Source organism: Lagenorhynchus albirostris, chromosome 5, assembly GCF_949774975.1.
Source record: "Lagenorhynchus albirostris chromosome 5, mLagAlb1.1, whole genome shotgun sequence".
NCBI classification, from domain to species: domain Eukaryota; kingdom Metazoa; phylum Chordata; class Mammalia; order Artiodactyla; family Delphinidae; genus Lagenorhynchus; species Lagenorhynchus albirostris.
Genome location: NC_083099.1, coordinates 116,351,218 through 116,484,037, shown reverse-complemented (window position 1 = coordinate 116,484,037; position 132,820 = coordinate 116,351,218). Strand labels below are relative to the sequence as shown.

Below are 132,820 nucleotides of genomic sequence, written 5' to 3'. Positions count from 1 at the left end.
GCTCTGTTAGAAAATGTGTCCCTTTATAATAGAAGCAGAAAGCTCTTTCTTCCTTGGGATGACATTTAGGTGTTTGCAAACAGTGTTAACAGCTGTCCCCTACAGAAAATTGTTAAGGACAACAGGTTTCAGTAGAATTTTACAGAGTGAACTAAACTGCAAGGGCTTTAAAATTAGAAACTAATGAAATGCTTCCCTTAGTATTACAAAATAATAACAGTATAGGGAATCTAAATTTTACTTTTCAAATTAATCATAAAGCTATGTAATAAATGGGAAAACTTCGTAGTATAGGATTAGCAAAGAACTAAATGAAATACATGACATAAATGGGGATATGAAAATTAAGAAGAATAGCATTTTGACTTTTAATAAATATTGATGGGACATGAACCTTGTATAAATAAGTATTGGTGTATGCAACAAATCACTTTCCATGAGATGTGTCTAATGGTCTAATGAAATAGTTTGTTTCAGTTCAGTAAGAAGGTGAAATAACAGAAGAGGGAGTAATTTTAAGAATTCTGTATAATGAGGATAAGGCCATGTGATAATTTTACAAGGATGGGTATTGTGTTTGTATCATGTTTCAGGACCAAGGAACATTCTGTCTGCTTCTTGAAATTAATGTTAGAGGTAAATGGAAAGAATTGAGTATATAGGAAAAGAAAAGGCCAGCATCCTTGAGAAAGGCGTTCAAAAGATGTTACTTACCGGGAGTTTTAGCCTGCCCACAGAATGGATCAAACTGAGGTACCAAAAATGTCTATATGAGGATTAGACCAAACGATACCTCATGGAATTAAAGTCCTGGGGAATATTTAGAACATTTATTTGGCTTTCTTCCTCCCTTCAGAGGGTATTTGTCTGGCCCCATGCAAAGAGGAAGTTGTAGATTTCACTTTAAAATAAATGTGTCTGCGAAGCATTGAGGTCGAAGTTCAGGACTTAGAAATTTTGTTTCATGTCTTCCAGAACTTTTCACAAATTCACATACCATTTTGGGGACATCTTTTACTCAGCAGCCTCAGCCTGAGGGGCCCTTTCTCCATCTGCACTTTTAAACTATTCACTCTGTGGATTCTTTGTGGAAAAGGCAAGGTGTTATAGAGATAGTTCCTGCTTTTTTCAGCTATAAGGAAAGAAGGAACTTGAACCTGAACCAGAGGGGGAAGCCAGGAAGAAGAAAAGGCCTGGAAATAGCTCAGGCTCCAAACTCAACATATGTCTACCTTCCTCTGGTTGGAATTAATCCCCTCAGGAAAGGGCGGTTCTAGCAACTGGAAACAGATTTTCATGAATACTCAGCTCTTTAAAGAGACCCAGCTCCTTGATTGGTGGGGAAAGAGGAATCCCTAAGGTAATGGAATAGATGAAGTTAGAAAGCCCTATAGGTGTGTTGGAGCTGGAGTGCTGGAGCCCCTACCCAAAGGGATTGAGGGAAACATCTCTGGCAGCCCCACAAAATTACATTTTAATCTCAAGCTTCCGCAAAAGGAGATACAAGATAAGACTATGCTAATGAAAAGGAGGGCATGAGTTTTGGGGTGTTTGTTTGTGTTTAAGAAAGAAATTACGGTTTTTATTGCTTCAGTGCTTAGTTAAGGAAAACTCAGTGAAGTATTCAGATTTGTCTAAGGAACAGAAAATATTAAATAAAATGACCCTGGCATAAACAAACCTTATCACAAAATTAGCATTCTGATTCACTGAATTCTCATGCTAGCTGAATTGTGAAATAAATATTTCCTTTTGCAGCAAAAAAAAACAAAAATCATAGACAGGTAAGGAGTGGAACGTATTTTATGTCACAATATTCAATTTTTTAGGCCGCTGGAAAGATTCCTTAGTAGGGTTCTTACCTTTCCAGGGATTCTGCTCTACTTTACACGTTCTGCAGGCACTGTACCTCACCCTTTCTTGTTGAGGAGAGCCTCATAGATGAGGGTCAGAATCCCTGAGACTGATTAAAAGTAAAGCTGAAAGAAAGAGCTGGCTGTTTCCTATTGTTACCTGGGCATATGGTTGTCACCGTGGCAGAAAGCGGACAATTCTTTTCTTCAAGGTGATTGCAGGTTATATCTTCATGGGAGGTGAGGGATGGAATAGACGTTATTTTCTTTGTGCTTGTTAACCTTGGTATTAAAATTGAATTCACAACTCTTCGGTTCTTGGCATACTATCATCATTTTGTTAAGGACCATTTTTATTTTATTTTGTTTTATTTATATTTCCCCAACTTCCTATCCATTTTCCCCACCATAAGTCAACTGATCTGGAGTAACACATAAGTATCTTTTCAATTCAACTTCTACACATTTATTGAGACACTTCTCTATATTTAAAAACTCTATGGTGCTGTTTCACCTGTTTCAAATATATATACAAATGGTATTTTCCTACAAAGTTATTGCAATACACCTCCCTCCCTCCCCGCATATTTTTTCACTTAACGTTATTTGTAGAGCATCTACCCACGTGAGGCTACTCACACATTGTTCCTGACTGCTGCGTGATGTTTTGTTCTATGCAAATACTGCAATTTCCAGGAACTCAGAATGTGATTGAGCACACAGGCTCCAAGGTAAGACTGCAGATGCAAGTCTGGCACCACCATTTACCAGCAAATCATTAACACCTCAGGGCTCACTTTCCCATTTATAAAATGGAATAGTACTGCCTTCCTCATAGGCTTGTTGTAAGCACTGTGTGATTTATTCATGTAATAAGTAAAGCATTTAAAACAGCAAGGGCACATGGTAAATATTGCATAAATTATTATGATGATTATTACTTAGCTAGTCACTTAGTGAACAATATGTAGGCTAACTCCAACTGTTTTCCCTCATGGTTAGTGCTGTAAGGACTCTCTTCAGGACTGATATTACATTTTTCTTAGATCAAGGGTTCTCAATTTTTGGACTCAGGACTTCTTCACATTCTTGAAAATTATTGACTACCCAAGTAACTTTTGTGTGTGTGGAGCAGCTCTACTGATATCTATGTTAGAAATTAAAATTTTAAGTGTAAAAATATTTATTATTTAAAGATAACAATAATAAACCCATTACATGTTTTCATAAATGCTAAAAATTAAAAACAAAGATTACAGGGTTCTCAGGATATATTCCAAATCCACCACATCACAGAGGAGGTGACCAAGTCAGGAGAAAGTTTGATGACTTTCCCAACATTACAGTCATAAGGAAAACTGAGGAAAAACATCCGATTTCCTTGAATCCAGGATTCTTTTTGTTTCTTTTTTCCACTTTACCCATCTGATACCCTTTCATTTTGCCCCAAGTAGCTACTGATTTGCAAACATAAGAGAGAAGATGCAAAGTCTGCTCATTTTTACACTAACAAAGAGTAGCACAGTTTATTTGTGATTATTTTTGTTACGATCCTAAAGTTGTATCCACATGACTTGGCAAAAAAAGGAATTTCCAAATATTTTCCAAAAAATTTCTTCGGATCTCCACTGCATTTTGCTGAATGCTGTTCTTTACTTAACTAATATATTTCACAAGCATTAATTTAGTACCTCTGTGTGCTAGGCATTCTGGAAGGTGCTAGAAATGTAATGAATCATTCCTGTCCTCGTCAAATTATGCACTAGTGGGAGAGACCAAGAAGAAACACGTACACCAAAAATAAATAAATAAATAACTACAAAATGTACAGTGCAATGAAGAAAATGAACAGGATGCAATATCAGAGAATAATGAACCAAGACAGGCACCTCCTTTCAGACTAGTTTGGTGAAGGCTCACAGGTTATGACATGATAAATACACTGTAGGGAGCCATAAAAGTAGCTGGAGGCCAACTATTTCAGGAAAAGGAATACTATGGACGGAAGCCTGAATACTTCTTTGTTTTCATACATTTTAAGATGTAAATTACTTGAAAAATATAATCTTCCCATGACTAGGTGTTGCTATACCTGCAGCAGGACTGTATTCTTTATTTTTCCACCTTCCTTCCCCATCATCATTTGAAGCATTATTTGATTTGTAAGGAGGTAAATATGGGATAAAGTCCACATTTACTGTATTTAAATGAACATTTATTGAGCCTTCTCCCACATAGCTGTATGGGATTCTTTCCGGACATTCTGTACATAACGCATTTCAAATAGATTTGAATATTTTTGCTCAAACTCGTGTAGGATGCTAGAACCGAACCCGGGAGGACTTTAAAAACTGAATAATAGCTAATATGTATAGTGCATTTATTACATATCAAGTATATACTAAGATATTTACATTCAATATCTAATGAAGTCTACAAAACCAAACCCATGCATTTTTTTTTTTTTTTTTTTTGCGGTACGCGGGCCTCTCACTGCTGTGGCCTCTCCCGTTGCGGAGCACAGGCTCCGGACGCGCAGGCTCCGGACGCGCAGGCTCAGCGGCCATGGCTCACGGTCCCAGCCGCTCCGCGGCGTGTGGGATCTTCCCGGACCAGGGCATGAACCCGTGTCCCCTGCATCGGCAGGCGGACTCTCAACCACTGCGCCACCAGGGAAGCCCAAACCCATGCATTTTTGAGAAAACAAATAACTTGTAAAGCGTCCTATGGCCGATAAGCCAGGAGTTGACCAGAAGCAGTTTTACCATCAAGGTAGTCAGAAGGAAGGGAAACAGTGCATTCAAAACTCAAGGGCTGTGGTGGTTTATACGTACATTCATATTAACACAGCTAGGGAGGATGGTGTCAAAAGGGGTGGGGCTGTTACCATAGAGGAGGGTTCGAGGAGAAATACATTTTCTCACTGTGTAAACCCTGTCTTTCAAAGGCAGGGCGATGCCTGTGAATTAGGAATACTTTTCTGAATTTTCCATAGTTTAGGTGAATAGTCATTGAGTCATTCATCAGTTATTCATTGATTATCTATTATGGGATAGGTACTGTGCTAGGTGCTGGGTAAAAAAAAGGGTGGGGAAGTAAAATCCTGTCTCATAACACTTACAGTCTAGTGTGTCTGGGGGAAGACAATAAATAGATAAATGAGGAAATGTTTTGATGTCAGATGGGAATAAATGCTACTGGGAAGAAGAATGAGGGGAAGAGGAAAAGGAATGTGGATGATGTTGTTGCATACAATGTTGTTGTATGGTGATCAGCAAAAGACTCCTGAAAAAGGGTCTTTCAGCAAACACCTGAGTAGAAAGAGGAACAAGGAATGTGGTATTTGGTAATATTCAAGGAAACCTTGACATGAAAACTTGCAAAACAGATGTCGACAGTTTGGAGAAAAGCTGGGACAACTGTGGGGCACTTTTCAGAATATCCACCTCACTATGGTTCTTGATGGCACAGTGGACGATATAGTGCGGACACAGAGGACCAAACAACCCTGATCCAAAGAAAGATTTATTAAAGTTGGATCTGAGTGTGAAGATGTTTTAGAAATATATCAGTTGACTTGGTTTGCTTCTATTTATCTTTTTTATGTAGGCACAATAGTGATACAATAAAACCACTGTCGAAAGTCTAAAGAAGCTCTCTAAAGAAGTATAAAATAACACATCTAATAGATAAGAGAACATTGTTTCATAGTTTCATTGGTAGTTTTATTGTTTGTTGGTTTTGTTTGTTTAAAAAGTATCATTTCAAAATAAGGTTAATATCGTTTAAGTACCTAGAAGTAGAAACAATAGAAACGCAGATGTAGAGAACGGAGTTGTGGACATGGGCGGTTGGGGGATGGTGAATAGGGAGATTAGGTTTGACATAAATACACTACCATGTGTAAAATAGATAGCTAGTGGGAACCTGCTGTATAGCACAGGGAGCTCAGCTCGGTGCTCTGTGATGACCTAGATGGGTGAGATGGGGGCCGTGGGAGGGAGGTCCAAGAGGGAGGGGATATATGTATACATATAGCCGATTCACTTCATTGTACAGCAGAAACTAACACAACATTGTAAAACAATTATACTCCAATAAAAAAAAAATCGTGTGTATTTAAAAGCTTGAAAAAGAAGTCACAACAGGTTGTGTACAATTTCTGCCTCTTTCCCTATCCCCTCCTGGGCCAACATTCTCCTACTTAGAATCACTACCAATCTTTATCTGTTAAAGAAAAGGTGGTGGTTATGACACAAGAATGTAATCATTATCTTCCCATTAACATTAACAAGATGAATTTATGGGACAAGGGTGAGCTATAGAAGAAAGTTTTATTAATTAGGCTGTAAAAATGGCATATTAATGAACAGAGAGAAATCAGAAAAGCTTTAGATTCTTCAGACTATGGAAGTGATTATCCTTAATCATGGTAAATTCCTACTAAAACATAGACACGGTTTCTCCCCCCCTCCAGTGATTAGTTGGGAATTAATTTAAGGATTAATGAGAAAATTTTATTTTTATTCAAATTTGTAAAAAATGGAGGAGAAAGTGAAAATATATTATTTAATATGTTAAATTTATTCCTTTTTAATGAGCTGAAATAATCTAATTAAATCTCACATTAATTTGAATTTAAATGTCAATATACTTATGTATATTTGGAAATAATAATTATATTATGAATATATTAAGCAAATTACCTAAATGTATTATCTCCCAATTTTATGAATTGAACATAAAAAATATTTTTTAAAAAAGCGAAGAAAAAAATCACCAAAACTCCATATCCCCATGATGGTCACCCTATGTGTGATTTTCTGTGTAAGCACCATTATTGTAGTTAAGTGCATTTTACCAGGATTACACTTATGTTCTTCCTTTTGCTACAATGATTTCCTTTTGCTACATTATCTACATAATTATCACTTTAAAAAAATCAACCTACTATTCTATTGTGCTAATGCAGCAAATTTAATTAATGAAGTAATGTCGATTCTTCAAATTTTAGATTATTATCAAATTTTTACTGTCACAGGGGACCTAGTCATAAACCTCTTTGTGCAGAAAGTGGTTTTATCCACTTCTTTTTATTACTTCCTTGAAACAAATTACCAAGAATCATTAGTTCAGGAGGTTTAAAATTTTTATTGGCTCTTGGTAACTTTTGGCAACATTATGTAAAAGTATACTACTAACATTGTTTCCAAGTCATATTTATTTCTAAATTGATTTATTTATTTCATCAATTCTGCAACTCTCCTCTAGTTCTATGGATAATAATGATTGTAATGGTGTAAACACCACTAACAATGATAAATTTATCTAGTTCAAAACATGCCAGGCACTATTCTAAGCACTTAATATAGAATTGTAATGGAAAATTATAGATTTTGTATTTAAATATACTTACTCTTTCACTAATTAGCACAGTGACCTTGGGTAAGTTACTTAACCTCTTTGAGATAAGCTTTCCCAGTCATACTATGCAAATAGTATTAAAAATCTTGCAGGATTTTTGAGAGGATTGGTTTTCTTAAGACTTGAATTTTTTTTTTAACCCTTTAATCTGACTGGAATTTATTTCTGAACATGTTAAAATTTGTGTAACTTTTTTTTCTAAATTGTTAATTTTTCATAACATTGCTTATTAAATATTATCCCTTTGCCAATACTTAGTGATGTGTACTTCCTTATATTTAAATTGTCATATACAATTGTATGTTTATGAACTTTCTATTCTTTTTCACTGATATATTTTCATGCCAACACAATAATACTTTAGTGATTATTGCATCCAAATATGTTTCATTCTTTAGCAGGCTATACTTTGCTTGCTAAACTCACGTTTTTTATTGTTCCATTTTTTCAAAGCACTATTTCATGGTTTTGAAAATTTATTTTTACCAGAAAATTTTAGAATTATTTTCTTGAGTTTCAAAATAAGTGTATGGGGTGGGTTTTGTTAAATGCATTCATTAACTTCAGGAGTACCGATATCTTTTCAATATAATCAAATTGTTAAGGCTTTGTGGATAGTTGCTCAATGTAAACAGGTGCAGCAGTCTCTGTAAATGAGACCGTTGGGGAGAGAGGGGCCCTCCAGTGCTCCTATTAAAATCAGTCGGCTTTAATAAATGTTTTCACTAGAACAAAACCCATGTGTGATTGTATCTACAGAATTAACTGAAATATATTAAATCGGGTACCTTTTTTGAAATATACAGGATATGCATTCTAAACTATTCCAGTTAAGTATAAAATTTGCAATCATATTTTAATTATCAAGAGTATAAATATTGGTATATTGAACCAGAATGTGGCATTCATAAAAAAGCATGAGGAAATTAATTCTGACTAATGAATTAAATCCTGATTTAACTGAAATCCGTTTCAATTTAATTACATATGCCCTCAGTGTCATGCTATTTAAATGGAAGATAATAACATGGCATTTTATAAAGTTGATTTGCATGAAATATTTAAATAAGAAAAAGGACAAACGTATCTTAAATGAATGGCCCAAGTTATACAGTACAATTTTTAGACAGCTGTTCACAAAATTTAAATTTGTTAAATAATAGTAATGATAATTAATATTATTAGCATTCATTTAGTGCTTCCTACATGGCAGGCATGTTCTAAGTGCTTTCTTTGTATTCATGTTATCTCAGAGTAAACTTATGAGGAAGAAATTATATGATCCTCATTTTATAATTGAGGAAACTGAGGCACAGAAAAATCTAAGAATCTTGCTCCAAATTATACAGAGTGAGTGTTTGAACCTGGGTTGTTCTCCAGAGACTGTGCTTTCAACCATTTTGCCCAGAACAGTTAAATCCTTTATATAGTCTATCTTTCTTCAACTTTGCTTAGCAATTGCTTTTGATTATCTATAGATTTGTAAATTTTAGCTGAAATCCTTTACAATATTTTGACTATTTATTTCAGCTGATGAGGAATTCCTAGAAAAGATCAAACAAGGCTTAATAAGTGTTCTTGTTCAGGATTAAAGGCTAATCAGAGAAGAAAACAGTGAGCATATAGAATGGATTAAAAATAGAGCACAGCTTTCAAATATGACTTTTCAATTAAAAGTATGACATATGACTATAAAGTACTGCCCTTTTGCCCACAGAACACTTTCTGATTTAATTTCAAGACTATTTTATGATTCTATAAAAATTGTATCAGTAGAGGTCTATAAAAGATGTAAGGTATTGGTTTGACCTTTATTCTTTCTACACCAAAAGTAAAATAAGCAATTACATTCAGCTCCTATATAGAAGCGGGGGCTGTCCAGCTCTAGCATTAACAATTGCAAATTCAGCCTTTACCTTTCTCTGGCCAAGGATGGCTGGTCGGGAGCAAATCATCAGCCAATAGGAGCCCCCCAAGTCAACTATATATGTTGCTTGGGCACCATCTTCTGGACACTTTAAATAGCAACCAATTTGGGAACACTAAGATACCAGAGCAACGTTTGAATTCCAAATATACTTCCCTTTATGCCCCTGTGTAGTAGCAATCCATTTCCACTAGCTCTTCAGAATTAATTGCCCGGGCAGGACATTCACCTCCTTCTTTGCCTACTGATTCGCTGGGATGAGGCGCTTCAAGTGGCCAGGTTGTAGGCTAAACTTCCTAGTTTAATGGAACCATATTACTGGGTCTCCTGGTGGAAGAATTCCTCCCTTGGGAACCAAGACCACTAAACTAGCAGAACCACAAATCCTGAGGTCCCTAAGGGCTCTGACACAGCTACTTAACTCTGCCATTGTAGTGTGAAAGCAACCATAGACAATGGTGTGGCTGTATTATTACAATAAAAGTTTATTTAACAAATAAGCAGCAAGCTGAATGTGGCCTGTGGTTCATAGTTTACCAACCCCTGAGATATATATGATACATCTCATATATATATATATCTCCCCGATTTTTTGGCAGATAGATACAGATACATTTAGAGATAGAGATAAACATGATAGATATAGAAATCAATTTCTAGTAATAAGGAGCGTCTACTTGGCTGCTGAGACTGTTTTATCTGCCACCATGAACCAATAACCCTTAAAAGCCCTGTGCTAATCTTTTTCTTAATAACTGTAGTATGTGTACACGTCTGTGTGTGTATATGCATGTTAATCTAAAATCTTCTGTGATAACTAAACTTATCCTGCTACTTAAGATTGTAAGATTGATTCAAATCCCAAATCCACATCTTATGAAATATTCAAGGGGCTCCCTAAGACTTCTGGGAATACCCAGCATAGTCTTAGTCAGTGTCATCTTTACTTTCAAACTCCTACTTTAACTAAATTAGAACAAATAATTTATTGCCACTTCTCCACGACGTGTTAACTCAAACAGTGAACTCAGAGTTTTCCTTATTTTCTACACACACACACACACACACACACACACACACACACACACACACACACACACACTTTACTGAAGGCCTTATCTGGCATATCTGACTTTACTGATGTTCTGGACAGATGACCTAGGTTGACCTAGACTGCAAAGTAAGAATTTCAAATTGAACATTAAACATTATCTCATGGTGCTTTCCACCAACAAAGGGTCCAGTCTCACGGCATTTTAATCAGCTCTCTCCCACACCACCCTATTCTGACACATTTTATTTTGTATTTTATATTTTATTTTACATTAACACTGTTCTGACACATTTTATTTTCCCAACTTCCTACTAACTATTGCCCTCTAGTGGCTTCTCAAGGTGTTTTCCTAAACACAGACTTCTCACACGTAAAAAGAACTCAGGTGTCAGCTGTTCAGATCAACTCATCTTTAAACATTTCACTTGCAATAGACCAAACCAGTATTCAGCATAGTCTTTATATAACTTTACTTTGTAACTCATTTAAGTTATTGAGTAATAATTAGGAAGATATTATTTCTCCACATAATTTGCCAAAATATGGCATCTCTGATAATAAATGATCTGTCAACGAACAATATCAAAAAAAGATATCTTCCAATAGGGTAATTCACTCAGCCACATTTCATAGTAGTTAATCTTATTTTGTGTAACACAAGAAATAATGAAAATTAGAAGGCTTAAAGGAACCATGTTGACGTGTTTGTTGTTTTTGTTTTGTTTAATGGTACTGGCAACTGGATTTACTACCCATCTATAAAATTCTGTGGGCCAGAATACTATGTTTTAGTCTCAATGATCAGATCTCAGCCAAATACCTTTATAGACACTTGTGTGATTAAAAATATCTTTTGAAAGAAAGCTGTTCATTGTCACATTGTTCATTGTCCTTTGATAAAACTCAGGTGGGCTCCCTGCCTGAGAGGGAATGTAGAGAGGACTCCTTATTTCTTGGAGCAGAGCTGTAACCTTGGCTTTTCTCCTGCTGGTCTTCAAAACAATCAAATATGTCAAGTATCTGCAGTTAAGACACGTTATAGGCGCTTGTGAACAAGAGATCAGTATTCAGGAGTAAGCTCAGAGATGGAATATGAACTCAGGTATGATTCACAGAGGTCATGATGAGATATTTTTGACAAAGAGCACAGTGAGAGAAGAGCAAAGGGTCAAGGAGATTTACTGATCAGTCCTAAGATATACTGATTGCCCTTGACTATGCACCTTTTACTAGAAGCTCAATGTCTAAAATTTCTTGAGTTAAGACTCTCAGAGTGAAGTTTGATTTTGCTTAATAATTAGTTGACTACTTATCACGCTTTACTGGATTTGGTAATTCAGACCAAAAAAAAAAAAATCCTCCACACAGGATTAGTGGGATTAATAGCCAAACTCTGTCTTTAATGATACTAACAGAACCCCAGCGAAGTGCCAATGGTTGGAACTCAAGACGAGGAGTCCTATTCTCTGGAAGTAGTTTTCAGTTTGCCCTTATCGTTCTTGGGACTGGAATGATTTTCTCAGCCTTCCTTTGACATCTGCTGGGTAGGATCAGTGATTCTGTATAATGATTCTATATTCATGAGTGCCATCTATCTTTTCAGAAAGTTCTATGATTATAATAGTACAACTCTTAGACACGTAAGGTGTAATCTTTCTCTTTTCTATTTCTCATTGCAAAAATGAATTTTGTAAGTGATTTTAGGTATTGCTATCTCCATGGTAGCAAAGGGGGTGATGAATCAAAACATTCATGTTTTCTTTGCATAGAGAAAACTGGAGAATAAAGTAAGGTGTCCCTACATCATCACTGCACTCTGGGATATCCAGATAGTTACCTTAGATTATGTTAAAAAGAATTTTAATTTACTATTTGTGCTGTGTCACATTGTAACAATCTGACTATGCTGGTTAGATAATAGGTAAACAATTTAAGGGAATGAGATACATTTCTCTTTTCCTGATTATGTTTTCTAGGGTGAAAAATATTAAAATTCATCCTTGCACTTGAATTGGAGAATTGTATAAATTATCTGTCTCAATAGATAAACACAGGCATAGAAATATGGAAAACTGAACACAGTTATAGTATAGCCTTGTACATATTAATATTGAAAGCTATTAAATTGTGCCGCTGTGTTGAATGTTTTTTCATTTTCGTGCAACAGAACTTTGCTTTTGCTTTTAAGAACTGAGAAAACATCAGTCCTTTTCCACACACCCTCTCATGATTACATGTCAAATTCTTAAATTAAATATGGCATGTTAGATTTTTTTTGTGGTCCAGAGGGTAAATAATATGTACTAAACATTTGTAAGATATCTAGGACATTCTTAGTTGCTTTATCCTTAACATGTGGAAAAGATTATTGTTTCCCACTCTGTGTATAAATAAACTAAGAAGAGAAATTGTACAAAGTTTTATTGCTGCATGTTTCTATATTTGATTTGAACTGGACATAGATTTCAGATATTCAGTTTCTTGAAGAAATATTAAGGATCTGTTCTATAGGGAATTTAAGATGACTAGTACATGGTAATTTATGAAAATGTCCTAAGTAACAATATAAGTCAATTTAATTGCATATGTTCCTACAGTAAAATTGTTTTTCATGGCATCCTGACTTAAGTACCTAAGTATTAGTAAACAATGATATCTTCAGATGAATGGTAAGAACAATGAATACACAGTCCATTTGATTCAAAGTTACTATGTATCTCCCTTAGAAGCTATGGTGAAGGAAAAGATGAACTTGCTTTCATGATATGACTGCCATTAAGAGAAGTAATCAAGACTAATGTGATTTTTTTTATAAGATGTTTACTCTTTCCGTTTAAATTAATTGTGCCCCAGCAAGTATTTAAATGCTTTTCTTAGTAAAAGATAAAGTAAATGGCAGAAAATATCAGTAGTTTAAATTTTGAAAACATAATCAATCTTTTATACAGTATTTTTCCCCACCCGGTTGCTTTGGTTTCCTTTTTACATCTCATGAATAAAAAGCATCTAGTTAATGATCTCTTGTCTTTTGAGAAAATGGCTATAATTAATTTGCCTCACTCAACTTCTAACTCAGATAACCGATTCTAGAAACAGAACAAAATAAAAACTCACAACAGCCATGGTAGTAAACCTAACTGAATTTGGGAACATTTTCTACAAACTGCCAGGATGATAGAAATGAGAAACCAATTAGCTCAGTGATGGGAAGCAGTAAGCCATTCTCTCTGCATCTTCTGCCATTTTCTTCCTGTTTCAGAACCTGAAGATCTTTATCAAATAGAAAAATTGACAGCTATTCTTCTGCTTCCTAGATGCTACCTTATGATGTCAAGGTCTACAACCCAACTCAACTTTTTCTACATCTAATTAGAGACCAAAATTTCTGTAATACTAGTCGGATAGAACCAGGGGCCACCCAAAATTGAGACTGATGGTGGCAGCTTACTATCTTCTGCAAGATGTAATGCACACAAATAAGTATTAGAAAGATGGGGTCGGGAAGACCTCCGGTCATGGTACACACTGAGGGTTCTACAGATCCATGTGCATTATTCGTTCAGAACATTAAAAACCCAGGTGGTGAGTATAGAAAGGGCTCATTTCATTCCTGCAGGATCCAAATAGATAAAAGCCTTCTAAGTAATGAAAGAGCATATGAAATCAGCACATGCTCCTGAAACAGTGTTCTGGATAAAGTCCCAATAAAAGAATGGGACTTGCACCCAAGTTGGATCACAATGGACATAAACTCATTCCTCGGTCCTTGTGATGTGGTAATCACTGTGCCTGGCGAGAGTTCTCCTTATTTAGGACTGAGTACATTTTTAAAAAAGGGAAATTAAAATGTATGATAAAGCAACAGAAAAGAAGTCTTTGTGAAATTTCAGAGAAAGAGGAGACTCCAAAAATGATTTACTTTAAGACATATAACGATCAGCATGTTAATTCTCCTCAGGACACAAGGTGTTTCCACATTAATTAAGCATGGCAGAAGACCACAAAGAAAGAGCAGGTTGGCATGAAGGTGAGTTAGACATGATAAAAAGGAGATGGGTGAGAAAAAGAGGGACTTAATATATTCCATAAATGAAAAAAAGCCAAATTGGAAGAAGAGTACAGCATATTCCAGGTAAAGTCAATGATAATAAATTCGCACCTTAAGATATCCTGTGAACGAAAAGGAATTAACACCTTGAACATACCTTCATATTTTAAGAAACAGAATGGTAAATAGAAAAATTCTAGAAGTATCAAGGCAGGATAACTAAGTTGCTTACAAAGAATGAAAGAATATTTTTACCGGTCTCTGAGTTCATCTTTGGAAAGTTTTTTTCCCATATTCATTGGCAATTTACTTTTCTTGTTTTATGAATCACTGGTTAATATTATTTACTATTTTTAAAACTAAAAGATTTTAGTTTCACAACTGATTCATAAATGTTGGTTCTTATTGTAAAACTCAAACACTGTAGAAGTATAAAGGAAAAAATAAAAGTCTCTTGTATCTCTCAACCTTCATCATAACTCCTCTGAGCAAATCTGGCCACTTTCAACTAATGCAATAGGAGGACTGAAAGAGCTCATCCTTCTCAATCTATTAACTCCTAGAAATGTATGTCATTAAATAAAGTCATTAACAATCAGCAGTTTATACAGAGATGTGTAGTACAGCATTATCTATGTTAGTGAAAAACTTTTCAAATTCCTAACAATAAAGTAATGAAGCAATACTATGAAATGTGAGTTTCTCTAGTTTGTATTAGCTCAGGGTTTAAAATGTGATCATATGAGCTCTAGTCTCTATCTTGCTCTTGCCCACACCTGTTAATGGAGAGACAGGAGTTGGTCTGTGAAGAGCAGAATTCTTGAAGTTGAAATATGGAGTGGTTACATTTTTTGGTAATGAGTCAAAATCTAAGATATGACCACAGGAGTGAGTGTATGAGGTAGGGCAAGAGTTGAGATCCTTAGAGGAGAGTTCAGGAAACTAAGGAACCAGGGCTTTGGAAGGATCAGCTAGGTGTACATTGAAATCACTGAGAATTTTGGCAGGAACAGCATTGAAGAGATGGACAGTAAGCCAGGAGTGAAGTTGGACAGGAATAAAGACGCAGATGTAGAGAATGGACTTGAGGACACGGGGAGGGGGAAGGGTAAGCTGGGACGAAGTGAGAGATTAGCACTTACATATATACACTACCAAATGTAAAATAGATAGCTGGTGGGAAGCAGCTGCACTGCACAGGGAGATCAGCTTGGTGCTTTGTGACCACCTAGAGGGGTGGGATAGGGAGGGCGGGAGGGAGGGAGATGCAAGAGGGAGGGGATATGGGGATATATGTTTATATATAGCTGATTCACTCTGTTATAAAGCAGAAACTAACACACCATTGTAAAGCAATTATACTCCAATAAAGATGTTAAAAAAAAAAAAAGAAGTGAGAGCACTGCAAATGATGCAATGAGAAGGCATGGCTGGTGATGTATCGCGATAGAGGGAAGAAGGGAGAGTGATCTTGAAGTGGCAATGCTGAACAAACAGCCAGCCACCCCTCCTCCAGGCTGAGCAGTGTTCGGTGGGTGCCTCCACCAGAGAGGGCTGCAAGGGACCCAGTGTCCTCAGAGGAGAACTTAGTTTCAGTTAGAGCAGGTAGTTAAGGTAACAGGTTAAGGATACAGGGGGTTTTTCTACCGAATGACTATGAGTTCTAAAAGCACAGCAGGAAGGCTCAGGGAGTGAGAAGGAGAGGAACGTGAATAAGAGGAGGGATGTTCAGATGCCTCATGGTCCCTATAGTCTGGGAGAGGAGGGATGACCTGATGTTTTTTGTAGCAACTGAAAGAAATCCAGATGGATACCATAATAAGAATCGTCTTAATGGGCTCAGGGGAAATGGTGATGGAGGATCTGTGAGCACCAGGGTTGGTGGTAGGGAGAGAGAGAGTGATGAGGCTCTCGCCAGAGCATCACAGATATGGAGCCCTCCTTTATTCTCACTGAGGAGGCCAGAGGAGGGGACATCTTGCCAGTATACAGCTGTCCCTTTGGATGGAACCCCCAATAATCCAGTCTACTGAGGGATCTAGAACTCTGATTTAACAATGAAAGAGCTATAGATTCCAGATTCTTATTTATAGAATACCTTATACTCTATACTTTCTTATACCTAGATTCTTATTTAATGGTTCTAGGAAATACTGGGGGGCCTAATACCACTTAGATGTTTAGAGTTAGGAAGCCTGAGAATGACACGGCTGGATCTGCATCACGGTCACTGTGAAGAAACAGGGTGGATTTGGAAAGAAGATGGGAAGAGACTATTTCGTCTCCTTGAATGAAATGTAAAGAAACGAAAGGCATTTAGTGACATAAACAGAGCTTTTGTAATCTACTTGAGCTGAGAAGATTAAACTGGGTTTGAAGCTTTCTAGGTTATGTGGCTTTGTGGTAGCCACAGTTTAGGTGTGACAAAGGAAGTCCGAGAGACAGTTACACAGATGGCCAGCTCAGAGAGGAACCAAAAGCCAAAAATAAGCAGAATATGCAAATTCTTAGAATAGTTTTAATGCAAGTTCTTTCCCAAGACTTTTTAAGACCAGGTTTTAAAATATCTGTTTATGGGGCTTCCCTGGTGGCGCAGTGGTTGAGAGTCCGCCTGCCAATGCAGGGGACACGGGTTCGTGCCCTGGTCCAGGAAGATCCCACATGCCGCGGAGTGGTTGGGCCTGTAAGCCATGGCTGCTGAGCCTGCGTGTCTGGAGCCTGAGCTCTGCAACAGGAGAGGCCAGAACAGTGACAGGCCCGCCTACCGCAAAAAAAAAAAAAAAAAAAAAAAAAAAAAATCTGTTTATGGATACAGCATATGATTAAATTGGATTTTTTATGGTTAAAATGAAATGAGCAGTAAAAATTTTACAGATTACTCTCAGGATTAAAGCTCTGTAATTTTACTCACTCTCTAACCATAAGGAGGGAGAGGTGTCATGCTGATCTAAACTTCCCCGTTAACAAATATGCTGAAAAAAGATTAAAGGCAGGCTGACTTGCAGAAATGCATTTAAATTGTTCAGCGAGCATATGGAAAGTTACTTGCGTTGGTTAATGGAAGATGACACACACACACAAAAAAAATCAGTTCTTTCCTTTCCATCTCACTGATATTTAAAAGCAAATAAAACCAATCTGATTGCATTAAAATTCTGAAAGTTGGGCTTGGCAGAAATACTTTAGAGAGGAATGAGGAAATATCCCTCTACATCTCTGCCTGAATTCCAAAGATGTCTGAAGAAAAAGGAGTGTCAGATGGAGGCCAAAACATAACACTTTTTATTAATAAAGCTTGGTGGGAAGATGCAGTGGAGAATTAGATCCAAATGGTCCCAATAATCGGACTCTAAAATCCAAAAAGTTTACTAATGTAGTAAAGGCTGTGTTGGTAAAATCTCTGGTATGAGGAACAGAGAATTACTACACCTTGAGGCCAAGTGACCACTAAGGAGACCAAGGGAAAGAGCAGTGCTTTTTTTTTCCATTTTAAAATGATACGAGTTTTTTTTTCCATATCCCAGCTGCTGTACATTGAGATGTCTCACACTGAATGTCATTCCAGTTATCTATGGCAGAGTAATAAACTACCCCAAAACTAAGTGGCTAAAAACAAAACATTTTGTTATATTTCATGCTTCTGTGGGTCAGAAATCAAAACAGGGCTCAGCTATAAAATTCTTCTGGCTCCCCAGGGTCATTTGGGGGTATTCAGCTGATGGGCTGATACAGAAGTCCAAAATGGATTCACTCACATGCCTGTCTTAGCACAGATTGATGGAAGACTGGGTTCAACTCTGCTCTTCTATCTCTCCATGCAGTCTCAGGGCCTCTCCACATGGTTCCTCCAGCTGAACTTCTTACATGGAGACTCAAGACTCCAAAGGTGAATATTCGAGATACAGGAAATGGAAATGTTAGTCTGTTAAGAGTTGGACCCAGAATCTAGCGTCTCATCATTTTAACCACATTCTATTTGCAAAGAAGTCAAAGAGTCCACTCAGATTCAATCAGCGTGGTAGCTTGCCTGCCCTTTGACTACACAGAAAATACATTCAACCCTTCCCATGACCCCTCTGAGTTCTCACTGCACTACAGCAACACGCTTAGGCCAGGTGCCAGGTGTGGACGAGCCTCCTTGCTCTTGGGGCTTGATTCCTCTCTATCTGATGAGCTATGAACTAAAGAGACACGTTTTTCTACCACCACACAATGGTGAGATAAAATAAGAGCAGTAGGAAACTCAGTTCAAATAAGGAGGGAATGAGAGGTACAGCGGTTACTGAAATCTAGGGTCAGGGACAGTTTTGCTCCCTGGGAATGATTCACCTCTGCTCTTGGCATTGCCTTTTAGCTCTTGGTTCTGGTTTTTTAGGTCCTTATCTATATGCACTGATCAATTTTTTTTTTAACCAAGTGACCTCCTCAGCCTGCTTTCTGTCCATAGTAGGTTGGGGAGGTCCAAAGACTCCTTTGTATTTTACTTTTAAAATCCATGCCATTAGCATAAACCACTCACAAATTTTTTTTTTTTTTTTTTTTTAACTGAGACAGGCCCTTTTCTACCTCAGGCAGAGAGTTAGGCTGCTGTGGGGCACCATCTATAAGATCCTTTAGAGTCCTAGGAGTCATGCGATTACATTTTTTGAGGTCTCAACAAGGGGATTTAGAGCAGCCACACATTTACAGTCTTTACTGTGAGTTTCTTTCAGTGCATTGGATTTTATATTTGCTGAGGCCATTTCTTTCTTTGAGAATTTTTTTGGGAATAACTAGGGATGAAAAACCATTTTATTTTCAAACCTGACAATCCCTGGATTCTTTGTATTTCCTCTAAATTCTTAAAGTCTAAGTGAAAATGGTACAATTCTTTCCTTAGTTTCTCTTTCTTTTCCCATCCCCCTTTCATTTTGTATTTAATCATAGAAAGAAGTCTGTTGGAATTTTCCACGTTCTGTCTATAAATTTCTCCAGCTAGATCAGCGAGTTCATTAAATATTTATTTTCCACATTATGACTGGGAGCTATGTTACCAAACTTTCCAATAAAAATTTTCTTACTGTTTTTCAAATTTTCACTGTCTTCTGTAGTCTCTTCAACTTTAACGAATCATCTTGGGAAGACCCTTCCAGCTTCGGCCAGCTGCCCTCTTCCTGCCATGCTGTCCCAAAGCCAGGGGCAGTTGTTTTAGGTTTTTGTTATGGCAGCATTTCTATTTCAGGCACCAGATTTTGTAGGATGCAACCAAGGAAGAAGAACTACTATGAGTGATAAGGAATGGGGATTTATTCTAGGGATTAAAACTTGCACTATCATTGAACCTGGTGGAGAAGTCTTGGAAGAGTGTTACCTCTGCATCCAGTAGCCAGCCTGAAGTTGCTATAGATCATTACGGCCAGAAGTAGAGAAAAAAAAAGGGGGGATGTGAAAGTGGGGTGATGAAGGACAAACTGGAACCTATGTTTATTTCTTAGAATTTCCAACCAGGATGATGTGAGTGACTGCAGAAGCAGCTGACGCTTCACACAGAACTAAACACACGCCTGCCCCAGGACTCAGAAAAACTGAACAAGGAGACCCCTGGGATATTGAGGAGCTGTGGGCTTGAACGTGAACCTGCAGAACAGTAACAGTGTGGCAGTGGGCTGCAACAGTGTCTGATGTCCCACACGCAACTTCAAAGCCTAATTGTTGCTGCTTCCATATTTCCTTCCAGATACAGTTTTCCATATGCCTAACCTGACTGGAATTACAGAGACAAGAATTCTGGGAAATGTAGTTCCAGTTCAGCTAAATTGACACAGGACAATTTCACTGAAAATAGGTATAAGTCCTTCAAGGTGAGTTCATTCCCACCAAGTCTCTGATGTACCTCAACTTTGAAAGAGTTCAAGAGTTAATAGGAAGCTCATAAATATCCCAGCACTGACCAAACCCTCAGCAAATTTAGAAAAAAGCCAATTCCTAGCCATGAGGACTATTATTATAGAACTCAATATTTAGCATTGCCAAAGTCTATTGCAAGAGACTTAGCTGTAAATGAGTAGCGATGGGTAGATGGGACGATGGGTAGGGCATCCTGGTTTCAGCTCTGACAGAATGCTAGTGCTATCCATTTAATACCAGATAGTCGATGCTCACTGTATAGATACATAAATTGTAAACCTCAACTCATTCCTGTAGGAGGGTTATTTTGATACAAGCATTTACCACATTTCTGGGTAAAGTCCACAAAGACATACCCCTTTTTTTTTCCAAAGTGGCAATCAAAACATTGCTAATGTCTTAGAAAGTGTGGACATTTGCAAAGTTGAAAGCTTTTCTTTGCAATCTGGAAAACCCTCTTCATTTTCACTTCCTTGCTCTTTATTGCTGTATTAAAGGGGAGCTTTGTCAGGTAATGTGGACTCCACACGTGGGAAGGTATTTTTAGCCTTGTTGCTTCTACCATTTGTTGTAGAATTGCTTAGACCTACAAAGTCTTCCTGCTTTCACATTTGTTTCAGCTAGAGAAAACTTCCTCTGAAGATTTCTCAGTTGAAGCTGCTGTTGATATTTCTGGTGTTCATGTACCTAACAGCCCAGAGAGAACAGATAACTCTGTCAGTCTCTCCTCCACTTCTGAATTCCATAACTTTCATGTACATGTTCATTTAAGACAGAATATTTGCATGTCCACCTGTAATAACTACACCATCCTGTTATAACTCTAGTACTTCCTGCTCTTGAGCCAGAGGTCATGTTATATGAATTCCAGATTAGCCTTTTCCTGGTTTCTGGATGCTAAAAGGCTATACCATTGAAGGTCTCTCTGTGGGGAAAAACTTGTCTTACATAGATATAAATATTCAAGGACTTGGGGATGTTTAGTCCTTTTAAAGTATTATGTGTCAATACCACTGGAACTAGGGTTGGCACATTTTTATAATAGGAAGAGAACTTGAAGAAAAAAAAGTTTCATGTTACAAGAGCTACCAATTGAACAAAGAAGAGAGAAGAAAAAATAAAGCAATATTAGATTGCTCACTTTCCCTTATAATTTATTTCTAATGACACAGTCATATAAACGTTCAAAAATATTGATTTTGTTTTATCCTTTTCACCCTGAATAGAGACTACTTAAAACTGGAATGACTGATAAAATGTAAATTACATTGACACAAGAGGGCAGCCTTCTCATATATATTTTCAAAATAAGTTGCCAGGACTTCAAAAAATTCTGTAGATATTTTAACTCACATTAGAAAAGAAGGAAAAAAGGAATCCTAAGCAAAATTAACCCTTCAAGGTGATTATTTTGCTAGGTTCCTTATTTAATTACTGGTAAATAGTTCTTGAATTTAAACTATCTTACATCAATAAGATTAAATAAGCAGGAAAACAAATTTTAACTGCAATAAAATTGCACTGATTTTAATGTTTTATGGAGATACAAAAGCCTGTGAAGATTATATTCTGAAGCTAGAGTAATTAAAACAATGTAGTATTTTTTTAAAGCCAAATACTTCAATGGAATATAGTAAAAAGCACAGAAACACGAACAAGTAAGAATTTATTATGTAACAGAGGAGCCATTTTTAACTAACTATTTGGAGAATAAATAGGTTAGATCTTTAACTTATACCACACAACAATATTAATTCTAGATAGATTATATTATATATTTGAATGCTAAATATGAAATAACATGCCAGAGGTAAAGCTAGAAAATGTCACATAATTTAATAATGAAAAAGCCTTCCTAAGAATGACACCCAAAGAAGGTACCTACCACAAAGGAAAAGAATGACAGACTTGAGAACAAATTGTAAATTCTTCAGTTCAAAGGTCCCCAAACAAGATTTGACAAACCCGGAAAGTACATTTGTAACAACTATGAATGCAATGGTTAGTATTCCTTTCATAAAGGACTCACTTAAAATAACTAAGAAAATTAAGAAAAATATGAGTCCCCACTAGACAAAATGGACAAAGAACTTCATTTACACAGACCAGGAAGTGATCAATAATTAAAATAAAATATTCTCCCTCTTTTTCCTCATAAATTTCATTTATAATAAAGTAACAACAACAACAAGATAACATACTTGGCTTATTAGAGACTGGCAATTATAAAAGAAATTAAATATCTAGTGAGGGTAAGATTGTTGGAAAATGAGCTACCTTACATTGTCATGGATGAATGTTTGTGTTCCTCTAGAATTCATATGTTGAAACCATATCTCTTAATGTCATGGTGTTAGGAGGTGGAACCTTTGGGAAGTAATTAGGACTAGATGAGGTCATGAGGGTGGAACCCTCCTGAATGGGATTAGTGCCCTTATAAGAGTCATGGGAAAGCTTGCCTCACCTCTCTGCTCTCTGCCATGTGAGGAAACAATGAGAAGGTCACTGCCTACAACCTGGAAGAGAGTTCTCGCTAGAGAACACCCTGGATGTCCATCCTCCAGAACTATGAGAAATAAATTTTATTTATTTATAAGACACCCAGTCTATGGTAATTTGACATAGCAGCTAGAAGTGACTAATATTGCTGATAGAAACATAGATTACCATAATCTTTCTAAAGAGAAAACCAAAATAAGAAGAGTTAAGCCACTTACCCTAAGTAACAGATTGGATTTTGACACAGAGATCACTACCAGCTTGACCTATGATCCTTATTTTACAATAAATGCTTGGATTTAAGGAGTATATTATTTAGAATCTAAATCAAAGACCTAAGCAAAGAGAGGAAATTTATTGTAAAACTACAGATTCTTAGGTAGATTATTTGAACCACGGTCCCAAATGCCTTTATTACTCTCTTTTGTTTCTCTGCATATCTATGTTATTCTCTTCTGTAAAGGACTTTATCTGTTTTCCTTACACACAAGATGAAAACTGCTACAGACATCTCCTGAATTTACATTTTCTGAATACAGCCATTCCTTCTCTTTCCCTTTCGTCTTTACCAGAGGAAGAGACCATGATTGAGCCATCCTGGATTGGGTGCCAATTCTGATCAAGTCGTTTTGGCCAGAAGTTGAAGGCACCAAGAGGCTCTGATTGGCTAGGCTTGGGTTTTGTACATTTAGCTGCTTCAAACATTCATGACTAAGGAACCAGTGTCCTTTGGCTGCTATAGTGTGGATAATGGTGGTAAGGAATTGGTATTTCAATGAGATTATTTAAAGTGAGTCAATTCGCAATAGGTGTGCAGATATAATCAGGTTTCTGAACTTTGAAATGGAGGAACAGACTCTTCATAGACTGCTCTTTGTATTAAATTTAACAATTGCACCTTGTAAGTCCTCTTGTCAGGGAGCTGGCTACTCTCTCCAGACAAAAATCCTGCTTTATATTGTACCTTTCTTTCAAATTTCGGTACAGTCAATATGCCTCAAGTTTAGGTTTCTTTAAGCAAGTGACATAAAAACTAACCAAGCAAAAATTAAAAGTGAAGTATGTCGTTTCATCGTCATTCATCTTTGTAGGTGTTGTCTTGCATTTAAAAATTCTTTTAATTTCTGTTTTTTGTTTGATTTTTTTGATACCGATAACTCTTAAACACAGACACCCATCCACACACACACACACACGCACACACACACACACACATACACAAACACACACACATTCCACTTGCTCTTTTAAAATTTCTCATGTTTTTTCTCAGTGGTGAATGTTATGTGGAGAAAAAAGAATTGCAACTTCAGGAAATATGGGATTAAAATAGGAAAATTAGGGAATCAAAGAATGTAAAAGCAGTTTTGTCATAAAATGATTCTCTTCCAAAGAATATTTGCAGGAAAGCCTCCATTTAATTTACCCAAAGCAACCTTAATAGATTTGAAATTTATACTAAGTTAAGGCAGAGTCTTTACACAGAGCCTCATTTTTAGTCACACTGACCATTAGGTCCAGGTTTGTATCTAGGAGAAGTGACAATGAAATCAATTCTAGAAAGAGGTAATTATGATAGCTGTTAACAAATTTCCATTTAAAAGCACCAATCAGGGCTTCCCTGGTGGCACAGTGGTTGAGAGTCCGCCTGCCGATGCAAGAGATACGGGTTCGTGCCCGGTCCGGGAAGATCCCACATGCCGCGGAGCGCCTGGGCCCGTGAGCCATGGCCGCTGAGCCTGCGCGTCCGGAGCCTGTGCTCCGCAACGGGAGAGGCCACAACAGTGAGAGGCCCGCGTACCAAAAAAAAAAAAAAAGCACCAATCAGTTATTCTGGATCTGCCAGTAAATCTTTAGTACCAATAGTGTGGTAGTATATTTAGAGCCCTGGAACAGGTCCCATGACACTTATATCCTAGTTTTTTCTCTGCTGAAAAAAGATGTGCATTTTTGGGCAATTAAACTTCAGCTTCCTCATTTACAGGTGTTTTTCTCAGGACTAATGTCTGGCACACAGCAGCCTGAATAAGTAATAGTTATTCAGATTATTAGCTTCTTACAGCTTCAGTCCCTTATTCCTTCATTCATTAATCATTCACCCATTCATTTATTCATACTCCCCAAATCAAGTAATGAACATCTGTACTAAACAAAGTTTGACTGATGTTCTATTCTGCTATCCCCTGAAGATTTAGTTCTTTGAAGCAGTTCAGTGAACTCATCTTCAATGTTCTTCAGAAAAGTACATTATGGTAAACTGCACAATTCTTTCATAAGGTTCCCAATTACTTCTGTGGTACAGTGGACCAGAATGATTGTCTTAGTCCTACTTTAATGGGGGAAGAGGAGGGAAGAAACTGCTGCATGGGCAGCTGGATGAACTGTGGGCAGAAGCTGGAGGTGGTACCAATTTGTGATAAAGACAGATCTGAGACTTTCATCAAAGTAATAGCATGTAACTGCCTCTCTCCTATGTTCACATACAACCCACAGGCTGACATTTGGAATTTCTTATCTTCTTGTTTCCTGGGTATGATGTTTATTTTAATCAGATTCTATCTTTGTGCACATATTCTGAGTTAGGGCAAGTTGGGGCAAATGACTGGTCTGATCTGCCATCCAAAATCTGGTTGTATGGCCCTGAGCTTTGCTACTACCTAGGGATAATGTTTTAAGCCCAGGCGATTTTAATTCAATTTTAAAGCAATATGATTATTTAAGAATCTCTGGTTAAAAAAGGATGACAATTTTTCAGACCAAGTGTTGTACAGACATTTGCACAATTAAAAAATGTCTGGCCATGCATACAGAGGCATGTGTTAGTTGAGCCCAAAACACCTTAGCTAATAAACAGAATTTAAGGGTTACTGAATTTTGCCACTTAAGAAAGACTAATTTTTTTTTCAAAATGTAGTATCAGGTTCCTTACATAAATATAAACAGACAAGTGAATTTGCTAATAAAGGGACCAACCACCCACCAGAATGGTATAAGGATTACTTTAAACTAAAAACATCTGAACAAACAGCAGCCTCAGAAAGAAACCTTATCTAAACTTCCCGTTACTGACTTAAGCAGAGCCATAATTCCCTCTCTGAAGGAGTTTCCTGTTTGGGAGAAGACTGATCCATAGCACTGGGATGTGAGAGTTCAACTGCCATAAACTCTGCTTAGGGGGAGCTTCCAGCTCAGAAGGAGGCTGCCCCCAGCACCTGGATGAAAAATTGTGTAAACAAGCCTGATAAAAACTTCTATACTTTCCCACTGAAGCTCTAAAACACCCCTCCCCTTTTGTTAAACTGGTGTATAAACCATGACCTCTGGCAATTTGGGGAGCCCCTCCTTATAGTGTTCCCACATGCATGTGGACTAAACTGTCCTCCTATGTGATGGTTAATTTTATGTGTCAACTTGACTGGGCCACAGGGTGCCCAGATATTTTGTCAAACATTATTCTGGGTATTTCTGGGAGGGTGTTTTTGGATGAGTCTAATATTTAAATTGATTGAGTAAAGCAGATTGCTCTCCCTAATGTAGGTTGTCCTCATCCAATCTGTTACAGTCCTGAGTAGAACAAAAGGTTGACTTCTCCCTGAATAAGCGGGAATTCTTCCTGCCTGGCAGCTTTGAAGCTGGGACATTGGTTTTTCAATGTCCTTCAGACTGGAAGCACACCATTGGCTCTCCTGACTCTCAGGCATTGAGTTGGGCTGGAACTACATCACTGGCTCCGCTGAACCTCCAGCTTGCCTACTGCAGATCTTGTCAGCCTCCATATCATGTGAGACAATCCCTTACAATCAATCAACCAACCAATCCTATTGGTTCTGTTTCTCTAGAAAACTCCAATACATCTTGTTGATCTGTATGTTGTTAATTAATTCACAGGTCCCCACCCACTTGGACATAAGTTGATAGGGGAACTGTTTTCTCCCAACTGTTCTGATAATGAGGATGGGGTATTCCAGGCTCCCCACTCACTCTGGAGCCTAAAGTTGAGGTTTTTTTTTTTTTAATTGGGGTATAGCTGTTTTATAATGTTGTGTTAGTTTCTACTTACAGCGAAATGAATCAGCCATATGTATACATATATCCCCTCTTTTTGTTGGATTTCCTTCTCATTTAGGTCAGCACAGAGCACTATGTAGAGTTCCCTGTGCTGTACAGCAGGTTCTCATTAGTTATCTGTTTTATACATATTAGTGTATATGTGTCAATCCCAATCTCCCCATTTATCCCTCTCTCCCTTTCCCCCCTTGGTGTCCATACATTTGTTCTCTATGTCTGTGTCTCTATTTCTGCCTTGCAAACAGGTTCATCTGTACCAGCTGTACCAGATTCCACATATATGCGTTAATATACGATATTTGTCTTTCTCCTTCTGACTTAACTTCACTCTGTATGACAGTCTCTAGCTCCATTTCTATGTGGACCATTTTTGAAATCTTTATTGAATTTGTTACAATATTGCTTCTGTTTTATGTTTTGGTTTTTTGGCCACGAGGTATGTGGGATCTTAGCTCCCTGACCAGGGATCGAACCCACACCCCCTGCATTGGAAGGCAAAGTCTGAACCACTGGACCGCCAGGGAAGTTCCTGCAGTTGAGATTTTGAAACCTCCAACCAAGCCAGAGAAAGTAAGCTTTCTTACCAGTCAGACTCTTGGGTCTCTGCTAAGTGTCCAATTAAGTGAGGGCAATAAGAACTTTCCCTTGACTTTTAAAAAGGGAAATATCCATAATTTAGATTTACAAGAAAAAAACTTTTTGGGTAGAACTAGTTCTCTGGGTATTGTGATTCTTGGTTTGGATTAGTCTTTCCCAGGGATAATCATTGTGTCCATTTGTCGTTGTCTTTTGTGTTACTGTTTTGTATTGTGCCGTCTAAAAGTGTTTTTCATAAGAATGAGAATCATAGGGTAGAATACAGGCATAGGTTTTATAAATCTGTAGTTTGAGCTGGCCTCATAGGCCAGTGAGTTTGCGATTCTCGCTGGACTGCTGTTCACTTGGACGAACTTTTCTGTGAGTCACCTCTAAAACTGGATGAGGCCCTCCTTCCATCTTGATTTTGCGTTCTGAGAGCTTGGCCTAGCTCCAGAAAGAGCATTCTCTCTAATTTTCTGCCTGCTGGAGGTGCAGATTATAGGGTCTGTGCCTGCATGAGGCTGACTGTCAGGTCAGGGTTCTGAGACACGAGGTACCATTATCAGCTCTCAGGGAATTGTCTAATCTAAAACCTTTCCTATCTCACTGCCTTTGTAGTGTTGAGATTCCTTTCTCAGTATTACCCATCCGGAATCATGGATTAGATGGTTCCTGATTAGAGGTGTCTCCCTTTTGTGCGAGACTGGAGTACCATTCTTACTGCCGGTAGCAACTTGTTCTCCTTCTTTCCAGCTATATTTGGGAGTGACTTTGGATTACGGAGTCTGCATTTTCTGTGCCCTCTTCAGGGACACCTCTTGTGTACACAGTTAAATCATATTCTAAGCCTGGAAGGTTACCTCCAGGTCTTCCCAAAAAGAGACTTATTGTTTTGTGTTACATTTGAACAGGTATACTTATGCAGATCCTAAGTGTTGGTGGCCAGACAATGGGTCCTATGATTTATAAAACTTTCATATTTAAGGGGATTTATAGAGAGCTCTCATCCTAAACAAATACCTTCTTGGTACCTCTGGGAGGATCAAATTGAAAGCAGGTCACAAGAATGTATTACGGCTGGCTTAAAAGATTCCCTTAACAAAAGAAAACAGCAGAAGTCAGACTTAGGACAAAAATTTAAGTTCACCATAAATTCTCCTCTGCCTCCCTCCTATACTCACCTTTAGCCCCAGTTCCCTGTTCCTGACCCCCCAGAAGATCTTTTAGATCTCTGGACCCCTGTCCCAAATCTACGTGCTTCCAAGCCCAGCCCCACTTCTTCAACCAATTCTTTTAATCCCCCAAACTTCTCTGGCTTCCCCAGAAAATCTCTTGACCACCTAACACCTGCTTTAACCTCTCTTTCCTTACAACAATTATAGGAGGCTTTTAAAACTGACCTCAAAACATGAGGCAGTCAAGTCATTCATGTGACTAGTGTCAACCAAGAAGTAGCTCTAGCTGAAGCCCCAGAGATGCACAGCAAGGCTCATTTTACCAATCCCTTTTGATTCCACCTACTTTCGGTGACTCTGTAATCAGGCCTAAAACAATCAGGCCCAACCAGCCTCAAGTCTTCCTATGAAATCCCCATTATGCAGGTTCCCTGTATCCCCACCACAAAGAATTCATGAACCCTGTACAGCAGCTGACCTTCTAAATTACAAAACCCTTTTCACCCCCACTTTCTGGAGATCCTACTGCATCCAGAGAAGAACTAGCAATAGAAAGATGGGTGGCCATCCACAATCCCACTCATAGGGCTACCAAAGAGTGTCCTTCCCACCTCTGATTATATTAGAGTCATATGACAAGCCAGGTGGCCCCCTGGAGAAAATCCTCTTCACTGAGTATATAAAAAGCCAGACCCTCTCCCAGGCCCTCCTCCAAATGATCAAGAAATGGCCCAATTTGAGCCATTTCTTGGCTGATATTTAGGACTTGATAGGAGCCAGAGAAGACTTCCCTTCAAAAGTTAAGTGGGCTAAAGTAGAACTAGGCACTCGGAAGGAAGGAGAGTATTCTAAAGCCTTTGTGGAATGCAGTACACAGATATTCCAAAGACACAACTGCCCTAAATCCAGAGGCCTCAGAAAATAGAAATCTTTGAATTTATGTCTTAATTGAAAATCTCTCTGATACAAAGAAACACGTCTAAAACAATGTAGTTGGATGAGCAGGCAAGTCTCTGTCCTCCCAGAGGAATGGAGACTCTCATGCACTCCTACTGCAGTGTGTGTTTACATGTTATATATATGTTATATATATATATATGTTTTATATATATATATTATAATGTTATCTTGAAATTACCTAACTGTCGAGCTATGCTAGTAGACCACATGCTCCTTGAATGTTGGGACCACACTCTTTCAGTGATGTAACCTCAACACCAAAATCTCTGTTTAGAATGATATTCATTCATTGTTGATTGGTTTGCTTAATGAAAATTCCCAGCAGGAAATGAACAGAACCTGGACAAATTCACAATGAGGAGCTAATAACCACTTAGAAATAAAGTGAAGGAAATTGTCTAGAGTAACTCCCAGGGTTTTGATTGGCATGCAGGAGAGTCTGCAATGTTTCACTTGTGATTGACTTGGAGGTGGAAATAAAATAATGAAGATACTTTCAGCCTGGGATAGGTGGCTGAGATGAGGGTTATTTTTATCTCCAGGATATTACCATTTTTCTCTTTAAAAATAGAAGCAAAGACATTAATTATTAGGATTCAGCTAGTGTGCTGGACTGATCAACAGTATGCATCTAAAAATGTTTTCATTTATTAAGCTCCTCAAGCAAGGTCAAGTAGCTGTGCCAATTATTGTTAGATCCAGGTTCCTTGCAGTAGATACTATACAGGCTTTTTGGGCTCAATCCTTCCCAGGGTTTACAACACAGGAAATATATTAGTATCCTTACCTACTGGTTATGTTCTCTAATTACAATGCAAGTAGCTTGTGTGTTTCTTAATCAATACATAACCTGTTGATAATGTAACAAGGTAGTGCTGGAAGCTCAAAAGTAAGTTTTACCAGGAACCAGATAATAGATCACTTGTCTCACTTGCTAAGGGAGTTTCTGCATGTACATGAAGTAATTTTTGCAGGCTGGGCATGATTGGGAATAAAAAGACTTAGCCCACAGTCAGTTGGGGTGACATGTGACCTCATAGATCTCATCCTGATTGGGCAGAAAAACATCATCACTAACCACTTCAGCAAATATTGCTTAGTGCAGACTGGAGAGGCTGTGCTCACTGAACTTTTGTGGGCTTGAGGTATCGAGGTAGATATCATCTTTGTTAAAAAGAGTTTTTTCTGAGCTTTCTGAAGTTAAATGTGATTTCTATAGAGATTTATATATTATGCTCATTTTTCACCAACATCACACCCATGCTATCAATTTACTTTTCTTGATGGTAAGTAAATTAATGAGAGACAAACTCAATTCTGATTTAACTAGCTTTACTGGGATGTACAGAAATAGAAAACAGTGGTAGGATATGGACACTCTAAAGCTCCTGAGCTTTCAACACAGACCAGAGTGGCTGCAGTTGGTGTGCCATCGGTTCTTTAGGATGATATTATAGGAGCCTACTCTACTCCTCCAGCCTTCCGCCCCTTCCTAGAGAGAGGGAAGGCTGGGAACCAAACAGCCAAGTCATCCTTGGGGAATAGCTACTGAAATCACATCTGCCACAGGCCACATCTACCCTAAGGGAGAATACACCCAGCTCTTAAATATATTTAAATTGAGATGAAGCTGAAAAACCAGTGTCACATCTATCTTTTCATTTTGTTCACCATCCTGATAAATGGGCCTATTTTCATTTCTCTAAGTGCCTGACATCAAGAGTGCTTCCTTACCACTGAAGCATGCAAGTGGGCTAAGACGGACTGAACAGCTCTCTGTTAAGTCATTGAAACGAGGTCAACAATTGTCGAAACCCTCCAGCAACTGGTCCATAGTAGAATATTGGCCCAAGCTGGGCAAAGAAGAAATTATCTGGAGAGAAAAAAATTAGGGTAAAATTGAAAGTGTTGAATTGCAGTGCTAATGAGACACCCAGGTGGGTATGCTCTGTAGGCACAGGAGAAAATGGTCTGGGGATGCCGCTTTGGATGTTCTGGCAAGAGGGAGAGATCTCACTCTCTAATCACCCATCAGTTATTATTTTAGCAATACAAAGGAAGGGGTTGACTACACATCAGTGTACAATGCCCCAGCATGTGGACGGTGCTAAAGGAACGGTAATAATTCTTAACGCTGTTTCTTTCATTAAACTGTTACCAAAAACATTTTTACATCAGAATTTTATAATAATCATGTAACAATAAATTAGTTATTATCTTATTATAGCTGCATTCAATGCTAATATTTCAAAGGTGATATACTTGTTTTAACAGCAATACATTTGAAACCATACCTCAGGACGTGTCATTTCAGCAAAGATTTCAGGGTGTGTTCTGCATTCATCTTTTTGACCAAGTTTAAGTAATTTCCGTCTTGTTCTTCAACTGCCTTGTTTTTCAGTATTACAGAAACTCATTTACAAAATAAAGTAGTGAATGTGAGAATAAAAAGATGATTGTTCACAAATTCCAAGCTTCTAGCATTTGAAGCAGAATGTGTACACATATACTTAAATAAATAGATTTTGAGAGTGGAGAATTAAAATTGGAAAGATAATTTAAATACTGAAGGAAAATAATTTAAATAATTTTTAACTCAAAGATATAACATTGGGAAAATTTATAATTTAAAATAATATCGGATTGTAGATGATATTAACCTTTTTAAGGAAAGTTTTATATTTTCTAATAACAAAATACAAAAGTGCTCAGTAAGTGACTTTTGATTAATATTTTAGTGCAAGTTCATTATAATACTAAAATATAACAACTCAAAGAGCATTTCTTGTTAACAACACCATTACAAATACAAAAAGCACACTATATTATTTTTAAGTTTTTGTCATTCAAGACAAAAACTGAATAGCAAATCAGAGGTCATATTATTATATATTTCAAAGAAGACAAGAAAGCCATGGAATTGGTCATTTAGTGGAATACAGAGTTTTCTTTTCTTTTAAGAGAATGAAGACCAGTGTAGATACATTTCATTAGAATGTAAATACTAGTGCCTTTTTTTCTTACACTTTCGGAAATTTTGGCTATATTCATTTCCTCTATTGTTTTCTGTGCTACTATCACTATCACTGGTTTGTTTTTGCCTCTTGCGTTTATTCATCTGATAAAGGTCAGAGTCACTTGGTTGTTGGTGTGCCCATTCATAAGAGCTGGGTCCAGCCTCTACATCTGGAACACAATTCAGTGAGGAAGACACAGAAGTGCTATTAGGAAGTGGTGCTGTCATCTCATAGTAAGGAAGCTGCAGTGCTGGATTATATGCATGCCACTGCTGTGGAAAAAAACCCACAAACATTCATCTACCAAAACAAGCCCACGAAGTTAGGAAAAAAAAAAAAAAAGAGTTAACAGTTTACATTCATTACACAAATAACTACAGGCAAACCAAACCATGTGTTGGTATAAGAAGGACAGTGACTTTTCATACTAGGGATATGGTAGTTTCCTTAAATGGTTAACATAAAGATTCAAGGTAGTGTATAGCTTACTACAATACAGATTAGTGCTGTCCTATCGAAATATAATGTAGGGCTTCCCTGGTGGCGCAGTGGTTGAGAGTTCGCCTGCCGATGCAGGGGACACGGGTTCGTGCCCCGGTCTGGGAAGATCCCACATGCCGCGGAGTGGCTGGGCTCGTGAGCCATGGCCGCAGAGCCTGCGTGTCCGGAGCCTGCGCTCCGCAACGGGAGAGGCCACAACAGTGAGAGGCCCACATACCACAAAAAAAAAAAAAAAAAAAAAAAAAAAAGAAATATAATGTAAGCCACGTATGTAGTTTTAAGTCTTCTAGTAGCCACAATATGAAAATAAAAATGAAACAGGGGTTTCCCTGGTGGCACAGTGGTTGAGAGTCTGCCTGCCGATGCAGGGGACACGGGTTCCTGCCCCGGTCCGGGAGGATCCCACATGCGGCTGGGCCCGTGGGCCATGGCTGCTGAGCCTGCGCGTCCGGAGCCTGTGCTCCACAACGGGAAAGGCCACAACAATGAGAGGCCCGCGTACAGCAAAAAAAAAAAGAAACAGGTGCAATTAAATAATGTAATTTATTTATCCCCAAATATCCAAAATATTATCATTTCAACAAGTAACCAATATAAAAATTGTTAATGATATATTTTACTTTTTTATACTAAGTCTTTGAAATTTGGTGTGCCTTTTATAGCGTATTTAATTTGGATGGTAAATTTTCATTGAAAATACTTCATCTGAATTTAGATTACATAAAATTTAGTTGAAAAAGTAGATACACTACCCAAGTTCTTTCAAACATACTTAAAAGTTTTACAATAACTGAATCAAGTCTCTGTTTTTAAATTTAAATTAATTAAAATTAAAAAAAATTTAAAACTCAGCTCCTTATGGATGGCTGATGGCCACCATATTATACAGCAGTTTTCAATTGTTAAGATAGACACTTCCTTGTTTTTAAAATAGTTTTTAACTCAAAGTAGATTAAAGATTAATAGCGATAACATGATCTTGTGTGTGTGTGTGTGTGTGTGTGTGTGTGTGTGTATTTCTCATCTCATCAAAGATTTAAAAAATGCCAGAAAGAAGATATTGACAGTTTTAGACAAGAACTGGCAGTTTATTAATATCTCACTATAACTAAGAAAAGATTTTTCTAAAGGTTAAATTATCAATTTTCCTTATGGTTGCAAAGTGAAAATGGCTATTTGAAAAATCTGAAGCTCACAGGTATGTGGGATGTTTGCAAGAAATCACATCCTGTGAATCAGAATACCTGTGTTATAGTCCCACATCTTTTATTAACAAGTTGTATAATCTTGGGCTTGTTGATTAATACCTCTGAACCTCAATTTTATTATGTATAAAATGAGGAGTTAGAAGAAAAAAATTTCATAAGTTCCCCTTTAACAATATAGACCATCATTATGATTTCTAGGCCAGAACCATATTTTTGAGAGTCTTCGGAAATAATGTAGTTTACTCTACCAGTTGAGAATCTTTGCCTTTAGTTAAAAGAAGAAATTTATGTTTTAAAAATATCCATGTCCAAAAGCAATATATTTGTAATTGATGATTACATTTTACCAAAATGTTTCACTAAATGAAATTATTCGATTCTAAAAACATATCTTCTAAAATAGTCATTTTTTTCCACTTTTTTTATTGGAGTATAATTGCTTTACAATGCTGTGTTAGTTTCTGCTGTACAGTGAAGTGAATCAGCTATATGTATACATACACCCCCTACCTCTTGGACCTTCCTTCCCCTCCATCCCACCCATCTAGGTCATCACAGAGCACCAAGCTGAGCTCCCTGTGCTATACAGAAGGTTCTCACTAGCTATCTATTTTACACATGGTACTGTATTTATGTCAAACCTAATCTCCCTATTGATCCCACCCTCTCCTTCCCACTCTGTGTCCATGTGTCCATTCTCTACGTTTGCATTTCTATTCCTGCCCTGCAAATAGGTTTATCTGTACCATTTTTCTAGATTCCACATATATGCGTTAATATACGACATTTGTTTTTCTCTTTCTGACTTACTTCACTCTGTATGACAGACTCTAGGTCCATCCACATATCTACAAATGACTCAATTTCATTTCCTTTTATGGCTGAGTAATACTCCACTGTATATATGTGCCACATCTTCTTTACCCATTCATCTGTCGATGCACATTTAGGTTGTTTCTATGTCCTGGCTATTGTAAATAGCGCTGCAATGAACACTGGGGTACAAGGGTTATGGGTGTATGCCCAGTAGTGGGATTTCTGGGTCATATTCTATTTTTAGTTCTATTTTTAGTTTATTTATTTTAGTTCTATTTTTTAGTTTTTTAAGGAATCTCCATACTGTTTTATACAGTGGCTTTATCAATTTAAATGAGAACTCTATAGTCAAATTTTACTTGTACCACAGTGAATCATCACTAGCACCTGCTCCTCTTCTGTTGCCACACTGGCTGTTTGCTTACGTACTATGTGTAGGATTTCAGATGATTGCGTTAGAGCAGACTGCCATTGGGGCATAGAACTCAGGGCAGCTGCTGCCTTCATTCTAGGTTTAGATTTGAGCAGCTTAAGTTCCAAGTAGTTTTCATGTTCTTTATAGTTTGTATCATGCTATATATTGAACCAAAGGCGTATCAAACTTACCATCTTCGGAAAGAAAAGATATTCCTGAGGTAAAGCTGCATTATTAATTGGAGAGAACTGCATGGGAAAGGAAGTTCTGCCCACGACTTCTTCATTTCTTGGGGGACGTAAAAGAAGTAACACAAAGTTACAATTCCTATGCATAAATGTCCTTTATTCTTATAATAAGATAGGTCTTCATAATTTTTTAAAAAAAGAGCTTTTCTAAAAGAACTCAATTAAGATAACTTTAAACACACGACCATTATTACACTGATAATGTAGTGACACTGCAGTACCACAAGTCTTACTAATTACTACATATTGAAAGCTCAATATTTAGAGTCACATTTGGCTTTCTGATAGGAAAATGTTAATCAATGTTACAGTTGTATAAAGACAAAGAACACTTAGATATGAAGAAAGCAAAGCAAGTCCTTAATAATCACCAAGGGTACATTCAATCTTCTACAAAAAAAAAAAAGCGAAAGAAAGGTAGAAATTTTCTCAATTTATTTTTGAAGGAATGTTCACTGTATAACTACAAAAATTATGTTCTTTCCTAAATGGTCTGCTGATGTTAACATGAACACATAATATCTGCTGATTTCTTCCACACACTATTTAAAACAATACCAATCCCTAATTTAAAAGCAGTAGTGTCCTAAAGTTTTATTTATACATGTAATATTTGCTTCTATGGAGATGTCTAATAAATTCCAATGGTATGCATAGTGACTAGACTCTACAGCTAGTCATTAGCCTACTTGCTCCATAGTATTCCACAATTTTAATGCTAATACTACTAATCTTAGGACAGGAAGTTTACTGTGGGGAAGGGTGAAATTAATACAGGCAGGTGGAGGCAAAGGCAAAGGCAGGAGAACAAAGGGAAGCAGTCAGATTGATAGGCATTGGTAAGTAGTGAGAGTAGTATCACAGAAGCCAGTGGAAGATGCATTTCATTAAGGAAATAGTGTCGGGTGTTACAGAACAGTAAACTGGGTAAGCACCAAAGCTACTCAATTGTTGATCAGAAGGTTCCTGATAACCTTTAAAAGAACAACTTCCACATAACAATGGGGTTAAGAAGTGAATAGGAGGTAAGGATGTGAAAGATAATTTTTCCGTGAGAGGAAGGGGAAAAATAAAACAGCATGATTTGGAGGTAGAGTTCAAGGAGTTTGGAACATGTGTGTGGGGTAAGTGATGGAAAAGAAACAAGATAAAAAGTGCAATGAAGTTATAGAGTGGGGAAGATACAACCCAGTAACAGAGGTGGTGAGATTAGCACCGTTATGAAAACAGCTGCCGACTTTCTAAAACCATTACCTTTCCCATGTGAATCTCAGGGCATGCATAGTTGTCTCCACAGAGGAATCACATGTAAATTGGGAAGAGCTGTGAGTTGAACCATGTCAACTCAAAATTTATATGTTGAAGTCCTAACTCCCAATACTTCAGAATGTGACCTTATTAGGAAATAGCATTGTTGCAGATGTAATTAGCTAAGAGGAGGTCATACTGGAGTAGGATGGGTTAAACAGGTACCCTTATTATAACCAAAAGGGGAAATTTGGAGACGGATGCACACAGGGAGAACACCAGATGAAGATGAAGATGGAGAGCCGGGTGATGCTTGTACAAGCCAAGGAATATCAAAGATTGCCAACAAACCGGGACAAGCTATGAGAGAGGCCCAGAACAGACTCCTTCTCACAGCCCTCATAAAGAAATCTAGCAGACACCTTGATCTTGGACTTTGAGGCTTCAGAACTGTGAGACAATTCATTTCTGTGTTTAAGCACTCTGTTTGCAGTACTTTTTATGGTAGCCTTAGCACGCTAATACAGGAACTATTTATTAAAAACAGAACTATTTATTGCCTAAGAGTCAATAACAAGCATAAAAACCCATTTCCAAGAAAGACTATAGGGTATAACAAGTGCACCATTTTTCTCTGCACAACACTTCTAGAACATGATAACCTTTTCCCATTCTTCCTTTATAATGTAGCACATACTAGAAGAATAAGGTACAACCAGTGAAGTGGAGTATTATGGAATATACACATATTTCTGATCTTCTACCCTAGAATTTGTGATGATTAAAAGTACATCAATCATAAGTAGAGAATGCGAGTTACTGCCATCTTCTAGCTGTTTATCTAGTCTTTCTTCTTCTGCCCCAAACCTAGCAATAGCTTGTTTTTTCCAAAATCCTGAGAAAAAAGAGGTATCTTTTCCCACTAGAAGAAGAGGGGAAGCTTTTATATTACATAAATGGCTCAATTCATGAGTCCATAGTTCCTCTCATATGAAGGAAGTGAATCACTACCCCTTTTTGCTAACATTTGCTGAAAGTATTTACTGGATGCTTGCTATGTGCTCAGTATTTTAAATACCTTGAATTTATTATAAAATTTGATTCTCACAATAACCTTCTGAAGTACTATCCTCATTTTAGAGATGGGCTACAGGGTGATAATCTGCCCAAGGTTAATAAAGTGGCAGAGGCAGGATTCAAATTCAGGCAGTCTGGTTTCAGTACCTATTTTGTCTTTATTTCACTGATACAGAAATGTTGGGGAGAATGAAGACATGGAGAACACCGTGTTATACTTGGAGTGCAGTACTTCTCCTAAAGATAAGACTGGGAAATTGTCAGTTCTAAGAGGCCACTCTTCCATGCCTAGGAGGGCTGATATAATTAGCAGGCATGGGAGGTTCAGCTGTTGTTAGCCTACTGGAGAATACTCAGTTCTGCTACAGAAAACAAGAAAAAAACAGGGATGGATGAAACTCACAAGAAATGCTTAGGGTAGCCTTTAAGTAAGCTACACTGATGCAGCTGATGCAGCAGAGAGAGAAACAGGGTCTACGAATATTAGTGTAGCCAGAACTCAGCTAATACGAGTTTATGAGATAGCAATGAAACCGTGTTAGAAACAGAATAAGCAAGTGGCTTGGGAGACACAGGAAGAATTCATAATATATATTAAATACGCATAATAAATAAGTTAGTGTGCTTTAAGAGATGCCACAGATAGATCCGATAGAAAATATGATGGAACAAATAGGAAATACCTAGTACTTATCATGGCACCTATGGGCTAACAGTTTTGCTGCTCTTGTTTTTGTTCTGCCTAAGAAACTCAGATAGAACCTGTGAGCATCTAGCTCCTTCTGTAGCCAGGTGTATTTGCCCCATGTCTTTTTGAGAGAGCAAGTGAGTGAAACTAGCTCCGGGAACTTTCTATCTGAATGGAATTCGTTACTCAAACCTCAACTCTAGGGTTCATGACCACACTATCAGTGGGAAAGGTTGATGCAGCAGAGAGAGAAACAGGGCATATGAATATTAGTGTAATCAGAACTCAGCTAGTATGCTCCTTTTGCCCATTTATGCTAACTGTCCACTATCTTTCCTTTTGCTTTTCACTATCCAGTATCTTTCCTTTTGCTTTTGACTGTATCTTTTAAATTGTTTTACTAAATGCTGTTATTTGAGCATCTTATTTGGTTTGGGAGACTTTCTGTTCCACGACCTTTGGGATAGCTGCACTGAGAGTGTCCTTGCAGGCTACCATTGCATCGAGAAATCAGCCTACACAAAACTTGAGAATATTTTGAAAATTACCATAGAGAAGTTTTTAAAAATAGTAACATAAACGGTAGAGCGGCTTACTGTCAGAAGGCTTAATTTTAAGCCTAGCAACTATCACTTTTTCATCTTTGTGTCCTTGGCAATTGTTAACTTTTGCATCTCTATGTTTATTGAAGTATAAAATGTGGATAATAGTGTCTCTGTGATCCATCGCAATGAGACTTTGGATGCTTAAGTGATTTAACAGTTATGAAAAGTACGCAGTAACCTATAAAGAATGCCACAAATATATATCTCTCCCACCTACTGCAGAAAATATTGACTGAACTTTAAATGAAAATATTTTCTGTCGCTTTTCATGTTTTCAGGAAAAATGAATTCCTTAATATTATCCTATGTCTAAACAGTAAGGTTTTACAGTAGTCCAGAATATATAAAAACCTTTCCTGGCATGAGACCATATTTATTTGCTTTACCTTTATGAAAAAAATATTTTTAATTACCTGTAGCTGTGTGAATTTATCTTAACACAGCTCTCAAAACTTTGGTTAGCTGGATCACAAGAGCGAGAGCTCCCTTTAAAAGAAACAGAATAACAGATTACTTCATGGTACAAGTTTCTGAAGTTCTCACATTAAACCATTTAAAAAAATTCCATATAAGATACATGAATATATCTTTGATCTCCCAATATTCATAAGTTGTTTACATCACTATAAATGACTGAATTATAACCAAGCTTTGTCCAAAGCAATGGGTGTAGAAAAGAATTATGTTGACATGGGGCCATGTAAGACAGGTGACGCTATTTGGTTCTACACACCTGGAAACTAAAAATGTCAAATACACACCTGGAAACTAAAAATGGCAAATAATCAGTGTTATTTGCCTCCTGTTTTGAAGGCATGAGTTCTCTAAACTGTACTGACAAAAGTGAATGCAACCTGACAGGATAATGAGCAGTTGGCTGGGGATGTGTCAGAACACGATATGGCCTGGCCCGTTTTACCAGTCAGTATGAGTTAACGGGACAGTACGAGAGAGCATGATGCAACCAATTAATTATCTTTGCAAAGACAAAATAAAACAAAACGAAATGCAAAGTTATGCTTTTCCTTTGCAAAAAGGCATTGTTTCCTTATTCTTATTTATTTTTTTTAGTACAGCAAGAAGAATAAAAACCAAACAAACAAGAGATACATCAATAAACCTGAATCATTAGGGGAGGTAGGCAACATAAGCATTGCAAACATTGCAGCAAAAGCATAAGCATTGCTTCTATCAGTACCTCAAACTATGAAAGGGCTAGAGCAATAGTACAATGTTCTCTGGGCATCTAATCAAAGATGATCAGTTCTTGACATGTAGCAGGAGAAGGCGTTTGAGGCCGTTCATGTCAGGAAGCTTTCTTCCATTAAGGGTCAGCCTTTGGCCAGCTGCTTTTACAGGGACTCAGATCCAGGGTGATATGTATAGCATGATGACACCAGGAGAAGAACTAGGCACCCACCTTATCTTCCAAATAGTAGATATTTGACACCATTGACAAGAAGATCAGCAAATAGCATTGCTATATAGAAGCTAGAGTTGTGTGTCCCCAGTTCATTTAGATTTGTTTAATTCTTAACAGCCAATAGCAACTATCATAGCTATTTGCTGGCTGACATTAAAATAGAACATTTAAAATTTTAATACACAAAAGATGCTATAGAGTTGGCAACCTAATTGGTAATATTAACTAACTGCATAACATTATGAATGTGTTCTGAGAAATTTTAAGAGACTACAGGGGCACTGTTTTGGTCTTAGGCTATAATATAAAAAACAAAAATGTTTACACCTCTGGGAACAGCACCACCAACAAAACACACTTGGAAGATTCATCAGTGACAAAACCTACCAAATCGATACTGCACATTAATTGGTCTTCCATATAAACGAATTCCATTCAGCAAAGCTATGGCATAAGACACTGATTCTGGGTGTTTAAAGCAGACAAACCCAAAAGACTTCGGCTTTCCTTCTCTGTCTTTGCAGATAGTCACTTTGGTTAATGGCCCAGCCTGTAAGAAACTTAAAAATTATTTTCTCATAAATCTAAAGATTTTTTTTACACTGAGAAAATCAAGTATACTCAACTTTAGACTAAAAAAAAATCTGTTAGCAATAACAGCTCTGTTAATAATGTATTTTCCTAACAATAAATATCATACTTACACTTTCTTGGCATTTTTCTGGCTCATCAAAAAATATTTATGGTGTTAAGATCAGGAAATTTTAGGTAATAGTTCCAAATCTTAAAAGGAAAGATATGTTACCCTTATGTTAGGCCTAGCAAAACAATTTAGAGTGCATTTAAATCTAAGGTTAAAATACTACTTTGTCTCCACACATATTAACAGTGTATAACTCAAAAATAATTGAAATGACAAACCCAATATTCTTTGACTTATCATAAGCCTATGACTTATCAAAGCCTAATTTTTTCTGACAAGATTAAACATTTTCACAGGAGAAACTAAATTTTTGATCTATATAGAAACTATTTTGATCTGGTAATCCCATTTGGTAAATATTCCCAAAGGGAAAAATATTTTAATATGTTTAACACTTTTAGGTAGGTGCATTATTTATAAGAATGAAAAATGAGGAAGGCTCTAAATCCAACAACAGGAGAATATTACTCCATGGTGTATCATTAAAATAGAATAAAATAAAATAAATGGAAAATATTCAGATTTTATTGATAATAAAACCTATAATTAGCAATACAGAGTAAAAAATCAGAGCCAACTATTGTAAAATGTGTTAATTACAACCAAAAGAATGTTACCTCTCCACCATGATAGTGATTTGAGGAGGTGATCACCAAGACACACAATAGCTAAGAGTTAATGGTGAATGGCTCATAGTTTTCCATTGTACTTTAATGATTGATTACTGATCTCTGTTGAGTTGGATAAGTACATTAAGAAATTGTTTCTAGTCTAAAGAAAAATGTTAATTATCGTCTTCAAAATGATGCTGTATTTTAAGATTCAATCTTTCTTTTTTTATTCTCTACTTTCCCAGAGAGTAGCTCATCCTCCCTTCTGTCTTCAAGAGCCACTGCATCAACAGATCTATTTTTCCCACTCATGCCTCATTCATGGAGACAGTCTCCTAGAGACCTCCATGTGATTGTGTTTCAAACTCAACATATTTGAAACTGAATTCATTATCTTTCCCCTTGAAATCTCTACTTCAGTATTTCTTGGTTAAAAGTACAAAGATATTGAAACTGATGTCCACTCTTCCAAGGATAAGCAGAAATTTGAAAGAAACCAGTAAAAAGGATAACTATATATAGTAATAAAATAAATCAATTTTAATCAGTACTTTTCCACTGCTGATATTAAATATATAAAATCGCGAATGGACAGAATGTGCTTACATGCTTTGAGTTTCACAAATTCAAAACTATGCCCGTGCATTTTTAAAGTCCAACAAGAAGGCTTGCCAGTAGCAACAATCACATCAAAACTTTTTAGTCTCTTTAAAACAGAATGAAACACATAAACAGTGTGGTCAGTTGTCAAGATCTGCTAACTTCTGCTGGGTTGAAGCCTTCCTAAAAGATACCTCACTTTAACAAATTCTTCTAGAATACAGAAGGGCTTAGGCAAAAATACAAACGTATGCTTGGTTGTCTGAACTGTTAAAAGAGATGAATATTTTGTTTAGGGAGAAATTATAAGCAACGAGATCTACCTATCTATCTTGTAGATCCACATACAACTGATATAGATCCAGTCCCTACTGACTAGAAATAATATATGTGCATGGGGGCCTTCATGCCTATCCCATTCCCCTCATCAGTCCCCTCTGCTCCTTTTTTGTTGGCTCAACATGAAAGAAGCCTCCTGGAGAAAAAAAACTAGTTTTCTTTCTCTCTCTCTCCCCCTCCTTCCCTCCCTTCCTCCCTCTCTCCCTCCCTTCCTTCCCCCCCTTTTTTTAAGTTAAAATGATAAGTTTCAAGTAATACGGGGAGAAAAACATAACCATAGGAAAAGACAAGTATTAGAGTAGATTAAAAAGGGCGAGTTTAAAAAAGACGGCAAGTTAGAAGAATAAAAGCCTTAAAATCAACAATATTTTTCAAATAATAAAAATGTTTTATGTCCAGGAAAGGTAACTGAGTTCCTGGAGGAAATTCTATCAAATTGTGTGTATCTGTAATTAACAGAGGGGTGCTTTAGTTCAGAGATGAAGGTAGAGCCTTTCAGAAACTATATAAAGAACGCCTTTCACCTCTGGTACTCATACTTAGCCTTTGATATTTAGTTTTGCTATTGCTCCCTTTGAACTTGCCCTTATTCTGATAGGAGGAAGTCACTCTTGATTTCTCTTGATGTTAGTATCAGTAGTATTATTGATAGTAATAGTAGCGATATGAGTAGTGGCAGCAGCAGCAAACACTTAGTAAGGGCCAGGTTCAGTTTTGTTTTATCTGGATTAGTTTATTCAATCTTCACACCACATCATATTGTGGATACTATTACTCCCATTGACATTTGAGGAAACTGGGCACTGAGCTATTCATTTAGTTGGCCAAAGTCACATTGTTGACATCAGAATTCACACTCTAAACAACTTTTCTGTACTATGTGTCCCTCTTTTTTGCAGATTATCTTAAATCATGGTAATTAATTTGAAATTTCTCCTTTTAGGAAGACCAAGGGCTGTCTCTTAAATTTGTATGTCCAGCACCTTACTTACTGTTTGTCACATAATTGTGGATCATTAAATGGTTAAATGAATGGCTGAATGAAGACATCTCTTTAGCAAGTGAGACCTATGTGTATACAGTAGGTGAGTGTTTACAGGAGACAGGAGTTTTAATCCTGGAGGTACCAGGTCTGGAAAAGTTTTCATAAGATCCTCTTGGTATGAAATAAAGGGAACTGGCCAGGGAATCAATTGGTCACAGTCATGATTTGGCTGCCCAAATCATTTCAAATCTCATTTATCATTCTGGAGTAAACATACTTGCCGTGTAAAAGGGCTTGGGGGGAATAAGTAATGTATATGGAAACATGTTAAAATGTATTCCTCTCATTTCGCGGGATGTAAGACGTGAGGTGCTTATTACCTGAAGCAAGACAGCGACAAGGCTGTTTGTGTTTTGCCTAAACACACCCAAGGCCCAGGCAGCGCCTCTGAAAAGCCCTTACTCAGGGCTGGGGGTTGAAGGGGGCCCAGTCACTGCTCACCCCAGGACTCTGCAGTGGGGATGGGATGCGGAAGGGATGGGGAAGGGGCGCACCCTGTCACTTCACTACCCAGTTGCTCACCTGGTGACAGGTGCGCCAAAGCGGAACTAAATTAAAACCAAGGCACAGGATGGGGCGGGAAGTGGGCCGGGCTCCGGATGGTTCAGGTGCTGCCCGCCCCTCTGGCTGCGTTTCCGGCTCGACGCGCCCTGCCCCTCAGCCACCCCTTCCCCGCCGACAGTACCTGAAGGAACAGCTCGTAAAGAATCTCTTCCCGCACTCGGGCCTCTAAATTTCCCACAAACACCGTTCTGTCGGCTTCCTCCTGAGCAGGGAACATGCCTTCGCCTCGGCCCAAGAACGGAGGAGGCCTCGAGACCACGACCCCTCGTCTCGAGACCACGACCCTTCTCCTCAGCCGCGGAGCCGGCTACGAGAATAAGCGCGCAAGGGGCGGAGCGAGGCTGCGGCGCCACGCCCCCAGCACCCCGTGGTAACCGCCCAGCGCGCCTTCGCCACGCCCCGGATCCGGCTGGGACCTTGGGAGAGTGAGTGACAATAAGTAAGATTAGTGTGCAAGGGGCGTTGACCTCTTGCTTATGGAGGTTCCTTCATTTAACAGGGCACGACATTATGAATTGATTTTGGATTTATTCAACAAACATTTAAAATAAAATGACTATAGAGGTGATTTAAAACATACTAACTTCATTACAGAAGCTCCCAGGCTAAGGGGGAAGACTAATTTCTTTGCTTCCAAAGAGTAAATGAATAAATCATTGGGATTTGAAATTTGTATTCTTCATAAAATACTTTTTGAAAGAGTGAGTGCATGCATGCATGCATGGATGTGGATACAGTAGAGTACTAGAATTAGTTTATATACCTAGGAAGCGGTCCCTAGTGAAGTCTTTGAAAATGGACACAGGTTTTAAGTGGACTGCAGAAGGCATTTGAACTTGAGAAAACAAACTATACCAAGGCATACTGGAAAGAATATAGCAAGTTTTGTTACTGAAGCCAGAATTCTTGAGGATGGCTGCTGGGTGATTGTGGTAGGATCCAATGTTTGTATTTTGTATCAGGGCTGTACTTTGTAAGCTGTGGGACCAGGGTGAAGAATTAATTCTTACTTGAAGATTGAAAAAAAAATCCTAAAAACAATAAAGATAATTAAAAGAAAGGAGGAAGAAAACTTACTCAGAATCTCAGTGCTTTGATAAATTAACTGTCAACTGTTAACTTGGCTTCCTTTCTGACATGATATGTCTACATAGGACCCTGAAATCATCCTGTAAATATCATGCAAGTAATCACTATTTGGCCTTTACTTAGGTGTGGTGATCATTCATTTTTAATTGAAAAGGTATTCTTTTACATGGTTACTGGACCAAAGAAATCATCTTTTCTAATGAAAAGGGACACATCTTTAGAATCCTGATTTCTAACTGAACTCTGACAATACTTAATTTTATGACTTTAAGCAAGTAATTTCACTTTTTGAAATTCTAGTTCTGTTTCTTAAGGAACAGATTGGACTAATATAATTACCTCATTTAATAGATATTTTCTGAGTGCTTATTATGTGCCAGGCACTGTTTTTAATCCTTGGGAAACAAAGGTGAGTATAAAGATCTGCCCTCCTAAACCGTACAGTGTAATGGGAGAAACAGACTTCTTGAACATATAAATATAAAATCATGTGTCAGTAACTTTCACTAGTTACCTTTGGTTGATATATTATGAATCTATAAGTCCTGTCTTCATTTCTTCTTTCTTTCTTCTATCATCAATATTGTTGTAGTAGGGTAGGAGGGGGTTGAGAAAACTTGCACGTTGTAGGCATGTAACAAATATATGTTGATCAAATGAGTGGATACTTGCAGGTCTGTATTATGTGTAGACCTATTTATTTTTAAAATTCATTTACCCCATAAATTTTATCCAGACCAAGATATTTTCTCTTTAACTTCCCCTCAGACACTACTTTTCTGGGAGCTGTAACTTCAGGTTTCATTGTAAAATATGTAGTGCATATAAGTCATGAGCATATTTTCTTGCTGGATTGAAATTTGCATCATTCTTTGTCTACAGTGTGTATGATTTTGGTGTTCTTATCACATCCTCTTTTCTTTTGGCAGTACATAAGTTTATGGCCCATGTAGTACTTGTAGAGTAATTATTTAATGTTTTAAGCTCTGAAGGTCAGCTCAATGCAGTTTGCTGTTTGCTTAGAATTTGACCTCTCTCTCTCTCTCTCTCTCTCTCTCTCCATATATATATATATATATATGGAGAGAGAGAGAGAGAGAGAGAGAGAGAGTTTTTCTAATGTAAGCTTACTGTATTTCCTAATTGAAATTGAGTGAATGCTAGTGGTAGGTAAAAAAGAATCCACTTTATTCTCAGAATTTCCTGGGCCATTAGTCACGTATAAGGTTTAATGGGTTAAATGAATGAATAAAGAATTAACCTTTCTTCACTCATATCAGGATGTCTTATACCCCTAACTGCATGAAGACATCAAAAATGAAAATGTATGTGTGTGTGTATACATAGATATAGATGATATAGATATAGATATATAGAGAGCTCTAGAGTTCCTTTCTCCCCTTTTTTGCCCAGGTGACTTATTCTCTTTTGTAGTTCAGCTCTTTTGTCTCTTTTGTAGACAGCATTTCCTGCAAGGCTTCCCATTCTGCACTGTAGATTAGCTGGCTGTTCCACCTGTGTGGTTCCATAGTTTCCTAGATATACCTTTTCCCAGCCCTCCTCACTGTGAAGTACTGTAGGATAAATATATTTTGGTACCTAGAACAATCCCTGACACCTCTGTAGATGTATCATAAATAGTTGTTGAAATAATACAGTTTGACTAAAGGAATGTCTCTACATTGTATGTCCAGCAACTAAGTTAAGCATGGAAATTAATAGATACTTAATAAAAGTTGCATAAATGAGTGAACACATGAATGAATGAATGGAGAAACTTGGGAAATTAATGTTAAGGGAGTGTAGTGGATGCCTTTTAAAAATTGACCTCAATTTTGTCTTCATTTTTTTCTTCTTACTGTCTTTTTGTCTTTATTCTGATTTTCTTAACCATATTTGTCCCAAGTAAATATAACTTTGTGTTGCTTTACTTACATAAGATGTTTATTGTAAAGACGTGTTCATAATATTTAAAGAGATAACTAAGAGAGTGAAAATCATCGAGTCTACCATGCAGATATAAACATTTTGGAGGAAAATCCTCCTAACTTTGATCTATACATATATACATGAAGCATATTTTAGGAAAATAAACCTTACTATACATACTGTTTTTTAGCTTGCCTTTTATAACCCCAAAACCATGTAATGAAGGCTTTCTACACCAATAAATACTGATTTCTCTACATCATTAATTTTAATTCACAGTATGTATATAATTAGACTAATCCCCCACTGTTAGACGTTTATATTGTTTCCATTTTTTGGCTACTATACAAATGTTGAGATGAACTTCCTTGTTTATATAGCTTTGTGCACATATGTTAGTATTTCTGTGGGAAAGTATCTTGGATATTTAATTATGGAACCAAATGGTAAGCTCATTAAGCATTTTGACACATGTTGCTAAATTATTCAACTTTTTGTGCCACAATATATTCTGACAAAAAATGACTTCCTCATCTCAATAAATACGAGTCAACTACCTACTGTAATTAGCTAGAGTGCCTAGAAGCTTGCCTGATGCATAGGGCTCCATCAATTTTATATCTTCATCATCATCATTCTCATTTTCAGTCTTATAGTATGATTTATATTGTATGCATGTCTGCAAGATTCTTAAAATAATTTTTTTATATCCAAGGAGACTAAATAGTACATATATATTATCTTACTAAGCTATAGGCCTTTTATATAATATTGCATCATTCCTCAATATTTTGCTATTTAATGCAATGGCCATGAACAATCCCAACTTTCTCAGTATTGACAGTAAGTGAAAAATATGAAAATGAAATATAATTTTATATTTTGAAACTCTGCCATGTATTGTCTTAAATGCCAACTTGATATTTTCAATGAGCACTTTAGAATGGCTAAGATGAAAATAATTTGCAAGATTCATATTACAGTGTCACATCAAAGGCACAGAGCAAAAGAAAAATGATATGTTAAATAGGAAAGGCTTATCTGTTAATTTGATTATAAACTTATTAAGAATTTCTCTAAAGATGAATGACATATCTTTCTTCCCACATTCTGAAAAGATGTAGTTTACTTATATCTTTGTTAGAAAAGTATACTTGTTACAGCTAAATGGTGTGGAAGGACCTAGGTTATTTGTTGGTCTCCAGTCAAATTATCGTGGTGGCACCCTTTTAAAACTGAAGTCTACATAAAATTCCAAGAGATCAAACAGGCCAAAATAATGATGACATCTCATCAGCGGTTACATTTTTCATGATTTTTAACTGAATACCTCATTTTGTTTGTGGTTCCTCTGAAACACCTCCCCAGACCTCAGCATAGTTTCTACGGATTGATGTAAATTAAACAGGTCTGTTCTTAAAATATCTTTGGAAATTTACAGAGATTTGAATTTCCAAAATGCAAGTTTAGTTTTTGAACTTATAAGGCATGTACATAGAGAATAGCAATTCTGTATTTTGCTTGCCTACTAAAGTCCATTTCTAAGAAGGAAAATAAGGGAAAAATTAAGTAAACATGTGAAAAGAAATCCTGTAATACTTTTTAAATGTTTGTTATATTGAAAACAGAAATTTTTTTTTAAAATTGCAAATAGTAGATCTCAAGAGACAGGCTAGCATTTTGAATTTTAAAATAGCCACTGAGTTTGGGTTGCAAAATGACACAAATATAAAAGGGCCATATTTTATACTTGGCAGCTTGGTGGATATGGATTTTATTATTGATTTTATGGTGGATAAAGACAACTTAGTTTGTAATCAAAATGCACATAAACCACAACTTTTTCTGACTCTTTTCATTTCTAGCATTTTCTAACATTACATTTGCTTTAGGCTTTCAAGAAACATATTCTTCCCAACCACTTCTGAAATCCTGAGGCTTAGAGGAATAAAGAAAGATATTTTTAGCTTTTTCTTTCCCTTAACTTCAACTTGTGTAGTTGAATGTTTGTGACTTATTACAGTCTTTAACTTAAAAATCCTTCTCACAAGTACAAGCTAAATTGGAGAAAACAAACTGCCTCACCTTTTCAACAAACAGGGAGGAGCAAAGGCCAGGGGTATTTTACATTAAAACCTACCAGACTGTGACAGTCCTACCAGAGAAACCTTAATGAATTTCAGAATTTCTTTTTCGGTGAACCTGAGTGCTTCTTTTACTTTTATCAGATTCCAAATGAGAGTATACATTTTTCTCTGTTTGATGTGCTGGGCAAGATCTGGTAAGAACTAATGCTTTGATTTATCTTTAAAAATTATGTATAAAATAATCAGTATGGTCTGTATTCTGGAATAAAGAATGATATGACATTATGGTATAAAAATATACTATGATTATGGGTACTAATTATATCAAACAGATTATTATGAAGAAAGTTCGTGTGTGTGTGTGTGTGTGTGTGCATGTATGTGAGCTTGGTAAATTGTATGTTCTGTATTTTATTTTACTTTCTAGATAATTAGTAACTAGACAATCTTTTACAAGGAGCTATAAATAGAGAACAAATACAAGTATTCAAGAGAAATTTAGAATAATTTAGTAATAGAGAAATTAATTCAGTATTTGGAAATCATGACTTAATAAACATCTTGTTTCAATTTCATTTGTTCAAATAACCCTGACTTTGAGGAAAATTTTTACATGGGTAAATTGTCAATTATAAAAGAAACAGTATAAACATACTCTACAACTTTTTTTTTTGTCCTATTACACTAAACCAAAACAAGTTTACAGTAATAAAGTAGAACTTTATTGTCCTGGTTTACTGGCTTATGGTAATAAAGTTTACTAATTTTAGTAATATCATTTACTACTTTATGGTAATAAAGTAGAACTACTTGTTCTACTTTATGATAATAAGAAAAGTAGCAAATTTACAATTCACAATGAATAGTTTTTTTGTAGAGATTTTGCAAAAGCAGGCCATTTCCTTCATTTTAAATTTCTTTTAAAAAAATTCTTGAATGCACACTAGAATAACCTTCAAATGTCAGCTAGAAATTCAAATTATTCCTTATTTCTTTTCAATTAAATTGTAATTTTCAATTGTATATTGAGCTAGAAGTACATTCTGGAAATTTTTCAGTTTTACATTCAAATACAGAATCTAAATAGTAATAATATATGGTTTATTATTTATATTTTACTCACTTGGAATTCTCCTGATAGGCATTTTATGTTTTTGTAATGAATAGTAGTGGTGGCTAGTTCTGGTGGCTTGTTCTCCTAGGCCAAATCACTTAACCTCCTTGAACATCAGTTCATTCATTTTTAAATGTAAGTAAAATTTATAATACTATCTCAGTGCATTGTAAAGCTCGAAAGAGATAACATAAATGAGTGATTTGGTCAATTGTAAAGCCATATAAATTAGGTTAGAATAATCCACTGTGTTTTCTTCCACATGCATTTTCTCTGTATTTCTCTCAGAGTAATTTCCAGGTGTAGGGCTTCACACTGTATCTACCTGTGTACAGTTATGTTAGACCTGTATGTATATCAGAATTCCCTGAGTTATGCATTTAAAAGTGTAGGTGTACCTACCAGATCAGAATCTCTGGGGATGGCCCGGAAAACTAACAGTACATTTGAATAAACTTTCCCAGTCAGTTTTTACACCCATTTTTAAACCCATGCTTGGGAATTTCTGGTCTAAAGACTTACCAGTCACCTACTTTATTTTGCTTGTGTAGTCAGCTGCATTTTCAACAGCTTTCCAAACATTTGCATAGTTGAAAAAGTTACTGATTGAATATCTTGATTTCTTGTGACATGTTAAATAAATGTATGTTTTCAAAATGTGCTTTGATTGCTTCAGAATCAGAAAATTAAACGTACTGTATCACTTTCTGTCACAAGCGTTCAGGGATTTTAAACTTCTACCTACAGTTTTTTGTCTCAACTGGCTCTATGGCCATGCAAACCTCTGTCTTCAATTCAGTTAATTGTCTTATAGTATCAAATCGGTCAGCCATTTGTTATCTGGAATTCTGCTGGCCCCAGAAGGTCTTCATTCTTCTTATTACACATGAATAAATAATCGAGTTAGTGAACTTCTGATAGAGTCTTATTTATGTTGCTCAACTGTTTGCATAATAACTTGTGCCATAAATAAACTCATGCTTTTCAGATCTCACCCACAAATGTTCTGTTGCTTCTGTGTGACCTTCCACAGGTCATTTAACTTTATCTATTTATTTAATTTATTTATTTTTGGCTGCATTGGGTGTTTGTTACTGCGCGTGGGCTTTCTCTAGTTGTGCTGAGCGGGGGCTACTCTTCATTGTGGTGCGTGGGCTTCTCATTGTGGTGGCTTCTCTTATTGCGGAGCCCGGGCTCTAGGCACGTGGGCTTCAGTAGTTGTGGCTTGTGGGCTCTAGAGCACAGGCTCAGTAGTTGTGGCACACGGGCTTAGTTGCTCCGCGGCATCTGGGATCTTCCCAGAACCAGGGCTTGAACCCGTGTCCCAAGCATTATCAGGCGGATTCTTAACCACTGCGCCACCAGGGAAACCCCATTTAATCTTTTTAAATTTCACTTTCTTCGTACATAAAATGAGGGAAAGGATAGCAAATATAAAACAGTACAGTTCTTACATGGAGTGATTCCTAAATAAACATAAGCAATTATTAACATTATTGATGTTATTGTTATTGCTGTTAACAAATACATTTCATTTTCAGAAATGGAGAAAGAGAAGGAAGGAGGTTTTCATGCAGGCTTTTGGGGATAAATGTGGGTTTCAGAGATTTTCAGAGGAAGGAAGAAGGGTTAAATCTTTCCAGGATGTGTTAGGATTGGTAAATTTTTATGACTGGGTTTTGAGGCCCCTCTGTTATTCATTTGGTCAATGCTGAAAGTTGCAAGACAGACTAACTTGTCTCAGCAGCTAACCGAGTGTACAAATGGGTTTGAAATCAAAGAATATTAGAATAACACAAGTCATAGGGGACCATTTGTTTCAACTCCTTCCATTTAAAGAAACTGAGGCTCAGAAGTGAGAGGAGAAAAAAATTTGCTCAGAGTCACAAGGGAGGTTTGAGAGAAGCTAGAGTCACCTGGGTCTCAGCTGTCCACGTCCAAGGTGCTGTCCACACCTCTGGACTCTGTCCATTTGATCACCTTGTCTTCCTCTTCATAGCCATTGCAACTATAATGGAAATATATTTCAGAGATAGAGCTGAACAACCTAGAATCATTGTTCCTAACTTCATATGTCTTTGATATTTTAAAAAATTTTACTGCTTCTATAATTTGAAACCTAAGAAGATTTTCAGAATTCTTTCTGTGTACTGCTCTGTTGAGATTACTGCTAGAGTCATCATCTTTCTACATATTTGGCAATGAAATCCAATACTGTGCCCCTGCTACTAAATTTCTAATCACAGTAGCATTACTTAATCTAGTCCCCAGAACCTCAATTTGTTCAAGTTTCAAACAAAATCAGTGCTTATTTTTCTGTTCTAAATATCTTTATCTTTTTGCTGGTAACATTACTTGTTATCAGTTTTTAATTAACTGAAGTCTATTTAAACCATATTTCCTCATAACACTAACAAAGAGTATGTCAGATCTAGAATACTCAGAAAAGATTAAAATACAGGAGAGAGAAAACACACAGAAAAATACAGAAAAACACATAAAAAATTACCATCATCACAAACTACAATTAAGGTATTGGTTTATTTCCTACCAGTTCTATTACAATAAATATGTTTGTACGTGCACAAATGTGCATTTAGAGTGCCCTGTATATACACTATGTATTACAGCTAAAATTAGGACTATATGTGTGTATTTATGGACTATATAGATTTCTTAATTCCTGCATTATCATGGATACATCATAATTTATTTTTATAGACTTGCATTGCCATATATTTAGTTGTTTTCCTAAATAACTACTTTTTTTTTTTTGGATGTTGGGGGTAGGAGTTTTTATTAATTAATTAATTAATTTTTGCTGTGTTGGGTCTTCGTTTCTGTGTGAGGGCTTTCTCTAGTTGTGGCAAGCGGGGGCCACTCTTCACCGCGGTGCGCGGGCTTCTCACTATCGCGGCCTCTCTTGTTGCAGAGCACAGGCTCCAGACACGCAGGCTCAGTAGTTGTGGCTCACGGGCCTAGTTGCCCCGCGGCATGTGGGATCCTCCCAGACCAGGGCTCGAACCCGTGTCCCCTGCCTTAGCAGGCAGATTCTCAACCACTGCGCCACCAGGGAAGCCCCCTAAATAACTAGTTTTAAAAATTCTGTGATATACATTGGTGTTAATGGTCATGGGTATAATGGTAAAAATGATATGTCATTATTTTAATTAATTTTTATTAGATTTTAAGAAGATTGAACACATTTTGATACATTTATGAGCTGCTTGAATATTTAATTTTGTAAAATGTATGTTTATATTCCTCATTTGGTGTTCAATTGGGGTGTTCTTTTTCTTCATTAATAGCTCTTTATATATATAAATTCCTTTTCTACTTTACACTGAAAATATTTCCCTAAGTTTTTTTTTTTTTGTCATTCAGCTAGTTTATAGTGTTTATGTTACAGAAGTTTTAAATTCATGTGCTGTGAAATCTATTGGTCATACTTTATGGTTGGTTTCTTCCTTGGTTTTTATGCTAAAAAGTCATTCCTCAATCTGAGATCATGTACATATTAACTGTATTCTTCTTCTAGTTCACATAATTTTACTTCTACATGGAATGCTTTTTATATAACTAGAATCAAATAATTATCACAGCCATTATTTATTTTAAAATAGGTATCCTTAGGTATCATGGATAATAGAGTGTATTTCTGGGTGTTCCATTCTTTTTCATTAATCTGTCACTTCTTGATTCAGTTTCATAGGCCTCTTTTTATTTGACTTATAATATAAATATAATTTTAATCATGCCATCTTATTATCTGTAAAGTTCATTCATTTTTCTTGTGCAATTTTCCCCTTCCCCAAGACATCTCATCAATCAAGATACAAAACATTTCTTGCGTCCAAAAATGTAGCTTCTAGCAGTTAATCTGCTCCCTACCTCTGGCTCCGTACAACCCTGATCTGCTTTCTGACACTCTAGATTAGATATTATCCCTTTTCTAGAATTTTGTATACATGGAATTAAACAATACGTCCTTTTTTCTGTTGTTATTTTATTATTTATTAATTTCTTTTTTTATTGGGGTATAGTTGTTTTACAATGTTGTGCTAGTTTCTACTGTACAGTGAAGTGGAGTTCCCTGTGCTATACAGCAGGTTCTTATTAGTTATCTATTTTATACATATTAATGTATATATGTCAATCCCAATCTCCCAATTCATCCCACCCCCCGCCGCCCGCTTTCTCCCCTTGGTGTCCATTTGTTTGTTCTCTACATCTGTGTCTCTATTTCTGCCCTGCAAACCGGTTCATTTTTCTAGGTTCCACATATATGCGTTAATATACGATATTTGTTTTTCTCTTTCTGACTTATTTCACTCTGCATGACAGTCTCTAGATTCACTTCACTCTGTATGACAGTCTCTAGATTCATCCATGTCTCTACAAATGACCCAATTTTGTTCCTTTTTATGGCTGAGTAATATTCCATTGTATATACGTACCACATCATCTTTATCCATTCGTCTGTTGATGGGCATTTAGGTTGCTTCCATGTCCTGGCTATTGTAAATAGTGCTGCAATGAACACTGGGGTGCATGTGTCTTTTTGAATTATGGTTTTCTCTGGGTATATGCCCAGTAGTGGGATTGCTGGGTCATGTGGTAATTCTATTTTTAGTTTTTTAAGGAACCTCCATGCTGTTCTCCATAGTGGCTGTATCAATTTACATTCCCATCAACAGTGCAAGAGGGAATATGTCCTTTTATGTTTCTGGAGTCTTTTGCTCAGGGTGATGTTTTTGAGATTCATCAAAGTTTTGCATGTGTAATCAGCTTATTCCTTTTTATTGCTGGGTAGTATTACATCATGTAGATAATCCATAATTTGTTTTTCTGGATTCCTCTTGATTGACATATAGCTTTTTTCCAATTTGGGGTTTTTATGAAAAAAACTGCTATGAACTTGTTATACACGTTGTGGAAAATGTTTTCATTTCTTATGTGTAAACACCTAGAAGTGAATGTTTGGGGTCATGTAAGTGTATATTTAACATTAGAAAAAATCTACCAACTGTTTTCCAAAGTATTGTATCATTTTGTCATTTTCCTCAGCACTGTAGGATGCTTCAAGTTGCTCTGTATCCTTCCAAATAGTTGGTTTTGTCAGTCTTTAAATTGTAGCCATTCTAGTGATTGTGTAGCAGTACATCGTTTTGGTTTAATTTACATTTTCTTGATAACTGATCATGTTGAACATTTTTGAGCCTAGTGGCCATTCGACCATCTCTTGTGAAGTATCTTCAATTCTTTTGTCATTTTTTAAAAATCACGTTTTCCTATTTTACATATATGTGTGTGTATACACACACATACAACATAACACACATATATTCTGGATACAGGTACTTTTTCAGGTGTATATTTTGCAAGCCTGCATATTCACATTCTTAACAGTGTCCTTTTAGGAGCAGACATCCTTCACTATGACAATTTCCAATTTATCACTTTTATGTTGTGTGCTTACTCTATCGTATCTGAAAAATCTTTGCTTACGTCAAGATTGTTAATATTTTCTCTCAGTATTTCACACATAAGGCTTGTTGCCTGCCAGAGAATGAAGCCAAATTAAAGCAAGCAGAGCTGAGAGAATGAGAAGGAGAGAGACTGGGTCTAAGTTCTCTTTTACTCTAGAACTAGTTTAGCTCCATTGTAACTAAGTCTGACCCTTCTGGGGTCCCCACTGAATGTCCCTGATGTTCATTAAGGTTTTTCTACTCTGGCTGGTCAGAACTTCAGTGTCTCCTAGCCTGATGTGACCTTTGGAATTGTTGAGCTTACAGCTCTTTGTGGAGTTTCACCCTATGCAGGCATAGGTGTGTCTCCAGCAACAGATTCAAGAGGACTCCTCTGCAGGGTTTAGAGCTCTGCCTCTGCATGGCTCCCTCCTTTGTGGCACACTGTGATACAAATCCTAGTTGCTTCAACTTCTTCAAACTCCCGTCTTTCTCCTCAACTTGGCAAAACCGCCATGCTTTGTTGGGTTCAACCTTCCTGCACTGACGTCTGGAAACTGCCTCCAGGTAGAAAGGTATTAGGTATATGGTTTAAATCATTTGTTTACCTTTTTTTAGATATTATAGTCCTGTGGTTCTTACTGTCCAGTGTCTAAACTTTTTTTTTCATATATTTTATCGAGTGTTCTAGTTGTTTACAGAAGTAAAGCATGTCTGGAATAGTATCTATAATGACAGGAATTGGATTCTGTAAGATTTTTGGTTTGTTTGTTTTGTTTTAATTGTGGTAAAACATATATTAAAAATGACCATTTTCACCGTTTTTAAGTGTACAGTTCAGTGGCATTAAGTACATTCACACTGTTGTGCAACCATCACCACCCTCCATCTCCAGAACATTTTCAGCTTCCCAAACTGAAAATCTGTACCCCTTGAACTCCCCATTTTCCACTTTTCCCCAGCCCTTGGCAACCGCTGTTCTACATTATGTTTTTATAAATTTGACTTCTTTAGGTACCTCATTTCAGTGGAATCATACAGCATTTGTATTTTTGTGACTGACATTTCGCTTAATATAACATATTCAAAGTTATTCCACGTTGTAACATGTGTAAGAATTTCCTTCCTTTTAAAGGCTGAATAATATTCCACTGGATGTATATACCAGGTGTTATTTATCCATCCATCCTTTGATGGATATTTGGGTTGCTTCTACCTTTTGGCTATTGTGAATAATGTTGCTATGAACATGCGTGTATAAAAATCTCTTTGAATCTCTGCTTTCAATTCTTTTGGATATATACCCAGAAGTGGAGTTTCTGGATTATGTAGTAATTCTATTTTTAATTGTTTGAGGCACCACCATAACATTTCCACAGCAGCTGCAACCTTTCAGCAATGCACAAGTGTTCTATTTCTCCACATTCTTGCCAAGAGTTGTTTCCTGGTTTTTTGTTTGTTTTTAATAGTAGCCATCCTAATGTGTTTGAAGTGAGTGTTATCTCTTTTCTTCATTGTTTTTAATTGATTTTTTTGTTCTGACACATTTTGATCTCCATCTCATTTTCTTTTGTGTATATTCTATAGATTATTTTGTTTGTGTTTATCATGGGGATTACATATAACATCTAAAGTTATGACAATTTATCTTAAATTGATACTAACTTAACTCCAATTGAGACAATAACGACTTCAGTAAAAACTTAACTTTCACATAAAATAGTTGTTTTGCCGAAAGCCTGCTTTCGGTTTTAAGGTTCGTTGGATTCACTGGCAAAATAACCACTCGTTTCACACAAATAAACAGCTTTAATCAACGATTTAATGAAAGGTGATTAAACTTAATTTTTTTGTTTTTTTTGTGGTATGTGGGCCTCTCACTGTTGTGGCCTCTCCTGTTGCAGAGCACAGGCTCCAGACGCGCAGGCTCAGCGGCCATGGCTTACGGGCCCAGCCGCTCCGCGGCATGTGGGATCTTCCCGGACCGGGGCACGAACCCGTGTCCCCTGCATCGGCAGGCGGACTCTCAACCACTGCGCCACCAGGGAAGCCCTCTCTCTCATATTTGAAGAACAGTTTTGCTGGATATAGAATTCTAGGTTGAAAGTTCTCCTCTTTAACCCCTCTAAATATATTATATTACTGCTTCTGGCTTGCAAACTTTCTGCTGAGAAATCCACTGATAATCTTATTGGGGATTCCTGTAAGTGTCTGATGCCTAGAACTTTATTTTTCTTTCTGTTCCTATAATCTACCTGAATTGAGTCAGTTCGATGTTCTTTAAGAGTTTTACAGTACACTAGTTTAACTTTTTTGTATCATTGGAAAAGTTTTGTTTTTATTTTCTTTACCTAATATTAATATTGCTGATGAAATTGATTATATGATGTCACAATAAAGCTAAACAAAACAAAACAAAGTAAAAACCCAGATCCTCAGTGGCATTTGAGGTAATGCAGTTGTTACTCACATTTATCACATTTATGGAGTCAGGTGGGAATTGGGTCGGCACTGCTTTTCTTTGTTGGGTTTGCTGGCAGGTTTGGCTGTTGACTCGCCGTCAATCAGCTGGGGAGACTAACACAACTTAGCTCTTTTACACCTGTCCTTACATTTCTAGCAGGCCAGACCTGGGGTATTTTCACGGTGATGGCAGAAGTGTGGGAGGCCCAGCCCTAACGTGCAAGCCCAGTTCAGCGTCTGCTTGCATTACGTCTACCAACGTCCTATTTTCCAGGGCAAGCTCTACTATTTGCACCCATATCAGGAAGCGGGGCAAATCACCCCGCTTATCATGGGAATACCTCAAAGTTACAAGACAAATGGCATGGACTCAGGAAAGAGTGATGAATTGGAGCCATCACTGCAATCTAGTATATCAACCTAGTTTCCTTTTATTTTATTTGTGTAGAATATACCTACCTCTCCATTAAAATTTCCCATGTACTTCTTTAAATAATTTATAGATGTTTCTTTTTTTATGAAAGCTGATTTTATTTTGGTTTTTAATAGGAAGGCTTTATTACAGTTACATAACTTTATATATCATATATATCTTTTTCTCTTGTGTAATTTTATCATTTTGTTTTATGCTTTCAACTTTCTATATTTTTCATTTTCTTTGTGTCTTGTATATATACACTGTTGCTATACTTATATATTATTTAGTGTGTAGAAATTTATGTGTACTGTTTTATATAGTGTAATGGTTAACAGTTAAGTTTTCAATATGTTTTAAAACCCACACTTATCTATTTATTAAAATTTTTTAAATTGACATATTTTGAATCCCCCAGTCAAGGAATTTTTGTACCACACTAACTTTCTCTATACCCCTTTTAACCTACATTCCCATTTTATTAGCATATTGACTTATACTAAATATTCTTATTAAACATTTGAACAAGAATAACTTGATATTGCATATTTTTTTACTCAGTTTAATGCTGTTTACACTTATATTAGTGTCTAACTTGTTTCTGTGCTCACTTTCATTCTTTTTATACTGTGAGTTTTTATCTATCTTGTCTTCAATAAATCTATCATTTATTTAACAGTGATGTCAGGAACTGTACTTAGTCAATTATGGGTGGTATACTTTAGGAAGAATATAAAATTATTAGGCCACAAACTTTTGCACTTATAAACTTCATTTATTATACTTTTATCTGTCTGATGTGTTGTTTTGGAAGACAAATCTGAAGTCACCATAACTTCATTCTTCTATTTGTACCTGGATTTTCTGCTTTGATATTTTTAGGATATTTTTTCTTTCATTGAAACCAAAACTGGGTTCTAGGAGGTCTCTTGGTGAGTCTGATGAACTGATTTTCTCTAGGTCATGCTGAGGCTTTTTCAGTTTGCACACCCTGGTATGCAATTATTTCCTTAGTTGTTTTAACCGCTACCCTCTCTCTCCCCAATTCCTCCCCCACCTGCCAGGGGAACATTGATGATTTTTAACTTGATTCATTATTTCCTATCCCATATCTGTGTTTACCTTCATAATTTAAATGTCTTTCTTCCTTCATTTTCTTACTATAAGGTGAGATTTCCAGGTTTTAGCATTTATAAAGTGAATTTTTATCCTGCAGTTGCATTTTTACTTTTCCTGAAGGGGAGTATCTTGTTATTCCATTTTGTCAATTTTTTTTTTGGCTGCACCACACACGGGATTTTAGTTCCCTGACCAGGGATCAAACCTGTGACCCCTGCAGCGGAACACAGAGTCCTAACCACTGGACTGCCAGGGAATTTCCTCGTTATTCCATTTTAAACTTAACCTATTGTTTTTCGCCTCAGTAAATTTTCTCTTAGTGGCCTCCTGTTTTTGAGATGTGGTTTTTCTTGCATTCTAATGAGGGTGCTAAAGAGTTTTCTGCTATTACTTCTGGATCCTGGTAATAGGCCATAGACTTTTCTGTTGACTGTTTTAAGTGATTTCTTTCCCTTATTTTATCACAGAGATTCCATTGTTTATTCCTCATTACTCATTCCAGGACCAGGTAAAATCTACCTTGGCTTGGAGTGGACCAGCAGTTTGTATGTATCAATTGCATTTAGACTTCTCAGAGTTCCAGCTGGTAGGAAGGTGGATAAGCACAATTCCCTACACAATTTGTACTGTGTAGTAAGCACTGATATTGCACTGAGGTTTATTTCTCCTCTCCACTTCCTCATTCCTTTGTATTTAGAACAAATGAAGTATCAAAGTTTTTCACTTGTCCAAGTATCTCTCAGCTGTTAATCTGAGAATTGAATGCAGGTCTTGCTTCTTCTTCACTGTCTTCGTCCTTTATTTTCTTCTAAATGATTGTGACAATGTCACATATATAATTTCCAAACTAGATTGATGGCAACTAGTGCATATTATTATGGATTTACCAAATATATCTACATATAAAATATATATGTGTAGTTTTAAATATATATTTATATATGTTAAAATAAACATTTAAATGTATATATGTAGTGGCTTAAGCACATCATTATTTCTGGGCATTTAAATCACTTCTATTTCTCCAGTATTAAAATAATGTATATTCATTTTTTACACGTGTTCAGACTATTTTCTTGGGATAAATTCTTAGAAGTGTAATTACTGGCATAAACATTACTAATATTTTTGTGCATTTTTGATATATATTGACAAATTGTTTTCCCAAATCTTCTTACCAAGTTAAATTTCCAGAAGCAGTATGAGCATATGTTCTCATTAAAAATTTTTTGAGATTATATGCTTATTTTGCAAAAAAAAATACAATTCTTAAAAACTATGAAAAGAAAATAAAAAGCAGCCATGTTTCACTGCCTAGTAATGACTATTGCTGTTGGTTTGGTTTAGTTATTTCATTTTCTCCTCTACTTTCTAGGATTGATGGATGGATAGATACGTAGGTATGTAGGTAGATAGACAAACAGGATGCACACATTGATGAAATTCTATATGATGATAATTAAGGCGTTTTAAATTTTTGTGTGATTATGCATAACCCTCTGATTAATGTCTTTATATTTTTTAGAAGTTTTTTTTTGTATTGGAGGATAGTTGATTTAATGTCTTTATATTTAATACAAATTATTTATTTCATTAATGTAAATCCTAGGAAGAAAATCAGGAAGAGTAAATATTTTTAAGATTATGTCTGTGTAGTATACACTTAGACGCATATAAAATTTCAAAAGGATGTGTCAACTTATGCTCTCAGCATCCATGTATATGAATACTTGTTACAAATTTACCCTTGTAAGTATTATGTATTTAAAGGATTTTTTCATTTTGTTTAATTTGATAGGAAGAAAATGATATATTTTTTGTTTTGATTTGTGTTTATTTGATTACTAGGCAGGTAAAATATATTTTTTCTAATGGTTATTATCCATACCTAAATATTCTTCTGTAAATTTATTAATTTTTTAAAATTTTTGGCTGCAATGGGTCTTCATTGCTGTGCATGGGCTTTCTCTAGTTGCAGCAAGCAGGGGCTACTCTACGTTGCGGTGCGTGCCTTTCTCATTGCAGTGCCTTCTCTTGCTGTGGAGCACGGGCTCTACACACGTGAGCTTCAGTAGTTGTGGCTCGAGGGCTCTAGAGCGCAGGCTCAGTAATTGTGGTGCATGGGCTTAGCTGCTCCCTGGCATGTGGGATCTTCCCAGACCAGGGCTCGAACCCATGGCCCCTGCATTGGCGGGTGGATTCTTAACCACTGCGCCACCAGGGAAGTCCCTGTAAAATTTCTGTTAAAGTTCATAGTCAATTTATGGACTTTTATTGGTGTGTATAACAATTTCCTTATTAATGTTAACGATTTTAATCACACGGTTGCTATTTTGTACAGATAAAAATTAATTCTTAATTTTTAGCCAACCACATTTATTTCTATATTTCGTTGTAAATTTTGAATACATCTAGTTCAAAAAGTCTATTTAAGTAATCAGCGAATTACTTAAAACATTGTAGTTGCTCAGAAAATTATGTTAAAAGGCTAATAAAGTGAAAACCTCCCCACCCTCCAAGTTCAATTTTTTTCTTTGCAACAGCAACAGGAATCGAATCAAATACTATCCCAATACTCAGCTTGACTGACTTCTTTTTTTTATTTCAGAGAGTAAAGGACCATGCCTTACATTCTCTCACCTAAGTTTAAAGGATTCCTTCAGAGATCTGTTTAATCCCAAAATGGAGATATTTTTGATATTGTATACAAGGGACAACCCGAGCTGTGCTGAGTCACTGTTTGAGCAGGATAACTCACTTAATGTTAATTTCAACACAAGAAAGAAAACAGTCTGGCTTATTCATGGATACAGACCAACGGGCTCCACTCCACCATGGCTTCAGAACTTTGTGAGAATTTTGTTGGACCAAGACGATATAAATATAATTGTAGTAGACTGGAACCGAGGTGCTACAACTTTTCTTTACAGTAGAGCGGTTAAAAATACCAGAAAAGTTGCTGTGAGTCTGAGTAGGTACATTCAGAATCTTTTGGTAAGTCTGGAATTTTATGTGTTATATATGTTATACAATATACAGTATGTTATGTAATACTGCAAAGTGGTAATAAAATACCATTTTCCTGTAGCATTTAGAATTACTGCATTGATATGCTAATGTATGCAGCCATCTTTTCTTTGTGTAAGGATAATTCTATACCTAGACGTGACCTTAGTTTTTAAAAATTATCTTAAAGACTCAATTATTGTGTTTTATCTTAAAATCTTTTAAGATTTTTGTTTTTTTAACTCTACCTATACTTCAGGATAATGTAGTGATTCTATGTATACAGAGGGGATAAACTATACAATCATTAGATTTTTTTATATATATTTTCTAAGGTACGTCTAAAATATTTCAAATTAATCAAGTGTGCGTTGGTAAAAGTGAGGGGAAAACAGCTTGAAAAGTAGCATACTTTTGCCAACCGTGGAGGCAGGTCTCAGTTCCATTTACGTTTATCCAGCATTTAGGTCCAGGGTTGGGATGAGTCAAATAAATTCAGGCCAGTCCTAGATCATCTATAGTTTGATTGATCTTTGACTGCTAAGTCAATACATATGAAGATCCATGTCTGTTCTAGAGGGAGGTGGTAGTGATGGCACTCAAGAGAAGGAAGGGTGATATATGATTTGGGGACATTCTTGAGCTTGAAATCGCCTTTGAGTTGTGTTGTGCTGAACTTCCAAGCCTCTGCTGAAATCGAGCAAGCGTCATAGATCCAAGAAGCAGTTGCACACAGTGGTTAGGAGTCAGACTGGAGCGGTTCAAAGACCACCAAATCCATATCATCTGTGTGAGTTGGAGCAATTGCTTAACTATTCTGCCTCATTTCCTTGTCTATACATTTGGGATAACAAAACTTTCTAACAATATTTTATTTAAGTATTAAATGAAATTAATTCTTAACCAGCACTTGGCATATAATAACCATTGAATAAAATCAGCTATCATTATTACTTTTACATCCTCAAATTTGGACAAAACCAAACTATGCCTCTGGAGACAGAAGAAGTAATTGATTCACCTGTTCTTACTGATAGTCTATAAATTGCATAATTGATTTTTCCTTTTAGCGGTGGTCTTTGCTCTAATTCATAAATATGTACCTCAAAGTGTGGAACATGTGAATGTTAAGTAGAGAAATTTAGGAAAATTGTAGTATTAGATTTCTAACAGTGCTTTTGCTTGCAAAGTCTCCGTATTAAGGAGAAGGGATGAACAGTTCAATAGCACTGAAGTTGAGAGTGATACTCCCTGGAGGTTCCAGGCATTGGTCTGAGAAATTTGTTGAAGAAAATTATCATTCTGTGCCTGGAAAACCTGAATCTAGTTTCTCATTAGAGTAAATTTTCCACATCTTTCTGTAAGCCATTGGATGTGTCACTGTGTAGAATGGACCATGACCTGCTTCCTGAGAGTGTGGTAGAAGAAATTCTTCCTCATTTAAGCTCCTAATGCCCCCCTCCCCCTCCCCTGGGCTGAGACTCTAGAAGGTGTTCAAAACTTGGGCTTGGAAGATCAGACTCCATTACTCTCCAGCTTGTGCTGGGGGAAATCACTTAAAATCTCTGAGTCTCATTTTATCATCTCCAAAGTAAGGATGATTTTTCACACGGTTCGGTCTTCCTAAAGTTTTTGACACAATCTACAGATAAAAAAGGGAGGTAGATTAGTTTATATTTTGGAGTTGAACAGACCTGGATTTCAAGTCTTTTTCCCTTATAGTAATAAGTATATGAGACTTTGGGCAACTCATTATCAAACGGTATTTATTCAGCATTTAATAGATGCTGGGGAAAGTTTTAGGCAATAGTATAAAAATATGTAACTCATAGGACTATTGTGAATATTACATATGAGATTTAAAAAACACATACCAAGGTAGCTAGCACAAAGTTTTGTTATTATTATTACAAAATGCTTTATTAATTAAATGTATTATTTTGCATATGCTATTCTAGATAAAAATGACAATGTTTTCTAAATTTTTAAATAAAAATTTAATGGTATTAAAACTGTACAGAAAAATCAGATATTTTATGGAAAAAGTTGAACAAAGATATAGTTATTTGAAATTATAAAGTCCCATTCCCTGTCTCCCAGAAATGGATTAAACCAGAAAAAATAATGAATTTTAGAATATTGATGCAACAGGCATAATTTGTGATTTTCTGAAATGAAAATTGTAACATTATATTTTGAATTGCAGGGGCATGGAGCATCTCTTGATAATTTTCATTTCATAGGTGTGAGCTTAGGGGCTCATATTAGTGGATTTGTTGGAAAGATATTTCATGGTCAAGTTGGAAGAATAACAGGTAAAATATTTTTGACAAAATTAATATTTTAGTATACTTTTAGCATCAGAAGTTATTACTTTATTTAACATTTAACAAGGGCAATATTTAAGGAAAGGAAATGATGCACAAACTTTTTTTTTTCTATATCATATTCAGATGCTGGTCTTTGTTTGGTTAGACTCTTAAGTCTTACTTATTTCTTCACCAAACTTAAATTACCCATATAGAAATGAGAGGAAAATGATTAATTTCTGCAGTCCCATATGAATTTTAAGGACACATTATTGTATCAATCCTAAGGAAAGTTTGGCCCATTAAATGTAAAACTTTTTTTATGTATTAACTAAGAAGATAACCTATTACCATGTACTTAAATTTTAGAAACTTTAATGTATTTTAATTCTTTTAGCAATTTTACTTGAACACTAGAAGGGAGGATCAGGAGTTGATATCCATGCCTGAGGGATTCTGGACCCCAGTTCTCCTTGTATTTCCTTAACAAGGTTACTGCATCCACAAAGCTTAGTAACCAAATAATGCTGACATGGACGTTCAGGCTTCCCTTTAGGAATGGTGGTGATTTAAAAACTATCCTTCCCCAGTTAATTTAGCTTTTTAGAATTATTGAGATCTATTCCCATAGATGATTTGTAATAATTTCAAATGTTAATACTAGAGTCTTAAGGTAACAAAGAGGGAGGGTAGAGGTGAATACTTGTTTAGATATTTAGGATCTTTACAAACCTTAAGTATACCTTACTTACTTTGATCAGTTTTAACTTGATTCTCATTATATGGATGTGAAAGTTGAGGTTAACTGAATGAATGCAGGAGCGTCAAAAAGTTAGTAACAGCTAAGCCAGGATTTATACAAAGGCCTCTAGCATCCAAAGTCCATTCTCTTTCAACCACCATACTAGCTCAATTTGATCTGCTGGTAATCCTACTTTATTTTAAGGTGTGTTGATTCATATATTAGTCTAGTTTGAATGGTTCCACATGCCAAGCAATCATCAGGGTTTAAAAAGCCAGCAAATGCAGTGATTCTACATCAGAACAATTTATAGGAAGAGAGAAGTTTCTGTCTCATTCAGTCATGTGGGCCAAATAAACTAGGGCTAACAGAAGGTACTGAGATAAAGCAATATTATATTTTACTTTTTAAGATGATTGTTGCCCTATTGCATAGATGTTCTCAAGGCATTGCATTTCATGTCCTCCCCACCTTTTTTGACACACTGCAGTAGGTCATGAGCTTCAAATTTTTATTGAGAATTTCAAGTATACCAGAAATAATATCTATATTTTATGAAACTTTTAATATATTTTTCTTATGTGTATGCGGGAAACTTTTGTGAGAAATGAATGATAAGCTAATAATAAATATGTTTTATTCCAAGCTCAAATTGCACTTAACATTTTAGACCTATAGAAAGATCCAGGATGAGCTGGTGCAGAATGAGGCTCAAGACAGGACCAGGATAGTATTTATTATTTCCCCTCCTCAGCAGTAGTAGTAGTTACTTTCTATTACATAGAGATTTACTATCAGTGTATTCCTAATTACTTCTTAAGTAAAAATGCTAAAAAAAAACCCACAATATTTTGTCTAGGCATCTGTAGTGTGGCTTAACACTACATCATTGATGAACTCTGAAGACTGGAAAAAAGATTATTCAAATAAAGAAGATACTTGCTATTCATCTAATTTCATTTATTGTTAGATTTGGTTTTGGACAGGTTTAAGCTAAAACTGTATAGGCTCATTATGTTTATAATGTAATAATAATGCAAGCATATGACCTACTGAACTCTGTAGTATGACTTGATTAATAGATTAATAGCTTCTTTCTTGAATTTCAGGTCTTGACCCTGCTGGACCACAATTCTCTGGAAAACCATCAAATGGCAAATTAGATTACACTGATGCACATATTGTGGACGTCATACACACTGATACCAATGGTAACAATGTAGGATTTATTGCTTAATTATTTGAAAATAGAAAAGGAGATGTAGACACTGGGGAACAGGAAAACTTAATAAGAGAGAGTAGTGGATGAAGTGATAAGACTGTAATTATATAGTGATTATATTTCCCACAAGCAACATTTCTTGGAGTTAGTGAAAACCTGTGGTGTCCAATGGAACTCTTTGCCTTCAGCTTTCCTCCTTCAGGTTTCAAGAAATGTCATGTCATCCTAAAAAAACTGAAATTTGATAAAAAAAATATACTTCATCCTTTTCATGTTATTAACATTTTATTGATTTGATTACAACTTCCCTCATGCTTAATGTTCCTGATGCATTTAGATTACCATTCTCTCTTATCATTTTATCACTGTTGTATGTCAACTCAAACTCAGCACAGATCTTCAGGCACAGAGAGAGTACTTTTCCCTAAAGATTTTTAATATTTTCCTCAAAATGTCTAACCGACTATTGATCGTTTTAACCAGAGTGCGTTGGACAGACACTTTCAGGTAATATTTTAGATGGCCCAGATCCCCTTCCTGAGTTGAAACTGATGGTACTAATATTTATTGAGTACTTCCTATATACGAGGCACTTCAAGTTCTTTATGTGAATTAATTATGGAATTCTCCTAAGTCCCCATGAGTAAGTAAACGTTATCATCCCCCTTTTACAAATGGAGAAGAGGCTCAGGTCAAGGTGACAAGGCCAGTAGGAGGCAGAGTCAGAATTTGAAATAGAATCTTCTGATTCCAAAATCTGCACTTCACCAGTATGCTGCTCAAATTAACTGGAAATTTACATGTGTTTGGTTGGGGTGCATGGGGAGGATATAGTGCTAAGGCAGAGACAGGAGGAAGTGACCCAAAGACTGCTCCCAACTCCCTGTTTCCTCAGGTTTATTTTCTCTTTGGTCCAGGTAATTTATTTTCTCCCATATTATTCTGAATTTACCCTGTGGTGATCCATACCAATGATTCTGTGAGATATATAAATACCATTAATGCCATAGATGACAATTTTTCAAATTCTGTGTCTATATGCCCATGGGCTGAGCCTATAATCAGAACAATTATGCTCTTTATTTGGAATCTAAGTTCATCTACATCATACAGAGAGTCAGTGCCTAAAGTCTTATAGTTCTGATACCCTCAACCTTTCACGTTTTCTTTCTCTAGCCCTGTATATCAGCTTAACATTCCCACACACAGCACACCTAGTGCCAATTACTCTGCAATTTTGAACTCTTCTTTTTGAAATTCCAACTTCAATTCTCCTTATGGCCTTCTGAATTGGCTCTTCATACTTTTTATTGTTTTTGTTTGCATTTTTGACTTTTCCTAATAAACTGTTTGGATTGTCTTATATTCTTAATATCTTTTGATGACTCAGCTTATCAAATCTAACTTTCCACTAGATGCCACATAGTTGGCACCTTTAACTGATCTTTTTATGACTATCACAAATGAGGAACACAGATTTTTGATACTGCATGTTCACCTGTCTCAAGGAATCTCTGAATGAGATACTGCCCTTTCCTTAAATATTAACCTATGAGTGCATTTTCTACTTGCCAGTAATTCTTGTCCTTTTTCAGTTGTATATGTTAAGGAAGCTATGTTGCCTTTCATAATTGTTGATTAGGTAATTTGAACAAACATTCCTGCTGGGATGTCAGGAAAAAATTACCAGTCTAATATCCAGAAGACAGAAAAATTCCAGGGAGGTGAACTGGTAATTTGGAGTCACTTTTCTCTGGTGTAGAGAATATGGGAAGTGTTTTTGAAACCCTCATATGAGGCTTGTAAAACATCTTATACTACTTTTTGGGACCCCAAAGGGTAGCGCTATAGGAATAAAGGTAAACTTGAAATAAACCAGCCTTTTTATAATCTCTAGAAAAGCTTTTAATAATCTGAAGTTGCCAGAAAAATCTCATTTATTGTGTTTTGTTTAAGGAGCTCTTGGATTGTTGGACCTGCTAGGTACCTGATAGAAGCCAATAACAGTCCTTTTTTGTAGGAAGATCACATCATCCTTGGTCTCAAATTATTTTTATAAATAAATAAATAAATATATATATATATATATTTTATTTTTTTTTGCGGTACGCGGGCCTCTCACTGTTGTGGCCCCTCCCATTGCGGAGCACAGCCTCCGGACGCGCAGGCTCAGCGGCCATGGCTCATGGGCCCAGCCGCTCTGCAGCATGTAGGATCTTCCTGTACCGGGGCACGAACCCATGTGCCCTGCATCGGCAGGCAGACTCTCAACCACTGCGCCACCAGGGAAGCCCTATAAATATATTTTTAAATGTCCAGCATCCAAATAAAGATAGCCAGGTACATTTGAAGCAAGAAACGTGCATGAGAACCAACAGAAACAATAATCAGCAGAAACAGACCCATAGGCCTGCAACTATTGGAATTATTATACACTGGCTAAAACGTGCTTAATATTTTCAAAGAGATAAGATAAGACTGCAAATATCAGCAGAGAATGACATTTAAATATAACTATGACCTATTATATTTGATAAAAAGTTTTTAACTTAAAAAATAAAATAATTGACAATTATTGAATGGGTTGAACAGAAATTTTGAATCAGGTAAAAAGAGAAAGCGAGTGACTTGGAAAATAGGTGAGAAGTCTGTTTCTAGAATAAAGTAAAAGGGTACAATACAGAGCAAAAATCAGAGAGCAGACAATACAGAGAGGTAAGAGGTACATAGGATAAATAGTGAGAAGGTCAATCATGTTTCATTCAAATTCAAAATAAAAGGAGAGAAAAATGAAACAGAAATGATATCTAAAGATAATATCTCAGAATTTCTAAAAACTGAGGAATTATAATCAATAAAAAAATTGGAATGCACAGTTAATTCCAATGTGAATAAATAGACATCCTCATTGAGACACATGATAGTAAAGTTACAGAAAAGACCACAACAAAGCATACAGCGTAAAATTAAATGAATAAAAAATGACCCAAAATATAACTAGTTTCTCAACAGAAACAGTGGAAGCTAGGAAAGAATAGAGTTATATTTCCAATATGGTGAAAGAAAACAGCTGCCTAGTATCCCAATCTGTTTCAGGAAAAACAAAAGGAAACTATATAGTTTCAGACAAGTATACACTGAGAGAAACTGTCATCAAAAGAAGGAAAATTATCCTTTGATAGCTATTCAGGAAGGAAGAGTATTGAAAATGGTAAAATACAGTTCAATCTAAATGGATGTTGATGGCATAAAACACATTGTTTTATGGAATTTGGAATATATAGAGAGAATTAAAATATATTACAAAAATAGCATATTTTGGGGGCTGTTAACTGAAGTTCAAGCATTTTTTGTTCCTTTAATTGTATGGAAGAGAGGTTAAAAGTAATTGTCAACAGTTGGTATTTATAAATCAAGGCTTTCTGTTAAATCTCTAGGAATCCAAAAAGAAAAGAGTGAAAGAGTATATAACTTCCAAAGCAACGGAGGACAAAAGGGAATAATTTTTTTTAAGTCCAAAAGAAGGCAAGAAAGGAGAGAAAGAATCATAAAGATCAGACAAAGTAAATAGAAGTAAATAATATGATGGTAAAATTAAACCCAGCTATACCATTAAATGTAAATAGCCTAAATGAAATTTAGCCTATTAGATTCAATTAAAATATGGTGTCACACTTAGCTAAAAAGACAAAAATTCAATTATGTGTTATTTATTAAAGACATATATAACAGTAAGGAAGCAGAATATGTGAAAGTAGAACATTGATATGCAAATATTATCCACCAAAAGGTGGTGAATCTACATACATTAACTTAGACTAAAATAATTTTATCTCAAAATTAGTAGAAACATAGAAAGGCTTAAAATTATAAAACTTTCAACTCATCAGGAAGATAGTTTGTATATACCTAATAACATGGCTTAAAATTACATAAAGCAAACTTTACACTATCCCATTGCAGAAAGAAAAGCAACTGCGCAATCATACTGGGAGATTTTAATTAGAAAAATTGATCTAATGGACATTTATAAAACATTATACCCAACAACTGGAGAATATACATTCTTCTAAAGCACCATGGATATTTTAGAGAAACATTATACACTGGGCCTTAAAAATATTCTCAAAATTTTCATAGAGGGGGAAGCATAAAAGGTAGTATTCTCTATATTCAAAGCAATTAAACTATAAATAAATAAGAAAAATATAAGTAGAAAATCCATATATTTTTAGAAGAAACATATTTTTAGATAACTAATGAAGGAAGAATAAATAATAATGGAAATATAAAATATTTTGATTCAATAGTATTAAAGTTACTACATATTAAAATTTGTTGGAGTCAGCAAAAGCCATGACTAGAAATAAATGTCCAGTTACAGATATCTTAAAAGGCTGAAAATCAATAATCTAAGCATCTATCTTGGGAAATTAAGAATTAAACATAAAACATACCCATAGATATTAAGAAGTTGATGATAAACATACAAAAATGGAATAAAAATATCAATTAGAAGTGATATAAAAAGCCAAAAATTTGCACTTTAAAAAGACAACATTAATTATTTAAAACTATGTCATTTTTACCTTCTTTCAATAAAATGAAAGGAACATAGAATGCTTGAACTTTATATATCACCCTCCAGAGTAATGAGTCCTTGGAGAGAAGAAAACAGAAAGGACAAGGAGAGAAAACACAACTAATATCAATAATAATAAAGGAGATAGTGTTACAGATACTATAGGTATTAAAATCATCACAAAGCAATGTAATGAACAATATTTTGCAAATAAATATGAAAATATATGACCATATGGTATGATATATGAAATATAAAAATTCTTACGAAAAGCAAAAGCATTTACCAAACTGACAAATGAAAAGGGAAAGTTTGAAGAGTTTTTTAACTATTGATAAAATAGAAACTGTAATTTAAAGCCTTCCATCAGAGTAAATTCCCAGGCAAGTTTTTGTTCTCTACCAAACAATTAAGTGATAAATAAGACCACTGTTTCACAAACACCTTCAGATAATAACAAATAAATAGGAAATGGTTTCCAACCTTTTTAGAAAGCCATCACAAACTTAATGTCAAAAATTGAGAAAGACATTGCAGAAAAGACAGTTTGCTGGACATTCTCTGTAATAATCATAGATGCAAAAATTCTGCATAAAATATAAAATTAGTAAGCCAGCAGCATATAAAATTGGTACTGAATCACATCCATTTGGATTTATTATCAAAAAGCAAATTTAGTTTAACATTCAAAAATCAGTTTCTTAATTCATCTTAGCAAAAGAATAAGGGAGAAAATTCATTTAATAATCTCAATCAAATGAAGAAAAAGCTTTAGGGAGAATTTATGTATGGCAAAAACTGGAAAATTGGGAAAAGAAGTAAAATTCCACAATCCGTTAAAATATATCTATTCAAAAATCTGTAGAAAATGTCACGTTGATGATGGAATTTGGAAGACTTTCTTTTTGAGACTGGGAACTGGAAAAGGATGCCTAGTCTAGTCATTCTGAAGCAACATTTTACTGGATGTCTTAAGTGCAGTAAGGGGAGAAAAGTATTAAAAGATATAAAAATATAAAATCATTTTCAGATGATATGTTTGCATACATAGATAACCCCAAAGAATCTCCAGGTAATTAGAATTCACAGGAAAATTTAGCAAGGTTGTTGAATATAAGCTATATACACAAAATTCAATTCTTTCTAGAAACCAGCAATAAGAGTTAGCAAATAAAACTTTAGAATTATACCATTTTAATAAGATAAAATCTAGAAATAACTCTTAAGAAAATTGTGCAAGTGCTCTACGCAGAAAACCACAAAACATTGCAGACCAAAATAAAAAGGAACTAAACCACACATATGAATGTGAGTGTTGTATACATGTCAATTTTTGCAAGTTGACCTACAGATTCAATGCAATCTTTGTCAAAAGCCAATATTTTTTAAATAACCTCACAAGCTAATTATAAAATTAATATGGAAATGCAAAGGGTCAAGTATTGTTATTCTTTTTTTTAAAATTAATTTATTTGTTCATTTTTGGCTGTGTTGGGTCTTTGTTGCTGCGTGCGGGCTTCCTCTACTTGTGGCGAGTGGGGGCTTCTCTTGTTGCGGAGCACGGGCTCTAGGCACACAGGCTTCAGTCGTTGTGGCTAGTGGGCTCTAGAGCGCAGGCTCAGTAGTTCTGGCGCACGGGCTTAGCTGCTCTGCAGCATGTGGGATCTTCCCGGACCAGGATTCGAACCCATGTCCCCTGCATTGGCAGGTGGATTCTTAACCACTGCGCCACCAGGGAAGCCCCTGTTAAAGTGTTCTTGAAGAAGAAAAAAGTGCAAACACATGTGCTTCCGGATATCAAGTCTTATGAAATGGTAATAGTGAAGACAGTGTCATTAGTGTAAGGGTGACAAAAAAGTCAGTAAAAAAAAAACACCCCAAAACAGCGCTTCCCTGGTGGCGCAGTGGTTGAGAGTCCGCCTGCCGATGCAGGGGATGCGGGTTTGTGCCCCGGTCTGGGAGGATCCCACATGCCGCGGAGCGGCTGGGCCCGTGAGCTATGGCCGCCGGGCCTGCGTGTCCGGAGCCTGTGCTCCGCAATGGGAGAGGCCACAGCAGTGAGAGGCCAGCGTACCACGAAAAAAAAACAAAAAAAAAAACCAGAGTTATGGAACTTATTACATTTATTATGAGTTTGGTACTGCTGGACGGTGTGAAAATGATTCTTTTTTTTCTGGGTTTCATTTTTTTAATTGAAGAATAGTTGATTTACAATATTGTGTTAGTTTCAGGTATACAGGATAGTGTTTCTTTTTTCTTTTTTTTTTTTTTACAGATTATATTCCACTATAAGTTATTACAAGATATTGGGTATAATTCCCTGTGCTATACAGTAAACCCTGTTGCTTATCTGTTTGATGTACTAATCCCATACTCCTAATTTGTCCCTCCTCCTGCTCTCTCCCCTTTGGTAACCATAAATTTGTTTTCTATGTCTGTGTGTCTGTTTCTGTTTTGTATATACATTTATTTGTATTATATTTTAGATTCCACTTATAAGTAATACCGTATTTGTTTTTCTTTGACTTATTTCACTATGCGTAATATTCTTTAGATCCATCCATGTTGCTGCAAATGCCAACATTTCATTTTTTATGGCTAAATAATATTCCATTCACATCTTCTTAATCCAGTTGTTGATGGGCACTTGGGTTGCTTCCATGTCATGGCTGTTGTACATAGTACTGCTTTGAACACTGGGGAGCATGTAACTTTTCAAATTGGTGTTTTCATTTATTTCAGATATATACCCAGGAGTGGAATTGCTGGATCATATGGTAGTTCTATTTTTAGTTTTTTAAGGAACCTCCATACTGTTTTCCATAGTGTCTGCACAAATTTACATTCCCGCCAACAATGTACGAGGGTTCCCTTTTCTTAACATTTGTTATTTGTAGACTTTCTGATAAGTGGTTCTGTGTCAGTCAACTGAAAACTCAAAATGAAATAAAAAGGTCTCTAACTCCCATAAAACACAAAATTTCTTTTCCTATGGTGTGTATAAATGTGAAAGGAAAAGCAATAAACATATTACAAGATATTATTTAAAAAATCTTCATAACATTTTTCTTTAGTGTGCATGAAAAAGCATAAGCCAAATTCAAACATTAAGATGTCTGATTATATTAAAATTGAGAACTTCATTAAAGAACACTTTATGAAAGCTAACAGCAAGGCAAAACAGGAAAAGAGATAAGTAAGCACTATACATTAGTAATAAAGAAAAATACAACTTAATTAAAAAAAAATCAAGACTTGAACATTTTACAAAAGAGAAATTCCAACTAGGCAATGGAAAGTTCTTAAAATCTTCAGTGAGCAGAAACATGTAAATTAAAACCCCAGTGAAACAGCACATGCCTACCAGAATGACTAAAATTAGAAAGCCTTACAAGACCATTTATTGGAGAGGATGTAGAATAACAGAAATGTTCACATGTTGTTGGTAGGGCGTAAATTGGTACAACCTCTTTGGCAAATTATTTAGGATTATTTATTAAAAGTGAAGATATTCATATTCTATAACACAGCAATTCTACTCCTAGGTATAAAACCAACAGATATTCCTTCACATATGCATTGATGTGTGTGTTCAAGAATGTTCATAGTATTAACACATATTAACCCCAAATTTGAAACAACATATGTCCACCAACAGGAGAATGGATAAATAAGTTGTAGTATGTTCATTCAATAAAATACTATATAGCAATGAATGATTACAAATGAATGACTACATTTACACCTGACAATGTGGTTTAATATCACAAATATACTGATAATTGAAAGAAGCCAGATACAAATATGAATACAAATATATTTCCAAAATGAGCTAATCTAAAATATATTGTTTTAGAGGCATCCGTGGAAGGTAAAGAATAGCAATAGCAAAAAAGAAAAAAAAATTAAAAGTAAACATGGTTCTTAGTTTTATAGAAAAGTAAGAAGCTAGTTACTGGGTTAAGGTCACACTGGGAGTTTCTAGGTTCTATTTCCTGACATGGGTGTGGTAGTTAAGTGGCTATTTGCTTTATATTCATTAATTAATCTTTAGTTTTATGTTCTTTTCTGCATGTAGGTTTTATATTTTACAATAAAAAGAAAATTAGAAAGCCATATCTGCTCTCCCCACCCTTCTTGAAATCAAAAGAATGAATGGCCTAAGCAGACCAAGCTGCCCTGCCCCTTCCATCTGATAAAAGGGAAATGACATGCCTGAATCAAGGGCTGCTTGTAATAATAAATATCTTTTGCTTCTTCCTGATTCCTGAGCAGTCTTCTTGGTTTGATTTTACTTCAGAAGCAGATTGGAGAAAATGATGGCTCTAAACCTGAAACACCCTAGTCTTGGAACTCTATGTTGAGTTCAGATAGGAGGAAATTGTAAAGATCTCCAAAATTATTGGACTTTTTTGGGACTGTCCTTCCTTACTAAAATTCCACAAGCTAAGTGGATAATGGAATGTAGAGGAATTGGTTAGCATACCCTCACCACTGTCACAATCAAATCATACATATGCTTCCCTGGATTCCAGGGAGTTCTAAGGAAGTCATGTAAGGTGTCCTTTGTCTTTCCTTATATGCTGTATCCCCTCCCCTGTAATGTACCTGCCCAGTGTCCTCATGCCCTGCTAACACCTCACTAGCTGTTATCGTGTTCCGATACATACTAGAACTAAATCAACTAACTGCAACTTAATCCGTACCGTCAGACCCAAGTATTTATCTTCATTGTACTGAATCTATTGCTGATCTCTCTCAAGAGTTCATTATGTTGTAGGAAATTTCTTGTACCCCAACCCAAAGCATTGCAATCTTACTTGGCAGCAAGATTTTATATCTAACCGCAGTCCTGAATATTCTGAGCTTGCTAACCTCTTTCCTTCCTATGGCTCCCCTGGGTTATAGACCCCATAGTGGTAATGCACCCAGAACTTGCATCTTCCCTGGTGCCCCAAGGCTCTACAGATACAGTTGGCCGTCCGTATCTGCGGATGTGGAACTCTTGGGCACAGAGGGACGACTGTGCTGTGCCATTTTATATATGGGACTTGAGCATCCTCAGATTTTGGTGTCCGTGTGGGAGGGCGGGAGACTGGCGGGGGGAGTCTTGGAACCAATATCCCATGGATATCAATGGACAAGTGTATACAGAAACTCTTAACTCATAGCTACATGTTTCGTGTCACTCTGGCACAACTTGTTCCAGCAGAAGCAGCGTTCGATTTTTCCAGTTAGTGAGTCTAGCACCAAATCCTACACATTATTATCCAGAATGAGAGCGAATGATCACACTCACCTAAAAGATCCTAAATGACTTGGCTTCATTTCCTCCAATGCTCTTTCTCACGCAATACACCAGCTAACCTGGATTCTTTGAATACTCCATGTGCACACAGATACCTTCTTGACTCACTGCGTTGCTCACATCCTTCACATCTCTGCTCAATTCTCACCTCCTCAGTGGGAAATTCCCCAACCAAACTACTTAAAAGTGCAACCTAACACACTCACTAGGCATTCACTGTTCCTTATTCTACTTAATTTTTCTCTACAGCACTTATTATTATCTGACATACTGTATTTTTACTTGTTTATTATGTCTTTCTCCCATTAGGATGTAATTTCCACTATGATAAGGATTTTTGCTCTATTTTCCTTTTTCACTTATATATTCATAGCGCAAAGAACTGTGATGGACCCATAATAAACTGATCACATGTAAATGTGTTAAATTAATGAAACATAATTTGCATGAGGAATTAATTGAGGAATTAATACCAGAAAAACTCATCTTTTAAAAAATACCATTTATCTTATTTTCAATTCAAATTTTGAGTCACTTTCAAAGGATTTTATAGGAGATTTTGTTTTACATAAGTGTTGCTGACCTGATTATATTTACTTTGTGATTCTTGGGTGCTTTTCTTCTCAGGTTTAGGCATTAAAGAACCCTTGGGACATATAGATTTCTATCCAAATGGAGGGAAAAAGCAACCTGGCTGTCCTAAATCAATTTTTTCAGGTATACCAATAGTATTTTAGAATAAATTGTGCATGAGTCAAAATAACGAAAGAAAATCAGTTTACTTTTTTCCCTTATTAATCTGGGGGCAAGATTTTTTTTATCACCATTGCTCATGATTCAGGAGTTATTGGTGGAAAATGGTTTAATGTGATCCTTCTCGGTTCATAAATGTTACCAGTAGACATCCCATTTGGTTATGGGTGAAACCTATTACATTATAGTCTCAACAGTTTTAGTTTATCATTTTAAACATTAGGAGAAGTTATAAGTCAATGAAGAAGCATGTATAGCAAAGTTATATAACACAAGTTTGGCTTCAGGATTTAATTTTTACCATTACCATAGTATTGTACAAACACAGATTTATGAACTTCTGCACTTGGTTATTCTGTACATAAATAGCTGAGCAACATCTCCAGGTGTGGAATTTGGCTCACTTCAGAGCTATGGCAAAAAAATGTTCTGAGGTCTACAGTGGCAACCAGTCACGTACCACATCATTAAAGGCCACTGCAACTAGAGAATTTTGGTTAAAGGGATAGGGATGTGAGAAGTTAGGAAAGGAAAGAGACATGATGAAGTTTTAATGTCACCTTGTTTCACATTCATCTCCGACACTGAATAGAAATGTTAAGCGTGAGAGTTTAGAAGGGAGATATGTGTACACTAGTTACTAAATATGGTAGCACTGTGTGTAGAGTTTGTTGAATAATTGAAATTAAACATTTTTGCTGTGTTATTACTTTAGAAAAATTTCTAATAAATCTCATGTAAAAGGCATATTACATATAAGTTTTAAATGGTAACATTTGTTTAGGTGCCTGAGATAAAACTGCATTGTAGTCAGCACTTTGATATTCATACAGTGCACAGCATTAGGTAGAACTTAATATTTTTTTTTCAAACTTACTTGAACTTGGCTTAATACATCTAACTGCTTGACTTTGAACACTTAAGGACTTGAATTTATTAAATGCGACCATCAGAGAGCAGTTTACTTATTCATGGCAGCTTTGGAAACAAGCTGCAATTTTATTTCATTTCCTTGTCATTCGTACAAAGATTACAAGACTGGTTCATGTGTGGATTGTGCCGACTTTAAGGAAAAATCGTGTCCTAAACTAGGTAAGAGAGATTATCATACTTACTATACTTCTTTGTGGAAAATGAACATGTAATTTTGTTAGTATTTTCTGCTGGAAGCTTTCATACTTACTTGTGAATATGCTATTAACATTTTATGGAAAAATTTTCTGTGGAACAGAGAAAATAGTTATTTCCTACTAAATATTTTTCAGATTCTTAGTGAGAGGAACTTGGTCAACCTCCTTTCTGTGTTCCATGTTGTGGGCGCATTTGGTCGTCTCATGATGATACTTGTTCTTGATTCACAAAAGGATCTCACTCTTTAGCATCCATCTATATTTCCACTAAAGAAAGAAACTTTGTGCATTCTTAGTGGTACTGAGGGTTTTGTTTGTTTGTTAGTTTGTATTTTTAAGGGAATTCTTAACAAGTGAAGAGGTGTGAACCATGGTTAGCTTTTCATTTGCTATTAGCAAGTAGATATGAATCACGCATGGTTCACACCATCTAAATCAATAAACTTAAGAGCAGTTAAGTGTTGCAACTTTTGATAACTAAAGCCTGCCAGTGGGAAATTATAGAGAAAAAAAGAATCCATATAAAAAATAGAATGTTAGAGCTGGAAAGAATCTCAGAGGCTGTTTGTTCAGGGTTTGCCAAAGACAATACCAGACCCCAAGCGTGTCATGGGCATGTAGACATCTGATCAGTATCATGATAGGCTCTACCAGAAATGTTTCCAAAGCCAAGTAACCTCAATGAAATGGGTAGCAATTACAAAGGCTGAATTAAACAGCCTCCTGCGGTTTTCTTTCACAGGAGGTTTATACTAATATACTAGAGAATTGCTAGAAGAGGCAGGCAATATGCAGGCTTTGCATGACTTATTTCCTCATAGACCCCTTCTGTCCACAAAATATCTTGTGGGATTAGTTTTCTTCAGTCCTCATGTTGGGGATTGCTTTTCTGGTCCCGTTGCTTTTCCATATAAATGAGGAAATTGTGACCCCGTGTGAACATATGGATTGCTGAAGGGCACAAGTGAAAACGGGAGTTAAATCTCTGAATTTTCAATTCAGTATTCTTTCTACTGCATTCAAATTTCGAATTCGGAGGTAGCAGTGTGGAAACAGACACATACATGAAGTAGGAAGCATATTAAATATGTGTGTGTGTATATGTTATATATGTATGTACATATATAACATATATATGTATGTACAAATATTGTTTGTATCTGAAATATATATTATACATACAATATATAGTGTACATAGATGCTATCTATAATATATACATTGTATATATAATGTATACATATGCGTACTGTATCTGTATGAATGTGTATATAGGATAATTGAAGGCTGTGCTCATGGAGCTAAATTCTGTGTTCAAGTTTTATCTAATCAATTTATTCTGCTGAATTAACTGAAAAGAGTTTCAAGTAAAATTCTGCATTTGTAATAGTAAAAACTTATACAAATGGACTTTAACTATATGGCATGTGCAAAGCTCTGATAAGGTTTCCAGGGAGTAGATTTATTTGTGAATCTTGAATTTAAGAGTTGTTACTGTGGTTGAAATAAATAGAATGTGAAATTATTTGAAAAATGATTTTTTAATTATAAAAATTCATAAATTATAATAATTATCATAATACATTGATCCTTTAGTTCTTTTAGTGATTTGATATTTTTGTATGCTATTTGATAAAAGTCCAATTACTAATATTCTATTTCTCAAATCTCAGGTTATCAAACTGAGCTATGGAAAGATGTTTTAAAAGAGAGAATAGAGAACAGAACTCTCAGGACCACTGTGTTTTTGGATACTGTTGGCACAAATCCATTCTGTAGTAAGTTAACATTTTTAACAAATGAACAATTGATTAGTTTTATATAGTAATTCATATTTTTATTCAAAATTCAAATCTCAAAATGTACTTTCAAGGAACTTTAAATTTTGTTAGAGCCAGTTATACAAATTCAAATAAGGACTTAATTTTTGAATAAAATGAGCATATGCTTTGGGTAATATTCTTCCAAAAAAATCAAGGTCTTTTTTTTTTTACCCCCAATTTCCATGATTCTTCTTCCCACGTTTAGAGTTATGTCAGCTTACAGAGTTTAAGACATCTGTCTACACTATTACCACTCTTTCAGAAACTGAAACTAAATTATATAAATACAAAAATATGCAAGTAAATAATAATCTTCCCAATATATTTAGACAAGAGGAAAAAATTTGAAGAACAGAAGAGAATCTCAGAAATGTAATAACTAATTAGATTTATGAGGAGCTATTTAAAAAAGTAAAATTATTCTGTTTGGAGAGCAAGATCTTAAAGTGCTTTATAAATACAAGCAAATCCTATGATATGAAGAATCTTATGAAATAAGTTTCCAGTCACTGCCATTGATCTTGGTTACTGGGGAATAAATATTTAAAATAGACTCTTATTATTTTAAAATATTTTAGGTCAGTTATTGCAGATGTTTTACAGTCAAAGTTATTATCAATTTTTAAGATACTCTTTAAACATTTGTGATGTGCCCTGTCATTCAGAATTGGGCTCATCCATTTTTTAATTTAAAATTTTTATTGAATTAAAATTTAGATTCACATGCAGATATAAGAAATAATGCAGAGGGATCCTGTGTACAATTTATTCAGTTTTCTTCAGTGGTAAAATTTTGTAGCACTATAGAATAAATGTAATATCATTACCACATGATACTGATATTGCTAGAATCCATCCATTTTATTTATATTTCCTCACTGGTGTGTGTGTGTGTGTGTGTGTGTGTGTGTGTGTGTGTGTGTGTTTAGCTCTGTACAACTTAATCATCATATAGGGCTCTGTATCTATCACCACAGTGAAGATATTGGACAGTTCCATCACTACCAGACCCTTTGGGTGGCACTTTTATAGCCATATATACCAGCTTCTTGTCCTGCTGTTTCTAATCCCTGACATCCATTAATACACTCCTAAAATTTTGTCATTTTGAAAATGTTATATAAAGGGAATCGTTCACTATGTGACCTTTTAATTGGCCTTTTTAAAGTCAGCATGATTCTCTGGAGGTTCATCCAGCATGTATCAATAATTCATTCCGTTTTATTGCTGAGTAGTATTCCACAGTACGTACGTACTGAAGTTTGTTTAATCACTCATCTCTTGTAGGACATTAGGCATGTGTTTAGATTTGGCTATTATGATTAAAGTTGCTGTGGATATTTGTATAAAAGTTTTTGTGTGAATTTAGGTTATCATTTCTCTGTTAGAAAGGCCCAGGAATACAAATGCTGGGTCAGAAGTTAATTGTACATTTAACCTTATAAGAAATTGAGAAAGTGTTTTTCAGTGTGGCTGACCATTTTACATTACCTGCAGCAAAGTATGAGTGATATAATGAGTGACTTCTTACTAGCATTTGGTGTTGTCATTATTTAAAAAAATTATCCCTCCTGATAGGTATATAGTGATGCCTTGTTGAGGTATTAAACTTTGTTGCCTTAATGGCTTATGAGATTGTGTATCTTCTCTGTATATCCTCTTTGGTGAAGTGTGTCTTTTGCTCATTTTCCAATTGGAGTTTTTTTAACTATTGAGTTTTGAGGATTCTTTATATATTTTTGATAGTAGTCCTTGTTTCCTTGTTGAAGATTTGGTTTGCAATTATTTTTTCCCAGTCTGAAACTTGACTGTCTTTTCATCTTCTTCACAAGGGCTTTCACAAGGGCAAAAGTGTTTACTTTTGATGAGGTCTAATTTATCATGTTTTCCTTTCATGGACTATGCTTTCGGTATCTGAGAATTCTTTGCTGAGCCCTAGGTCCTGAAGATTTTCACCCCCAATTTTTTTCTAACAGTTTTATAGTTCTGTTTGTTCCTTTAAACACAGACAACCTTGTTGTAAATTTATATTGAAAAGTACATACCCCAGAATATCTAAAATAATCATTGCCAAGAATAATAAAGAAGAAATAATCAATTTGACCTTTCTTCTGTATCACATCTCTTTTTCTGATTCTCTTCTTCTGTCTTCCTCTTCTACCTTTAAGGGTTTGTGATTACAATCTTTGGGACTGCATTGGGCCCACTTGGATAATTCAAGATTACCTCTTTATTTTAAGGGCAGCTGATTAGCAATCTTAATTCCATTTGAGATCTTAATTATCCTTTGCCATTTCAGGTAACATATTCATAGGTTCCAGAGATTAGGGCACAGATATATTTGGGGAGGTCTACCACAATTATAAGATGCATATGTGATTTTTCACAGTTTACTGGTATCAACATTTACCACGTCAAGTGAAACGTGGGAACTTCACTTCCATTTAGGTTATTTTACATTCTCCACTTTTATATATCATTGTCTTGAGTATCGGATCATGTGATAATTTTTACTTCAAGTATCAAATATGATGTATAAATTCACAAGGATAAGGACAATTTATTGTACGTACCCATATTTCTTCTCTTCCCATTATTACCTTTTTGTTTCTGATACTCCAAGATTATTTATTTCATCAATTCCTCTGTGTTCCTTCTTACAATATTTAAGAATGGGTCTGTTAAAGAGAAATCCTTTAAGTTTTTCTTTGTCTGAGAATGTCTTTATTTCTCCTTTATTCTCAAAGGATAGTTTTTCTGGGTATAAGATTTAGAGTTGAGTTCCTTCTTTTAGCACTTGAAAAATGCCATGTCTCTTCCTTTTGGCTTCTGTGGTTTCACATGAGAAATCCATTGTAACTCAATTTGGTGTTCTCCTGTAGATAACACATCATTTCTCTTTGGCTGCTTTCAAGAGATTTTTCTTTGTTTCTAGTTTTCTGAAGCTTAATTATAATTCTTTTGTTATACTCCCACAGGTCCCTGAGATTCTGTCCATTTTTTTTCTCAGTCTGTTTTCAGGTGGAGTTTCAGGCAGCTCGATCTGTTCTCCAGTTCACTGATTTCTATCCTCTTTCATTTCCACTCTGCTATTGAGGCTGTCCAGTGAGTTCTGTATCCATTATGGTATTTGTCATTTATGTAATGTCTACTTTTATTTTCTTTTATAGCTTCTATTTCTTGGCTGAGATTTTGCTATTCCTTCATTTTTTTTCAAGAGACTCTGACTTTGAAGGATTTTTATGACAGTTCCTTTAAAATCCTTGTCAGATAATCCCAGCCTCTGATTCATTTCAGTGCTGGCATTAGTCGATTGTCTTTTCTCACCAGAGTTGCGATTTTCTTTGTTCTTGGTATAATGGGTAATTTTCAATCACATCTTAGACATTTTCTCTATGTGACAATTTGAGTCCTGTTTAAACCTTCTATTTTAGCAGGAGTTATGTTGTTTAGGTTTTGGCTTTATGTATTCTGAGACTGTGAGTTTTAGCTACATAAAGCTTCAGGATTATCATATTTTCCTGGTGATTTGCTTCACTTTGCTCTTTTTTTGTGCTTCATAAATAAAAATGCATTATTTTTTGCCTCACAGACTATTTTATCAGATTTTATCACAACAACAATTTGTCTCATAGAGCCTTTGAACCTTGTGTCTTCTTTTCTATCCTCAATATTATATTCAGTAGTATTTTATTTCACTTATTTAACAATAAACAATTATTATGAATATTATCATTAATCAAATGCTCACTTATATTTACCAATTTCAGTTTTCTACATTTTATCTTGTCCTTTCCTCCCTTCCCAACTCCTTCCTTTGGGACTTAATTTCTATCTTGCTAAAATAGATCCTTAATGACTTTTCACTAAGTAATGTTTCTCAGTTTGTTTGTTTGTTTCCTTGAAAATGTCCTTATCTTTTTCTTACTCTGGAATGTAAATTTAGTCCGGAATAGAATTCTACATTGAGAATTTTTTCATTGAGTACTTTGAAGATATTAATTCTCTCATTTTAAGATAATTTTCTTATCATTTATTAGCAGTCTAATTGTCCCCTGCAGATAATCTATATTTTTCTTCTGGTTAAACTTATGTATGTATATATGTATTTATTTATCCATCTATTAATTTATGCTTGATTTGTTGTTATTTTCTAGTCTCAGTGGTCAGTTCAAGTCTCTATTAAAGAAAAAAATATTTGTGTTATTTCAAAATAAAGATTCATGTCACATTTTAACAGAAAACTCTCATCAGTCTGCTCTTCTTCAAAATTCTCCCTTCAGAACAAGTTGGATTTTGTTTTTTCCAGAATTTAGGTACCATAATACTAGAGGATTTTTCATGTAAATTTTTGGAGGTCCTTAACCAATGGGGACTTGTAAATTTAAATTCTGTGTTACCTGGAGTTTTATTTAGTCTTAAGGAACTTATTTTTCCACTTAAGACCCATACACAACCAGTAGGAAGAATTTTTCAAGTTTCTCTTTCAATGACAAAGCAGAGAGCTAAGGTCCCTGACTGTGCAATGTTTTTCACTGTAGCTCCATCACTTAGTGTTGTCTCCTGCTGTACCATGGAAATTGACACTTCATCCTTGTCTCCATGCTTCACCCAGTTCTCAAGTCCCATGCAGATCCAGGGCTTCAGTTCTTCTTAAGCCTTGCCTTTAATTTCTCTTCATTGCTGTCTCCTGATATTTTCTCTTCCTTCATCTGAGCTTGGTCGTGTTTTCGATTTGCACCCAGAATTTCTATACACTTGTAGCAGGAGGCAGGCTTATTATGTAACATCTCAATATATCATACTGCCAGGAATCATCTGAGGAAGTATGAGCACCCACTTTTTTGGGTGAGGGGACCAAAGTATTTTATCTAAAGCTGGACAGTCACTTCAAAGTAAGAAGTGTTCCTTTATGTCTTTTGTGTTAGCAATTGATGAGGGTCAATTATAAATCCATTACCTTATTTGAGGTAGTACTAAGCATCTGGCATAGGCAAGAAGTTACTCTGGGCTGTTGAGTAGCAACATTTAATGGCTAGCATGCACAATTTTAGTACATATGTATTTCACAAGAAAAGTTAATCTATCCCATGTTCTGTTTATATACATTGTCTTCCAAGAGTTTTGCACAATACTGGGAAAATTCACGGAGAGTAAGAAATTTCTGTGTACACCAGACAATATTGGGTATAGGGATGAGTTCAGCATCTTTGCCTCTGAAAGATATATCAATTTTTTTGTACGGCAATTTTGAAAAAGAACTACTATGAGCTCACTCTGTATAGGACTGTCTAATTTTACAGTCATTCCAAAACAACCAGTGAAATTGGGAATTATATTTGTCAAGCAAATTTAGCTAGGACTATTAATCAGATAATTAAGGAACCTTATCATATTTACCTTAGATGTGCTATTGATAGAGAAAAATTGTTTAATTGACCTAAATTCTGATATTTTTCGATTTGCAGACAAGTTAGTATTTACTAATTATTTGACCAACTTTTCACCATACCCATGACTGTCCAGCAAGCTTTTATTCCTCATTTTCAAGACCAGTTAAAAATTAACAAGAGGGAATTTCCCTGGTAGTCCAGTGGCTAAGACTACGTGCTCCCAATGCAGGGGGGCTGGTTTGATCCCTGGTCAAGGAACTAAGAGTTCTCAACTAAGAGTTCGCATACCACAACTAAAGATCCTGCAGGCCACATGCCACAACCAAGACCCGGCACAGCCGAATAAATAAATGTTAAAAAACAGATTAACAATAGGTAAAATATATTACATATGTACCAAATGAGTGCCTCTCAATGTTATTTGCAGATATATATGTCTAGATTACATAAATATATATTTACATGCATATCTCCACCAAACCAAAGTTAAAAAATAACATGAATTGCATTCCATATTTTTGTTTTGTAGCCTATTATTTTGTTCTCAGTATAATTGTTCTGGATAAAACAATGAAGGATGGCTGTATTACATTTAAATTATTAAACCAACTTGGAATGGTTGAAGAGCCAAGGCTCTATGAGTAAGTAGAATTTAGTATCTTTTTGTTTTGTAAAATATGTTTTCTTGAGCTTTTGGAGGATAATCTAAATAGTATAAATTTTCTAGGCAGTGAGTCTTAAACTGTTAAATATTAAATGGATCTCTGGTGTCATATTCTAATTAATTTATTCTATGGAGGGAGATGCCGAATATGAAAGAAACTAAATAACTTGTTCATGTGATACATCTAGCTACTACAAGAGTTAGAAGAAGAGAAGAAACTTTCCACCTAATTTTGAACACTGATAGAATGCATTGTAATAACTAATAATATCACCCCATAATATTTTATTACTTTAAATTGCTTAGAATTGTGTATATATGTATATACCCATGCACACATATACGTATGATTCATCACTTATTCTTATCAGACACATGGTGATCAGACACATGGTGATCCAAACTGAAATAGCAATGTTACCGTGCTCAAGGAGGTCACAGAATCCTGGAGGAGACTAATGCATAATTACAGCTCTGAGTAATAAGTTTTATAGTAGCAGAACACTTATGTGCTATGGGAGTATAGAGGAAGAAGCAAGGAAGCATTTGAAAGGGTGGTATTGCAGTCAGGGAATGGGAGATGGTGCTTTCAAAGGCATGGATAGGTAAGTACGTGAGTTCATTAATAGCACAGATTGCAGTCCTAGAGCAGTTGTTTCAAACTTGTTCAGAAGGCAAACTGTGAGTCTTGCTTTCCTTTACAAGAATCATGTTCTATGCAGAACACCATGAAATACTGATGCATTTTTATTCAAACACTTGATTATTGCATTTTTCATGAACAATGTAAAATATAAAACCCATATGCATGGTAAATCTACCCATCTAAGCCTGGCCAATGGCTTCTTGTTTTTCTATTAATAATTCTTTGCTCATAAATTTATACATGCTTTAGGATTTTAACCCTTTTAGATGCCAGGGAAGTCAGAGACTTTTTTTTTTTTTTTTTTCTGGTACGCGGGCCTCTCACCACCGCGGCCTCTCCCGTTGCGGAGCACAGGCTCCGGACGCACGGACTCAGCAGCCATGGCTCACGGGCCCAGCCACTCCGCGGCATGTGGGATCCTCCCGACTGGGGCACGAACCTGTGTCCCCTGCATAGGCAGGCGGACTCCCAACCACTGTGCCACCAGGGAAGCCCAATCAGAGACTTTTAAATGATCTTTTATTTCCCTTTTAAAAATTAGAAAAGGAATTTTTTTTGCTGTAGAAAATGTGTTATACAGTAGAAAATGAGAATAATCTATAATTACATTGTCCAGGGATATTCACATTTACTATTTGGTTTATAAACATTCCTCTTTTTCTTCCTCCCCCTCCTCTTCCTTCTCCTTCTCTTCCACCTTCATCTCTTCCTTTTCCTCCTCTTTCTTCTTCTTCTACATGCCCCTGAACATGCATACATTATTTTTTTACTTAGCAAAATTAGGATCATTTTGCACATGTGTTCTGCATTCTGATTTTTATACTGAATGCTATAGTGTGATCATTTTTTCTGTGTCACTAAAAATCACTTACACATCATAATAGGATGCCAAATATATTAATATGGCAATATAGGATTTTAAGCAGAGAGTGTCAATATTGTGTATTCAGGGTAGAATGACTCCCCAGATGGATGAGGAATGGGGAGATTAGTGTGGAACAAGTGCAGAGTGGTTGCTATTGTAATAATTTATAGGAAAGATAATGGAGGCTTGGATAGAGTCAGTGGAAGTGGGTTTTTAGGATTTAGAGTAGATTTGTTTTTGTGATTAATTAAACATGTGAAAGTGAAGGGAAAAAACCCAATCTGGAGTGACTTTGAGTTTTAAGCTTGGTGACTGTTTGAATTATGGTGCCATTTACTGAGCTAGGAGATACATGGAGAGGAGCCAATTTAATCATTCAATAAAATTTCTTGAACTGTACTAGAAATTAAGGACAAAATTTAGGGAGAATTATAGATTTCTGTCCTTTCATAATTTTTGTCTCGTAAGCAGTTTGCAAATACATAATACAAATAAAATGATGATGTTCATCATTCCTGTTTTCAAAACATTTTTTTTTTTTTTTTTTTTGCGGTACATGGGCCTCCCACTGCTGTGGCCTCTCCCACTATGGAGCACAGGCTCCGGACGCGCAGGCTCAGTGGCCATGGCTCACGGGCCCAGCTGCTCCGCGGCATGTGTGATCTTCCTGGACTGGGGCACAAACCCATGTCCCCTGCATCGGCAGGCGGACTCTCAACCACTGTGCCACGAGGGAAGCCCTCAAACAATTTTTAATGAATATCTATACTGAGCTAGGCACTGTACTAGGTGCTGAATATACTATGATGAGAAAAACAGACATGATCCTACCCTCATTAAATTTACAGTCTAATGAGAGATATAAAATAAATAATTATAAAAATATGTAAATAAAAATCTGTCTGTGAAAAATGTCTTGAGGCAAATTATAGTATGTACAGGAACACAGAATAGGGAATGTGAAATAGTTAGTGGGGTCACTAAAACTTTCTCTAACGCCTTTTTATATCAGTTGAGACCAAAAGGAGGAGCAGGAGTTAGTCGCTCTGCTGCATTCTGGGCAGAGGGGCCAACAAAGGCAAAACTCCTGAAGCAGGAGAAAGTAGAGTCCATTTTGCGAGCTGAAGGAAGTTTATTATGTCTGAGAACAGAGGCAGGGAAAGGAAGAGAATGATGAGAGAGGTAGAAACACTTATATTTTGTAGGAATTAGAACCTGTAGGACATGTTCAAGGATTTCTATTTTATTCACTTGGCAAGTGAAAACCAATGAAGTGTTTGCGCTGGGGCAGTCTGGTTGGAGCCAGGACTGGATTATTATTTTGGAAAAACATTTAACCACAGTGGATTGGAGAGGGAAAAGACAGGATGCTGTTGCAAGAATAAAGACCAGGAACAATGGTGCCCTGAGATAAAGTGTTTACAGTGGAAATGGAAAAATGAGAATGAGGATGGATTCAAAGCAGATTCAGGATATTTCATAGACAGTCAGCAGGCACATGGGATAGATTAGATGTAGGAGTTAAAGAGAGGATGGGGGGACCTTCAAGATGGCAGAGGAGTAAGACGTGGAGATCACCTTCCTCCCCACAAATACATCTACATGTGGAACAACTCCTACAGAACACCTACTGAACACTGGCAGAAGACCTCAGACTTCCCCAAAGGCAAGAAAATCCCCACGTACCTGACCATGTGGCTGACAGGGTCCATGTGCCTGGCCATGTGGCTGACAGGGTCCATGTGCCTGGCCATGTGGCTGACAGGGTCTTGGTGCTCCAGCCTGGTGTCAGACCTGAGCCTCTGAGGTGGGAGAGCCGAGTTCAGGACATTGGGCCACCAGAGACCTCCCGGCCCCACGTAATATCAATTGGTGAGAACTCTCCCAGAGATCTCCGACTCAATGCTAAGATCCAGCTCCACCCAACGACCAGCAAGCTGCAGTGCTGAAGGCCCCATGCCAAACAACTAGCAAGGCAAGAACACAACCCCACCCATTAGCAGAGAGCCTGCCTAAAATCATAATAAGTTCACAGACACCCCAAAACACACCAACAGACATGGCCCTGCTCACTAGAAAGACAAGATCCAGCCTCACCCACCAGAACACAAGCTGTCCCCTCTACCAGGAAGCCTACAAAAGCCACTGAACCAACCTCACCCATTGGGGGCAAACACCAAAAACAACGGGAACTACAAACATGCAGCCTGCAAAAAGGAGACCTCGAAAACAGTAAGTTAAACAAATGGGAAGACAGAGAAATATGCAGCAGATGAAGGAGCAAGGTAAAAACCCATGAGACCAAACAAATGAAGAGGAAAGAGGCAGTCTACCTGAAAAAGAATTCAGAGTAATGATAGGAAACATGATCCAAAATTTTGGAAATAGAATGGAGAAAATACAAAAAACGTTTAACAAGGACCTAGAAGAATGAAAGAGCAAACAAACAATGATAAACAGCACAATAAATGAAATTAAAAATTCTCTAGAAGGAATCAATAGCAGAATAACTGAGGCAGAAGAATGGATAAGTGACCTAGAAGATAAAATAGTCGAAATAACTACTGCAGAGCAGAATAAAGAAAAAAAGAATGAAAAGAATTGAGGACAGTCTCAGAGACCTCTGGGACAACATTAAACTCACCAACATTCTAATTGCAGGGGTCCCAGAAAAGAAGAGAAAAAGAAAGGGTCTGAGAAAATATTTGAAGGATTATAGTTAAAAATTTCCCTAACATGGGAAAGGAAATAGTCAATCAAGTCCAGGAAGTGCAGAGAGTCCCATACAGGATAAATCCAAGGAGAAACACGCCAAGGCACATATTAATCAAACTACGAAAATTTAAATACAAAGAAAATATTTAAAAGCAGCAAGGGGAAAGCAACAAATAACGTACTAGGGAATCCCCATAAGGTTAACACCTGATCTTTCAGCAGACAGAAGGGAGTGGCAGGACATATTTAAAGTGATGAAAGGGAAAACCCTATAACCAAGATTACTCTACCCAACAAGGATCTCATTCAGATTCAATGGAGAAATTAAAACCTTTACAGACAAGCAAAAGCTAAGAGAATTCAAACCAGCTTTACAACAAATGCTAAAGGAACTTCTCTAGGCAGGAAACACAAGAGAAGAAAAAGACCTACAATAACAAACCCAAAACAATTAAGAAAATGGTAATAGGAACATACATATTGATAATTACCTTAAATGGAAATGGATTAAATGCTCCAACCAAAAGACATACACTGGCTGAATAGATACAAAAACAAGACCCATATATATGCTGTGTACAAGAGACCCACTTCAGACCTAGGGACACATACAGACAGAAAGTGAGGGGATGTAAAAAGATATTCCATGCAAATGGAAATCAGAAGAAAGGTGGAGTAGCAATTCTCATATCAGACAAAACAGACTTTAAAATAAACACTGTTACAAGAGACAAAGAAGGACACTACATAACGATCAAGGGATCAATCCAAGAAGATGATATAACAATTGTAAATATTTATGCACCCAACATAGGAGGACCTCAATACATAAGGCAAATGCTAACAGCCATAAAAGGAGAAATGGATGGTAACACAATAATAGTATGGGACTTTAACACCCCACTTTCATCAATGGACAGATCATGCAAGATGAAAATAAATAAGGAAACACAAGCTTTAAATGACACATTAGACAAGATGCACTTAATTGATATTTATAGGACATTCCATCCAAAAACAACAGAATACACATTATTCTCAAGTGCTCAAGGAACATTCTCCAGAATAGATCATATCTTGGATCACAAATCAAGCCTTGGTAAATTTAAGAAAATTGAAACCGTATCAAGTATCTTTTCCAACCACAATGCTATGAGACTAGATATCAATTACAGGGAAAAAAATGTAAAAAATAGAAACACATGGAGGTTAAACAATATGCTATACTAAACAACCAAGAGATCACGGAAGAAATCAAAGAGGAAATCAAAAAATACCTAGAAACAAATAACAAAACATGACAACCCAAAACTTATGGGATGCAGCAAAAGCAGTTGTAAGAGGGAAGTTTATAGCAATGTAATCCTACCTCAAGAAACAAGAAACATCTCAAATAAACAACCTAAACTTACACCTAAAGCAATTAGAGAACAAGAACCAAAAACCCCAAAGTTAGCACAAGGAAAGAAATCATAAAGATCAGATCAGAAATAAATGAAAAAGAAATGAAGGAAAGAATACCAAAGATAAATAAACCTAAAAGCTGGTTCTTTGAGAAGATAAACAAAATTGATCAACCATTAGCCAGACTCATCAAGAAAAAAAGGGAGAAGACTCAAATCCACAGAATCAGAAATGAAAAAGGAGAAGTAACAACTGACACTGTAAAAATACAAAGGATCACGAGAGATTACTACAAGCAACTATATGCCAATAAAATGGACAACCTGGAAGAAATGGACAAATTCTTAGAAAAGCACAACCTTCCGAGACTGAACCAGGAAGAAATAGAAAATATAAACAGACCAATCACAAGCACTGAAATAGAAACTGTGATTAAAAACCTTCCAAAAAACAAAAGCCCAGGACCAGCTGGCTTCACAGGCGAATTCTATCAAACATTTAGATACGAGGTAACACCTATCCTTCTCAAACTCTTCTAAAGTAGAGCAGAGGGAGGAACACTCCCAAACTCGTTCTACGAGGCCACCATCACCCTGATACCAAAACCAGACAAAGATGTCATTAAAAAAGAAAAGCACAGGCCAATATCACTGATGAACATAGATGCAAAAATCCTCAACAAAATACTAGCAAACAGAATCCAACAGCACATTAAAAGGATCATACACCATGATAAAGTAGGATTTACACCAGGAATGCAAGGATTCTTCAGTATATGCAAATCAATCATTTTGATATACCATATTAATGAATTGAAGGATAAAAACCATATGATCATCTCAATAGACGCAGAAAAAGCTGACAAAAGTTAACACTCATTTATGATAAAAACTCTCCAGAAAGTAGACACAGAGGGAACCGACTTCAACATAAGAAAGGCCATATATGACAAACTCACAGTCAACATCATTCTTGATGAAAAACTGAAACCATTTCCACTAAGATCAGGAACAAGATAAGTTGCCCATTCTCACCACTGTTATTCAACATAGTTTTGGAAGTTTTAGCTACAGCAATCAGAGAAGAAAAAGAAATAAAAGGTATCCAAATCAGAAAAGAAGAAGTAAAACTGTCACTGTTTGCAAATTACGTGATACTATACATAGAGAATCATAAAGATGCTACCAGAAAACTACTAGAGCTAATCAATAAATTTGGTAAAGTAGCATGATACAAAATCAATGCACAGAAATCTCTTGCATTCCTTACACTAATGACAAAAAATCTGAAAGAGAAGTTAAGGAAACACTTCCATTTACCACTGCAACAAAAAGAATAAAATACCTAGAGATAAACCTATCTAAGGTGACAAAAGACCTGTATGCAGAAAACTATAAGACACTGATGAAATAAATTAAAGACGATACAAATAGATGGAGAGCTATACCACGTTCTTGGATTGGAAGAATCAACATTGTGAAAATGACTATACTACCCAAAGCAATCTACAGATTCAATGCAATCCCTATCAAACTACCAATGGCATTTTTCACAGAACTAGAAAAAAAAATCTTAAAATCTGTATGGAGACACAAAAGACCCCGAATAGCCAAAGCAATCTTGAGAAAGAAAAATGGAGCTGGAGCAAGCAGGCTCCCTGACTTCAGGCTAAACTACAAAGCTACAGTAAACAAGTCAGTATGGTACTGGCACAGAAACAGAAATATAGATCAATGGAACAGGATAGAAAGCTCAGAGATAAGCCCACGCACTTATGGTCACCTTATCTTTGATGAAGGAGGAAAGAATATACAATGGAGAAAAGACAGCCTCTTCAATGGGTGGTGCTGGGAAAACTGGACAGCTTAAAAGGGTGAAATTAGAACACTCCCTAACACCATATACAAAAATAAACTCCAAATGGATTAAAGACCTAAATGTAAGTCCAGACACTATAAAACTCTTAGAGGAAATCATAGGCAGAACACTCTATGACATAAATCACAGCAAGATCCTTTTTGACCCACCTCCTAGAGAAATGTAAAACAAAAATAAACAAATGGGACCTAATGAAACTTCAAAGCTTTTGCACAGCAAAGGAAACCATAAACAGGACGAAAATAGTACCCTCAGAATGGGAGAAAATATTTGCAAATGAAGCAACTGACAAAAAATTCATGTCCAAAATATACAAGCAGCTCATTCAGCTCAGTATCAAAAAACCAAATAACCCAATCCAAAAATGGGCAGGAGACCTAAATGGGCATTTCTCCAAAGAAGATATACAGATTGCCAAAAAACACATGAAAGGATGCTCATAATCATTAGAGAAATGCAAATCAAAACTCCAATGAGGTATCACCTCACACCAGTCAGAATAGCCATTATAAAAAACTCTACAAATAATAAATGCTGGAGAGGGTGTGAGAAAAGGGAACCCTCTTGCATTGTTGGTGGGAATGTAAATTGATACAGCCACTATGGAGAACAGTATGGAGGTTCCTTTAAAAACTATAAATAGAACCACCATATGACCCAGCAATCCCACTACTGGGCATATACCCTGAATAAACCATAAGTCAAAAAGAGTCATGTACTACAATATTTGTTGCAGCACTATTTACAACAGCCAGGACATGGAAGCAACCTAAATGTCCATTGACAGATGAATGGGTAAAGAAGATGTGGCACATATATACAATGGAATATTACTCAGCCATAATAAGAAACAAAATTGAGTTATTTGTAGTGAGGTGGATGGACCTAGAGTCTGTCATACAGAGTGAAGTAAGTCAGAAAGAGAGAAACAAATACCGTATGCTAACACATATATATGGAATCTAAAAAAAGAAGGTTCTGATGAACCTAGGAGCAGGACAGGAATAAATACACAGACATAGAGAATGGACTTGAGGACACGGGGTGGGGGAAGGGTAAGCTGGGATGAAGTGAGACAGTAGCATTGACAATATATACACTACCAAATGTAAAATAGATAGCTAGTGGGAAGCACCCGCATAGCACAGGAAGATCAGCTCGGTGCTTTGTGACCACCTAGAGGGGTGGGATAGGGAGGGTGGGAGGGAGACGCAAGAGGGAGGGGATATGGAGATATATGTATGCATATGGCTGATTCACTTAGTTACACAGCAGAAACTAACACAACATTGTAAAGCAACTATACTACAATAAAGATGCTAAAAAAATTTTTTTAATTAAAAAATAAAAAATAAAGAGAGGATGATCTCAAGGGCAAAGCCTAGTTGTCCGGCTTGGGCAATAGATAGTGGTGCCATTTAAAATTATAAGAAAATTTCTAAGTTTTAGGGCAGCAGTGTCCAACCTTTTGGGCACCAGGGACCGGTTTTGTGGAAAACACATTTTCCAAGGACTGCGGGGGCACAGGGGGAGTTCAGCTGGTAATGCTAGCGATGGTTCAGGTGGTAATGCGAGCGATGGGGAGTGGCAGATGAAGCTTCACTCGCTCGGCTGCCACTCACCTCCTGTGTGGCCCGGTTCCTAACAGGTCATGGACCAGCACTGGTCGGCAGCCCGGCGGTTGGGGACCCCTGTTTTAGGGGTTTTGTTTTTCTTTTTTGGTGAGAGTTGAGTGTTGGGGAAGATGTCATTAAATTTGAACTTAGTGAGCTTTAGGCATCCTTGAGATATCCAAGTAGATATGGTGAGTAACAGCGGGTATATGTGTCTGGGTCTCATCAGACAGGGCTCAGCTGGGGGCAGAGGCTTGGTGGAGCACACAGTTGGTATTTGGAACCGGTGGAGCAGATGTGAGTTTTGGGGGGAAGACAACATGTTTCCATCTGGATATGTTGACTCTGAAGTATCTCTGAGAAATCTAGATAAGCTCTTGGACAGAAATTAGAGATATGACCAATGACATTATATTCTATGAAAGAGGAGGTAGTCACTCTGCCGCAGGGAGGAGGGATGGGTTTTGAGGGGAGTGATAACAACCTTTTCTGGATCTAGAGGCTGTGGGAGAATCAAAAGTAGAAGAGAGCAGGGACAAATATAAGATGGCAGAAGTGCTGGGTGTCCCGCTAGTTGCTTTTCAGCTATTCTATGTGTGATAGTTGCCTTTGCTCAAGTCAGTCATTGTTGCCTCAAAGGAAGAAATTATTTCAACAGATTTTTTTTTCAGTTTCTTTTCCTCTTCTTTTTCTTTCCCTTTCCTTCTCTTCTCTCCTTCCTTCATCCCCTTCCTTCCTTCTTTCCTTTGTACCTTCCACCCATCCTCCATCCCTTCCCCCTTCCCTGTCTTTCCTCCTCCTCCTCTTTCTTACCTTTCTCCTCTTCATACTCCTTTTCTGTTTCCTTTGGAGTCAGGCAGACCCATGAAGTGATAAAGTGGCACAGAACAACAAAGCATCACTATCTGAGGGCTCCGTCTATTCAAAGAACGGCAATAGTTGTTCAGGGGCCTATAAAAAGAAGTAAAATGTGACTTCTCTAATCTTAGTAATATGTACAATCTAGATACCAAGTCAGAAAGACAAGATGTCCCAGTTTTTCTCAGAAAAGTTTTCCCAAACTATTTGAGTGTGGGGATATATATATTATTATTATTTTATTTTGTTTTTAATTACTGTTTAAATTATTTTAATTAATACTTTACCACATATTTTATTGTTTGGCCTTTTCCCTATAATATCGGTATTTCTATCTAATGTTTATAAGATTGTATTGATTTTGAAGTTGTATTACATTTTGAATTACTAATATAATGAGATATGAAATTTTCTGTTTAGGAAGAACAGATTATTTTATAAACTTCAAGAATTCAAGATTCTTGCTCAGTTTTTAAATGATGTTGTAAATATTTCAGCCATTAGTTTGGCATATTTTCAGAGCTCAAATCAGCAATGTTCCACATGCAGATACACTATTCAGCGTCTCAAGTTAAAATCACTTACATATCCAGAAAGGTAAGAAAACTAAATTTTGATTTCAATGTTATCTTTTAAACTTGAAAATATTGCTTTGCTAAGGAGTGGTTTAAAAATTCATGTATTTGAATATCTGTTTATTGTATTTTAGATTGTATTTTATATAAATGTTGGAATATCTAAAAGATACAAAAATTTTTTTTGGCTTAGATGAGATTTATTTTGGAATCACATTACCCAAGCAAAGAAAAAACACAATAATTTCACGAGACACAATAAACATGAAAAAAGTGAGACAAATGTCTGCCTTAGAACTTTATCAGTCATTTCAATGGGTTTCTGGATTGCTAGAAATCTCTCTTCTTTGGTTGACTGCAACACTTTATCTTTATCTCTGTTTATGTTCCTGTATTTATATACTTGATTTCCCAATTACCTTTTTGTGAATGTCGAACACAGTAAATAAGAATTTCTGGAGAATAAAAATAATAAGTGGTAAGCATATGCATTTAGATGAGGTCTACTTCAACAAAGGAGAACTGGGAAAATTCTTTGAAGTATGTTATTTTGTAAACTTTTGGTATGAGAATATTTAGTCATTCAAAAGTCAATGAGTGGGGACTTCCCTGGTGGCACAGTGGTTAAGAGTCTGCCTGCCAATGCAGGGGACACAGGGTTCGAGCCCAGTCCGGGAGGATCCCACATACCACGGAGCAACTAAGCCCATGCACCACAGCTACTGAGCCCGAGCACCGCAACTACTGAAGCCCGAGGGCCTAGAGCCCGTGCTCCGTAACAAGAGAAGCCACCACAATGAGAAGCCTGCACACCACAACAAAGAGTAGACCCAGCTCGCCACAACCTAGAGAAAGCTCGCACACAGCAGCGAAGATCCAGCACAGCCAAAAAATAAAAAATAAATAAATAAATTTATTTAAAAAAAACAGTCAATGAGTGAAATGTCATTGTAACGGAGAGATAACTTGCACTATCATATTCCACTAGTCTCCTCCATTAATACCTGTCTGAGCCTCAGGATGCTGAGTATGAATAAAGAAGTGTAGTTGTTATAGTTTTACATGCTCTGTTTCTGGCACTTAAATGTAAAGGATTTATATTGTTCTGGAATATAGTCTTCTCCCTGTATATCATAACTGGAAAGAGAAACAAAAGAGTTTCTTCCTCAGTCTAGAAGAAGCATATGCTGTAAGTCTTGGCCAGGCATTAGCTAGAATCTTTGTATATAAAACAGCACATGAGCTCACTATGAGAAAGAGAAATTTAGTTCCATACATCTGTACAGTAAAAGGAACCAAGGATAATGTATATATGGGCAAGTGCTGGATACTCATCTCTCATTGTTCAAGCAGAGGTGAACAGGAAAAACACAACAACAAAATGGTGCCTAATTCAGCATCAGCAACATGAGAAAGATCCAACAGTCAAGATTTAGAAATAAGGTTGACTTTTTAAAAGATTTATTACAGGAAATTTCACAAAGAATTGCTTGGTGTTCTCAATGATATTTAAGGAAACAGTAATCCGTGAAGGAACAAGTGAAGAGCAAGATGATCAAACAACTGACCGTGATTAAATGGAACTGAGACTTAAGAAACTAAGGTCAACATCAAATTTAGTGTCAACATTAAAAACAAGAAAGAGTAGAATTATAAGGTAGAAAACTCATTTTTAATAACCTACAGAATAAGGTAATAGAGAAGACTGAGGAATAATTTTTTGGGGAAATAATTAAAATGAAAAAATGTAGATACCTAGTATTGCTGAAGAGGAGACACAACAGAAGAAGTAACTACAGATCTGATGAAAGGAATCTCTCCTCAACTGAAGAAGATACAGATCTCAAATTGATAGAATGAACTAAGAACCAGGAAACTAAAAGAGAGCAACATTTTGAGCCACTCATATATTTTATTTTTAAGATTGAGTGATAAGTATAGAATTCTGCAAGTATTCAAAACTTCTTCATGGAATGGAAGATTTAATGCTGTAGCAATGGCAATTCTTATTAAACTCACCTGTAAGTTTAACAGGACTCCCATCAAAATCTCCAGAAGAGATGGCTTAGCTCTTCCTAATTAACTTGGAATAACAAATTACTGAGATGAGCCAAGAAAATTTGAATAATGAGAGTCATGTTTATAACTTTAACTATGAAACAGAAAAGCAAATTCCAAAACAGCAATAATTTAAAAAATTTGATACTGGCAGAAGAATATATATGCATTTAAGGGAGTAAAAGGAAAACTCCAAAACGTAATTTTGTAGATCATGTGAATAACCTTTCAAGTAATGACACAACAATAAATGACAACTGAAAAAGAGTTTAATGTCTTAATTATAACATACTCAAAATTAGTTATAGATATAGTAACATATTAAATATAAAACAGTAAGGAGAAAACATAGGCAAATGTTTATGTATGCAGAATAATGACAGCCAAGACAGAGAAACTAAATTGAAAATATTAATCAATTTGCCTCCATACAAATTAAAAAAATAAAATCTGTATGTCACAAACATTAACAAAAACAAAATAAGAAAACTTATAATGTGTGGGATACAGAATGGCTTTAAATTATTTATATATTAATACATTTTATAAAAATACAGAAAGACACATCTCAGTTAAAACATAGAGAAACATCTTTTTAGTTGCCTTAGTCAAAAAACCTGGGTTCAGCATAGACGTCTTTTTCTGTCACACTCCACATCCAATCATAAAATCTTTTGCCCCTACCTTCTAAACATATCCAGTATTCAACCACAGTCTCAATAAAAGCCAAAGCCCTCATGATGGTTTACAAATCCCACCTGACTCGGGGGCTACACATCCACTATCCCATACCTTTTTGACCTCAGCTCTTCCTTCACTGAACTGGCTCTTTAGATCCAGCATTGCAGGCCTCCTTGCTGTTCCTTGAACAGACCAGGCAGGATCTTTCTTAGAACCTTTGCACGGGCTGTTTCCTCTGCCTGAAAATTGCCTTCCCTAGAAGCCTAACTTTCTCTTCAAGATTTTGCTCAGATGTCATTTTTTCAATATAGCAATCCTACCACTCCTGATCTCCCTGACCTTGCTCAAGTTTTGTTTGTTTTGTTTTTCCTCAGAGGACTTATAGGTAGTATACTACATACTTATTTATTATGTTTGTTGTTTATTGGTTGTCTCTTCCCATGTAGAATTTAAGTTCCTTGAGGACATTGATTTTATCCATTTTGTTCACACAAGTACTTCAACTGTGCCTGGTACAAAATAGACACTAAGTGAATAGTTGAATGAAGAACCACAGAAATAAATTGACAAAGAGCAGTTTAAAAAATTAAAGGAATAAATGGCTAACAGTCATATTTTAAAATTTGTAACCCCAATAGTATTCAAATAAATTAAAATTAAGGCAATGAGATATATCTCTTCCCAAGATGGAAAAAGAAAAATATCTGTTGTTGCTGAAGTTATACAGAAATTTCCACTGTGTTTCACTGCCGGTAGGTGTGTAAACTTATAAGCACATTCTGGAAAGAATTTAGCAAAATATGTCAAGAATCCTCAAATGTTAATACTTCTAGCCTGTTATTTCTTCTTCTAGAACTTATACTTCAGAGACCAGGTAGCATAGGGTAATGTTCAGAGTGCCTGAGTTTTCACTTTAGTTCAGTTCCTTGCTAGTTCTGTGACCTTGTCAAATTGATTCATCTTTCTGTGTCTCAGTTTTTTAATCTGTAAAATGAGCGTAGTGATAATCAACTTCACTACTAAGGTTAAATATTGTAACATTTATAAAGGATATTGTCTGACATAGAATAAGGGTTACACAAATGTTTGTGAAATAGATACAATATCAGAAATACACATAAATATTTGTATAGAAGAGAACCCTTTTCACAGTCTGATTTATAGTGCTGAAAATTAGAAATAAATTAACTGCTCAACAATGAGGCACTTGATAAATTTATTATGGAGTATCCACAATATGAAATGTTAGGCAATCATTAAAATGGCAAAATTACCATAACATAATGGTTAATGACTCATTTTAATATAATAAAAATATATGTATGCCATAATTAGAAAAAACTTAATGAAATTATTTCCTCTTATAAAGGGACCTTGATAAATTAAATTTATACTGATACTAAATGAAGGACTTTCTTAAGAAGTTGTAATTTGCTGTATACTTTAACAATTATTGCTCTTCTTGGTTACTATGTAGAAAAATTAGCATATACTAAAAACTGTAGTGTTTACAAAAAGTGAAATTGTTTAATATTTAAATAAGAAATTGTTTTTGGATTTTGAAGTTGATGATGTGATTTTAAAATTATTTCCATATCTACCTCTTGAATTTTTAAAACTTATAGACTCCTTAAAAACAAAGAGGCAAATAATAGTTTGTGGTAATTATTAGAATTGAGATCTTTGGTTCCTCCAAAAAATCACTGAGGATTTTATATTTTATCTTCAATAAGTAGTTATCTGATTTATAGCTCAAAAAAGAATAGATAGTGACTTCCCTGGTGGCACAGTAGTTAAGAATCTGCCTGCCAATGCAGGGGACATAGGTTCAATCCTTGGTCCAGGAAGATCCCACATGCCATGGAGCAACTAAGCCCGTGTACCACAACTACTGAGCCTACGCTCTACAGCCCACAAACCACAACTACTGAGCCCATGTGCCACAACTACTGAAGCCTGCATGCCTAGAGCTCATGCTCTGCAACAAGAGAAGCCAGCACAATGAGAAGCCCGCACACTGCAACGAAAGCATCGCTGCAACTAGAGAAAGCCTGCGTGCAGCAACGAAGATGCAACACAGCCAAAAAAATAAATAAAATAAATAAATTAATAAAAAAGTAGATAGATTAAATATTGCCATTTGGGTTTTCTTCATTGTATGCCAGTTTAGGAATAAAATAGGTATCAGTAATCACTAGAGGAATGTAAGTCAAAACCACTTCACACCTATTAGAATGGCTATCATCAAAGAGACAAGAGATAAGTGTTGGCTAGGAAGAGGAGGAAAGGAAACACTTGTGAACCGTTGGTAGGAATGTAAATTGTTGCAGCCACTATGGAAAACAGTATGGAGGTTCCTCAAAAAATTAAAAATAGAAATACCATATGATTCAGCAATTCTACCTTCTGGGTATATATCCAAAGGAAATGAGAACAGGATATTGAAGATTGAAGAGATATCTGTACTCCCATGTTTATTGCAGCATTATTCACAATAGCCAGGATATGGAAACCACCTAAGTATCCATCAAAGGATGAATGGATCAAGAAGATGTGGAGGAGCTTCAAGATGGCAGAAGAGTAAGACGCAGAGATCACCTTCCTCCCCACAAATACATCAGAAATACATCTACACGTGGAACAACTCCTATAGAACACCTACTGAACGCTGGCAGAAGACCTCAGACCTCCCAAAAGGCAAGAAAGGCCCCATGTACCTGGGTAGGGCAAAAGAAAAAAGAAAAAACAGAGACAAAAGAACAGGGACGGGTTCTGCACCAGTGGGAGGGAACTGTGAAGGAGGAAAGGTTTCCACACACTAGGAAGCCCCTTCGCGGGTGGAGACTGCGGGTGGCGGAGAGGGGAAGATTCGGAGCCGCGGAGGAGAGCACAGCAACAGGGGTGCGGAGGGCAAAGCAGAGAGACTCCCACATGGAGGATCGGGGCACCCGGCACACACCAGCCCGAGAGGCTTGTCAGCTCACCCGCTGGGGTGGGCGGGGCTGGGAGCTTAGGCTCGGGCTTTGGTTGGAGGCAGGGAGAGGACTGGGGTTGGCAGCGTGAACATAGCCTGAAGGGGCTAGTGCGCCACAGCTAGCCGGGAGGGAGCCCTGAAGAAAGTCTGGACCTGCCTAAGAGGCAAGAGACCATTGCTTTGGGGTGTGCCAGGAGAGGGGATTCAGAGCATCACATAAACGAGCTCCAGAGACGGGCGCAAGCTGCAGCTATCACCGCGGACCCCAAAGACAGGCATGAGACACTAAGGCTGCTGCTGCTGCCACCAAGAAGCCTGTGTGCAAGCACAGGTCACTCTCCACACCTCCCCTCCCAGGAGCCTGTGCAGCCCGTCACTGCCAGGTTCCCGTGATCCAGGGACAACTTCTCCGGGAGAACACACAGTGCGCCTCAGGCTGTTGTAATGTCACGTTGGCCTCTGCCGCTGCAGGCGCGCCCCGCACTCCATACCCCTCTCTCCCCCTGGCCTGAGTGAGCCAAAGACCCTAATTAGCTGCTCCTTCAATCCCATCCTGTCTGGGTGGGGAACAGACGCCTTCAGGCAACCTACACGCAAAGGTGGGGCCAAATCCAAAGCTGAACCCCAGGATCTGTGCGAACAAAGAAGAGAAAGGGAAATCTCTCCCATCAGCCTCAGAAGCAGCGGATTAAATCTCCACTATCAACATACATAACCCTGCATCTGTGGAATACCTGAATAGACAATGAATCATCCCAACTTGAGGCGGTGGACTTTGGGAGCAACGATATATATATATATATTTTTTTTTTTTCCATTTCCTCTTTTTGTGAGTGTGTATGTGTATGCTTCTGTGTGTGATTTTGTCGTTATAGCTTTGCTTTTACCATTTGTCCTAGGGTTCTGTCCGTTTTTTTTTTTTTTAGAATAGTTTTTAGTGCTTGTTATCATTGGTGGATTTGTTTTTTGGTTTGGTTGCTCTCTTCCTTCTTTCCGTTTTTTATTTTTAATAATTATATTTTATTATAATAACTTTATTCTATTTTTAAATTTTTTTCTTATTTTCTTTTTTCTCCCTTTTATTCTGAGCCATGGGGATGACAGGGTCTTGGTGCTCTGGCCGGGCGTCAGGCCTGTGCCTCTGAGGTGGGAGAGCTGAGTTCAGGACAATGGTCCACAAGAGACCTCCCAGCTCCACATAATATCAAATGGTGAAAAATCTCCCAGAGATCTCCATCTCAACACCAAGACCCAGCTCCACTCAATGACCAGCAAGCTACAATGCTGGACACCCTATGCCAAACAACTAGCAAGACAGAAACACAACCCCATCCATTAGCAGAGAGGCTGCCTAAAATCATAATAAGGCCACAGACACCCCAAAACACACCACCAGATGTGGACCTGCCCACCAGAAAGACAAGATCCAGCCTCATCCACCCAAACACAGGCACTAGTCCTCTCCACCAGGAAGCCTACACAACCTGCTGAACAAACCTTAGCCACTGGGGGCAGACACCAAAAACAACGGGAACTACTAACTAGAGCTTGCGAAAAGGAGACCCTAAACACAGTAAGTTAAGCAAAATGAGAAGACAGAGAAACACACAGCAGATGAAGGAGCAAGGTAAAAACCCAAAAGACCAAACAAATGAAGAGGAAACACGCAGTCTACCTGAAAAAGAATTCAGAATAATGATAGTAAACGTGATCCAAAATCTTGGAAATAAAATGGAGGAAATACAAGAAACGTTTAACAAGGACGCAGAAGTAATAAAGAGCAAACAAACAGTGATGAACAACACAATAAATGAAATTTAAAATTCTCTAGAAGAAATCAGTAGCAGAATAACTGAGGCAGAAGAATGGATAAGTGACCTGGAAGATAACATAGTGGAAATAACTACTGCAGAGCAGAATAAAGAAAAAAGAATGAAAAGAATTGAGAGACCTCTCAGATTGTCTCTCAGAGACCTCTCAGAGACCTCTCAAATTGTCTCAGAGACCTCTGGGACAACATTAAACTCACCAACATTCGAACTATAGGGGTCCCAGAAGAAGAAGAGAAAAAGAAAGGGTCTGAGAAAATATTTGAGAGATTATAGTTGAAAACTTACCTCATATGGGAAAGGAAATAGTTAATCAAGTCCAGGAAGTGCAGAGAGTCCCATACAGGATAAATCTAAAGAGAAACACACTAAGACACATATTAATCAAACTACCAAAAATTAAACACAAAGAACAAACATTAAAAGCAGCAAGGGAAAAGCAACAAATAACATACAAGGAAATCCCCATAAGGTTAACAGCTGATCTTTCAGCAGAAACTTTGAAAGCCAGAAGGGAGTGGCAGGACATATTTAAAGTGATGAAAGGGAGAAACCTACAACCAAGATTACTCTACCCAGCAAGGATCTCATTCAGATTCGATGGAGCAATTAAAACCTTTACAGACAAGCAAAAGCTAAGAGAATTCAGCACAACCAAACCAGCTTTACAACAAATGCTAAAGGAACTTCTCTAGCCAAGAAACACAAGAGAAGGAAAAGACCTACAATAACACACCCAAAACAATTAAGAAAATGGTAATAGGAACATACATATCGATAATTACCTTAAATGGAAATGGATTAAATGCTCCAACCAAAAGACATAGACTGGCTGAATGGATACAAAAACAAGACCCGTATATATGCTGTCTACAAGAGACCCACTTCAGACCTAGGGACACATACAGACTGAAAGTGAGGGTATGGAAAAAGATATTCCATGCAAATGGAAATCAGAAGAAAGGTGGAGTAGCAATTCTCATATCAGACAAAACAGACTTTAAAATAAAGACTATTACAAGAGACAAAGAAGGACACTACATAACGATCAAGGGATCAATCCAAGAAGAAGATATAATAATTGTAAATATTTATGCACCCAACATAGGAGGACCTCAATACATAAGGCAAATGCTAACAGCCATAAAAGGAGAAATGGATGGTAACACAATAATAGTATGGGACTTTAACACCCCACTTTCATCAATGGACAGATCATGCAAGATGAAAATAAATAAGGAAACACAAGCTTTAAATGACACATTAGACAAGATGCACTTAATTGATATTTATAGGACATTCCATCCAAAAACAACAGAATACACATTATTCTCAAGTGCTCATGGAACATTCTCCAGAATAGATCATATCTTGGATCACAAATTAAGCCTTGGCAAATTTAAGAAAACTGAAATCGTATCAAGTATCTTTTCCAACCACAATGCTATGAGACTAGATATCAATTACAGGAACAATCTGTTAAACATACAAACACATGGAGGCTAAATAATACACGACTTAATAACCAAGAGGTCACTGAAGAAATCAAAGAGGAAATCAAAATATATCTAGAAACAAATGCCAATGAAAACACGACGACCCAAAACCTATGGGATGCAGAAAAAGCAGTTGTAAGAGGGAAGTTTATAGCAATACAATCCTACCTTAAGAAATAAGAAACATCTCAAATAAACAACCTAAACTTACACCTAAAGGAATTAGAGAAACAAGAACCAAAAAACCCCAAAGTTAGCAGAAGGAAAGAAATCATAAAGATCAGATCAGAAATAAATGAAAAAGAAATGAAGGAAACAATATCAAAGTTCAATTAAAATAAAAGCTGGTTTTTTTGAGAAGATAAACAAAATTGATAAAGCATTAGCGAGACTCATCAAGAAAAAAAGGGAAAAGACTCAAATCAACAGAATTAGAAATGAAAAAGGAGAAGTAACAACTGACACTGCAAAAATACAAAGGATCATGAGAGATTACTACAAGCAACTATATGCCAATAAAATGGACAACCTGAAAGAAATGGACAAATTCTTAGAAAAGCACAACCTTCCGAGACTGAACCAGGAAGAAATAGAAAATATAAACAGACCAATTACAAGCACTGAAATGGAAACTGTGATTAAAAATCTTCCAACAAACAAAAGCCCAGGACCAGATGGCTTCACAGGCGAATTCTATCAAACATTTAGATATGAGGTAACACCTATCCTTCTCAAACTCTTCTAAAGTATAGTAGAGGGAGGAACACTCCCAAACGCATTGTACGAGGCCACCATCACCCTGATACCCAAACCAGACAAAGATGTCACAAAGAACGAAAACTACAGGCCAATATCACTGATGAACATAGATGCAAAAATCCTCAACAAAATACTAGCAAACAGATTCTAACAGCACATTAAAAGGATCATACACCATGATCAAGTAGGATTTACCCCAGGAATGCAAGGATTCTTCAGTATATGCAAATCAATCACTGTGATATACCATATTAATGAATTGAAGGATAAAAACCATATGATATTCTCAATGGACGCAGAAAAAGCTAACAAAATTCAACACCCATTTATGATAAAAACTCTCCAGAAAGTAGGCATAGAGGGAACCAACCTCAACATAAGAAAAGCCATATATGACAAACCCACAGCCAACATCGTCCTCAATGGTGAAAAACTGAAACCATTTCCACTGAGATCAGGAACAAGACAAGGTTGCCCACTCTCACCACTATTATTCAGCTTTGTTTTGGAAGTTTTAGCCACAGCAATCAGAGAAGAAAAAGAAATAAAAGGAATTCAATTGGAAAAGAGGAAGTAAAGCCGTCATTCTTCGCAGATGACACGATACTATATGTAGAGAATTGTAAAAATGCTACCAGAAAACTACTAGAGCTAATCAATGAATTTGGTAGAGTAGCAGGATACAAAATTAATGCACAGAAATCTCTTGCATTCCTATACACTAATGATGAAAAATCTGCAAGTGAAATTAAGGAAACACTCCCATTTACCACTGCAACAAAAAGAATAAAATACCTAGGAATAAACCTACCTAAGGAGACAAAAGACCTGTATGCAGAAAACTATAAGACACTGATGAAAGTAATTAAAGATGATACAAATAGATGGAGAGATATACCATGTTCTTGGATTGGAAGAATCAACATTGTGAAAATGACTATACTACCCAAAGCAATCTACAGATTCAATGCAATCCCTATCAAACTACCACTGGCATTTTTCACAGAACTAGTACAAAAAATTTCTCAATTTGTATGGAAACAGAAAAGACCCCGAATAGCCAAAGCAATCTTGAGAAAGAGAAATGGAGCTATAGGAATCAGGCTCCCTGACTTCAGACAATACTACTCAGTTATAGTAGTCAAGACTGTATGGTACTGGCACAGAAACAGAAATATAGATCAATGGAACAGGATAGAAAGCCCAGAGATAAACCCACACACAGATGGTCACCTTATTTTTGATAAAGAAGGCAAGATTATACAATGGAGAAAAGACAGCGTCTTCAATAAGGTGTGCTGCGAAAACTGGAGAGCTACATATAAAAGAATGAAATTAGAACACTCCCTAACACCATATACAAAAACAAACTCAAAATGGATTAAAGACCTAAATGTAAGGCCAGACACTATAAAACTCCTAGAGGAAAACATAGGCAGAACACTGTATGACATAAATCACAGCAAGATCCTTTTTGACCCATCTCCTAGAGAAATGAAATCAAAACAGAAATAAACAAATGGGACCTAATGAAACTTAAAAGCTTTTGCACAGCAAAGGAAACCACAAACAAGATGAAAGACAACCCTCAGAATGGGAGAAAATATTTGCAAATGAAGCAACTGACAAAGGATTCATGTCCAAAATTTACAAGCAGCTCACGCAGCTCAATATGAAAAAAACAACCCAATCCCCAAACGCGCAGAAGACCTAAATTTCTCCAAAGACATTTCTCCAAAGAAGGTATACAGATTGCCAGCAAACACATGAAAGAATGCTCAACATCACTAATCATTAGAGAAATGCAAATCAAAACTACAATGAGATATCATCTCACACCAGTCAGAATGGCCATCATCAAAAAATCTACAAGCAATAAATGCTGGAGAGGGTGTGGAGAAAAGGGAACCCTCTTGCATTGTTGGTGGGAATGTAAATTGATACAGCCACTATGGAGAACACTATGGAGGTTCCTTAAAAAACTAAAAATAGAACTACCATACAACCCAGCAATCCCACTACTGTGCATATACCCTGAGAAAACCATAATTCAAAGAGTCATGTACCATATCGTGCATTGCAGCTCCATTTACATTAGCCAGGACATGGAGGCAACCTAAGTGTCCATCGACAGATGAATGGATAAAGAAGATGTGGCACATATATATATATAATGGAATACTCAGCCATAAAACGAAACGAAATTGAGTTATTTGTAGTGACGTGGATGGACCTAGAGTCTGTCATACTGAGTGAAGTAAGTTAGAAAGAGAACAAATACCGTAGGCTAACACATATATATGGAATCTAAAAGAAAAAAATAATGGTCATGAAGAACCTAGGGGCATGACGGGAATAAAGACGCAGACCTACTAGAGAATGGACTTGAGGACACAGGGAGGGGGAAGGGTAAGCTAGGATGAAGTGAGAGCGTGGCATGGACATGTATACACTACCAAATGTAAAACCAATAACTAGTGGGAAGCAGCTGCATAGCATAGGGAGATCAGCTCGGTGCTTTGTGACCACCTAGAGTGGTGGGATAGGGAGGGTGGGAGGGAGGGAGATGCAAGAGGGAAGAGATATGGGGATATATGTATATGTATAGCTGATTCACTTTGTTATAAAGCAGAAACTAACAACACCATTGTAAAGCAATTATACTCCAATAAAGATGTTAAAAAAAAAAAGATGTGGAAGGGGTGTGTGTGTGTGTGTGTGTGTGTGTGTGTGTGTGTGTTTGTGTGATGGAATATTATTCAGCCACAGGGAAGAAGACATCCAGCAGTTTGTGACAACATGGATGAATCTTGGGCACACTATTCTAAGTGATATGTCAGACAGAGAAAGAGAAATACTGTATGATATCACATGTGGAAGCTAAAAAAGCTGAAATTATAGACACAGAAACTAGAATGGTGGTCAACTAGAGCCTGGGAGGTGGAGGAAAAGAGATGTTGGTCAAAGAGTACAAGCTTCCAGTTATAAGATGAATAAGTTCTGGGGAACTAATGTACAGCCGAGTGATTATAGTTAACAGATATTGTATTATATACTTGAAAGTTGCTAATACAGTAGATCTTAAATGCTCTCACCACAAACTAAATGGTAATTATGTGATGTGATGTGATGTGATGCATGTGTTAGCTAACACTATGATGGTAATAGGTACTATGATAGGTAACTATCATACCTACCTGATTCCAAGTTCACACCCCTCAGGGGGAAAAAAAAAGTTTTAAGGTCCCCCTGCATCTTACCGATTTTGATTGGGCAAGTACATATCTTTGAACCTTACACTGTGCTTGGGGAATTATATTCTTCTCCTTGGCCAGGGAAATAAGTTCTTTCAGTGTTTTATGCTTAACTCTGAGACAAGATGGGATCAAGTTCATCCAAAGTTTATAGATTGAGAGTGGGGTAAAGAATGATGAGGGTAATATTACCCGAAAGGGATAGATGCTTGGTGGCAAAAATAACAGACCACTACAGAGAGACTGAAAATATTTTGATAAGTCAGCAAAACATTAATTAAACATTGATTGTCTGGCTTGTAATATATCTTACTAAAGTTAAATATTGATTTAACTAAAAAATATAATTCTGACTGGCGGACACAATTAACTTGTGAATGAAAGCAATAAATGAATAGCTAAGCTAGAGCACTCAAATTCAGATCTTTCAGGGTCTGGATACTTCAAACAATTTGGGGGTAAGTTAGGTTTTTTAAACAGCTATGTTTATAGTTCTGCATGACTATAATGTAATATTTTGACTGACAAGACAATGTGAGATTAAACATTGAAGTAACTCCTCAAATAATTTACTCCAGTATCATGAGGGTTTATGTATAAATTTAGACGTTTGTCCTTTTTCAAATTAATTAAACATTTAAATCTATAATTTTGTAGCTTTGGCCTCTATGCTTTACTTACTTCATGGTAACTTCTTTTGTTAATTTAGTATTTCATTTCATTAAATAGTTTCAATATTCTTTTGAAAATATTATACATGAAGCTTAGATTTAATGAGGGTAAGTATTTGGTTAAGAACAGCCAAAGAACTGTCTTTAGAGAGTAACCTCAGAAAACCAATTTACAGTTATACTATGTGTGCTGAACTCATTAACACTTCATTTTTTGTCTTTTAAACTGCCTGGTTAAAAGGCCAAGGGTACTTTGGGAGAATGTGGGGATTGGAACGCTAGAATTGTGAAGGGCGTTTAAAGGTAACAATTTTGGCAAAACTGTTTTATATTTTTACAAAGTTTGTTCACTCATTCTGAAGCCTGTCCCCCATCTTCACTCTCCACAGCCCATTTTCTCGAGGGTCCTCAAATGGTGCTCTAGGTCTGTGTAATGTTGAGAGGTGACACAGATAAAGAATTCCAAAAAATGTCAACAGTGTGAATAGCCACTGTGTGTTTCTATATGTAATGTAAACTATGCCTCATATAAGAATAAGGTTTTAGGATGACTGGAAATGAGCTTCTTTTGTATACCATTAGAGTATTGAACAAAGAGCTTACTATACCTAAATATTTTTAGAAATTCAATATTTTATTTACCATATATAGGGACAAGATACTTTATTCATATTCTACTTCTAAAATTATTTATCTTAGATTAAAATTTTGTTGCAGTTATATAAATTTTTAAAAAATATTTGATAATTAAGATAAGTGATTATCTTTTTTTTTTTTTTTTTTTTGCGGTACGTGGACCTCTCACTGTTGTGGCCTCTCCCATTGCGGAGCACAGGCTCCGGATGCGCAGGCTCAGTGGCCATGGCTCAGGGGCCCAGCCGCTCCGCGGCATGTGGGATCTTCCCCGACCGGGGCACGAACCCGTGTCCCCTGCATCGTCAGGCGGACTCTCAACCATTGCGCCACCAGGGAAGCCCAGTAATTATCTTTTTAATTTGCCTAAAGTTATGACATAATTTTAAATGGTAATTGTATAATTGGACATTGTAAGCAAGAAATTTCAGGTTATAATCCTAAAAACTACAGCACATATATTTTCACTAACTATGCTGTAAGATACAATTATAGTTATTATATAAATACCCAATAATTGATACAAATCTTAATCAAATTTGATTAAAAGTACATTACATAAATATATAAATATAAATGCATTTTACAATCAACCTGCGTTCACAAAATAGTTGCTTTTCTTTCTATATTTGCCTTGCAATATGTTCCATATGTTTTCAGTGACATTATATATGTGAAGTATACATTCGTCTCATAGCAGATACTGTTAGACTTCTTTTTTTTTTTTTTTTTTTTTTTTTTTTTTTTGCGGTACGTGGGCCTCTCACTGTTGTGGCCTCTCCCGTTGCGGAGTGCAGGCTCCGGATGCGCAGGCTCAGCGGCCATGGCTCACGGGCCCAGCCGCTCTGCGGCATGTGGGATCTTCCCGGACCGGGGCACGAACCCGTGTCCCCTGCATCGGCAGGCGGACTCTCAACCACTGCACCACCAGGGAAGCCCCCAGATGCTCAGTTAGTAGCAATCCTTTCGTTTCATTTTTATTCCCTTCTTTTGTTTGTCCCCAATTTAACTCTTATTATACCTCCTTTTATCTATAAATACACAGCTCAAGCAATAGACTGGCCCAGCCCATAATTATATGAAAAATATCGGCCTGTTTTGCTGAGGTAATTCATCAATAAAATGCTTCATTCCCAATAAGTCTGTGAAACTATGTCACATTCTCCAACCATAAAAACACTTCTACCTTTTTGTAAAAGTTCCATTCATTAATACTTTGTAAACTTCTTATCCAAACTCTCTATTCACTTCTACCACACTTCCCACTCTTATAATGTAGTGATCAGAATCCTCACCCATCAGAGTTTTGGGGGTATAGGAAGACTCTCAGCAGAGTTAAGAACTTCAGAAAAAGAAATCTGCATTGATTGCAAATTTATCTCATAAAGGGGAATTTATCTTGTGAGTTATTTGCCCTAAACTCAATTTAACCTTCTCCTTTAGGGAACTAGTAATATAAGAAGGAGGATTTTTAGTTTTTTTCCCAAGATGCATGTTTTGGATGATGCATGTGATTTAAGGAAACATTATTGTGTACAAAGGATTGATTACTTCTTCGAAAGGATATCCCAGAGAAGTTTGTTTTAATATTAGTGAACTTCTTTCAAGATGAATTATAGTGGTTAAATTTATTTAGCATCTACTACATCCCAAATGCTATTTTTACAATTTTTGCAACAACTCCATGAGTTAAGTATTTTCTTTGTTTTACTAGTAAGGGAACAGAAACTCAGAGGCTTTATAACATGTCTAAGGTTTCTCAGCTGAGAAGTGCCTTTGCAATGACTCGAAGCCAAACTTTTCTTGGCTTTTTTCATTTGTTGTTTTCTTTGCTTTTAGTTGCTGCTCTTTTTATAGGAATAACAGTTTTTCACTAATTAATATAGTCAATTATTCCCACTGTGAAACATTTGGAAAATTTAATTCATATATAATCCCACAACTAAGAGATAACACTTAATATTTTGTCATACTTACTTATAGTCACACATGCTACAGTTGAATCATGAATTTAACTATTTACATTGAATTATAAGCAGGCTTTTTGTGTAGAATCATGCAGCTTATTCACTACAATAATAGCTTCAAGGGTCACTGTTCACACAGATAATAATGTGACCACACTGGACTTGGAGCTGTGCAACATCATGTACCTGGTTATAAGCAATTTTTCTCTTTTTAACTGTAAGTTAATGACTCAATATATTTCATCTTTTGTAGAATATTCAACTTAGATTTTCCTTTATGTTGAATACTTTTTCCCCAATTTTTGTTTTTCATAAACAGTATCCATGTATAGACAACTATCTGCACTTTAAACAAGTGCCTTTTTTATATTCATAGAAAGAACATTTTCAAATCTTTTACCTCACCACATGATGTTCACACCTTGACACAGAATGTCGGTGACCCAACAGTCATAGGTTGCTCCATTTATTTCTCTTTTTCAAGTCACTTATAAGAGGAAAAGAAAGTGTAAAGGCAGACAGGTATGTCCACTATTATATTTGATTCACTGTCTCCTTAATCTTGTTTTACACAGACAAATGTTATATACAACTCCTTCATTGGTTAAGTAAGAAATGCGGTAAAGTCATTGGGATAGGCCACAGAGAAAAAAAATAAGCATGCATGTCATTTTAATTTTTATGTAAAATCTAAACAGTGGATAGACTATGAAAATTTACAAAATTTACATGCAATTACTTCTACTCAGGGGGAAAAAACCTAAAATACATTTTGTGGGTGGTTAACAAAACTCTTAACATTCCCTGTTGGCTGTGAATGCTAACAGATGCTTGGATGAAATATGTGCTTTAAAGTTTAATTACCTAGATAATTGCAGTAACCATTTAGTTGCTTTTCCCATTTAGATCTGTCCATACAGATAATGTGCAATTAATGAGAATTAGCACTGCCAAATCATTGGGAATGTGAGTTATAAAAATATGATGCCTTATGGTCCAGACTAAACTGTATATCTACTCAATCAGTAATTAGCTATCTGTAACAAACTATGATAGAGACTACACAAACAACATAGTTCTTCTGAGCTTTTCCAGTGGACTAGGCTTTCAAACTTAGGAACTGAGAGGAATATTCAAGTGGTGGTACCTGGATGACTTCCTGAGAAAAGGTGAACTAAATCTACTTTTAAAAACTTTACTTAATAAGTAAAATGTACTCTTTTTGGTATACAGTTCTATGAGTTTTAATAAGTGCATAGAGTCATATAACCACCACCACAATTAAGATACAGAACATTTCCATCAATCATAAAAACTGCCTTGTGCTGCCCCTTTATTTTCAACTCCCCATGCCCACTCTCCGACAACCTCTGCACCTAGATTTGCCCTTTCCAGAACATTATATAAATGGAATCATATAGTATGTTGCCCTATAAGTGTGGCTTCTTTCACTTTTAGACAATTAAAATTCATCCATGTTGTTGCCTATATCAGTGGAATGTTACTGCTGAATAGTATTTTATTGTATGGATATACCACAGTTCCTTTATCCATTCACCAGTTGGAGGAAATATAATTTGTTCATAATTTTTGATATCTGTCCATGACCAAAGCCAACATAAATATTTGCCTGCAGGTTTTTATGTGAACATACGTTTTCGTTTCTCTTAGATAAACACCTAGAAGAGAGACTGTGGGGTCATATTGTGAGTGTATGTTTAACTTTATAAGAAACTGACAGACTTTTCCAAGGTGACTGTACATTTTGTATTCCCACTGGCACTTATCAGAGTTCTACTGCTCTCTTACACCAAAACTGCACCTTCAACAGTTTTTTTGTTGTTTGTTTTTTATTTTTGCTGTTCTAATACTTGTGTAGAGGTAGCTCACTGTGTTTTTAATTTGCATTTCTCAAATGACAAATGATGTTGATGACTTCTGCCATTTAATTGAGGGTATCTGCATCTTTAAATTTAATGTAATTGTAGATATATTTGGGTTTAAATCTATCATCTTGCTATTTTGTTTTCTGTTTGTCCCATCTGTTCTTTGTTCCTAATTTCTCATTGTCTGCCTTCTTTTGGTAAATTGAGGAGTCTTATGATTACATTTGATCTTCTTTGTGGGTTTATTATCTATAACTGTTTATTTTAGTGGTTTCTTTGGGGTTTATATTATAATCTTTATTTTATCATAGTGTACCTTCAAGTGAATTTTACTACTTTACATATAACATGAGAGCCTTACAGTAGTATACTTCCATTTCTCTCTTGTGCTGTTATTGGCATACATTTTAATTATACATATGCTAAGATTTCTATAATACAGTGCATCACTTTTCTTCAAAGAGTTATGTCCATTAAAGATACATAAATCATTAGGAAAAGTCTTATGTATTTTTTCCATATCATTACCATTCCTGGTGCACTTCTAACCCTTATGTAGATGCGTATTTCCATCTGGTATAATTTATCTTATAACAAAAGGAGTTCCTTTAAGATTTTTTTGTAGGATCTGATAGTTGTGAATTCTTTCAACTTTTGTGTGTCTGAAAAAGTCTTTATGACATCTTTATTTTGAAAGATAATTTCTCTGTGTATAGAATTCTAGTTTGATGGTTGTTGTTTTACTTTCAGTACGTTAAGAATGTTGCTGTACAGTCTTAGACCATGCATTGATCTTAATGAGAAATATACTACTATCCTTCCTTTGTTCCTATGAGGAAAATAAGCCTCTTTTCTCTGGCTGGTTTTAAGATTTTCTCCTTATCACTGATTTTAAGCAGTTTGATTCGATGTGGCTTTTTGGAATTTTTTTCCATATCTCTTGTGTTTACTGTTTGACCTTATTGGATCCATGGGTTTACGGATTTCATCAGATTTTATGTAAATTTTTAACTCTTTTTGAAATATCTTTTTCTATGCCCCTACTCTCTCCTCTCCCTTTGGGGACTCTAATTTCAAGTTTATTAGGCTGCTTGAAGTTGTCCCACAGTTCATTGATACTCTGTGAAGTTCTAAATTTCATTTACTCCCTACATTTCATTTTGAATAGTTTCTGTTGTTGTGTCTTCAAGTTCACTATTCTTTTCTTCTGCAATGTCTAAGTTGATATTTATCCTATCCGGGGTATTTTTCAACTCAGATATTATAGTTTTCACCTATGGAAGTTTGATTTGACTCTCTTAATATCTCTTATGTCTCTACCTAGCTATTTGAACATATGAAATACAGTTATAATAACTCTTTGAATACCTTTGTCTGCTGATTCTCACATCTATGCTAGTTCTCGGGTGGTTTCAGTTGGTTGACCCTCATATGGTTCCATTTTCCTGCTTCTTTGCATGCTTGGTAATTCTTGATGAGACACCAGACATTGTGTATTTCATCATGTTAGGTGCTCCATATTTTTGTATTCTTATAAATATTCTTCAGGTTAATTCTCAAGATGCTGTTAAGTTACTTTTAAACAGGTTGATTCTTTGAGGTCCTGCCTTCAAGGTGTTTTAGGCAGGACTGGAGTAGTGCTAAGTTTAGGGTTAATTACCCCCACTACTGAGGCAAGACCATTCTATTCTTTTTACCTGATCATCTGGCAGGTAGGAACAGACACCTTTGTTAATTATGGGAACCTTATCCTAAGTAAGTTTTAAAAATACTAGATGCATAGATGTGGTGATATGTTGTACAAAAGCCCCAGGGAGCTTTTTTAAATAAAGAAGCATGTCTATTCCCTGTAATTTGGTAGAATATATATGGATTAAAATTAAAAGCTAATTGTATTTGAATTTTAGAGAGATTTTTTAACACTTGGATTTCTTCTATTATTTTTTATTAAAGTTTACACTTTATCAATGTACTGTGCTCATTTCTGCTAATTTGTGGTAAACAAAGCATTAGAAATGCAATTTCAGTGCTCTTTTTTTAAATTAAAAAAATCCACTAAATAGTCTTCTTCCTATGATAGTTCAACATATATCACATAGTTTTTTCTAAATTATAGAGTTTAAAAATTTTGATTCGGGGAGAAGGAACTATTAATAACATAGGATAAATGATCTCAAAATCAGAGTCCTGGCAGTAGAACCAGATAGGCTTTTCACAATGTAAAAACAAAGAAAATTAATTTTTCTCATATGTTTTGGTAAAATTTCACTTTGGTAGGCGTAATGAACCTGACTAAACTGTTTTGTAATGCTTGCAGAAGCTTTGTAAAATGTGGAATATTTAATAAAAATATACATTTACTATATTGAACATATTTCAATGGTAACAGGGTTATGAGCTTTTGTTTTTTTGTAGAAAATAAGAGCACACTTGCCATAATATTGTATTATGAATATGTGAATAGAACAATTACTTAATGACTGAGGTAATTTATTAATAAGTCTAATAACACCCTTGTCCTATGATGACAACTTAAAAGTTAGGTGGATCAGGGATATCCATAACACTGAAGGCTCACTCACTGAATAAAGGCTGTAGCAGGCTAGATTAAAAATTGACATAAGTATATATGTATTTGTTAGGGGAAGTGGTAAAGTCATTCTTCCACTTATTTCTTAATAATGGAGAAAGGATTATATCTGAGTTTTCGATTATGTTCTGAACTCCGACAGTTTAACGAAAAGCTACTTTTGCTAATATCTAAGAATCAGAATCTTATCAGATTGAGGTACTGTCATTTCATATTTACTTCTATACTATTAAAATTAAAATTCCTAGATGCATTTATTATTTCAAGTGGAAAATATTGTAGTATTCTATATCAGCTTTTAGAATTAAAGATGAATATGTTCATATTTTACTACTTTTCAAATATTAGCAGATATAGGAAATTGATTTAAAATGGAAGAATTTAACCTAACAACACTGTTGATATTTTTAAAACATGTTCAACGATGTCCTAATCCAGCTAGAAGGAGACAGACAGCAATATATCTCTTGAACTAGAGCAGTGCATATGTCAAATAAAGGCGAACTACCAGCACCTGTGCAGTTGAATTGCTCCCTTTTCCTTGACTAAGTTAGTATGGCTGATACAGGAAATTTCCATTTATTACACAACTTTTTCCTTTAGCTCCTTTCCTGAATTTTGACCAATCTTTGCTTATTCTAGTTGATTGCTTTTTTGAAGTTTTCAAGACACTAACAGGAAGATAAATCACGAGACAAGATGCCTGATTCACCACAGTGACGTGACTTCTCAGAAACCTTCAAATACTAAATACACAATTTCTCCAAGATATAGAATACTTTAAATGTTATTATTTCCATTTTAGCAGGTGGCAGAGGATTGATTAAAATATTTGGCAAAATTGTCTGTGCAATTCAGCCCAACTCTTTCATGGTGGCTTTCATGGTAGAAGAAGTGGCCCAGCCACTAAGAGTTGAGTTCAGGTTTCAGCTATTTCAGTATCCAAAAGTATTTCCCATTCAATGTAAGTTTTCCAGTGAAGCAGCAAAGAGAGAAGATGTTGAAGCACAGAGAATTTTTTCTTTCTCACAAATACTGTGTCTATTCATCCCTATGTAGACAAATTAGATGGAGTAGAAATGATCCCAGAGGTTTATCTCAACTCCCTGCATTTAGAGAACTAGTTAGTCACAGGCATAGGGTATTCCAATATTTATGAGAAGAAAATAAATTTGCTGTTTTACTAATAGTTATTTTTTTCTCTCTGTTTTTCTCTTTCACAGACCACCACTATGCACTTATAATTTTGTACTTAAAGAAAGTGAGGAAATATTTCTCAGTCCAAATACATGCACACCAGATGAAATATAAAATGCCTTCTTCTATCAAATGTAACAACTTGTTTGTGAATTAAAGAACTTGTAAATGGAAACAACACAATTAGTATTTCTTTCAGAATGCATTGTTCAATCTGAAATTCAGATATTTCTACTTCTTGAATAAATTTTTAAGAATCAAAAATATAGAATATTTTTAAATGCACATGCTAAAGCATTCTGAATATATTTTAAAAGCTATTTATTTCTGTTTACCTTAATCAAATGTTTCTCATTGAATGTTTCTCTTAATTACTTAGTATTAATAGATAATATGTCTTTAGAAGAAGAGAGAAGCTTATTGCTTCAACACACTGTCTAAATAGTATCATTCTCCGCTCAGAATGCAGTAATAAATGAATTTTTTTAAAATTTGTAAATTTATCATTTTGAGAAGTCACTTGGATTAATGTAAATCTTGTAAACATAAATACACCTTCTGTTTAGTGAGCTATTTGGCATTTTGTAATGCTTTGTAAATAAAGGCTTTGTTTCTGTGGAGCACAATAATCTATGGGCCTGAAATCCTTAATGTCAGATCTGGGGTCTACCATTTACTAATGGTGTGATCTTGAGTAACAAAATTTACCTCACCATGTTGCAGTTACCTAAGAATCTTTGTGAAGATTGATTCAACACTTTGACTAGTGTCTGCCCATAGTGATAATAATAATAAAAATAATAACAGCTAACGCTTACATACATCACTGTATTCTTGGCATAATTTGATACTTTATATACATCAATTCATTTAATCCCTACAAAAGCCCTATGAGATTGGCCTTGTTATCTCCACTGATGAAGAAACAGAGGCACAGAAATGTTAACTAATTTACCCAGGATTGGGTAGTTGTGTCCTTATACGATTATGGCCCACTCTAACGGACTCATTTTAATTTAATCACCTCTTTAAAGACCCTGTCTCTAAATATATTCACATTCTGAGGTACTGGGAGTTAGGGATTTAACATATGAATTTTGGGGGTAAAAAGTTCATCTCATAATACCTTCTATCACTCATTAGCTCCACAATGATGACCTTTGTGTAATGACATTTGAAGGTGAATTGGGACCATTATTGGTGCCTACCTGGAAAACACTGACGTGTAAGACCCTTGATGTATTATATGTGTGTTCCAGGCAGAAACAAGTAGAAGGCTCTTCACATTTTGCTTAGGGATTTAAGCAGTGCTGCCTGCACCTCTACTGTCTGTCAGTCCTTCTTGAAAATAGCTCCTTCAGGTTCTGCCTCAGCCCTTCACTCTACAGGCCTCTGACTCCAAGCAATAGATACTTCTCTCTCCTCTCTGTCACTTGGGCATTTGCTCACAAACTTCCCACATTCTTAAACAAAACCACGGACGCTTATGTAATTTCACTTTTCTAATCCCCCTCAAATAGTTTGTCAGATATCCCCAGAAATTTTGAATCTCAGTTTGTGACATTTAAAATTAAATAAAGTGCATTCGAGATACGTTCCTAGGGGCAGAAATCCTGCTCCAGTATTTGTGACTGCTTAGGACCTCTGGGTAGCAGAGAAACAGTACCCGACTTGTCCCACAGCACATTAAATTAGGGCCCTGTAATCATCGTAAGAAAACTTCCTTGTCATAAGTGATGGAATCTTTCACAGATAAGTTGAAGATATAAACTTATGAAATGTTTATAGGTTTTCCTATTGCATTACCTTCACCAGTGTCCTAATACCCTCTACTTTTTTTTAAGATGAACAATGAAAGGAAACCTTTGGAGCCTGTCTTCAGAGTGAGGGAAGTAAACTCCTCTGATCCACAAGTCTTCAAGCAATACTTTTAATCATCTTTGTTTTTTTCCAAATTTGTAGAAATCATAGATCAAAAATAGTAGTAAGAGGGAAAAAATTAACTGTTTGAACGACTGTGATGAAGCACAAGTATTTTTATAGCAATTATCTAGGACAACAGAAGGAACAGATAGCCATTACGCACAAAATGCGTTACACCAGGCTGCTTTGAAGACATGCTGCTCTGGGTCAGATACAGAAAGCTACAGAGAGAGGAGTTGTTTAAGTTCTTTATCCTTCAGGATGCCTACTTGGCATGCGTCATAGTCTCGAACTCAACATTGTCGTTCAAAGTCCTCTCAACAACATATAGTGTATTTTTAAGTTAATTTGAGGATTTATCTAATTAAATAACATGTTCCATATTTCACTGATGTGCCCTCTTTGTGTTTCCATTGAATAATAAACATTTTATTAAAAAAATAAATCCCCAACACAGCAACAAATCATACTTTGCTACACACAATAGTTGACTGAAATTTTAAGTGGACATAATGAAAGGGCAACTAGATTTTGTTTGTTTTAACAAACTACAATTTAAAAAAAATTGCACCATTCAGATAAGTTGCAATACCAATCTAATTTACTGGATAATTGTTTAATTGTGTGTGTGTGCCCATTATTGACAAGGCACAATTATGTAAGCTTACAATCAGCCGTAATCATAAAAGTGTTGTCGCGAGTCATAACATTTATGGTCTATGCATTAATCCTGTTTTTTCTAATAATAATAATAGCAAGTACATAATGAGTAATTACTATATGCCAGTCTGTGTTTTAAGTCTTTCATTTGCAATATTTCATTTAGTCCTTACAAATGCCCTATCAGGTATGTTATTTTATCACCTTCGGTGACTAAGGGGAGAAATAGAAAAAAAAAAATCCTTCAGACTTTCAATACTTGAAAGATATATTTGTTGTGTTTTGATAGTTATCTATTGGGTATTTATTAGGCATCCTGTAAATGTTTGTGAATGGGTGAACAGGAAGTCAAATGCTCTCAATAAAAAGCACAGGACAAAGGGGGAAGCCCGGCCCTGAGAAACTGTGATGTGGCCAGTGAGTGCCTGCCAATAGCCATGAAGCTTGCTGCACGGGAACATCCCAGCAAGTCATAAGACACATGTGCTGGTTTTCTGGTCTGTGCTTTCAGGATCTTAGGATGAAGACGCTGCTAAAAGTTACCAAATACCTGAATCCTTCCCCAAGATAGTATAACCTGCCTCTCCAAGTGGCATAAACAGAATTGTCAGAGGACATTAGGGGATGACATTGGAGTTATGAAATGTAGGACTTCAGTGCACAGATAGCATTTTCATTCATAATTTCTTTTATCCTATGAACATGTGGTACATGAGAAAAGAAGGATATATGGGAGGTTGAACAGCTGGTTATGCAGATGGTGTTGATGAGTTGAATTTGGATTTCTGTACCATGGCTTGAGTTTCTGGAATGTGAGGCTCTTGGCTGGGGGTAGGATTACATATCTCACAGGGACATGGAAGGATGTGTTTGCATGTAGGCTAGCAGTCATGATTAAAGTGCTTTAAATGGAACATAATATTGCAGAAAGTGTTTGAAGATTCAAAGCGACAGATCATTCACCCAGATTCACTAGGACCCTTTGAAAACTCTTCCAGATTTCCTATTGATCCCCATCAGCACCTTCCAGCTCTTTAACTCAGGTTTACCCTCACACCTTCCTTCACACTTGGGCCCTTTCTTGGCCTTTTCCATGGTTAACTTGTTATCTCTCCCAAACTCACTCCTTCCTCTGCTTTTGCCTCCTCCTCTGTTCCCCAAAGATGCTATTTCATGTCTCTGTTACAGCATAGGGTATTATAACTCTTTGCTTACTTGTTCATATCCATCACTAGAATGTGATCTTCCTGAGAGTAAGGAATTTTGTGTTATATATACATTTTTGTATTTTCAGGGTCTAGGTGAATGCCTGGTTTGTTTCAGGGGCTCCATAAACATCTGTTGGATGATAAATGCAAAATTAAATATATGAAGAAGTAAGTTTCTTTTTGGCTTAGCTGGGTAGGAGTGGGCAGACACCAATGATTGCTGGCTACTTAGAAGAACAAAATGTTTCAAGTGGTTCTGGTTAGAGATCAGAGAGCCCTCACGAAGATAATTTAAGATTATTTTTGTCTTACATTCTTTTCTAAGAATGTAGTAAAACCAGATTTGATTTTAATATTAGACAATGTTAGCCAAGACAATTATAGTATTTAAGAATAATTTGCATTTAGAATTAAAAAGTTCTTTTACATATATTGTTAAAGTATTAAAATATTAACATTCTAAACACAGATGAATTATAAATTTTAGGTTTTTCCTTAATAACTCTCTGGGAAAAGAAACAATTTGAAGGTTAAAAAAAAAGTCTACTGCAGGCATAGATCCTGAAATCATTGGAACTTTGTCAGTGGAACCTGTCCTAAGTTTTCAAAGGAGTTTTTACTCTCTAATATTTATTAGTGTTGTGTTTCTTTTTAACACTTGGTAGGAGAGATGTTTAATTAGGAAAATGTCTATGGAAAAAGCTTTTTCAAGATAAGAGTTGTCAAAATTAATGAAGAGTGAAGAACCAGAAAGTGGGTTTACTCCTAGCAGAATACTCTTTAGATGGGGGATATGGGATGAGAAAGAGAGAGAGTGACAAAGAGAATCAGAATTTATTAAGAGTACATATTATTTTAATGTTTAAAGTAAATGTATTCTCAGAACCATGTGACCTGGGTCACTTCCCACAAGAAACTTTCCATCTAAATGCCAAGATACGGTTTCTGTTAAATAATGAGTTACTGAACATAGGGACTATCTTATTTCAACCTTATTTTCCCACAGCCTGTACCAAAAAACACTTGATCAATATTTATAGATTTGAATATAGGCACAGTCTTTCACATATGGTAAATGAAAATTATTTGAAAGACGCCCCAGTGTTAGGGTGCTGGCAACCAACAGTGCTGGATTCACCCTTATCTCCCTTCCCATTGAACGAGTCAAGGAAATACACAGAATCTAGGTTTGAAAATCTCTGCAATCTAGGAAAACTGTTCACAATCTTCCAAACTTCAGGAGGAAACTATAATAATCAAAGTCAAATAGGACACTGAGGCAGACAGTTGAGCTGAGAATAAGGAGGAAGAGGTTGACCCACTGCTCTGTGATTCCATTTCACTTTCCAACTAGAGGTATATGGTCATTTATCTACTGGGAAGTAATTACTTTCTGAGAGCAAGAAAATTTTCACACTCTCTTCCATTATTTCACTTTCCAGTCATCAGGAGTCCCCAAGTCCAGGAAAATTATGCTGTTGGAAACAAATACAGACAGGCAATGATGGTCTGCCACCTGTGGTAAATTTTTTTTTTCAGTAATGGCCCGCAATTTGTTCAAATCTCCCTGTAACCATTCCTGTAGATAAGCCCCTCAAACCCTTCCTGTAGGCTTGAACATATGTCTTAATTTGGACACTGGTACAATAACGAAATGTGATGCAAGCTGAGTCCTGAAAAGTACCTGATACCATTGGATCCCAGAGACCTCAGTGGAAATGCCCAAGCTTGTCTCCTGGAAGGATGAGACACCAAATGGAGGAGAACTGAAACACCCCAGCCAACAAACGCCATCGAAAGGACTGACCACAGACACAGAGACTGGCAGAGCTGGCCCAGACCTGAAGAAACACACAACCAACCCAAGAAGTCATGAACTCTAAATAAAGCGGTGGTTGTTTTAAGACACTGTTTTGGGACAGTTTGTTATACAGCAAAAGTTAAGCAATATACTTTCTGAAACTTGAAATAGGCAGAGCATGGATGACAGCAAGAAAAACTGTGTATTTTATATATATAATTGTTAGACAACAAACAAAATATAATATGTATCTTATAGAAGAATGTTATATAGGATACTTTAGTATAACATATTACAATAAAATATATTACCACCATCTGCAAACAATGTCGTGAGTTCTCCTTTCCAAAGTTATTAGATGATAATGCTGTCTACAAACAAAACACAATACAGTAAACTACCCTCATAATGTAAGAATGTAGTAGAGTGGTAGAATATAAAAGAATACACAGAAATTAGTAACTTCCCTATATTATTAGCTAGAAAACATTGAAAATACAATTATAAAAGAGAGCTACTTCACATTTGCAATGAAGTATAGTATACCTAGTTTGTTATTTTTTATAAAACATTAATTTTTATGTTTATAAACCTATCAATTATAGAAAAATGGAAAAATAAGTAAAATTTACAATCATAAAATCTTATCCCTGTGAGCATTTTTCTTAATTTCTCTCTCCCCACTTCACTGATTCACTCCAAACATGTGTCTCTGTATAAAAAGGTACATTGAAAGATTTTTTAGATCATATTTGCCAGTAACTTAGAAATTCCTGAGACATTTCCTTACTTGCAAGCTAACAAATTTCTCTGCTATAGTTTCATGGATGCTGGCTGAAGATATATGATTTCTGACTCAGAGAAAAAAATAACCTCACAATAGCATAGGCAGAGTATCCAACTCTGACAGCTCCAGCTCTCACAGGGCAACACAAAGTGGGCCAAGTGATGCGTGAACACTGCAGTGCAGGAGAGCAACCCAAGCTTAGGGATGCTGATGCACTTCACTTGCAGAACTTTTCCCCAGAGGGAGGCATTATCTGTATTATACTGTATAGTAAACAAATCTTTTCTTTGCTCCAGAAGGAGACATGGTTTATATTCTACGGCTGTTTTCTTTATAGACATTCTCAAAGACAGTCAAGAACTAGGAGGTCAGTGCCTGCAACCTGTGCAGAAACGAAAGAGACCCCAAAATTGTATCTACATTCCTCCCACCACCGCCTACAAAATCCTGTTTTTCAAAAAAAGAAAAACAAGGTTTTAAAATACATAACACTATGCCTTTAATGTGCTATCATATTCTGAAATGGTATTAAAAATTAATTTCTGAGTCTAGAAGCTTAATATAAATTTGATTTTATTTAGTACCACTCTAAATAGTAATAATTATAATAACTATGAGATATGAACTTTATAGTATTAAGAAAAAAATAACAATATATTGTGAGGTGACGTACAAATAACGCCAGTTATTTCTAGTTGTAATAGTGTAGCGATTATTTTCTGCTGTAAAATTGATAGACGAAAAAGAAAAAGAGATTAGAATAAATGAACTCAATGGTAAATTTTCAAATGTAGGTGGGGCAAGAGGAATTGGTTTCTGACTGAAAAAAAAGAGAATCTCAACAGAAATGCCCATGAAGCACCATCCCTTCATGGTGAGAACTGCCGGAATATCAGAACATCTAAATCAGTGAGAACTCTGTGGAGTCCTGTATGTACCAACTGTTATGGTTTAGGATCAATCAAAGTTAAACTCAACATGGAACACCCACATTCAAGGCTACCAAGCTAAAGCTAAGGAATCCAGTCCATGGGTGGCTGTGCATCTGATCCTAAAGAGCCTGGGAATGGGGTTATTTTTGAAACATTTTATCAAGATTGTAAATATACTCTGCCCACTTTCTCTGGGTTTTACCAGATTGAGTGCATCTATTTTTAAGTGTGGAATGAACATGCAAACTACCTGTTTAGGCATAAAACACTGTGATGAATACATGTATAGGGGAAAACAATACAATGTCGCTATCACTGTCACTATATTTTCTCCCTGAAATCTCATCTTGCAAAATAAGCTACAGAAGGAAATTGGTCATCCCACAGGACTTCATGTCTTAAGCATTTCTGAGTGCATTTCACAGAATCAGAGTGTCTGGGGTTCTGACTCTGCTGGAGGATGTGGTGCTGGAGAGTGGTTTCCAATCCAAGCCTGGGTGATAGTCTTCCTGAGTTCAAATCCTGGATCTGCCACTTCCCATCTGGGTGCTTTTCACCTAACTACTTAAGCACGCTGTGTCTCCATTTCCTTAGCTGAGAAGTGGTAGTATTAATTATACTTTCTTCACAGGGTTGGTGTGTGGATTAAATAATTATAATGTCTAGAACATAATGAGAGAATTCACAGAGACACAGTAATTATTATAACTGTTATCTTTATGTATGGTAGAGACCAGAAGCAGGACATTGGTCATTGGTGTCAGCTACTTCAGGAGTTACAGAGCTGCCATGCTGCATGGGCAATATATGTCAGGGTAAGATTGTGCTCTGACATCACTGGAAGCTGCTCATTTGGCTTGCTTGTGAGCCAGAGGGTCTCAATTTGAATACTGCTGGAAAATTTTATTTTACTAAGACTTTTTAAAAGAGCAGTTTAAGCTTCACAGCAAAGTTGAGAGGAAGGTACAGAGATTTCCCATATGCCCCCTGCTCACATACTAACAGAGCCGCCCACATTATCAACATTCCCCACAGAGTGGAAAATGTGCTGAATCTACATTGTAGTTGATGAATCTACATTGACACATCATAATCACCCAAAGCCTGTAGCTTACATTATGGTTCATTCTTAGCGTTGTATATTCTATGGGTTTGGATAAATTCCATAGCTGTACTTTTACAGAATGCCATATAGTTGGAATCATACAGTATGTAGCCTTTTCAGATTGGCTTTTTCACTTAGTAATATGCATTTAAGTTTCCTCCATGTGTTTTCATAGCTTGGGAACTCATTTCTTTTTAGTGCTGAAAAAATATTCCATTGTCTGGATAGATCACAGTTTATTTATCCATTCACCTACTGAAGGACATCTTGGTTGCTTCCAAGTTTTGTCGATTATGAATAAAACTGTTATAAACATCCACGTGTAGGTTTTTGTGTAGACATAAGTTTTCAGTTCCTTTGAGTAAATATCAAGGAGCACAATTGTCAGATCATATGGTAAGAGTGTGTTTAGCTTTATAAGAAACCATCAAACTGTCTTCCAAAGTGCTGTACCAATTTGCATTGCTACCAGCAACGAATGAGAGTTCCTGTTGCTACACATCCTCACCAGCATTTGGTGCTATCAGTGTCCTGGATGTGGGCCATTCTAATAGATGTATAGTAGAATCTAACTTTTGTTTTGATTTACATTTCCCTGATGACATATGAGGTTGAGCATTTTTTAACATGCTTATTCATCATCCTTATATCTTCTTTGGTGAGGTGTCTGTTAAGGTTTGGTTTTTTTTCCCATTTTTTAATAGGGTTATTTTCTTATTGTTGAGTTTTAAGAGTTCTTTGTATATTTTGCATAAGTCCTTTATCAGATGTGTTTCTCCCAGTCTGTGGTTTATTTTCTCATTCTCTTGGCATTGTCTGTTGAAGAGCAGAGTTTTTAATTTTAATGAGGTCCAGCTTATTAATTACTCTTTTCATGGATCAGTCCTTGGGAGTTGTCTTATCTAAAAAGCAATGGCCATGATAAAGGTCATCTAGGTTTTCTTCTATGTTATCTTCTAGGAGTTTAATAGCTTTGCATTTTATATTTAGGTCCACGATCCATTTTGAGTTAATTTTTGTGAAGGGTAGGGTCTTTGTCTAAATTCATTCTTTTGTATATTGATGTCCAATTGTTCCAGCACTGTTGTTGAAAAGTGACCTTTGCTCCCTGTACTGCCTTTGCTCCTTTGTCCTATATTTATGTGGGTCTGTTTCTGGGCTGTCTGTTCTGTTCCATCCATCTAGTTGGCTATCCTTTTGCTGCACCATCTTGATTACTGTAGCTTTATAGTAAGTCTTACAGTTGAGTAATGTCAGTCCTCCAACTTTGTTCATCTCCTTCAATTTTGTGCTAGCTATCTCCTGAAACATTTTTTAGAGAGTGTACCTCTGAAGACTTACTTTTGCAGCTTTAAAATATTTGTAAACATTCAAGAGTTCCTCATGCATCTCCTTGAAAGGAGTGAGGTTACTGTGTATTTAACAACGAGCCTTGCTCAAGTATGCTAGGTATTTGGAATATAAAAAGGGAGAAATTTGAATTCCTAGACTCAAGGAAGTTATATTCTATTAGAAAAGCGACCTGGTTAAACACATGTTATCATACCCTGTGATTATTGCAGAAATAATGATTACTCCGAGGGCTGGTGTGGAGCAGAGGCTGAGTATCAACTGCAGTGGAGGTTAGGGAAAGCTTGACTGATAATAGAGATGATTAAATTGGTTCCTGGTGGATGTTCAGGGATTAGCTCATGCAAAGAGAGGCCTATAGAGGAGAATGTAGCTTGGTACAGTTGTAGAGTATGAGGCAAGAAGAGAGAACAGATGTTATACAGCTGGGTCAGATTATATGAAGTTTTGTATGTCATAGAAAAGGAGTTATTCTAGTCAGGAGTTATTTAAGATTATCAGGTAACAATAAGGCATGAGCATACTTGTGTTATTAAAAAGACATATCTCTCATATGCCTTATTGGAGAGGACATTACCAACCCCTCTGCTGGAGCCCTGAACATATTGAGGTAGGATAATAAAAGGAGATGTTAGGTAAGCAAGGGAAATAAAAGATGGAAGGATTCAGCACAGTGATACATTGGAGTTTTGTCACAACAGCCTGGAAAGAGCAAAGGAAAAGTTCATGTGTTGTGTAGATGTGGCCCTCTAACATGACATAAGTTTCTTCATCCCTTCTCTAATACATGCTGCGACCCCTTTTGAGTTCCAAAGGGAAAACCCAGTGGGAGTTCTGTTAAATGTCCTCAAATGGGCTTCCCTGGTGGCGCAGTGGTTGAGAGTCTGCCTGCCGATGCAGGGGACACGGGTTCGTGCCCCGATCAGGGAAGATCCCACATGCTGCAGAGCGGCTGGGCCGGTGAGCCATGGCCGCTGAGCCTGCGCGTCCGGAGCCTGTGCTCTGCAACGGGAGAGGCCACAACAGTGAGAGGCCTGCGTATTGCAAAAAAAAAAAAAAAAAAAAAAGTCCTCAAATGGAGTGAGTAAAAACATAAGAGAAACCATTAAGGATTGCTATATACCATCCACCTGAAAACTGTATGCGTTTTATTTTGAAAGACCGTATTATAGTCTTTCTTTCTGGCAATAGCAGGGACTTGAAGAACACGGCAGATTTAGTTGATCTACATAATAGAGATAAAATCTGAATGGGACCTGCTATTTGAAGTACTACTAGTAGTGATGGTTTGAAAATCCATGCCTGCCAAACACAGAGGTCCCAAATGAGTTAGATCAATACTGTCTAGGCCCAAATTGCATCACACCTCGGCAATTCCTTCTCCAAAATAAGGGTATTTTTTCTTTGTTCAGTTTTTTTTTTTTAAGAGATCATGATAAGCGTCTTAAATGTTATTTTTATTTTCTCTTTCTTCCTAGGGAAAAAATCACTGACTAATAACTATATATATCTACTTATATCCCTGGGTGGGGAAAGGGAGGGTATTAGAGATCTCCCAAATTTTCCCATTGAGAAGATCCAGTTTTTCATGTGAGCAAACTCGAATGTATAAATTGAATACAGAGGTTATGCTGTGGATAAAAGTCAAACATCTACTTATAAAATGTATTAATTATACATATTATATAAGATGATATGCTGATATAGAAATTCTCACTTTTCATGAAACAATTTACCCAAACTCTTCACGTGCATTTTTTTTACATAAATATGGTTTTTTTTAATCAATTAAGCCCTCTTTAAAGTTATCTTACAGGGTTTTGTAGGCCATAGTCTTCCTGTCTAAGTTGTCTGAGTTACAGAACTCTTGGAATCTGTATATAGTGTTACAGGGAATTTCCTACTGCTTGTGTAAGGGTTTCTCTCTCAACATGATACAGAATAAAAATGCACTAAAAGGACATAGAGCCAGAGTTCCCTGCTCTAGAGACAAAACTGTTACCAATTTCTTGTATATCCCAGATATCTCGTACCTGGAGTTAAACTATTCATTTTAAGTCATCATGAAGTACCATGTTTAACTGCAATTTTGATGTTACACTCTTGGGATTGCTTATTAAGTCTTTGATAAAATTATTTTACTCCTCTTTTGACTCTGCGAGGGTCTAAAAATTCTTCTAAATCAGGGTAAGGAAGCCACACCTTTTATGTCCACACGACCAGTCCTTGGATAGGGACTGTCCCTGAAAAGGGGTTGTGAACTTGGATGAGATCATTTTATTCATCTGCATATTCATCTGCATTATTGCAAGGAGTCAGCTGTCAACACTCCCAGGAGCTAGAAGAATGATGCCGTAGTCCTGAAGATGGCATCGGGGTGGCAGAGCATAGCCTTGGTGAGCAGAGCCAGAGCATGGGGGATGGAGGTGGGGTTAGGCATTTAGTGTTTGGCCATCTGTCCACACAGTCTGCTGCTGGCCTCTCCTTCATCCATTCCTGCATGACACATTGAGGACAGCAAGCTCACTGCTGCTGCTTTATCGTACTTGGAGTGCACAAATCCTCCATGAGTCTCCCCTTGGCCCCTTCCGCCTAGACACCTTTGTTGCTGTTTTTTTTTCTGGGACCTTTACATCTCCTGGGATATTTCTAGAGAACTGCTCCTAGATCTCTACTGTTCATCAAGGGCCCCTCCTTTCCCCTCACCTCAACCATGGGGAGAGAGTGTAGAGGTATCGACAGTGGATTTTTTCCTAATCTGGAGACAAGCTTTCTCCTTTCACATGTGTACAAGTCTTTCTCACTCGGCAAAATACTGTTCTCCACCAGTTCCATGATGCTTCTAAACTGTCCCTAAGGCTCAGGCTTCTAGAAGTCAAAAGACAGAAAGAATTGCAGGTTTTTATGCCTTTCCATGAAATTCTTCCTTCTTCTTTGCTATTTCTCTAAATCAGTGAGACCAGAATAGCTTTGCTCCTAGAACTGGGGAAGAAGACCTCAGAAAATACTGGAAATAAAAAAGAACCCCCAAAATTGATATCACAAAACATTACAGTCTTTCTTTGCAATTGTTTATTTATATCATCTCTCTCCTACATTAGGCCAAGAGCATTTGAAAGCCAGAAGATATGTACTAGTCATCATTCCATTACTGATGTTTACTGATTAACTGATTCTTCAATCTGGAGGTGATATTCATAGTTACAGGAACATAGATGACAACTTAAGCTGTTAAGTTCTATGATATGTGCCACTGACACCTTGATCTATAGTGAAATTTAACTAATTTTTTTAAAAGAAACAGAAAA

At 36.2% G+C, this 132,820-nt stretch overlaps 2 protein-coding genes across 2 annotated transcripts; one reads left to right on the top strand and one right to left on the bottom strand.

Annotated features, from left to right (window-relative positions):
• Nucleotides 1–32,477: 32,477 nt before the first annotated feature.
• On the bottom strand, nt 32,478–44,889 carry RBM11 (RNA binding motif protein 11). Its single transcript, XM_060149401.1, has 5 exons — nt 44,713–44,889; nt 41,107–41,279; nt 39,710–39,782; nt 35,622–35,718; nt 32,478–32,762 (listed from the first exon to the last, which is right to left on the bottom strand). Exons 1-5 carry the CDS (start codon nt 44,796–44,798, stop codon nt 32,478–32,480), a joined length of 714 nt encoding a protein of 237 aa, XP_060005384.1. The 5' UTR covers nt 44,799–44,889.
• Nucleotides 44,709–119,860, top strand: LIPI (lipase I). The gene is made up of 10 exons (XM_060149399.1): nt 44,709–45,020; nt 62,874–63,259; nt 65,478–65,586; nt 67,432–67,533; nt 78,062–78,151; nt 79,112–79,279; nt 80,991–81,095; nt 87,063–87,174; nt 97,597–97,773; nt 119,773–119,860. Exons 2-10 carry the CDS (start codon nt 62,948–62,950, stop codon nt 119,858–119,860), a joined length of 1,263 nt encoding a protein of 420 aa, XP_060005382.1. The 5' UTR covers nt 44,709–45,020; nt 62,874–62,947.
• The last annotated feature ends 12,960 nt before the right edge of the window (nt 119,861–132,820 follow it).

Bases quoted from the DNA above. Each gene is read 5' to 3' on its own strand.
- LIPI (XM_060149399.1), top strand. From the start codon at position 62,948: ATGGAGATATTTTTGATATTGTATACAAGGGACAACCCGAGCTGTGCT. The intron at 65,587-67,431 runs GTAAAATATTTT...CTTGAATTTCAG, and splicing joins TCAAGTTGGAAGAATAACAG to GTCTTGACCCTGCTGGACCA. The intron at 67,534-78,061 runs GTAACAATGTAG...TTTTCTTCTCAG, and splicing joins CATACACACTGATACCAATG to GTTTAGGCATTAAAGAACCC.
- RBM11 (XM_060149401.1), bottom strand. From the start codon at position 44,798: ATGTTCCCTGCTCAGGAGGAAGCCGACAGAACGGTGTTTGTGGGAAAT. The intron at 39,783-41,106 runs GTAGGTTTTGTC...TTTCTTTTAAAG, and splicing joins TAATGTGCAGTATCGATTTG to GGAGCTCTCGCTCTTGTGAT. The intron at 35,719-39,709 runs GTAATTAAAAAT...ACGTCCCCCAAG, and splicing joins ATAAATTCACACAGCTACAG to AAATGAAGAAGTCGTGGGCA.